This window comes from Pseudorca crassidens, chromosome 17 (assembly GCF_039906515.1).
Source record: "Pseudorca crassidens isolate mPseCra1 chromosome 17, mPseCra1.hap1, whole genome shotgun sequence".
NCBI lineage: Eukaryota > Metazoa > Chordata > Mammalia > Artiodactyla > Delphinidae > Pseudorca > Pseudorca crassidens.
The window spans coordinates 8,632,460-8,774,722 of NC_090312.1; the positions used below are offsets into that span (position 1 = coordinate 8,632,460).

Below are 142,263 nucleotides of genomic sequence, written 5' to 3' on the forward strand. Positions count from 1 at the left end.
GGCCCCCGGGCCACCTCTCTGGACCACAGTTTCTTCCCTTGCCGGTTGGGAGGCTGGATTTCCCGGGTGCTTTCAGGAAAAGAGCCTTGTTCTGGGAACAGGAGCTTGGGGTTTTCTGCTCAGTTTATGGCAGGTCACTTGCCCTCACTTTCCACCTTCCAGGTGAGGTTTTCTGACGATGTTCCTAGGAAGTCCTGAAGCACCTTGGAGGCTATCCTAAGGCTCAAGGTAGTTGAGGGTGGTGGGGTCCTGGCCAAGAGGTGAGGTCCTGACGCCACTTTGATGGTTTACAGTTGGTGATTACACGTAAGAGCTCTTATGAAGAAAGATCCACGGCTACATATGAATGAGCGTAGAAGTGAGTAAAGGAATTAATACACACAAAGCCCGACGATTACAAAGTCTCTGTGGCCCCACATCTCTCTCAAGTTCAACAGCGGGTGTTTTATTGACCAGTGGCAAGCTCTACACATGACTGTGGTGTCAGGAGTGGTAATGTCTCCACCCAAAGCCAACACCTCCCACGGACCTGTAGAGCCCAAATGTACCAACATGCAAATTACTATTACTCTGCTTAGTCATCTCATGGGTCACCCACAGGGTGCTTTCCAGTCTGTAAGGCACACTCATCCGCATGGTCGTATTGTGATGTGTTGTCAGTTTTACCAAGACTGTGGTTTCAGGGTTTGGGAAGCTCCATTTTACTGGGCCCACCTTCTCACTGACACCCTCACACCAGCCCCTCTGGAAACTTCCATTTGCCCTTAAAGGCCAGCTGGAGTGCCACCATCTCTGGGAAGCCTCACCCCGTCCCTTTGCTGTTTGGCCCTTCTTCCTCTGGGGCCCGTCTGACTCTGGCCCTGGTGAAGCCCATGTTCCAAGTTGTGTTGCTATCTAGCTGTTACTCATCTCCCCTCCGATCACAAAAGCAAATGGTTCAGTTAACACCTAAAAGGATAAAGAATGAAGGATGCATGAATGCATGAACGAATGATTGGACCAATGACTAAATTCATGAGAACCCGGTTTCTTATATTAGTCAACTTCCTCTACCTCCCTGATTCCCTAAGTAAAGTCAGTCCCACCCTCATGCTCACCATACAGCAGGTTTATGAGGGCCTGCTATGTGCCTGGGACCACACCAGGTACAAGGGACACAGCGGTGAACAGCAAAGTCAAGGGTCTCTGCCCTCATGGAGTTTCTACTTTTCAGGTACACAGTCAGAGCACTTCTCAGAGGGAATGGTCTGCCCCGTATTGATGTGTGTCTCTCCAAATCTCCGTGGAGATCAGGACTATGTCTTGTTAACCTTCATACCCCCGGCACCCAGCTCAACACCTAGTGAAGGTTAGGTGCTCAGTAAATGTTTGATGGATGAATGTTGAGACCCATCACAAGCCAGGTTCTCTGCTCGATCCTATTTCTGGGTCATATCCAGGACCTAGGACTAAACTGTAAACACATTTCCTAACATTCCAGGAATCTCAAGCAGCACCTGAGCAATGAATATTTTCATTTTTCAATACTTACACTGTTTACCCTCAAGACAGGGGCATTAATAAATCCCATTCAGTGTGCCTGCACGAGTGTCTGTGTGTGTGTGAAGCTATAGTTTCTGTCACCTGGGACCGTCGTGAAGCCCTTGTGTCATGACATGTGTGATGTGTCTGGTGTGTGGCAGGGGCTCAGAAAACGCCAGCATCCTCCCCTTGGCCATTCTCAGTTATAATAGCAGCAAAGAGCAACCCCTCAGTATCAGCCTCCTGGCTTAGGGCTTAGGGAGTAAGAGGTGATTTGGAGAAACTTAAAGCCAAGCTGGAACAACCTTATGGATTAAAATCGCCACCCATGTGCTGGAACTGATATTGCTTCTACAAGGCAGAGCAGAAGATGAGAAAAAAAAAAAAAAAAACACGAAAGAAGATAGTCAAGAATATTAGAACCTCAATGTTCACAGCAGCACTATTGACAATAGCCAAGACAGGGAAGCAACCTAAGTGTCCGCTGACAGAGGAATGGATAAAGAAGATGTGGTACGTGTATACAGTGGAATATTACTCAGCCATGAAAAACAATGAAATAACATGACTTACAGCAACACGGATGGGACTAGAGATTATCGTCATGCTAAGTGAAGTAAGTCAGACAGAGAAAGACAAATATCATGTGATATCACTTATATGTGTAATCCAAAAGAAAATGTTACAAGTGAACTTATTTACAAAACAGAAAGAGACTCACAGACACAGAAAACAAATTTAAGGTTATCAAAGGGGAAAGTGGGGGAGGGATAAATTAGGAGTTGATTAACAGATACACGCTACTATATATGAAATAGATAACCAACAAGGTCCTACTGTACAGCACAGGGAACTCTATTCAATATCTTATAATAGCCTACAATGGAAAAGATTCTGGAAAAGAATTTATATATATATATAAAATTCACATTTTATATATATTATATAATTATATAATTTATATTTATATATATAATATATATATATATCTGAGTCACTTTGCTGTACACCTGAAACTAACACATTATAAATCAACTATACTTCAATAAACTATAGTTTTTGTTTTCTTCTTGCTTTGGCAGGATCGAGTCTGAAACTCCAGCCGTTGCATAACCAACTCCACTTCTTCAGTTGAAAGTGCTGATCTGATTCTGGAAAAGAGTCTCTGCCATTCATCCTTTCATCCCTATTCCTTTATTTAAGTGAGTGTTGGTTAAACATTTACTATGTACTTGGGTAGGGTTGGCAAACTATTTCCACCAAGGGCCGGACAGTAAATATTTTAGGTTTTGCGGTTTACAGGGTCACTGTCACAATTACTCAACTCTGCCACTGCAGCAGGGAAGGAGCTACACAACCTGTAAGTGAGGCCGCTGTGTGCAATGAAACTTTACATATAAAAACAGGTGGAGGGCCAGATTTGGCCCACGGGTCACCCCTGCACTGGGACCACTAGGTACTGGGGAAGCAGAGGTGATCAGTTCCCCTGGAGAAGTTCACAGAGAATGAAATAGGCAAATGCAGTGCCCTGTGCTCAGGCTTCTAACACAGAAGGTCCTTTGAATAAGATAAAGGAAGCGAGGTAGGCACAGAAGCAGAGAAGGATTGACAGAGGAGAGGACTTTGACTGGGTCTTGAGAGGTAAGTAGGAGCTCACCAGGCAAAGGGCAAAGAATATTACAGGTGGAAGGAACAGCATATGCAGAAGCGTGGCGTCTGGAGAGAGTGCTGCGAACTTGGCTCGAGGCCACCATCTCAGCATCCTGTTCCTGCCCTGCCTGCCTTCTGCTGTATTCTCTGTACTTTTGGTGTATTCGCTGATCATTTTATTTACCTCACTTGCTTATGGGTGGCCCTACCTCTGGAGTGTGAGTTCTACGAGGGCAGGAATGACCTGCACCATGAGGTGAAGTGTCACCTTTATGTTTTCCCAGTGCCCATGGCTGCTCCCACCACGGCAGTCATCATGTTGGGGACAGTCGTCTGTTCATGGGTCTGCCTCTTCCCTTGCCGTGAGTCACTCAGGGCAAGACCCAGATCTTCTTAATCCATGTGTGTCTCCCCTGCACCTCGGTCCATGGCTGGGGCTCAGCACATACATGCTGTGGGGAGAATCAATGCAAGTGACTCAGCGTGGTGAAAATGAGGGAGGAGAGGACGCTGGAGGGGGTCAGGACTCAGGTCATGGTGGCCGTGTGTGTCACAGGCAGGGGCTGGGATGTTGACCCGGATGTGCCGAGACACAGGTTACTCCCTTTGCAGAAGGAGTACACGCTCAGGGGACAGTGCCATAAACTGACAGTGTTAATGCAGGTGGCGGAGGCGAGGGCAGGAGGAGCACCAAGGGCAGGGCTACACCACCAAGGAGGAAGCTGGGCTGTTTGGGAGCAGTGGGGCGGGGCAGGTAGCCAGAGCGTTGCTGCAACGCCTGAGGGCCTGGAAGAAACTCGTTACTGAAGAATGAGGCTTTAGGAAAACACAAAAGGGACACTTCGTCCCATGTTGTGGGTCATTCTTGTCCCCAGAGAACTCACCTCCGTGTCCCCCTAAACTATGGAGGCAGGCCTGCCCCTTGGGGACCGAGGACTTACAAGCTGTGACGTGCAGCAAGTCACACCACTACTTAGCCCCTGTTTCTCATCTGAAAAACAGAAATACCCATAACACCCCTGTCCTGACTTGGGCTCCCTGCGAAGCAAACTCTGAGGAAGAGATTTAGGCGCCAGCGGGGCGTTAGGGAGTGGCCCCATCCGTCCCGCGGGGAGGAAGAAAGTGGGAGGGGCCGCCAGAGGAGCCGGACTGTGATGCGGTCACAGTGAAGGCTTCCAGGCTCAGGGCTGCATGGTCCTGAGGGGATGAGGACCTCATGGGAGTGGGGCCATTTCTCAGATAGTGAAATGACTCTCTCTGGCTCCACCTTGGGAAAAAAAAAATTAAGATCTCCAAGAAAAACCAGGGAAGCTTGAAGATCTCAGTCTTCAATAACGAGTCTGTCACAGGTACTCGTAGCATTACAGCAACCGGAGGACCAATCCAGCCCTCCCATTGAACGGATGGGAAAACTGAGGCCCAGGGAGAAAAATGGCAGAGCTGGGTCAAGGGTACAAGTCTCTCGACTGTCAAATGGGTGTCTTTTCGTGTCAGCCTGCCATGTCAACATGCCTTCTTTTTCTGCCAAGTTTCACTCAAAGGTGGAAACAAGTCAGACTCAATCCAGCAAGGCATCTAAAAGTCCTCAGGATGTGGTCTAGGGACTGAGCTCTCTGGTGTGAATTGGAATAAATCTGCACACAGATTCCAGCTCTATCACTCACGTTGTGTGATCTTGGAGAAGCCACTCACCTTCTGCACCTGTCCTTTCATCTGTAAAATGGGCATGGTGATATCAACCTACCTCAGAGAATTGTTGCAAGAATTTAATAAATACTGTGCGGATGAAGTGCTTGGCCTAGAACCCCGCTCACTGGAAGCACCCCAAAATAACAGCTGCTACCATTATTATATGTTTTTGGTGCTGGCCCGGCACTGAGAAGCTTGGGGCAGGTGAATGATCTCTCCCTTCGTGGGACTTATGATAAAGAGCTAAGATTTAGAGTTGGGGATGAATAGTTAAAGGCAAAGGTCAGGGAGGGTGTAATTAAGTGACTTTGTATGAGGCAGTGAGTAACACAGAGCTTATAAGAGAAGAGGAAATGCATAGGGTTGACTTCAGACTGACATGAAATGTACACTTGACATCATTTTATTTCTTATTAGAAATATCTCTTGTAATCATTTGATATTAGATGCATTTTCATCAAAATGTCAAAGCAGTTCAGCAAAGGCAGGCAATCATTCCCCTTTTACAGAATAGAGGACATGGGCCCGGAGAAACCAAGCGACTTGCCCAAAGTCACGCAGTTAGACATACTCAGGACTGTTTTTAATGAAAAAAGAACGTTTATTGGTATTCTTTAGTTCTTCTGATACTTTTTTTCCATTGAGGTGAAATTAACCATTTTATTTAAAGTGTACAGTTCCGTGGCATTTGCTACATTCACTGTGTTGTACAAATTCCATGTCTAGGTAGTTCCAAAGCATCTTCATCACCTCAAAATAAAACCTCTTACCTATGAAGCATTTATTCCCTATTTCTTCCTCACCTAGTCCCTGGCAACCACCATTCTGTGTTCTATTGGTCTGATTTACCAATTCCAGATATCTTATATAAATGTAATCATACAATATTTGTCCTTCTGTGACTGGCTCGTTTCAGTTCACTAATGTTGCCCAGTTTCATCCAACTTGTAGCAGGTATCAGAACTTCATTCCTCCTTATGACTGAATAATAGATCTCATTGCATGTATAGACCACAATTTGTTGATCTATTCATCCACTGATGGACATTTGGGTTGTTTTCACCTTTTGACTATTGTGAATAATACTGCTACAAACATTTGTGTGCAAGAATTTGTTCAATTCTTTGGGGTATGTATCTAGGAGTAGAATTTCTGGGTGACATGCTAATTCCATGTTTAACTTTTTGAGGAACCCCCAAACTGTTTTCCACAGTGGCAGAACCACTTTACATTCTCATCAGCATATATATCAGCAGGTTCCAATTTTTCCACATTCACGACGACTCTTGCTATTTTCCTTTTTACAATTTTTGCGTTCATCCTGGCAGGTGTAAAGTGGTAGCTCGTTGTGGGTTTGATCTGCATTTCCCTAATGCCTAACGACGTGGAGCATCTTCTCCTGTGCTTGCTGGCCATGTGTCTACCTTCTTTGGAGAAATATCTATTCCAATCCCTTGCCTGTTTTCTAATTGAGTTGTTTGTCTTTGTGTGTGTGTCTTTGTGTGTGTGTGTGTGTGTGTGTGTGTGTGTTACATCATAAAAGTCCTTTCTATATTTTGGATACTAGACCCTTATCAGATATATGCTTTGCAAATATTTCCCCCCATTCTGGAGGTTGTACTTTCTCTTGATAATGTCCTTCGATGCACAAAAGTTTTTCATTGTGATGAAGTCCAAGTCTCTGTTTTCTTCCGTTGCTCATGCTTGTGGTGTCATCAGGGCTGATATTTAAACCTGGGTCCTCTCGCAGAAAATTGAGGTCCCTTCTGTACACCACAGCAGTCTTTGGAGGGGTGGTGAGAGGAACTTACATTGGACGTGAAATGAGCCTGGTCCTGAGGGAGTAGGGGGCTGCCAGTGGGAAAAGCTGTATGAACAGAAAGACTGAGGGGAGGGGAGGGCTCCCTGAGCAGCTTCTGCCCTCTCTGTTGGGCTGAGGCGGGGGTGGGGGGGTCCCAGTTCCAGATGCTGGAGGGAGCTGTGCAGCAGGAGGGCCTTGGAAGGGCCCTGCCCAGACAGGAGGGCAAATCTCTAAACAGAACCTTGGGGGCAGGGAACTAGGGGCAGCCATGAGACCACGCGGGGAGGCGGAGACAGCAGAGGAGAGGGGAGAAAGGACAGGAGAGAGGGAGAAGAAGGGGAACATCTGGGCTGGGCAAGGGACAAGAACAAGTGTGGGAAAAGAAAGTGCTTTGCCAAACTCTCAAGCACCAGGTCCGCATTCCACCTGGGAAAATTAGCGAAACAGGGGGACCCCGGGCTCCAGCCTGTGGCCGCCAGGGGTGCCCCGAGGGGGCTTGGAGTGAGGGCTTGCCTTTGAGAATAATTTCAGACCCAGATACATGTACAAACGTGTCGTGTCTTTACACACGTTAGCTCATTGAATCTTCCCGCTAGCTCTATGGAGTAAGTATTTATTTTCTCTACTTTACAAGTAAGGAAACGAAGATGCCGAGAGCCAAAATAACTTGCCAAACGTCACATTACCGACAAGGGGCAGACCGAGATTTGGACTCTGATATCCTGATCCCTAGCCTCGGGCTGTTTCCGCTATAACCCAGCTACAGTCAAATCCACAGTGATGCTAAGTAAATCCTAGAGGCCATTCGGATGCAGAGTGCTGTACACACAGGTGTGGGGTGGAGATGCTCGCTACTCAAAGTGTGGTCCGCGGACCACCAGCGTCTGTATCCCCTGAGAGCTGGTTAGAAATGCAGAACCTCAGAACTGCTGAATCCGAATCTGCATTTTTTTAACGAGAGCCCTGAGGGGTTTGTATAACAGTTTGGGAAACGTTTGGCAATGCCATATCATTTCAGATTTTCAAGAAGAATTTTTACCATTTAGAAATAAAGATAATAATAAAAGTAATCACCATACTTAAGCTTAGCCTCCTGAGTCAACCGCTGACCTCCCAAACTTGGAAATATCATTTAACCGGAGAAGATTACAATCTGGTTTGCTTATCAGCCAACAGCTGACCTCAAAGCCTTTGGCAAGACAAGATGTTCTGCTCTCCCAATGAGATCAATAGTACGCTTCTGGTGGTGTATTTATCTGGCTAGCATTTCTGACATATGTTATGTAAAACTGCCCCTCTTCTTTCAGCTGTCTCTGCTTTATCTGAATTTCTGACTTAGCTTGACCCTAGACTAGAGCACACTGACGCTTACGCAACAGCACAGTGTTTCTCTTTGGAAGTCCCCTGTGTTCCCACAGTGGCCTTGCCTCCTGCCCTTGCCCTGCAGATAAGACAGCTGTGTCCCACCTGCAATTCTCTGGGCGAATTGGGATCCAACATTGGCTGAGTCCTGACTGCCTTCAATTCTTTGAGAATTTTCTGGACTTGACTGAGGTCCTTTTCAGACCTTCTTTGCCAGCTTTGCTGGGACTAGAGACTGCTAGGTGAGTAGCCGCACCTGTCTCAGCGTAAGCGTAGGTCATGCCAAGCAGACTTTTCCTCCGCTCTCCAGGATGGCAGGGGAGAAGTGTAGCTGGTGGGTTAGGACCCAGGATGGGACCCCAGGGGTCAGCTAGGGAAAGCAGAGGTCAGGAGAGAACAGCTTGAAAACCTAGCGCTCTAAGGTCGGACTGAACTGAGACTGCATCCGGTTGTGCTTCTTATTTGCTGGGTGACGCTGGGTAAATGACTTATCCAGGCTGAGCCTCCCAGCTCTTATCTATAAAATGGGATTATGATGTCCACCTTTGGGGGTTAGACTAGATAATATAAATGAAGTACTGGACACCAGGCCTGTCACATACACTCAATAAGAGGGAGTCTGTAATTTGATTATAGAGTAGGTCATTGAGGGACAGAGCTCACCAATGTCACGCATCTTCCAATGCTTAAAACACACACACATAGAGAGACATGTTTTCCTGTGCAAAATTCAATGAAGAATAACTGAAAAAATTAAAAGTGATATGACTTCTTCAGATATTTAATACAATAGTGGCCCACAGGCCAAATCCACCCATGGCATATATTTTTTGTGGTCCACAAACAAAAATAAATTTTATATTTTTAAAGAAAATTTGGCTGGTCCTTGATTAGAGAATAGTCCTAAGAACAGCCTCCTGTGTCGAGTGCACACCACGTGCACAGTTACCTTCACGGATAGCCTTGGTCAGTCTTCCCAAGAAACCAGCAAGACACCCATCGTTGTCTCATTTTGCCGATGAGAAAACCAAGGCTGAGAAAGCATAAATAATTTGACCAGAGCCACAAAGCTAATGAGTGGCCAAGCCTGGATGGAGTGTCACTGCTCTAAACAAACTACTTTATCGTGGACCTTCTGAATTGATTTGATGAAGCATCTAAACCAAGAAAGGGAAATCCACGAATGCCCAGAGTCCACTCATCAGCCTGAAGGCGAGGACATGGCTCGTGGGGAGACTCACATCCAAGGCCCCATCCGGGAGTCTACGTCAGCTGAGTCAGGAGTGAGAAAGGTCTGGGTCCTCACAGGAGCAAAGAGCAGGAGAGACCTGGTAGGCTGTCTCACACCTGGGCTGGGCAGGGGGAGTTGGGATGTTAGGAGAAGACAGTGGGGCATGTGGAGGGGGCTTTGGGGAGAATTTCCTCAACTTGATGAGGAATTATCAGCACCCCACCCAGGTGCTAGGCACATGCCAGGTGCCTGGAGAATGCAAACGTGAGGAAGGCCTGCTTCCTGCCTTGAAGTCACACTAGTGGGTAGAGGAGAACAGACTGCAGACATGAGGTCTGTGTCAACGAGCTGCAGTTCAGGTGCGATGGAGGAAGCGTAGGTGGAGCCCTACTGGGCGAATCAGGAGGAGAGGGACCCACGGACCTGCTCATTGGCATCTGCTTCCCTTCTCTTCCCTTCCTTCCTCCCTCACTAATATTTTCTGAGCCCAGTGCAGTGATGGATGCCGAGGAAAACACAAAGAAGCAGCAGATCCATTCTCTGCCCTCACAAGCTCCTGAAATCCTGAGGGGAGAACATGGAGCAGGACTCCAGAGCAGCGTGGCGGAGGTGTGTGCAGGCGCCGGGCAAGTGGGAGGAGCCTCCGGGTGGAGTGGTTTCTAAAAGCGTGTCAGGCACCGTTGAAAAGACTTTACTAACAAGATTCCATTTAATCTGCATCTCCAAGTAACACAGTCAGAGCAAGGACTCCAAAAAACGCAAATGCACTGAGGCAACAGCAGACTCTGCAGGGCCGCCGCGTACAGTTCCGCAGATCGTGCACTGCGTGAAGGGGATGAGTGAGAGCTGAAATCCAGCCCTCCTTCTTCTGGCCAATTTGTGTGCTCTGGTGCAAGCCTACCCCTGCCCAAAGCAACTGGGGCTTTTCTTCTCACGAAGGGGCCACCCACCCCCCACGCTGTGGGGCTGCACCCACCTACCAGGGGCCTCTTTTTCAAATCCCGTCGAGACTCCGTATAAGTTAGCAATGTCCCAACTCTGAGGATTTAGAAGGAGCCAGGCCTGGGTGGGCTTGGAGACGGAGACATTTTCACCTTTAAAGCACAGAGAAAGACAAGACAAGTATCGATGCTGAGGTTTTATAGATGGCGTGTCCCAGGCCCCAGGAGGAAGCCCGACTTGCCCAGGGGCCACACGATTTGTCAGCCGCACAGTTCAGAGTAAAACTGACCCCTGTGTTTGGCAGGCTTCCCTCTACGTCCCGCAGTCTCTGAGACTGTCTCTCAAAATGCGGGAAAGAGGACAAGGAAAGCAGGGGGTCGGGGGCCTTTCCCAGCTTCACCAACCATGACTGGGCTGCAGGACGGCGCCATGGCTTTATGACCTTCTTGGAAAAACTCAAAGTCCCTGTAGTCAGGAGTCGCTCAAAGTCTTCATAAATGGCATCATCTCATTGATAACTATATTGAGTACATGCCCAGTGATAATAATGATAGCAGCAAGAGCAGCAGTAAATTGGGGTAGTTTTCTAGTCAACTTCTATTTTTCGAATATAGTGCTGCATTTCAAAGGTCTTTTGTGCAGAAGCCAGGGGTAACGCACATTGGGTGAAGAGGCATCAGAAGAGAGGTATTTCCATCCAGGATCCCTAGAATGGAGCACGCTGGGATGCTGGGAATGTCACATAGTCTGATGGAGGTGGCGTTTCTGTACACAGGTGCATACATATGTAAAATGCATTGAGCTTTACACTGGAGAGTCACACGCTCTATATAAAGTGTATTTCCACCATAGGCAGTTGACATGTCCTGTCTGATTTCATCCTGCACAGGCACAGCTGCGTAGAATTGTCGACGGATTTACAGGGGAGGAAGCTCAACTCTGCCACTCACCAATGCAAGCTCAGACAGTCTCTCGGAAATGCTGCTTCTTTACCTGAAAGTGGTTCCTGCTAAATTAGATTATATGGGGTTGTCTGTAAACCCTTGGTCACCACTCCAGCCCTGCTTTGTCTGCACATCACCCTAATCGAGGTGGATGCCACTGTGCGCTGATGCACTGAACCACAGTAGGCTGTTGGGACATTAGGGTGGATCCCATCTGGACAGCACTCGTGTCCTGCAGTTGGCAAGTCAAAGCTCGTACTGCTTGCCCCACAACAGGCCAGTTAGTCAAGAGACCAGGCATTAGGGCGAGGAATAGCGACTTTATTCGGAAGGCCAGCAGACAGAGAAGATGGTGTCCCAAAGAACCATCTTACCCGAGCTAGAATGCAGGCTTCTTTCATACTGAAAGAGGAGGGGTTGTGGTTGGTTGTTGCAAACTTCTTGGGGCCGGATCCTTTGTTCTTGGGGCTGTCCACCTAGGTCGGGTCACAATGTTCCTATAAACCTCCAACAGGACCAATGTTATTCTCTGTTCTGCAACTTTTTATCTCTATAGGAATGGAAAAGTGGTATCCCTTTAAAGGTCAGAGCCTTGAGAATGGGTGATCCTGTATATTTCAGGCTGTAGGCAACATTCTTAACTTGTAGCCAAGGCAAGAGAATACAAAGGTTAAAGGAAAAGAAACAGATCCCATATGGAGTCGGATTTGTTCTTCTCTATTACACTGTCTCCTCCCTGTGCAGCTGCCTTTTCTTGAAAGCAACTTGAGCACTTAGAAGGGTGCGCAGGGCATGTCCCTCCTGATTGTGTGAAGTGTTCCGTGGCAAACCTCGATTAAGCAGTCATAAAACTATTTAAAAACCCCAGCTGGAAGGATAGGGCAGACCCACTATTTCCATGCTACTTGAAATGAGATTGCTTCCTCTTAATCCTGGAAAATATAGCGTGTATGGAAGTGAGTGTGTGTGAGGGAGAGAGGACAAGAACATGGTAGGCAAGCACCCCAAATTCCCTTTTATCTTGGAGCCTGTGCGCTTCCTTTTTCTGCTGAGCTGTTAGTCTGGGCAAAGGACATGGACAAACGTGTACTCATTAAAAATGCTTCTCACGTGGCTAATCTGTGCGGGGGTTTGGAAGAGCTGGCATGATGAGCCCAGAAATTAGGACAAGGCTGTGCGTTCTCCACGAGCATCAGGCTCTGCCTCTTCCCACTTCAGGCTCTCGGTGGATGTAAATGAAACGTTCGTTGAATTGAATTGAGCAGAGAGAAGCTGATAAATAATCCCTCTCGACTGTGTTCCCCTGGAGATCCATCCAGGCACGCACAGGTACAACCAAGTCAAATCTCAAGTCACCGAGTCATTATTACTCTCCTATGATGAACCGGAAGCGGCTGTATTCAGTTATTCATTTGTTTATTCAACAGACATTTATCTGTTGAGCTCCTGCATTTGTCAGAAACTGTGCTGGGCGCTGGGGTAGTTACAAAGAGGTAAACCCTTCACCCTCAAATAACTCAGGAAGAGGACACGTTCCCTGATAAATGTAACACAGTGGGCTCACTCCCAAGGCTCCTGAAACCTGCAGGAGGCGCATTTTAGCTGGGGGCACGTGGAAGGCATGCAGATAAGTTGCAAACTAATCTCTGTTTAAGTTCAGAAGAGCAAAGGGAAGAAAATGGGCATTGGTTAAACTCCATCGTGTTCCTGGCTTTGACCTAGGGGTTTTTACGTAGCTTGTCTGGTTGCACTTCATAAGACTCTTGCAAAGAAAGGGTTTTCCCCTCATTTTGCAGCTACGGACACAGAGTTTTAGAGAGGTGAAGATGACGTGTTCAAGGTCAGAGAACTAGAATGTAGCCGATCAGTGTCTGAAGGGTAATTTTCCTGGCACCACTGAGGGGCATAGAATGGAAGGGGTTGGTGGGTTGGGAGGCTGGCTGGGTAGCCCATCCCGCAAAGAGTTTGCACTTTATCCTACAGACAGCTTTGCTGCTTGGCGGCTCAGGGGCCAGATCTGGGTTGTGGTAAGTGTCGAAAAGCAGCGAGTGGAAGTGTAGAGCATGAAGTCTAGAGCTAGATGTCTGGCGGGTAATGTCAATTCCACCTCACACCAGCTGTGCCATGTGGGGCAGGTGACTCAGCTACTCTGAGCCTCATTTTCCTCATCTGCAAAATAGAGATGGTCACACCACTTCCTCTTTCCCAGGGCTGCTGAGAGGAGTGAATGAGTGGCACATTATCCTGTGAGAAGCAGTGCCCAGAGCAGAGAAGTGCATAATGTGTGTTAACAATTCTGATGAATATACAGCACCTAGCACAGTCTCTGGTACCTAAGTGGTATTTAATAGATGATCATTTTTCTTATCTTGTGTTTTACCAAAATTATCAACTATCTACAATGCTTAATTGATCTGTAGCACAATAAAGAAGGAAGTATTGGTCAGCTACTGATGCCATCTGGAGACAGGGGCACCGTTTATTCATTGAGAATAAACCTTTTCGGACAACTCAGAAGTTAGGGACCTAGGAGAATGCACTTTCTTGACTCGAGATGAGTTTCTGTGTCCCGCTGTGTGGCCGTGATGTGAGGGGCTGCACAGCCATTCACAGATCGCTCATGTATGTAACGGGGGGTCTTTTCCGCGGCTGGCTGGCTTGGAGCTGGTTAAAAGTTTCTTTTTCTAGAGTGCTGCTTGAGAAGTACCCCAATTTTACTGCAAAATCTAGATACTTTTCCTTTGGCTCTACCACCAACCCCTTGTGTCATCCTGGAGGTGTCCCTTTCCTGTTCATTTGCTTATTTGATCTTCATAATATCTCATTTAGCAAATGGGAAAGTGAGAGGAATGAAGAGACCTGCTTCAAATTACAGAGACAATTAGACTAAGGATGAAATAGGAACGAGAACCAGAAACTGGGCACTCCTGGCTAGATTTGGATGTCGGGAGAATGCAACAGCTCCTCGAGGCAGGGGTATCAGACGCCTTCCACCCCCAGGACGCAGACCAGCTCCCCATAGACCCCTCTGTGCACCCTGGGCCAATTTCCCACCCCAACTCTGCAGGGCTGCAGCCCCTCCCCTCATGACAACCTTCTCCAGGGGTCTCTGCTGCTGCAGAGGTGAGAGATACCTGGAGCCTGGCCAAGACCGCAGCAGTAGCCCAGGAATGTAGGACAGTGAATGCCCCAGGGAGCAAACCTTTAACCTATGTAAAGTGGGAGCCAATGGACGCGTTCTTCCCCCTACCCCCTCCCCTCCCCAACTGTCTGTTTCCTGGTACTTCACAGGCCTCTTAAGAGACAGTCCCTCATGAATAAACAATACCAAATGGAGACCAGCTCAGTCATGCAACTTGGGATGCATCCCCCTCCTTCCCTGCCCCCCACCTCCCCCTTTCTCTCTCCAGCTTCTTTGGAATTATCTATAGCAAGGAGTAACACATAGGCTTTTGCTCAGCCTCCGCTCAGTGGGATTCTCAGAGAAAGTAATTTCACTCTCTTTATTATTAATTAGGATAGATAAAAGGCTGGAGGGAAGGAGGGGGAGAGAGGAGGGGGGAGAGATGGAGAGAAGAGGTGGCATTGACTGTAGATGAATATTGAAGAAGCATGATGAGTATTACAGGAGCTGAGACCAGTACAGTGGTTCAGGTTCAGTGCACAGACTCTACAGCCAGCTGCCTGGATTACATCCTTCTTTCGTTAATTACAAGCCTGTAATTGGGCGAGTTACTGACCCTTCCATTTCCTCATTTGTAAAGTGTAGATGATAATAATTTCTGCCTCATAGGGTTTCTGTAAATATTAAATGTTCTGATAGTTGTAAAACACCTAGAATAGTGTCCGATACAGTATAAGCATTATGTGTTCATTAAACACGCAAATCAACAAATGCCTCTCCCTTGAACTGGTATGCAGGACTCTAAGGAAGTTAGTGAGTTTCTCTGGGCCACAGTTTCTTTAGCAATAAAATAAAAGGCTTGAGTTACAGTCAAGTATCTGACCAGTTCTGATCCCGGATATTTTAAGGAGAGCCCAGGTACTAATGCAAATCCAGCAGGGACGGTCTTCATGATCTTGTATAAATGGTCTTAAGTTTTATGTAAATTTTGCCATAATTCATCCTCACAAGAGGTCTATGAGGTTGCAGTGAGTTCTCTGCATTTTACAGATGAGCAAGAGAAGGCTCAGAGAGGTTAAGTAACTTGTGTGTGGTTACACAGTGAACTGTGGGGGGAGAATGCACGCTTGGATCTGGTTGACCCAGAAGCCCTACCAAGTGATAATCCTGTTCGAGGGCTGACCAACTATGACCGTAGAGATCTAAGTTCTGGGGTTAAAGATGTGAAGAGTGGGCTGGTGGCATCCTGGCAATTTGTAGATTACTGACTGGGTGTCCTTCTGCATACTTGATGGCTTATGAGAAAAAGGGGGACAATTGCCCAAAGGTCTGGGGTTGGAGTGTGAGACGAGATGGATTGATCTGTGGGCTGGAGTATAAGGGTCCAGATAAGGAAGGAAGCACACATTTTGAAGGGAAAATACCATTTGGGTGAGAATTCACTTATTTCTCTGTCTGCCAGACACCATGTTGAATCTGGCCCATGGTGGATGCCCAGCACAGGTTTCTGTGGGACTACTTCAAGCTTTCCCAACAAATTTGGTTAGATGAATGCTTGGTTTGGGTTTCTTAAAGTTTTTTTGTTTTTTTGTTTTGGCAAGATGTCTCTATGTTACTATGAAACACTTCATATTTTATTAAAGGAACGATTGCATAAAGTAAATAAGACGTGGTTTCTTTTGTCACATTCTTAGAAGAATGGCAGTGGCAGAAATTCAGAGCCCCAGACTTTCTCTGTAGATTTGAAGGGGGACGAGGCTGAGGGGTCATTGGAGGATGGAGGGGTCGGGGGAGTGAGGAAGAGAGACGTGCACCAGTAATAGCATCTCCCTGCTTTGGGTCTCATTTTTGCAGAAGCCCAAACACTTCCCTTCAGTCCAAGCTCATGGCATTTGCTGTGAGTTTATTTTGATATTGTCACAACTGTCCCCAGAGAGTGACATTGACAGGCTTCCTTTTCTTTTTGCCTTGGTAGCACAGCACCAGATTCATTGCTCACGGGTATCAGAATCATTTCATCTTGACACCAAACCCTGGCATCTACAGATTCCAAGAAACATGCCTCTGCTTCTCGAGGAAGCTCAGACAGGTCCTTGCGTTGGGGCAACCAGGACATGACAGACCATCTGTCTGGCAGAGATTACTTTATTTAAGTGCAGGGTGGGCTTGGACTCAGATATGCAGAATGAGCAGTGGATGGATTTATTATTCTATCTAATGCATGATTATTTGAGTACCTTTTTAAGCACTGGAGACCCAGCAGGGAAAAAGGTTGATAGTCTCTATTTTCAGAGAGCCTCGTTTAAAAGGAGATTCAGAAACTGAACCGACTGCTTCCCCCAACAACCGATTTCCAGCAGGGGTGATGCCCTAGCAGCCAAGCGCAAGGAAGGGAAGCGTATCAGAGAAGGACAGTGTGGTCTGGGGAAGACCCTGTTCAGTAAATATTCAGGACCACCAGCTCTGGGTCAGGGACTAGGCTGCAGTGGGTACAACATGATGGAGAGACACACACACCCTGCCACAAGGAGGTCACATCTGATGAGTGCAAAATGGGGTTACATGTAAGGTGCATAGAGCAGTAGGGACAGAGATTCAGCGGCATGCCTGGGGAAGTCAGGGGCTGTTTCAGGGAAGACAGAGTGTGATCTGAGGCTTGAAGATGAGTGGTCTGTGCCAGCTGGACAAGACAGCAAGGAAGGAAGGAAATACACACGGATGTGGAGGCACGAGAGAGCGGGGAGTAAATAAGATGTAGCGGGAGTCTGGTACTTATGAAACACAAAAGATGACTGGAAGAGAAGAGAAGAAGCAGAACTGGGAGTGGACAGGTAGCCAAAGGCCGCCCTGGGCCGTCTGCACGCCATGCTGCGGAGCTGTCACCTTTATCCCGTAGAGGAGGGGGGCTCGGGGGGGCTCACAGAAGAACACACCGAATGGTTCGGTGGAGCATCCAAGTAGTCCTGAGACAGCGGTGGTGGTTTTCTGCTTCCCCTTCTCCATCTCATTCTTATTTTCCTCCTCCTCTCCTTCTAAAGTTGACCCTTGTTGAATATATTGTACAATTACGAGTTTATTCCTCTGTCTTAACCAGACTCTTGTCATCATAGACCCTCCTTGGATATTCGTCCAGAAGTTGAGGTCACTATTCAGTACACGATCCTTATGGCCAGGGTGACAGGTGGGACTGGCGAAGGGAATCAGAGCACACAAACCAAGGAGGAGCCCTTAACACGACTGGGTCCAGTCGGTTTCAGGCAATGTCGCACGGACAGGGCCCCTGTACCTGCAACTATAGCAGGTACAGGGGCCCAACGGGTCATCCAGGATATCTATTTTGACACTGGGCTTTTTCCAGCCAGAAAATATTTGCTTACAAGGAACATACATAGTCCATAGTTAAAAAGTAAGGAGGACAAAAGGAATCCAATGGAAAACTGTGGGTTCATTCATATAATTGAAAGGAAAGCTCAGCACCTAGGGAATAATAATAATAAACACACATTGAACACCTACTATATGTCAGCTGCCATTCAAGAGCTGCACATGTATTAATTCACTTAATCTTTACAACAATACTAAATACTAAAGAGGACATTAGTATGGTGCTAATTTTATACATTAGGAGACTGAGACTCGGAGAGGTTAAGTAATGAACCCAAAGTCACACAGTGAGGCAGCATCAGAGCCATGATTTGAACACACAAAATCTGGTTTCTGAATCAGGGCTTTTCACGCCTGTGCTAAAAAAACAGGAAGTAGGAAGGTAAAATTGAGTGTTCTAGGTAAAAGGAAATAAAGAATGATTGATGTCTTCGGAGAAGTGTCACATGTGACGGGCCTAGCTTGGGATGCCTGCCATCTTGTAACTGAGGAAGGAGAGGGTCCCTTATCCGAAAGGCTCCTCAGACTACTTGGAATAAGGGAGAGTCATTTCTCAAAACAAGCCCAACTCTGGATTCCACATAAGATTTAATTTGAAGCAACAAACAAAGAAACAAACACAAAAGAACTCCACTACTAAAAGAAAAAAGAAATTATCACCGGAGACCTCTTATTTGTATGTGAATAAATAAAAAGTTTTAAAAGTTGAAGCTGTCAGTGTTTATTATTATTATAATTATTATTATCATTATTAGGCAGCTTTTGCATATAGAAAAATATTTAAGGTTGATTTTTTAAATGTATTAATATGAAAAAAATTTAGAAATCCATTTTTTGCCTTAGGACTTTGAATTCAACTTACAATTCTCTTTTAACATAGACTATATTTTAACAGTTACTATCAGGGAGTTGCTTATTCAATGTTTAAAGAAACCTAGATAACTTTAAACAATGGACCCAGATAAAACAACTCAATTCATTAAATCTCCTCCAATACTTATACCGATATGATAAGCAAAAGCCTTCCTTAAGTATTTAGGGACCTCCCTGGTGGCACAGTGGTTAAGAATCCACCTGCCAATGCAGGGGACACGGGTTCGAGCCCTGGTCCGGGAAGATCCCACATGTTGCAGAGCAACTAAGCCCGCGCACCACAACTACTGAGCCTGCGCTCTAGAGCCTGCGAACCACTACTACTGAGCCCATGTGCCACAACTACTGAAGCCCGCGTGCCTAGAGCCCGTGCTCCACAACAAGGGAAGCCACCGCAATGGGAAGCCCGCGCACCACAACGAAGAGTAGCCCTTGCTCGCCGCATCTAAAGAAAGCCCACGCACAGCAACGAAGACCCAACACAGCCAAAAATAAATAAATAAATAAATAAATAAATAAATAAATAAATAATTTACAAAAAGCCTTCCTTAAGTATTCAAAACATCTTAGTGAAGCAATAAACTTAAAACCAAGTTTAAAGACTCTTAGATTCTTCTAAACAATCAAACATGGCAAATTTTCTTTCTTTAAATTTTCCAATAAAAATTGACAAGTCTAAATTAAACTGCTGCTTGGTTACATTTTAAAGTAGCGTCATCAATCTAATCTGTCTCTAATATGTCAAAAATATTTTTTATTACACCACATACTTCAAATACCAAACATGTGCTGATTTTCCCACAAGTATTATTTCTGTGATTTACTTTCCCATCACTCGGTGTATTTCTATGCTTTCCCAGGGTGAAAGCACCAGGAGAATAAACAAGTTGCACCAGGAGAATAAACAAGTTAGCACCAGGAGAATAAACAAGTTGTTTTAACAACATAAGTAAGTACCATCTTAAACTTAGGAGCTTATCAGCCAGAATTTTCGGGCCAGAACCCAGGATCTGAGACGCAAGGACAATTTTTTTCTTCATAACAACTGGCATGTTCAGTCTTTTCTGGTTACTATGGCAACAAGCGACTCCAAGTCCATGCTTTGCACATGGGATTAGGTTCTGCACTCGGGCCCTGGTCAAAATTAAGTGATCTAACCCCTTTTAACCCTGCAGCACAGACTGCTAATTGTCCCCACATAGCCACGTCTTTCAGCATACATTCCCAGGATAAAGACTACATTACCAGCATTCCTTGTAGCTAGGCAGCAGGGAGTGGCCTGGGGGATGAGATGCAAGCAGATATTGGTGTGGGCAATCTGTTGGAGATGGCCTGAAAGGTAAAGGACATGCTCTTATCTCTTTCTAAATGCCTGGAATAAAGATTTGATGGCTGGAGCTGCAGCAGCCAATTTGAAGTAGGAAGTAAGCTTATGGACGGATGGTAGGTGCTCTTGAGGAACAAGATAGATGAAGCCTGCGTCCCTGAAACAATAGAATGCCATATCAGCCTTCCTATCAGGACTTGTAAAAGAGAATTAACTTCTATCTGATTCAGCTACTGTTATTTCAGGTTTTCTGCAGCCCACTCTCATCCTAACTGCTACAGATACTATCATCTGATTTGCATAGATGAGATTCTGAATCTTTCCTCCATCAACAAGATTTTTCACCAGTCAGCTATTTTACCGCCTGATGGAATTCCACCCTCTCCCATGACTGGCTATGGACCACAGTCCTAAGGCACCCTAATGACTTAAATAATTTTACCAAATGGGCAGCCCAAATTAGTAGCAGATGTCATGTCTCTTAAAACTGATGCCACAGCTCCCAACACAATCTTAAGGTAGATATAGCTGCCTCCAGAATCATTAAATGCAGATTATTAAGTGCAAGAAGCTAATATTAATTTATATTTTATGAGTTTGCAGTTCAAAATATATGTCAACATCAAAATACTTAGTACATTGATACACATCAAAATAGCAATAGCTAAACTTACTATACACTTTCTCTGTGCATGGTGTATTTAATAATTATCTTCTTTAACCTTCCCAACAATCCCAGAGGGTTGATCCTATCGTTATCCTTATTTTAGACACAAGCAAGGTGAAGCTAAATGTTTCGCCCAAGTTCACACATGCAGCTCCACCCCATAAACCACTGAGTGATAGAGGTACTCCAGCCCTTGTGCATTCTCTGATTTGTTTTAATTACCAAAAGGGGGAGGGGAAAAAAAGATGTTTGCAGATTTAGTCTCAAGGAAAGTTAACCTATTAAACTATCAAAAATACAGAGAAATAATTTCAGGGCCTCTTTTTTTATTTCTCAATAACATATATTGATGCCATCTTCATTCTTTGAAAACATGGAACACTTATATCCCAGATTTGAATATTTAGGCTTGGTTTCAACTGGGAAAAATAACTCACTCTCCTTTGGGGGAAAAAATAGGCAAACTCCAATTCTGAAGGCCACCACCGTGGGCATGTATTTTAAAAAAGGAAGAAGTACAAGGCTTTCTTCCCTCAGAGAGATGCTGCTGGCTTGGCAGAGTCCGGACCCTGGGCAGCTCTTAAACTGTGTGACTTTCTATTCTCATTTATAAAACATCTGCAGGAACATTGGCAAGTGTCGTATGCATTAGAAACATACTTAAATTAAGGATGGTCATCATTTATTGAATACTTAGTAAGTATCTGGCAGTGAAACAGTAAATTTTTATATATAATATTTCTCCTTAAAAGGTCTCTGAGAGGCAAGTACACATGCCCATTCTGCAGATGGAAACTAGAAGACTCAGAAAGTGTGAATCATCTGACAAGCGGCTTCAGCACACATCTCAGAGTCCAGAGCCCCACCCTGCACCTCTGTGCTCGGCTGCTTCCTTTAGCAAGCAGGGCTACATTTCACCCTTCTCGGTCTGTTCTTTCACTCAATTTCCCAGGGTAAGGCGCTGGTTTTTAAATGTCATAAAACCATGGTATAGAACATTTTTGATCCCTAAAGAGCCCCACAATTTCTTTTCAAGAATGACGTGTTAACCTTGGGGTCTTGGACAGCCTTCAAATCCAGGAATTGCCTTCTACCTGTTTTGATTTTACTCCAAAGTAAAATCATTGAAAAGTATCATAGAACAAAGGTTTATGGTTGCATGGACTCTTAGAGATCGCCTAAGCCAGTGGTTTCAATCCTGGGAAGGGTTTGCCCAAACGGCAACCCAATGGGAAGCACATGTACGACAGTTTAAACCACCTTTGTCGACTCCCTCTCTTACCCCTTCTTGGGTTTCTCTTTCGAAGTACCTTTCATAATGGTAATCAGTCACCGATTGGGTCATATCCCTAATATCCAGCCCAGGGCCCAGCCTACAGCAAACATTCGCGAAACGGATCAATGCAGATGGAAAGCCAACGTGGAACCCCTTAGGTCCCCTACAGCACAGTTTGAGAACATTGCTTTAAATCAGCCTCCTAATTGTACACATGAGAAAACTGATATCAGAAGAAGGAAACTGATGGATCTAGAGACTGTAATACAAAGTGAAGTAAGTCAGAAAGAGAAAAACAAGTATCGTATATTAACGCATATACGTGGAACCTAGAAAAATGGTACAGATGAACCGGTTTGCAGGGCAGAAATAGAGACACAGATGTAGAGAACAAACGTATGGACACCAAGGGGAGAAAGCGGCGGGGGGTGGTGGTGTGATGAACTGGGAGATTGGGATTGACGTGTATACACTGATATGTATAAAATAGATAACTAATAAGAACCTGCTGCATAAAAAAATAAAGGGCTTCCCTGGTGGCGCAGTGGTTGAGAGTCCGCCTGCCGATGCACGGGACACGGGTTCGCGCCCCGGTCCGGGAAGATTCCACATGCCGCGGAGCGGCTGGGCCCGTGGGCCATGGCCGCTGAGCCTGCGCGTCCGGAGCCTGTGCTCCGCAGCGGGAGGGGCCGCAGCGGTGAGAGGCCCGCGTACCGCAAAATAAATAAATAAAATAAATTCCCACTGATGCTAGCATGTATGGTATCTACAACCAGCTCGGGTTCCTAAAGCAGCCAACCTCCCCCTCCGCAAGGCCAGGTGGACACATTCTGTTTTCCACTCGTGCAATCAGTTGGCCTGGCCGCCATCTTTGTTCCCTCCACAGGTCTGGAAAACATTATCACACATAGGAAACCTCTTACTAAATTCACCCAAAAGCCGTAAGTTATAGCCAACAAAGCCTACCCTTACCAAACATTAAAATCTCTCTGATAAAAAAAGCAGTCCTCCCAAATAAAATGGCCTTAAACATTATTATTGCCTCACAAAGAGACACCTAGGCCATTATCCAAACCAAATAACATATGTTCATACCTGATAAGTCTACGAATATATCATCTTTATTAAATCACAGAGAAACACAAATAAACGCCCTCAATGATCCTATCCCCAGCCTAAAACAAATGGTTCGGATCATGGGGCACTTCATTAAAAATAAAAACAAAACTGTTACTTATTTTAAAAATCATTATCTTAACTGTGCTTTTCTTTACATGTACCTTTATTACTGCTGTAGTATCTGCTTCCAGTATAGCCAGGCAGCCACCACACAGTCCAGTTTCATGCCAGCAAAACTCATTGCTGACCGCTCAGGGCATATTACAAAAAAAAAAAAAAAAAAGAAAGGAAACGTAAAATTGTAAAATCCGGTCACAGAAAAGAAAATGTTGGAGGAGGTCAGCAAGAGGACATGACCTCGGGTTGACCCCTGAGCTGGACCCAGGCAATTGGAGGCTCCTCCCCTTCCCCTGTCCTTGGGATGAACTCTGCCTGTCATGCCCACAGTGGGAGCTGTTTTCAAGGACGCAGTCTTGAGAGAGCATGTGTGGTTGAGACCCTTTGGATGGTGTATGTCACTGAGCCCCTTTAAGGCCTCTCTGTAAACTCAAGATTCTGACCGGCAAGTGCAGAAATCTACTGGTTTTGTTGCCCAAAACAAACTTCGTAAGTTTCCATACTTATTAAACCTGCCACCTACCAATCTGGTGTGTCTGCCTCTCTCTTGGGTCTCTTCTTGCCTCCACCTATGGGGCTGGTTTCATATTTCACCCCAAAAGCTCCTGAGGTTGCAAACCAACAACCTGTTTGTGATCTCCCTATACCCACTTGTTAGCTTATCACGGTGCTACCCAAACGTGGTGAAATAACCAGCCACCATCAGTCTCCTGCAAACTGGGGGCTCCTTGGGGGCTGGAACGATGTCGTGTCCACCTCCTTGTCCCCAGCACTTGGCACAGTATCTGACACTTAGTAGGTGCTCAATAAATTTGTGTTGGATGAATGAAGGATTGCACCTTTTCTCCAGGACTTTTCCATCTTATTGGAAATGTAGCTTAATACGCAAATAAACTACCAAGCTACAAGGAATAAAAGATTCTAAGAAAGACACAGGATTTCATAAAGGGAAGAGACAAAAGCTACACACGGGATGACAGTAACGGTTTCATGTGGGGACAGTGAGACAGCAGGGGTCAGGCTAATGGAGAACCTTCGAGGGCACTGACTGTCCATTTGCAGAGCCTGGTGGTGGGTTTTCTAGGACTGGTGATGTGTGAGACCACAGGTATGACAGGCACGGCAGGACACTCTATTTACCTATTAGTGGGTTTTGTCCCCTTTGTGTTCCTGTTTTCCCCATTTCAAACCAGGCCTTGGATGTTTCTTTGCCTCAAAGACTTTTGCCAAAGGGAAAATTAGAAGTAGGAATTCTTTGAAATCCTGTTTCAATCCATGTACAAAGGAAAAGTGGAGAGGAGCATACTTCTGAGAACACCAGGAGGGAAAGTGACAAAAAGGATCTCTGAGGCTGGAGGTCAGCTGGAGGTCTGCAGAGGGGAGCCACCACTCAAGGGCAACACCCTAAAGAGGGGTGAGCAGGAAGGTCAAGTGTCCCTGGAATTGTGGGTTGAATAGTGTCCTCTAAAATTCACGTTCCCCTGGGAACCTCAGAATGTGATCTTATTTGGAAATAGGGTCTTTGCCCATGTAATTAATTAAATAAATTAAGATGTGGTTATACTGGATTAGGGTGGGCCCCCTAAATCCTGGTGTCCCTACAAGAGGAGAAGATACATACAGACACACAGACAGACACACACAGACTCATACAGACACACAGACACACACACATAGCCATATGAAGATAGACGCAAAGATCAAAGTGACGCTTCCGCAAGCCAAGGAAGGCCAAGGACCGCCAGAAGCCACCAGAAGCTGAGAGACAGGGGACAGATTCTCTCAGAGCTTCCAAAAGGAACCAAGCCTGCTGACACCCTGGTTTCAAAGTTCTGGCCTCCTGAACTGTGAGAAAATAAAGTTCTGCTGCTTTGGGCCACCCGGTTTGTTGCAGTGTGTACTGGCAGCCCTAGGAAACGAACACATCCAGGAAGCCTGGACCGCATGACAGGCGTGTTCAGGAGCCATGGTCCTTTATGGGTTGGGCAGGAGGCTGTGCTGATACAGTGAATGCTGCTAAGAAGCAGAGTTCCCTCGTACCAGGCCCTGTGTTAGAACTCTGGACCTTTGCATACCTCAGGGGTTGAAGAGTCCTGTGATGGATATTAGGGAAATCTTTTCCAGCCCAGCAACAGGGAGATCTATGTTGATTTCAAGGACACAGAAACGTGTTCATTTAACCAGAGCTTCTGGGCTGAGTCATGTTTGCTATATAGGGTTCACAAAGAGGAAGAGCGGAAGGAAACAAGTGAGAAACATACATTGGGACCATATCAAGGAAGACCGTAATTGTTAGGCTCAGAAGTTTGGATTTACTTCCCAAGGCAATGGGAGCCATTGAAGTTTTAAGGGTTGAAAGCTTGGAAGTGACTTGGGGGAATGACTTTCTTGAAGGGGGACTTCAGGAAAATCACTCTGGCTGTAGTGTTATATAGGTTATCAAGTGTCTGGCTACAAGTAACAGAACCATGACCTAAAGTGGCTTAAACAAAATAACTGTATTGACTCATACAAAAGAAAGACTAGAATGTAGGCTTCAGGTACAGTGTGATCTGGGCTCTGGATATACTTAGCTTCAATTTGGCTTCCGGCAGAGGCATAAGATATCTTCCAGAGAAACTGAAATAAGAATACTTCCTTGTTCATATCCAGCTGGAAATAAAGAGTAGCTTCCCAAGGCATACTTTTAAGAACTTCTTTCCTAGAAGACCCAAGTATATTTCTATCTTGTTGATCCAAACAGGGATTAAATCTACTTATTCCTGAGCCAATTTCCGGCAAAGAGATTAGGGGAGTCATGATTGGACAAGAGCAATGAGCTGCCTTAGCTGTTGGAGCTAATATATGTGAGCAGTGTAGTGTATGGCTCTGTTTACTACTGCTGCTCAAATGCCTAGAGATTTTCAAGGTTGGAAGGGGACTGAAGAATCATGGGTCCTACGTTCCCTGTAATGAAAAATCTCCTGTAAAGGTCTCCATCCACGTATTTATTATTGACGTGGGTACATGCTGCCTGAGCAGCCTGTTCACAGTTGGATTGTTGACCTATAACGGAATGAGATCTGTCAGTCAGATTCCTCTCCTGGAAAAACTAGAACTTGGAGCGGATGAACAGTTGCCACGATGTAGAGGGGCTGGGGCTACAAGCATACAGGAAACTTTTAGGGCGACCCCAGGACTTAACAGGGAATGCCTATAGGCGAGGAGAGAGCAGAGAGACAAGGAAGGGAGAGAAAGAGAAAGACAGAGAGGGCCACAGAGACAGGCTGTCATTCTCCTTCTGGGTCCCCACTTTTAGTCAGTCTGTATATCCCTACATCACTTTTTTTTTAATCTTTTTTTTAAGGAAAGTTGGGCCAGGTCCTCACAGCCTCAAGAACCCAAAGTAAAACACTGCCCCAAACCAAACACCAAGTACCCAGCAGCTCTGAACTCATCTTTGACAAGCAAGGCAGCTCTTTCCTTTTCTGCACCATCACCCAGATGGCATCAGAACCCATTAGGATTGTTCCACTCTGATGAACCAAGAAAGGGGATGGGGAAAGGATGAAATCAATTTCTTTAACCATCATTACTAAGAGCTTTGCTGTTGCTCTGAAGACATTGTGGGGCTGGGTGGGGTGACGGTGAGCATTAAATCAACGTCAGGGCTCCCAGGGAACTCACTGTGCAGACACTCCAGTCATGACTGTTACTGGCTGGCCATGTTGGGAGACACAGTGCGGGTGAGAAGCAGGAATGTTCACAGACACACAATCCTGACACATAGCCCCAGATCCGGGCTCCTGGAAACTGGCGAGGGTATCAGAAGTGCTTTCATAACATGTCATAACTCTAGGAAAGAGGCCTTCTGTGCTACCTGGTAAGAAGTACATTGTAAAAATAAAGGAAGTGGGGCTAGAAAAAGCCTCCCAGGTTAACCCACCAGAGACTGGGAAAAGATGTGTCTGATGTACATCTTTTTAGATGGATAAGCTGATGATTTATGCATGTTTCACCAGAGTTGCTTAATAAGAAATTTCCATCTCACTGTACAGTCATCTAGGGGAACTGCCAAGAACGCAGGGGGGAAACCCAGAGCCGACTCTGATTCTGGGCTGCAAAGCAGAAGAGCTGGATGGTCTGGGGCCGCTCACTTGCCCCATCTGACCTCCCTCCTGCTAGGATATAATAGGATAGTCTTAACGACGGAAGCATTTTCTATTTTGCAAAGCGCTTTTCTGTACATTATCCTATTTGATCCTTGCCATAAACAACATTTCTTTACTAATTCATCCAGGAAGTCTTTATTGAGCATCTAGCATGTAACTGGTATGAGATGGGCACTGCAGTCAGCCGGGAGCAAAACCCGACGCACTCCCTCCCCACAGCAAGCTGAATCAGATCAGATCAGAAGGCAAACGCCGCCGATTACACAATCAGGAGAATCCACAGGGCGCCGGAGGCAGCTGTCCCCGCGAAGACAGCAAGAGGACCACGCTTACATTGGGCTACTTGGACCTGGCTGGCGTTCCGAGCCAGGCCCCCGGGTGCTGAGTCTGAGAGGCCCGTGTCCGAAGGTTCCCACGGCTGGAAGACGCTGCCGCTGCAGAGAACAGAAGTTGATGTTCCTGGGAACCCTCTCTGCTCCCCTCGTCCCAAACACTAAAGCATTTTGGGGAATGCCAAGGGCGGTGGACGCCCCGACTCACATCTCAGAAAGAGCAAAGCCCACACGATGCTTCCAGGCAGGCCAGAAGGTTCACCTCCACCCCCCTCTAGAACTGAAACAAAAACCAATACGTTCAGCAAGAGGTCTCGGGTCACGAAATACCCAAAACTTTTCTCGCAGACTCCCGGAGGGCAGGAAGCTTAGACAGGCAGCAGGGCCCGGGTGCAGCTTGGCAGGGTTCCTGCTCCTTGAAGAACTCTTGCAGATCCGCATGCTTTTTGTTTCGGCTTCCCCCCCACCCCACCCCACCTTGCCCTATTCTCTTTGTTCCTCTTTTCCTTCCCCTTCTAGTAGGGAATTTTCTCACTCTCTCCTCTGCCCCTTTTAATCGTTATCTCTTCTGCTCTGAATATCTCTTTTTTTCCTTCAACTCCCAGAAGTCTTCTGCATACCACCACCCCATTCTCTAGGGCAGGCCTCCCCCAGCTGTGGGCAGGGAACCTGGTGCCGGAGAAATCCACCATTCACACAACACACTTTTATTGAGCATTTACTATATGCTAAGTAGAGGTTTTAATGTTGGACATACATGAATTCACTTAATCATCACAGCAACCTTGTGAGATGGACAGTATTAAGCCCATTTACACAAATGAAGAAACTGAGGCACAGAGTTAGTAGGCTTAGGGATTCTGAAACTAGCCTAATTTTGTTGCAGGAAGGGGGACCCCTCGCAGGGCCCGAGAGTAGGCTCTTAGTCTAACACCCGGAAATGAACTGTCCGAGGAGACACACGTGCTGACGAAGCAAGAGACTTTATTGGGAAGGGGAACCTGGGTGGAGAGCAGGAGGGTGAGGGAACCCAGGAGGACGGCTCTGCTACATGGCTCGCAGTCTCAGGTTTTATGGTGATCGGGTTAGCTTCCGGATTGCCTCTGGCCAATCATTCTGATTCAGGGTCCTTTCTGGTGGCACGGGCATAGCTCAGCCAAGATGGATTCCAGCGAGGAGGATTCTGGGAGGTTGGTAGGCCATGTGGACTGGCATCTCCTTTAGACCTTTCCCGGATTCCGGTTGTTGGTGGCTTGTTAGTTCTGTGATCCTTACCAGGACCTCCTGTGATAGAATAACTCATGCAAACTGTTACTGTCTTTGCCTGGCCAGGGCTGGTGCTTTCAGTCAGTGTTTCCCCCAACGATTTCACACATCCAGGGAGTGGCAGGTTTGAACCAAGAAGTCGGGTCCAGCTGGTCCTGGTCTGAAGCACACACTACACATTCCTCTGATGAAGAGCTAAGGAGCTCTCTGACTCCACTGCAGAAGGCTGACCTCTCCGACTGGGGCAAGGGAAGCTGAAAGAATTAACTGACCCCGAGGCCAAGCTATGCCTTTTTCCTCTTAGCATTCCTCAGGAAAACTGTGAAAGAGGACAAACCCCAATAAGGGGATAAGAACTGTAAAACCAGATTTTTTGGTAATGCCTCTTAAATCCTGTGTCCTGCACGTACGTAGCCTTAGGACTGGCATTCTGCCATTGAGCAAGACGCCTCCAGCGCGCACACTTCCCTGTAAAGAAGGAAGGGCAAAAACCGCGCAAACCTGACCCTGAAAGGGGGCCCGGTCCTCGAAGCCCCAGCCCCAGGAAACCTTTGGGGTTGGCTCCTGCCTGGGGTCCGGCTGCCCAGAGCTTGACCTGCTCTGGATCACGCTGCAGCCTCCGCATCTGGGAGGAAAAAAACAGCGGCGGTCAGGAGGGCCAGGGCGGGGGCCGGGCCTAGGTGGCGCCTCCGCGGCTCTTATCTGGGCCCCCGCCCGAGCCTCACCGGCTCCCTAGCCCCACTCCTCCCCTCCCTCTCCCTAAATCCCACCGCGAGTCCCGCGCCCTTAGAGGAAGGGGGTGGCTTTGCCCAGCCGCCAGCAGGGGGGATCGGCCCCTTCTCGCTACCATGCACCCGACTCGGGCTCTTCAGAGCCCGTCCTCTCGCAGGGCGCCGTCACCTCCTCCGCGGGGCTGATCCCCCGGCCCCCCTGGCCTCTCTTCCCCAGCCTTCCCACCCTGAAGGCGGCGGCCCCGGCGCGAAGTGTCGCCGAGAAGTCCCCGCAGAGCCCCTCTCGGGGCGGCGATCCGGTCCCCGCGCCCGAGCCGACAGCAGTCCACGTGGCTCGGAGCTCTATATTCGGCTCGCAGGCAGCCCAGAGCGTGTGGAAACCCGACCGCGTCCGGGTGGAGGGAGTGACGCGAGGAGAGCGCCGGGCGGCGAGGGGCGGGCGCTGGGCGGAGGAAGGGGAGGGCCGCGCGCAGGAGAGGCGCCCGCCCGGCTCCGGCGCGCGCCCCGGCTCCTGGCCGCGGCCGGCCCCTCCCCGGCCCGCCCGCCTCCCCCTTCCGTTACACCCGGGGGAAGGTGTTCCCGAGACCGCTCCCATCCTCACCCCGCCTCCCCGCTTCCCCGGCTCCAGCCTCCGCCGGCGGAGCTCCACTATGCCAGACAGTTTCGACACTTTGCAAAGACAAAGACCAGAGGAAGGAGAACGAAGAGGAAGAGGAGGAGAGAGAGGAGAAGGGGGCGATGTGAGCTGGGAACGGGGCGAGTGTTCGGGACACCCCCTTTTGATTCTCCTCCGAATCCCCTCATCCCCCGAAGCCCAGGAAACTTTCGCGTGTCTCCGGCCGCGGTGAGTGAGCGCGCGGAGCCGGGGGTGCGCGGGGGGCTGCATCCACCGGAGTTGGGGTCCGGCAGTTTCGCTTGTGTTCTCCGAGTGGAGGGGCGATTGTCCGCACCCGGGGACAGAAGTGGTGGGGAAGGATCCAGGAGGGTGTGACAGGAGGGTGGAAGTGGGTTGAAGACCTCAGGTGCCGGGAGGGAGGAAGGCAAATGTAGGAAGACCCCTTCCTTAGCAGCGGTGTCGCCGGGGTCTTTGGGAGAGGAAGGAGGTCGCAGAAGAGGGTCGGGCTCAGGGGTTTACAGCCGTTTCAAAAGCAGCTGTTGGGTGCTCAACGGGGAGCCTACACCGGGTCTGGGGCAGCGGTCCCCGGGGTGGCCCCAGTGACATTGCACTCGGCGCCGGGCTGGCATCTCCCCGGTGGGGGCCGCCGAAAGGCGGAGTGGCCAACGGGGTCGCCCTCCGGCGCTTTAGAGCGGAACCAGGGGTGCTGGGGCGCGCGGAGGCCGCCCAGTGATCCGGTCGGGCGGCCGAGGGATGGTATCCGGATGGTGCTTCCAAATCCGCTGCGAGCAGGCGCAGATCGAGGAGGTGGCCATCGCCCCCGGGGACACCGCAGGCCCGCATTGCTCCGGATACGGTGGAGAGGTTGGCACCCGGGACAGGACGGCTGGACGTGGCGTGGTGGACAGGGTGGGCGAAGGGGAGCGTGGCGGGGGTGGTGCCCGTGGCGACTTGAAACTCTGGGTCCGCCCCAGTCCCGGTAGGCGCCGCAGCTGCCGCGAAATAATCTGACAAAAGTTAGCAACTTGTCTGCGTCTCGGGTGTGTGACCCGCGCGGCGTAGGGGCCGCTCCTTGGGAGAGCGCAGGAGCGGTGAGCGGTGCCACCGGGGCATAGCGCCCTGATGGGGGTACAACCTGATTCGGAATCGGGACAGGGGCGCAATTTCTAGTTCCTCCTTTCACTAAGCGAGAGTGTGTTTGAACTTGACCTTGCGGGAGGAAGCGCGGCTGAACTTGACGTGGGGATTGAGGCTGCTCCCCAGCTGGGCGCCTTCGCTGTATCCCGAGGCCTGGTCTCCTGGGAAGGGTGTTGGGATTATCTGGGCTCTGCTCTTCCGCCGGAGACCTGAGTCTCTCCTCCCTCCTACGCGAGGGTCCCAAACCGCACCTTCACGCTCGGGGCTTGGTGGGGTCGCTGGGCGAGCGGACACGTGCCCGCTCAGAAGTCTGCGAGTGGTTGGGGGCTGGGCGGGTTCTGCGTGTCCCACAGAGGGAGACAGCCTTGACCCTGAGGGCAGTGACCTCCTCACTGCGTCGTCGCCGCATCAGGCATCCGCCGGGCTTTCACGTGCCCACGTCCGGGGACCTCTCGCCTCTTCCGGCTCATCCCCCTCCCAGGTCCCACGCCACGCGGATTTGTGCAGAGATGGTTCCCCAGGGAGACAGCGAGCACCCGCTCCCGCTCTGCGGCTGTGTGCCTGTGAGCGCGTGTGTGCGTGTGCGTGTGCGTGTGCGTGTGTGTGTGTGTGTTGAGGTGGCGGGGGGCGGTACTCGCCAGCGGGGAAAATGAGGTCGGCGGGGAACGAGGTTGTACAGCCGTCGCGCCTGGCACACAGTAGGTACGTATGAAGGCTGTCTGAAAAGGCCTCTTCGAGGGAAGGCGCTGGCAGAGGCCGGGACGTCCCTTCCCTCTTTCTCCCCACGTTTACTATTCATTTCGCATCTATCTACCCAGCCCAGCGCTTTTGGCTTCTAGACGTACCTTGCGCACCCACTACGTGCTGGGCTCAGAGATGCGCTCTTCTTAGACGCTGGGGCGAAGCCACCAGGTTTTCTTTCCCGGGAGCTGCGGGAGAGCGTTCCCGACGTTCGGAAAAGGCAAGGTGCACTGCCGCCTGCCGACTACTCTAGACATTGCATCTTGGTTCCGAGGCTGGAAGGGGCGCGGAGGCAGGGTGCCTTGGGTCGCGCCCTGCACCTCCGGTTCCTACCCCCAAACACCATGGCCCGGCCTTTTTCTGAAATCCTGCGGTTAGCTGAAAAGACCGACCCGAGAGTTCACCATAACATGCCCCGATCTGGGTGCGGAGTGGGGGTAAAACGGGGTCATTGCTCTTACCTTACAAATACGTTATGCAAGATAAACATTACGTGTAATTGAGTGTGTGTGTATAAGTAGATATACATACGTATGTTCACATACTACATATGTGTATGTATATATTCACATGCCTCGATTTCAAGTTTGGGGGAAAGGAATTTCATCATAAGAAAAATTTATTTTGCTGAATACGTGACCGAATAAGTAGGGGGTCCTTTCCCGACCTTTGAACTATCCCACAGGCGTGGGAATATGCTGCCCCTGTGTTGTGCTAGGCCTGCATTTGCTGTCCAGGTCTGAGCTGGGGCAAGGCCAGGGCCTGGGCCCCAGCAGAGTCTTACCTTCACTTCCCTCCGCTGACGGGGGGGTTAGCAGCCCCCTGGAGCACTGGGTTTAGAGAAAAAAAAACCAGGAAGTGTTGCCAGAAGTGATGGCGGAGGAATTTCTCTAAGGGCTGAAGATTACGCTCCTGCAAGCTCTATCAGCAGCCGGAAGCTGGCTCTTAAGCAGCCCCCTGCTGACCTTAGGACTGTTTCCACTTTGGCGGTACAGGCCGGGCACGCCCCGGCTGGGCTCACCAGCACCTGAAGTCCTGAAGTCGGGGACCTGCCTAGTACTGGTCGTCAGAGCCTTCTGGTGCCCCAGCTTTGGTGGGCTGGATCCACCGGTGGGCCGAGTGGCGAGCGTTCCTCGGAGGTCCTGGGGCCTCGCGGGTGCGTGGGACTCTGCGCCAGGTGGGTGTCCCTCTCCTCTCTCCACCACCAGCCCCGGGAACCTCACCTGGAGACAAGCTGTCTGCAGCCCCGTAGGAAGGGGCCCCTTAATCTTCTGGTCAGTTAACTCTGTCTGAATCCGTTGTTGACTCAAAGGCATTATATTTGGACAGGGCTTTTGCCTTGCAGAATCGAAACCTTAACCCTCTCCTAGGTCCCCTCCCATACCACAAAAAGCAGCCAAGAAAGCAAAAAATAAAATCAACCAGTTATCTTGTCCATACACGGCTTCCCTGTGAGTTCTCCGTATGCATCTGAACACACACACCGCGGGCCGGAGGAAGAGCTGGCCTGGTCACAAAGAATTACTCTAGAATAAGGCTTCCATACACTTTGGTCAGTTATGGAACCCTGTGGAACCTCCAGCACTGCCAACCCCCTTGCAGAGCGGAGGATCTGGGCGCTCTCTTCTGCTCAGTTTGGTCCCAGGAACCCAGCCTTGGGCCCCAGCAAGACCCTGCGTTCTAGCCCCAGGGCCAGCACTCAATTATGTGACTACTTAAAACCCAGACTGTTTCAGGCTCTGGGTCTGTGTCACGCTGGGCAATGAGCGGTGTGGAGCTCTGCTGACATTACCTCGGGGGCATTAGGGCCTTTCTTTGCGAAAACAGTGCCCCCCTCCCATGTGCTTTTGCCTCCAGCTCCATCCTCAGAATGCTCCAGGCATCCCTGGCATCACAGACAACCTAGCCCACCCCATGCCAACTGTGTACCCCCTTTCACTCCTGGAGCCTTGAGAAGCCCACCCTCACTTGGCAAAGTTATTCTCCAGCGATTCGCAGCATTGGGTATGGAGACAAGGCCCAGAAGCTTCCGGCTCTGGGGTGACATCTGTAAGGACTCTCCAATGATGCATGTTGCAAATAGGGACCACAGGGACCTCTCCAGGACCTAGGTGGTTCCCACGATAAGAGCTGAGATGTTCTTAGAAATCATTTTGTTCAACTAACTCTTTCATTTTATGCAAAAATACTGAGGCCCCGTGGAGAGGTCACGGGGACCTGCAGTGACAGAGCTGATCTAGACTGCTGGCTGGTCTCAAACTTTAAATAGATTAGCTGTCTGGGCTCCCCCTTCCCCAAGCCCACTCATTTCCATACACTTATGTCTCTTTTTCATTGTTGGAGACAAATAAATCCTTGGAGATGAAGCTAAATCCGGCCTCTGTACCCTGACACTGAATTAACTCTCGGAGACAGAGTTTTGGGTGAAGTAGAAAAGAATAGCTTTATTGCTTTGCCAGGCAAAGGGGGCCACAGCGGGCTAATGCCCTCAGAACTATGTGTCCCAACCTGGAGGGGGTAGTGAGAAGTTTTATGGTAATGGTTCAGAGAGGGCGTGATCAGCTGGTGGCCATTCTTCTGACTGGTTGGTGGGGAGGTACGTGGGAGTCGGCATCATCAACCTTCTGGTTCCACCTGGTTGGATTGTTTCGGTTGAACCAACATTTATTAGGAACTTATTGTCTCCCAGGCACCATGCAAGGTGCTAGAACTATAGAGATGGAGGGACATGTGGTCAGTCCTTGTTCCCTCCATCCCCACCCCGCCAGAGGTCACGGAGTCATGGGGAGGTGCATGGGGACGTGAAGAGTTACTCTACAGTGGGGGTTTGCACTAGGGCAGAAATACGTACTGGCCGAGGCAGGGTTTCGACAGAGAAGAAAAGGGATTCCTCTACCTGGGGGACCCATGGAAAGATTCATTGAGGAGACAACCCGCGGGTACCTTGGGGAATTCTTCCAGGCACAAGTCAGACTGCAGGAGAGCAAGAGTGTTTTCTTGAATGCATAGAACTGGTATCGAGTCAAAGTGGCATGTGCCCTGTGTGCGCAAGAAAAATAAAGTAAAATGACAATAACAAGAGGTCTTTTATGCATGGTTCAGCAGAGGGGAGGGAACTGGGGATTTTAGGGGTTCGGTGCTTTGGTCCCCGGTTCCCGTGCTGATCTCCGGTTTGCTTCTGTGGGATTCATCCTTGCTACTCAGCCAGGGTGCAGGTCCCTGGACCCTGCAGTCCTCCAAGGGCTCTGGGCTTCAGAGGGATGGTGTGTAAGAATGCCAGTGGCTGCGTTGGCTTAAAAAATACAATTCGATGCTTTCTCTCTAATGCTCGGTTGGAGGAGCTGATTTGGGAGAGTGCAGTGAAATGGCACAGCGGCAGCGTGGGGGCGGAAAGCGCCCAGGTTTTCAGGATCACGCCGCCCAGGTCGAGCTGGGTGAGCTCGGGCAAGCCCTGCACCTCCGTTGGCCAAATCTGAGTTGCAGGTGGGCGATTATCCCCCCAGGAAGTGGGCCACTATGAGGATGAAGCAAGGTCATGCGTGAGAGGATATTGCCTGTGGGGCTGGGCTCCCAGAGCCCCCCGGGACCCAGTTAATAACAGTCTGGTTCCAGAGGGTTCTAAGAGGAAGTGCTGCTGGCTGGAGATACTGCCTCGGGACAGAGCACGTGGGAATAGAAGAGGTGACTGGAGGTGGAACGTTTTGGGAAGCTCATGGAAGAACACTTGAAACCCGAGGCTGGCTTTAATGTTCAGTGGTGGGTAAAAAACCCACCCTGGAAGCAGCGAGGCAGAATAGCTGGGTTGGGGTAGTAGCATTCTTTTCTCATTCCTGCAGGTTGCCTAAGCGTTTAAAGTTTTCTTTTTCCCTTGGGCATGACCTGGAGGGTTCCCGGGAGCGGTGGCACCTGGGTTGGGGGAGAGGGATGCTCTGCGCCCGGAGCCTGTCCTGGCTCAGGTGGCCTGGCTGGTCAGCAGGCCGTGTGGCACGTGTCAAAGTTGAAGGCACCTGGAGTGGACTCTGTAGTGTCAACCCAGGGACAAGCGTTAGAGGGACGGCCCTGCTGTCAGGATATTTCCTCCCGTTAGGGGCACCGCTGGCCCAGGGTTCAGAAGCGCCCCACCCGAGTACCAACCCTATTCTACTTGCTGCCGCCCATGACCTTGGGGACATCATTTGTCGATGGAAAAAAAGACACAACCTAGAAGTCGAGGTTGATAATTATGGGTTTTTTTGGTGGACTTTCTGAGGAATTCAAGCCGGGGAGACAGCTTCTCAGATCGCTCTGAGGGACTGCCCCAAGTAGGTCAGGGAGGAACCAGGATGTAGAGGGGTTTTTGCCACAAAGACCAGGTAGTTCGAACATCAAAAGATTACCACTAATGAGAGAAAACCAGACATCTCAAGTGAATGAATTTGGCACTTTTCTGTGTATGGGAAGATGCATGTCTGGGCTCATTGAAATCATTCCTTTGATGTGCATCTCAGCTCTCTAGGGCAAGTATCCTGTCCTTTCCCCTCCTGAGTCCCCTCAGGATGTACCTTTAGGGGTGGCCGCAGGGTCTGAGGGTTTGTTGCCATCCTGAGCTCCCCCAGGGATGACTGGAGTGTCTTGACGGCTGCAGCATCCTTTATTTGCTGATACGGCAGCAGCATTTTTCATCCACACACTTAAGCTCTGAATCTCCATTTCCTCAAGTAGTAGAGGGTGATATAAATCCCCCAAGACAGGATGAGGCCGATGAACAGGCCTTCTTGATTATAAATGGAGTAACATCTACTTCTTATTAAATGTTCAGTGTGTGCCCAGCGCAGCGGCAAGTCTTCTAAACTTCAGATCGTTTTGTGTCCAGTAGAAAGGATGTGCACTCACACTGAGTGGAGAGTTCTAGTAAAGAGTGTTTCACAGAGCTGGGAGCAGTATTTAGGGAAATCAGTAAGGGGTGTAGCAGTACCTGGGCCCAGTGACCACGCGCCACCATTCCCATCCCCCCCAGAGGAGGCAGAGGGAGGGATGGGGGAGAGGAACCAGGAGAGCACGGCAGTAGGAGCTGATCGAAGCTTGTGGAAGAGCCTCCCCCTTCCCCCTGGCGGGGAGGGGACAGGAGGATGCACTCTGCCACCCGGCTCTGTCCTGCCTGCCCCCACAATCCCTGTGTCACCGAGAGACGAGCCCTCCCAGCAGCCAGAGGCCACGGGCCTCCTTGTTGGAGCTTCTCAAGGACATGACGGGATGAAGACGGGTCACCCCCGCACTCACAGCCGTTGGCATCTGACCCTGTTTGGACCTCCGTTCGTCTCTTCTGTGTGCTCCACTGGGATCAGGGCCCTCCGCATTTTGCAGACGTACCCAAGGTCACATGGTCTTGCCCACACCCGGATCTTCCGTGTGCCTGGAATTACCCTCCTGGGAAGTAGGTGACTCCTGGGGAAGGAATAAGCCCATATTTCCAGCTGCCTTGAAGCCCCATCACACACCTTCCTCCGCTCACCCTTTGGAGCTCCCACCACCCACCCTTCCCACCTTGAACTGTACAGGTGAGGAAGTTGAAGGTCAGTCAGGTGAGCAGGTCCGCATGGGCTTAAGATACGGCCTCTGGCCGTGGTGGGGCCGCCTCCCTGCATCCCGGCCCCTCGGGGCCTTGCTGTCTCTACCTCGCCCCCTTCTCCCTCCATCCACTTGGCCGAGTCTGAGAACAGGGGCAAAAAATCCCATAAACTAAGTCTCAGCATCTCCACTAGATCCTAGAGTCAACTTAGGGAACCAAAACTTTATCATCGTAACAACGCAATACAACACAGCACAACGTAACACAACACAGCAGCACATAACAACCACAGGTGCCAGTTACAGTTCATGCAAAGTAAGTGTGGATGAACCTGACCGGAAACAGACTTGGCCGAGAACTAGCTTTTAGCATTATTAGGAAGCCAGAGAGCGCCGCCCCAGGGGAGGCTTAGAGCATCAAGGTGGGGTTCTGCTGGTGAGACTCAGGTAGGCACATAACAGTGGAACCTCCAGAAGGGAGCTGTCAGCCAATAACTCAGACACTTTGCTAGATAATTTCCCTGCTATTTAATTATTTTGCCTGTCAATGATTTTCTTCCAGGGGAGGGAGTCAGCTAGTACATGGAGTTAAAAGTCATAGAACAACTGCATGAATAGAGTTTAGGAGAAAGCAAAGAGGAGAGGAGAAAACTGCAGGCAGTCTTGGAACAGGGAAGCTTGCCTGTATATTTTTGGGGGTAAAGTGATGAACTGTCAGCAGAGAGGTTACTGTGTGTGTTCTGTCCTTGAGAAGGATTTCAAAGACTACAGTTTCACTTGTTGGATTTTCTAGAAAACCCCGAGAGTTCAACCTTGGAGCCTAGCGATAGGGGGTCTCTGGGTTCCCCTGTGCTCAGGGCCTGCCACCAGCACTTCTACCTCCACTGAGCTGAGATGTACACATTCCCTCCTCAGTTAGAGCTGATATTTCTTGAATACTAGATCCCTAGTCTTTATAACAGCCCTGTAAATCACTGTTTTGTACTTTTTTCCTAACCTATTTTACTGATGTGGAAACAGGCTCACAGAAGTGAAGCCACTTGCCCAAGGTCACATAGCTAGAAAGTGGCAGAGCCAGAATTCATGATGGTTCCGTATCTGCCCGAAGCCCAAGATCTCAGGCAGCATATGCTGTGCGATTGCCAGGATCGTCCTGTGTCTCTAGATCAGGGGAACCAGGAAGGGGGGCAGCTGCCCCGGGAGGTGCAGCTATGAAACACATCATACCAGGTGTCTGTTCCCAACCGTAGCCCAAGACGTGCGCCATCCCACCCGACAGGCATGACATATGGACCCAGGTTCTGTGACATCCTTTTTGGAAGGAGGTTCTAATTTTTCTCCACGTGCTCTTTGCCGAGGCCTGGGGCTCCAGGCCTTTTCCCCGATTCACCCATTTGGGGCTGGTTGGATGGGTTTATTTAGCCCTCGATAGTCTGGCTGGATTCTCAGATCTCCACAGGATCCCTGCGTTGCTGATTGCAAGCACTCATCCTTTGACTTGTCCACATAAGTTGAATTCAGAGAGCCCCACGGTGCCTGGGGATTGAGGAAGGACTGAGCAGGAAGGCTTGGTATAAAGTTTGTCATCAGGGGGTGGAAACCTACCCAGGTCCCTAGACAGGTGTCTCTTGGCAATCTGCTTCAAGCAAAATGAACAGTAAACGTTGCTGTTGCAACACTGAAAACTTGCCTTTGAATAACATCTTCACAGTGGAGAGAAGTGTTTGTTGTTCCGGTTACTTGAAAACGCTGTTAATCCTACCACCTGGTGGAGAGTTTGATGGATAAAAACTGTTGCTTGGGAAACATGTTAGTTGCCACCAACAAGAATGTTTTAGTGGGGGGTATTCCTGGGTGTTTCTGAAGCGTATCCTTAAATTTTAAACTTCAATCTTTTGGCAAAAAGGAAATTAAAATGAAAAGGAGAGATTAGAAGGTAGCGCGGCTGTGTACCACACTTGAGGGAAATTTCAAATGAAAAACACACCTTTCAGAATGGTCTGAAGAATTGGTTCCAACATAAGAGCCGCTTCTGTTTCTCTGTCTGTAACCTATGGAAGGGAAGAGACTGAGGTAAGTGAAAATCATTTGTGAACTACAGGATTATAGAAATGAAACTGATGTCTCTACAATGCCAAACATCCAAACAAGGAGAAAAAAATGTACTGGCCCTGGGGACAGTTTGGAATATCAGAATACCCCTGCATCGTTGGGAACCTGCCCCTGGGGTGGAGTAAACGGGTTTTCTCCTTTTCTCTGAACATAAGCTGTAACCGTTATAGGAGAGGTTGGAAGGAAGTTGTGTGTGAGTCCGTTGAATGACAGCAAGTTACAAAGGTTGCACATTTAAAGAGCGGGAACTGTAAAATCCAAGCGCTTGCGAAGACCCTTAGCAGCGCCCTTGTTCAGCCTTCCTCTTCCAGACTTCAGTTATTTATCGACCGAGTCATTCACTGGTTCACTCAATAGAAGTACTGGCTCTACCACTTCCTTGCTGTGTGACCTTCAGTGTGTTTCATAACCTCTCTGTGCCTCCATTGCCTCATCTATAAAATATGGATAATAATAGTACCTACATCTTGGTGGGTACTAAATACTTGGAAAGTGTTTAGAACAGGGCCCTGCAGCGTGCCTACTTTAAAGTGCCTGCTGAGTACATGCTATGATCATCATCTTTCGAGTTAGGAAATCCCTTGCTCAGCTTCCCACTGAAGTTTCCTCACTTCAACTCCACTATGTGGTTATCCCTCCTCTGCTTGAATGCTGCCAGTGATAGCCAGATCACTGCCCCACACAGTGGCCCTCTGACCTCTGGACACCTCTGTGGATTAGAAAGCTCTTCCTCATACAGAGCTTCCAACCATGGAGGACTTCCTGGAGGAGGTGGTAGGGTGGGGGTCTCCGGAGCTGTCTAAATTTAAGGCTGGGAAAGTTGGCTGGGCTTAAGAAGCTATGGTGTGGCCCCTGGACACTAATGGTAGACGAGGTCCACCTGAGACTTTGGACATGACATTTTAGCCATTCCCTGCCTTGTATTTCACTGCTAAGACAGCTCAGACGGAGGCCTGACCCGTGTGATTCCTCAGCCCGTTAGCAGGTAGAGCCAGGGTGAGAAGCCAGCCCTTTGTTCAAGGCTGCCACGGCCGACTTTCACCGCTGGCTTTTCCGCCCGACTTGGGCAGCTCAGGGTCGTCCTAGAGCTTCTGGTGCCCATGTGCACGCCAGAGCAGGGGACACGGCAGCAGGCACGGACCCGGGTGCCGGGACTCCTAGATGACCCCACTGGGCGGGCCCCCTCCTCTAGGGACCCCTGTCGTGTCTACACCTCAGCCTCCCAGACCACCCCCTGACCCCCAGTCTCCCTGACCTCCCTCTCAGCAGGTCAGGGTTGGCTTTTGTGAATTCTGCCATCCCTCTGCCCTTGTATCCTTCCTGAGTTTCTGCCCAGGAAATGCTGGACATTCTGGACTCGTGTAACCTTCTAAACAGGGCTTTTCGGTCCTTCTTGTTAACAGTATTTCGACAGTTGAGGACACTGAGGCTCATGGAAGTGGCCCCCCGGGTGGGGACCGGCCCCCTCCAGCCACCCCCGCCCTGCCAGTGTCTGACCTCACGCCACCCACGTTCCTCCCACCCTCCCTTCGCATTGTTCTGAGAATCAGATAAGAGGCTCCTTCACTAAACCCTATTTCGGGGGCTATAAATAGGACACTTAATGGTGGCACTCGGGTCACATCCACCAGGGACAGAATCTGTGTGATGCCAGCATGTCCTCCAGCCCAGGGTTTTCACGGTCAGCACAGGATTCTTCCCTCCCTCCCTGCCTTCCTTCCTTCCCTCCCTCTCACTCTCCCTTCTTTCTTTTTCTTCCTTCCTTCTTTCCCCTCATCCACAAAATCTTGTCCCAAAGTACATAGTTAAGCCTCCTTAATTAGGCCGTGGTTGCCTAGAAGACAAACACATGCGTATTTCACGATTCTTCTCAGTTATGGCAGACACGGAACAGTGCCCATCAGGAGGCCCCGGGGGAGGCTGCCCAGCCTGTCAGCATGTCCTTCCTCTGAAGGCAAAGTCAGTGTAGCCCACAGGAAGGCCACGAGGGCACCGCTCACCCGGAGGCCAAGGGGGCAGAGGGATCAGCAAGGACCAGGGGGAGGTCAGGGCCGCTGTTTGTTAGGTCTGGGGCAAGTGCCTTCTGTGTCCAAGCCACGTCAGTTTCCCCACTAGTGCTCTGGGGACACCACCACCCATCTTTCCGGCTGAGAGCTGAGATAACTCAAGCAGGAGAGGGTTGGGGAGAAAGCCCCAGAGAACAGATGGTCTTCAAGCTGGAAGATGGGTGGGAGCTGCTGACAGTAGCAGTGAGGGTGGGAGAGCCATTGGACGGGGGACCCTGGGGAGCAACCCACAGATGGAGTCGGGGCACCTCCCCAGTTGTGTGGTTGATGGAAGGAGGAAGAGAGGAAAACAAGGTGCCCGCCTGGGGGGTCCTAACCGTCCTGCCTTCCTCCAGTCTTGAGGAGCGATCAAGGTGTCTCTTCCTGCATGCAGAAGGAGATTTCGCCAGACGAGGCACACAGTGATGCTAGAACGTTCTTGAAATTCATATCTGTCTAAGTGATGATGAAGAGTCACCCTGACCCGCTGTCAATTCCACCACCCACCACATTTATTTAACCGTGGATCGGGTCCTGTTCCAGACCCTTTCCTTGCCGTTACTGCTCACAAAATCCCACTGGCGGGCTTCCCTGGTGGCGCAGTGGTTGAGAATCTGCCTGCTAATGCAGGGGACACAGGTTCGAGCCCTGGTCTGGGAGGATCCCACATGCCGCGGAGCAGCTAGGCCCGTGAGCCACAACTACTGAGCCTGCGCGTCTGGAGCCTGTGCTCCGCAACAAGAGAGGCCGTGATAGTGAGAGGCCTGCGCACCGCGATGAAGAGTGGGCCCCACTTGCCACAACTAGAGAAAGCCCTTGCACAGAAACGAAGACCCAACACGGCAAAAATAAATAAATTAATTAAAAGCAAAAGTACCAATGCCACCGTGGATGTGAGGATTAAATTAGTCAATGCTTTAAAAAAAAAAAAAAATCCCACTGGCCCAGGTTCAGAGGAAGAAGCAAGATTCTGAAAACCTCATTAACTGGTACAGAGTGTTGCAGCTAGTGAACAGGGCAAGCTTGCAGAGAGTGCCTGTCTGCGGGGTGACATTTGATCAGATGGCCGTGGGAGACAGTCCTGTCCCAGAACAAAAAAAACAGCAAAAGGTAGGGGAGCGTTTGTCCCCACAGACCTGGACCTGGGGTCTCTGGCCCTCCAGCAGCAAGAAAGGCAAAATACGTGTGTGGACGGCTACCTCCTTCACACCCAGGGAGCTGTGCTTACGATCTGCATCACTGGTGGAATCACGTAACGTACAACAGGGTGTGCAGAGATGCGTGTGGTGGAAGTGTGCATCTGTGTGCGATGGCTGGTGTGTGTGTGTGTTTCTGTAGGGGGTGGCATGTGACCGCTGTCCAATGCTTGCAGAGACCTTGATCAGGTTGAGGGTGTGATTACGGAACTGGGGAGAGGGCATTTCCTCTCTTGCAGTGGGGTTTTCCCCGGGCGAGGGACTTACGCACAGAGGCGTTAATGTGAACATGTTTGTAGCCCCAGCACCCAGCAGAGCGTATGCAGAATGTGTGGTGGGTAAATGCTAGTGTCATTTGTGCGTCAACAAATATCTCTGAGATCTCTTATGTGCCAGGCACTGTTCTAGGCAGACAAAGACCCAGGGAGTTCACATCCTAGCAAACAGCGGGGAAGGGAAGGGATTGGCCGTGAGCAGGAAAAAATAGCAGGATGGGGGGGCCAGCAGGGGGAGATCACAGTGTAGGTGTGGTGGTCCAGGAAGCTCACTCTGAGGAGATGTTTATGGAACCACGTCCCACTGCTGATAGGAGAGAACAGACGGTGAGGGTGGGGAGGGCAGGGGCTGCCGATCACAGCACAGGCAGAGGACTCATTTACTCTCCTCCAGGGGCTGTGGCCTGCCCCCTGCAGAGCCAGGCCTGTCTTCTCCAGTGCGTCCTTTCCGGCCTGAAGAGTCACATGCGTGGGCTCTCTCCCTCAGAACTCAAGCATTTCCTCCCCCCAAATAAATGTTATCAGCTGGACCACAGACAGACCGCAGGCCAAGGCATTCTGCGTAGATAAGAGCACAGCCTGGCAGTCTTTAGATATGAAAATGGACAGCAGTGGAAAGCCTGGTGGAATTTCTGTTGCTGATAACCTTTAAGAAAAGAGCACTAGTTACAGGAGGGTTGTTTTCCTGAAAGAGAGGAGCCATCTTTGAATATCTGAGAGGCTGTCAGGTGAAAAAAGATTAACCCGTTCTGGGCGATTCTGAGGAGGGAATCCAAGTGGAATGTGTGAAATTAACAGATTTCAGTTCACGGAATCCAAGTGGAATGAGTGAAATTAACAGATTTCAGTTCACCTAGTGTTTTCCTTCTCATCCCCTCATTCATTCATTCATTCACTCAGCAAACACACCTAGGTGCCCGGCACTGTGCCGACACTGGAGGTGTGACAGAATAAGGTAAGGGCTATGTCTTCAAGATGTTAATAATTTAATGGGAGAAACAGACGGATTAACAAATCAGTGGTACGTCGAGATGCAGTTCCGAGTTCTGTGACGCCTGAAGCTAATACAATTTGGGAGTTCTCTTTAAGAAGAAGAATACAAGTTTAGGAATTTAAAATGCAAGCCCTAGATTAATGGGGAGCCACTGAGGGCCCCTGGTGCTTACCTTCCTTGGCCTGGCCCAGGCCTCCTCTGGGAGAGGTGAGAGGGCGCGAGGGTTTGCTTCCTGCGAGGCTGGATGAACGCTTGGCAGAAAGGCTGGCAGTGGGAATTCTGGAGTTCTGGTGGTAGGGCAGCCTCACCTTCTGGGTCCCCCGAACCCTTGTTCTTGGGCTAAAGACACTTTTTCTCTTAGCACTGCTGCGATTTTCAAAGGTGTTTTCCTTGAAGTTCTGCAGGCTGACCTTGTGATCCCACTTCCGGGACAGTGTTCTGTGGAATCGCCTGGCCTTCAGGAGCGTAAGTGCTGGTGGAGTGGCTGTGAGCACTTTACACAGGGCTCACCGGGGCTCATACACTCTCCTGACAGCCCCCAATATTGACACCTTTAACCCTACAGCCACTCTGCATGCCAGCTGCTGACATTCTCCCTGTTTTACTGATGATGGAACCAAGGCACAGAGTGGTCAGGTACCTCACTCACAGATGCACAGCTAATAAGTGGAGGAGCCAGGCTTTCAAGCTACCTAGCCTGCCTCCAGGGCTCCGTGCCCTTGCTGCATTGCCTCTCCAGGGTCCTCGCTGTTTAACTCTTTTCTAGCAACATTCTGGAAACATCCGGAGGGGCCAGCGTGGGAGAGTGGCTATTAGTACACCCGTAGAATGAGCTGATAAGTGTTTGATCCGTACAAAGAGTTCTTACCAGCATGCTGAAATGCTTTGATTAGGTGTGAAGGTGGGATACATAAGAAATAACACTGTCAACAGTGTTAGCAGTGCTTGAACGCCCTCTCAGCCTTTGTACCCTCGCCTGGACGGCGGTTATAATGGCTCATTTCGTTCACGCATCCATTCAATAGGTTTTAACTGAGACCCTGTCACGCGCCTGGTACTGGGAATATGGTGGTGACAAACTCAAGCATGGCTTCTGCTCTCCTGGTGATTACTTTTGGTCCAGCTTCTGATTGCACAGTCTGTCTGTGCTTTCTCCCTCTTTGTTGCCCTACGCGTACCTTCCCGAGGCCCTGACTGGCCCCCGGCCCCAGATCCAGCCCCGTCCAACACCTGTTGCCTCATTTGTAAAATGAACCAGGGACCCACAGACCTCCTGGACTTCAGAGTGGCTCTCCACAGCTGTCAGCAGGCATCCCTCACACCATTACCATCTTCTAGAAAAGGTCAGGCTCCTGACAGCTGCAGGGAGTGCCCTCCTCCCTGGACGTTCAAAGATCCAGCCCCGGTGGACAGCCGGGCTGGAAGGGAGGAAGCCAGGGCCCTGGAGTCCAAAGAAGAAGCTTCGGGACAGCTCTGCGATTGCCAGCTCTGCGTCCTTAACCTGCTGATCTTTGTTCTCTTGATAAATGGGGCCAGTCCCACCCCCCGGGGGAGATGGGCCCCACGGGGACGTGCAAGCTGTAGCAAGTTCAAGGCCCTGGAGTGGGACCCCCCGGCAGGCCCCGGCGTCTGTCCCTCTCCAGCCCTCGGGCAAGCGTTTCGCTACTCTGTGGCTCAGATTCCTGGCCTGTAAGAAAGGAGACAATCACAGTACCCCACCTGCGAGGGGCTGTGAGAATTAAATGAGACGATGATTCTGAGAGCTGGGCACGGTGCCTGGCCCATAGCCAACGCTGGATAAGTTACAGCCGTGTTATTATTATTATTACATTAGAGCTGAGCCGCACTGGTGGGACGTGGGTGAGCTGTGAGGGTAGGAGGGAAAGGTGTCCAGCTACAGCAAAGACATCTCTTCCGTGAAAGGATGGACATCCCAGGGGTAGCTGCTGCGAACAGGCCTGGAGGCCTTGACAACACTAGGGTCACAGGAAGAGGGCATCCACCCAATGCATGGAAGTTTACTGCGTCCTTTTAGGAGCCAAACCCATAGACTGAGTCATCCTCAAAAGGTTAATTTCTGTTCTAATCAGGCCCAACTGATAAGCATTTGGGCATTTACAATAGCCTTTGTTCCTGAAGGGTATTCAGTTGTGCCCTTCCAGCCTGCAGTGACCATTTCCCTTATGGCCTTGGGACCTAGTCCAAATTCCATAGCAGGACAGACAAGGCCACCACCACCGGAGACCCCGCCCACGTCCCTGGCCTTCTCACTGCTTTCTGGTTCTCGTGGTTCTTACAATTGCAAGATGTACCTCGGCAAAGACCATCAGGGAACTTCGAAAGAAACCCAAGGTTTATTGGCCCGGGCCACGCAGGGAGGTGGAGGTGTGCACAGACCTGGGCTTCTGCCTTTACTGGGGCTAAGGTCGGGGGCCTGGTGTTTTGCAGGGTCACTCTTTACTGGCAGATTTAAAACAGAAGAGCGAGAATTAAAGCGTGGGAAGGGAGAAGCAAGGCCACTCAAAAGGTCAGTTATCTAGGCTACGCAGGGCTTTCTAGAAAGAGGGTCTTCACGGGTAGGGCCACCTGGCCATTTATTTAGTTGTGTAGCTGTGGCAGTACGTTTATTCGAGATGGGTGCCTTTCGAATATTAGATCCTCGGCAACTAAAGCTTAACGTCAGGCACTTACATTACAGTCAGAAAAGCTAGCTTCCAGACATTTACACTACAGATGCATAGGTGTGGCTGCAGATACGGACTTAGATACAGACGCATCCTGTGTTCTCATCACCCGAAGTAACGTTCGCACTTAACGAAGTAACTTTCCTGTCTCCAGGACTTGGACTATGCGGTCTGCCTCTGCTCTGCTCCTCCACTAAGAACACCCTTCTTTTACTTTCCTGCTTCAATCTTCTCTCCTTCAAAACTCAGTTCCAGCATTGTCTCTTCCAGGAGTCCTTCCCCGCTCTGCCCTCTACGTGTGTGTGTGTGTGTGTGTGTGTGTGTGTGGCTAGCTTTCATCCCACTGACCCCACTGCTTGTGGTGCATGGCCTGTGTGCGTGTCTGTTTTCCCTGTTGGCCGGGGAGCTCCATGGGGAACAGGAATGTGTGATTCATCCTTCGTGGGGACTTACTGAGAAGCCACCTGGGCCGGGTGCATCTCTGCATCTTGAGGGCCAAGAATGGGCATTTGAAAGTGGGCATGGTTTGTCCACTTGTCTCAGCCACAGAGAGCCAGGCCCGGCTGTTGGTTTGGTCAACATGATGTCCAGCGAGCTGACCTCTCTGCTGAGCTGGACACAGGCCTGCGCCTCCTTGGGGATCATTTCTCTCTCCTTGGGCCCCCCTCGGGCGTCACTCAGCCTGCCACACTTCCTCTGCCTCCAGCTTTTGGAGAACTGGAGATGGGGGATCCCATGTCTGGAGGCTCATGGCTCTTTAACGTTGGGACTGGCCAGCATCTCTGTGTTGCTCACAGCTTGGCCTGCCTGCTTGCAGAACACCTGCTATTTATAGACCTGCCTGCCTCCGCCTAAGTTAAGCAAGCATGTCCTGCCAGGATAGCCCACTGCCCTTTTGGACCTGGACCAGGAGAAAGAGGAGGAAGGACATGGGAGGGACCCAAAGCCAGCCAGTCTGAAATCCATTTGGCCAGCATGTCCTGTACACTGTGCAGGGAAGAGACACGTCACCATGTGGCTCAGTGGCCTTCATGTAAACACTTTGTCACAGGCGCTAAAAATATCCTCATTGCTGGGGGATTGGCCATCAGAAAAAGAGAAGGATGGACGGGAAGGCCTTTGGGGGCAGGGGAGATGGATTTCTTCCTTCTAGTCGTTGGATGTATGGAATTGGCTCCCTGTACCAACCACAGGGAGCCACAGCATGTGGACAGTCGCTTAACTGGGATCTCCTTGAGGGCAGGGGCCATCTCCTTCCCCACTGAGTCTCCGGTACCCCAGCCCAGGAGGTGGCACTCAGCGAGTGTTTCTGGAGTTGTCCTGAACAACTGTCATACTGTGTGGCTGTGTAGTGACCCATCAAGTAGCAGTACCACATGACTTACCTGCTTCTGTGACTGCATGTTTCTGTGTGATGTGTCAGCGTAGATCATCATCATCATCATTATTGTAAACAACGCTGCACTGAACATCTTCCTGCTTTTAGCATTTTCCTTCATTTGGACTATGTCCTTGGGATGAATTCCCAGGAAAGAGGTCCTTGCCACCTATTACCTATTGTGACTTTGTCATGAAACAAAGAGGGGAAGTCAGACGGGGGACAGGAACTGGAAGAGACTTTCTGCTGGGACTGGGAGAAGAACCAGTGCAAAGGCCAGAGGCAGCAGCAGTGGGATCTTGTGAGGGCAAGCGCATGTGCTCTCAGCTGGGTCCAGTGTCCACCCACCTCCCCAATACACACACACACAGACACTCACATGCACTCACACACACAGGGAGAGGCATGTTGGCTGTCACAGCACCTGTGGAGTCTTCTGGCGTTAGGTAGATAGCAGTCAGGGATGCTATACATCTTGCAACATGGCCAGTCCTTCCCTGGGCAGGAAGAATAGTCTTCTCCAAATTGCCAAGATGCCCTCTTCAAGAACCCCAAGGGAGGACTTCCCTGGCAGTCCAGTGGTTAGGGCTCTGCGCTTCCACTGCAGGGGGCGCAGGTTCAATCCCTGATTGGGGAACTAGGATCATGCCTGTGCGGCACAGCCAAAAACAAAAAAACAAAAAAACAAACCCAAAAAACCCAAGGGAGATTTGGTATCGAGTAGCGTAGCAGCAGTTCTTAAACTTTTTTATTTTCAAGGCCTCTTTACACTCTTAAACATTACTGATGGTCCCAAATAGCTTTTGTGTCTTATATCTTTTAACGTGTATTGTGTTATTAAAATTGAGAAATTCTTTACATATTTATTACTTTAAAAATAACGATAGGGACTTCCCTGCTGGTGCGGTGGTTAATAATCTGCCTGCCAGTGCGGGGGACACGAGTTCGAGCCCTGGTCCGGGAAGATCCCACATGCCGCGGAGCAACTAAGCCCGTGCACCACAACTACTGAGCCTGCGCTCTAGAGCCCGCGAGCCACAACTACTGAGCCTGCGTGCCACAACTACTGAAGCCCGCGCGCCTAGAGCCTGTGCTCTGCAACAAGAGAGTCCACCGCAATGAGAAACCCGCGGACCGCAATGGAGAGTAGCCCCTGCTCGCCGCAACTAGAGAAAGCCTGCACACAGCAACAAAGACCCAATGCAGCCCCCCCGCAAAAAAAACACAATAGAGAGGGTCAATGAAAAAGGTTCAAATTATCCAGAAGTTGTAATAAATCTAAATACATATAAAAAAACAACAAAAAAAAGATAATAAGTCCATCACACGGTAACATAAGTGTGATGAAAACCAGCTACTTTCCCAAACAAAAAAGAAAATTAGTGAGAAAAGTAGTGTTGTCTTACAGATCTCCTCCATGTCTGTCTTAAAGGAAGTCAGTTGGGTCCTCAGTCGGCTGTTGCCTCGGCCTGCGGTGAAATCCCACGCCACTTGCCTCTGGGAAACCCCTGAGACTGAAAAAGCAAATGATGTCTTATTATCACTATGAAAATCGATTTGATATCATGGACTCCCTGGAAGGGCTTATTGACCCCCTGGGGTCCCTGGAACATAATTTACAATGCACAAGTACAAGAATATGGCTTTGCAAGCAGGCTGCTGGGGGAGGAGGGAAGGTCATGTCTCAGGCAGAACCGTATCCATATCCTAGGAATAGAGTCACGTGTATTCACCCACATGCTGCTAAATAAGCTTGGCGGTTCCCATACAATGAGTTAATGCAAAATTCCACAAACAATGTGAATATTCATTTATTGGACAGTGGTACCAACATCATTTTAAGATGTCAGTATTGTCCAGTACTGTTACCAAGGCAACAGCTCTAAGCCTTCTAATTTCTCAGTATTTTGGGGAAAAACCCACAAAAAGAAGGCAGGTAAACTCAATAATTAACTAGTTTCTAAACAAAATGTTTGCCATTCCAGTGTCAGCAATCTTGTGCTCTGTTCCAATTTAATCATTAATCTCTACCACAGTTTTTCACCCTTTTATTGGTTCGGTGCCCTTGAGCAAAAGCCCAAGAGAGTGAGACTGAAAAAGCTAATGATGTTTTATTATCACTATGAAAATGGTTTTGCTGCCATGGACTCCCTGGAAGGGCTTATTGACCCCCTGGGGTCCCTGGTACATAATTTACAAAGCACAAGTACAAGGTTAAAAGTATGGCTTTGCAAGCAGGCTGCTGTGGGGTGAGGAGAGGTCACATCTCAGGCTCATCTGCATCCAGTTGGGTGACCTTAGGCAAGATATGTAGCTTTTCTGTGCTTCACTTCCATCCCCTATAAAATGGGATAAGAGTACCTATTTCTCAGGGTTATTATGAGAATTAAATGAGCTGATAGGTATGACGCTCCTAGAGAACAGTGCCTGGTACTTATTAAATGCTATGTATCCATACATACATACGCACATGCATGCTATATGTGTACGCATATGTGTGTACATATGTTCTATACGTACGCTATATGCATGTATATGTATACACGTCATACTATATATATACACTATATATGCGCATATGTGTATGTATACATATCATACTCTATACATACACTATATATATACTGAAGCCAATAAGAAACAATTTTAAGTCACTACAGCAGAAGTTACCCATTTCACTTCATTGCTAAGAATCTGAATCTTAAACAGAGCCACATCTTTTTTTTTTTTTTTTTTGCGGTACGCGGGCCGCTCACTGTTGTGGCCTCTCCCCTTGCGGAGAACAGGCTCCGGACGTGCAGGCTCAGCGGCCACGGCTCACGGGCCCAGCCTCTCCGCGGCATGTGGGATCTTCCCGGACCAGGGCACGAACCCGCGTCCCCTGCATCGGCAGGCGGACTCTCAACCACTGCGCCACCAGGGAAGCCCGAGCCACATCTTAAGGCGGCATTTCTGTCCCCTCACGCCGGTGGGCTCACTGAGAGACAGTCACAGGGTGCCTCGTAGAGCATGACCATCACGGCGGGACCCCAACGAGAGCTCAGCTGTGGGGTGCAGGGGCTGCGTGTCTGTCCCAGCTCGTGCTCCCTGGAGCCCCGATGAAGGGCTTGGTGACAGCTCCCAACTGCCCTCCTCATTTTCCCTCCCTTTGCTGGTGAAGTGACTGTCTTCATTTAGCCCCTGATTGAGGACATCTTGCCGCTGGGGCAGGAATCAAAGCAGGAGCCCCCCGTGCCTGGCCCCAGGGATTCCCCGGAAACCCCAGGCTGCTCCTGACGGCTCACGGGATGCTCTGTCGGTGGCGTGGTGGCTCACACTGGGAGTGTTTACCTGAAATGCTTTTTGTCTGGAAGCTCTCAGTGTGAGCTTTACAGAGGCATATGCATTCCCTTAGGCTTTGAAAATACACATCGGTTCAAAAAGAAAAAAACGATAAAAGGTCGGTGTGGATTATCCAGCCGCAGCTTTTGAGCGTGTGAAGAAGGAATTGGCAGGGCGGGGGGAGGGGGGTCTCTTAATAAAGCGCTGGGTCCTTCTCTTGCGCCCGCTTTATTCATTGATTCTACTAACAAATATCGATTGGATGCCCCCTTGTTTCAGGCAGGGTGCAGAAAGCTGAGGCTGCCTCAGTCAACTGACTGAAATGTATGTCTCGGTGGGGATGACTTCTGATAAATGACCAAGTGAGCAGGGGGATCCAGGGATCTGTAGGAAGATGGGAAGTGCTGTGAGAGAGAGCGAGAAGCTAGGACAGGACTTGGGAGTGCTGCCGGTGGAGGTGATGGGCTGGCCACACTGAGAGCAGAAAGGTGAGCAGAGACCTAGAGGCAGTGAGGACCTGATCCAGGTGGGCAGCTGGGGGGACAGCCATGGCCAAGCCCTAGACTGGGAGGAGTGCGCCTGGCGAATCCGACCGGCCCTGCAGAGTGAGTGAGGTGCCGGTGGGTGGTCAGGGGGGAAAGGGGAGGGCCGATTGTAGGGGCCGCCTTGACCTTTGGGTGATACTTGTCTCCAAGGGTGACCCTGTGTGTCCTGATGGACTTCAGTGATTTCCTGTGGCTAATTCCCTATGCTCCTCCAATTATTCAGCCTTCCCCACTCCTCTGGGAAACCAGCCCCGAACCCCTGCCTGGGCCTGGAGCCCCTCCTCCGGGCTCCCGTGACAGCCCACGTTGGCCCCTAGCCTCGCGTCCTCATCCTCAGACGGAAATTAATCCGCCTGCAAGATTAAGACCCATTAGCTGGGTCTTTCAATATTCTACCTGCCAGGTGGGCTGCAGCTGGGCCTGGGTTTTATGACCTCTAACCCTTGTTCAGGAGCACCACTCCCAGCCTGTAAGAGACCCTAGGGCCTTTCTCAAATTCCATCTCTCCTGTAGGACCCTTTTCATCTTGTCCCCAAACGGACTGACCTCTGTCCTTCATCAGAACCTGCTCAAATTCTCTCGTGCCTCTCCCAGGCACTCAGCACATTCTGCGTGGCATTTGCCGGTCACATTCCCCCACTAGATGCTAAATTCCACAAGGCAAGGAATGGCATGTGTGTCATCTTTGCTGTGGCTGGAGAGAGCTGGGGATGAGTACCCACCGCTACAAGGTTTGCCCCCGAAGCCTTCAACGCCAGGCTGTGCGGTGCTTCTGCGCACCCTCACCCGCATGCGCCCATCTACTCGCTCAGTACCTGCAGTGACCATGTGTCCTTGCAAGGCTATCCCTCTGCCAGGAGTGTGCTTGCCCTATTTCTCCACCCAGCAGGTCACCTGCCGGCCATTACTACCTCAACGAAAGGGCCACCTCCTCAGGAAACTGTCCCTGTTGACCCCTCCCCTTTAGCGCCGGCCCTTCCCCATCTTGGTGGCTGTTTTCATCTCCCCACAATGGACGAAGAGGCTCTGATGTGCCAGAAGGATTCACGTGGCCCTGCCGTCGGAGCCCTTGCGGTCTAGAACGGGGTAGTGAACTCTTTCTGTAAACGGCCGGAGATAGTAAATATTTGCGTTTTTGTGGGCCAGATCGTCTGTGTTGTGTCTGCTCTGATCTCCCATGGCAGCGCAAAAGCAGCCACAGGCAATACATAAATGAACAGGCGTCGTTGTGTCCCAAGAAAACTGCATTTGCCCGAACAGGCGGCCGGCCAGATTGGGCCCACGGGTGGTCATTCGCTGAATCCTGGTCTTAGCCTTGGCTGTAGAGGAAAACAGCTTGACTAGCACATGTCTGCATTGTTTGCTAATGCCTTGCGTTCCTCTCGCTGGACAGGGGCTCTCCCTGAGCAGAGAGTGTCTGCACTCAGCACCGCACCCTCAGGGACTGGCACGTGCCTGACACAGGGCTGGCCGCTGGCACGTGGGACCAGTCAGTGAGTGACGGAATGACGTTCCTGCAGGTCCTGAGCCTAGCAATCTGGGCTGGACCCTGCCTCTTCCCTGCCAGCACCAATGCTGAGGAGGGGCTGGGCGTGGGCTCTGGGGCCTCTGGGCAGGAAAGCAAATCCCCTCCTCCAGGTGCACCGTTCCTGCACTGATTTTAATGCGGTGAGGATGGGTGCTATCTGCTCGAGGTGGCCCTGGAAGGATTCCGCTCAGCCCTCCAGACTCCCGACATCCTAGGAATGCCTCCTTCCTGGCCGTAGCCCACAGACTTCTAAGCCACCCGACCTTAACCACAGAGCTGAGAGCGGGCTGGGGGCACCTGGAACTTGCTGTCTGCTGTTAGTCCCTGAAAAGGAGGCATTGAGGTGCGAGACCCATCTGGAGGCAAGCTGTCCCCTTCCTGCACGGGGACGGTCCCGGGCTCTGCGTGGCCTTGGCTTGAGTCCCGACATGCACTTAGGCAGCGCCTTGTATGCTCCAAGTACGACTCACTCATGTTATTTAATTGTCGTAACTGCCTATGCTGGGGATGTTATGATCCTGATGTGTCACAGGGGTTACACCACATGGGGGCGAAGCTGGGATTTGAACCCAGCAATCTGCCACAGAACCTTAGCTCATAACCTCCATGCCAAGCTGACAGGCAGTAGGAAGGACAGAGAGCTTGAGGGAGCCAGAGTGGATCAGACCCACCCACCACCCCAACGCCCTTGCTCCAGCTGGGACACCGTTGCACAGAGAGCTGAAGTAGTCTGCCCCCAAGATCACACAGCATTGGTAGTGGAGGCAAGATTTGAAGCAGGGTTTCGGTTTCCAGTCCAATGTGTTTTATCCACAAGCCCAAACCCCTCCTTTGGCCTGGGACCTGCAGAAAAAACAGAGGCGAGCTCTCTCCTCCCACCCAGAGTAATCTAGCCTCTCACCTTGCCCTTTGTTAAAAAGCAGCCCCTTCTCCAGGAGGTGGCAATACAGATGCACACCTTCGTTAACATGGATGGGTTTCTGGGCCCGGAATCAGCCAGATCTGGGCTCAAGAATCAGTACTCTGATGGGCTGGGGCAAATCTCTGACCCTCTGGTTTCTCATCTGGCAACTGGGGCTACAGGCCCCACTTGGCTGAGTTGTTCTGAGAACCAAGTACACTGATGTATCTGAGTGTCCAGCCATCACAGAGCCCACAGCCTTCAGCAAGCGTGGCCTCCGGTCCCTCCTTCCTCATTCACTCCCTGCAGTTCCCCCACCCCCTCTGCACCAGGGAACTGCGGGCACCCCTCCCACTGCGCTCAGCTGCAGAACTTCGTGCCATGATTCCTCTTGGACGCTCTGACCTCATCTTGGGCAGTATTGCAAATCAGGAAACCACGCTGGGCTATTTCTACCCCAGGGGCCGGGGCAGCTCACTTTTTTATTTTTGCCCCGTAATTGCAAGGTTTTACAGTGGTTTCTGTGTTGCCCGAAAGTCCCAGTATTCGCTCTGTTTCTCTCTGACACGTAATTGTATCTCAGGAACCCACAGCAATTAGGCCCCTGGCCCCTCGGTGGATGCCTTTTTTCTGTGGAGACAGATGTCTGGATGAAAAGAAAGATATTAGCTGGTTGAAGCAAACGGTGATTAGACAACCCTTTACTGAAGCCTCTGCATGGATTTGCTGGCTCTGAATGTTTGGGGAGCCTTGAAGTCTTCATCAGCTCTTTCTAGCTTCCTTCCTCTTGATCTAGAACAATCTGTAGGAACCCAGACCCTGGATACTGGCTGGGGAATGAGTGATGGAAGAGGAAACGGCAGAAGGTGAGGGTCTCTGACGCCCAGGGCTGGGGAGTTGTCAGGTCTGCAAAGGTGGGAGAATCTTCAGCTTAGGAGCTTGTCAAAATGTAGGCTGCCTAGGGTCCAGGCCTGCCTTCCAGTGCAAGGCTACCTTTGGGAGAACTAAAGGAAGTGCCAGGGTCCACTTACCTGCGAAACGGTGATGTCAGCTGGAGGTGGCAGTGTTGCCTGGTGGTTAAAGCGCTGTCCTGGGAACATTGCCTGGGTTTGTGTCCTGGTTCTACCACTTACAGGCTGGGTGACCTTGGACAAGTTCTTAACCTCTCTGCGTTTCAGATTTTCATTTGAAAATTTAGGGTGATAATAACTTGCTCAACCTTCATTAAAAACATATATATATATATTTTACCAGTCATAAATATTACCCTGGAAGAGCACTGACCCCAGTGCAGACCTTAGGGAATTCCTGGGAATCCCATGAGAGTTGACTGTGCATTTGACACAGAGCGGGAAACATGGCTGGTCTCCGTCGATGGCATGACTCTTCTCAGTCTTTACATAAACTCCCGATCCATCCTTGCAGGGCCCCGTTGAGGTAGGTGCTAGTTTTAACATCACAGTCTCTGCTTTACAGAGAAAGGAGAAAAAGGCACAGAGAGGTTCAGAGACTTGCCCAGGGGTGCCCAGCAAAGAGTTGGCAGAGCCAGATTCAGACTCAGGCCACGTGGCCCCAGAGTCTATGTGCTTAACCACTAGGCTTTCCTGCCTCTCAGCGTGGAGGGAGCAACAGCTGCGCACAGGCGGCGTGGTTGTTGCCCTGTGACACGTGCTGTGACAGAGGCGCGCCCAGGGGCAGGGCGGGCCTGTCTGTCCTTTGGCTTATGTGGGCCTGGACCTCTCAGTCTCCGCCTCTGTGGTGTTCGGAGGACTGAGCAACACCCCCAGGAAGGGCTGTGCCCCACCCTCCTCAGGAGGCCGGGCAGCACCCCTCTGGTCTGGTCCGAAGGCGGGAGGCCCGTGGAGGAGGTGGGGAGAGACTGAGCAGGGTGAGGGCGGGGCACAGACCCATCTGTTTGGAATTAGACACGAATTGAGCACAGTTGGCCAGAAAGCAGCCACGTGAAGCCAAAAAGCAGAGTTTGGAAATGCTCCGCAAATGTCTCAGCAGAGCTGACCCTCCTCTCGTGATTCTGTCCTGGTCTCGGTCTCTTTACTCCATTGCTCGTTTGCCCAGCACGTTCTCCACGCTGGTCTGGGGATGGAGCTGGGAAGGCCCTTTCCTCGGCCTGGGAGGGTGGAAGGAGGGGGGCAGTGCGCTGGGGCACACCAGGAGGCCAGAGAGGGACCTAACTCCAGGGAGGACAAAAGTGACAAACAACAACAATAATAGTATTGATTATGTGCTTACAGGGTACCAGCGGCTTAGCATTTGACCCCTAGGGTCAGTATTAGGTTTGTTTCCCGTTCATGGATGGAACCTGGGCTCCTAGGGGTTAGCTAGCAAGACTCCCACAGAGGCTGAGCGACTCTGCTGGGATTTGAACCCAGGCTTCCAGATGCCATTGCTGGGCTCCTGGGCCAGCTGTGGTGTGGGGTAAAGTCCTCCGGGGGTCAGAGCAGAAGCCTGAGTCCCATGCCTTGCTTTGTCTCTTACCAGCTGTGTGGCCTCGGGCAAGTTGGTTGACCTCTCTGAGCCTCAGACCTTCTGCTGTGGCGTATAATACATGACCCTGTAATACATTTCCACAAGGATAGTGCAAGGAGCTTCGCCCATATTGAGCCAGGGACGGTGCTTTGAAAGGCGAGGAAGGACCTCTCTGCGCTCCAGGGTGAAAGTGAGGCAGTCCCTACAGGCTTTTAGCTGGGGTTGGAGAGGGGAATGGGGGCTGGGCGGGGCCCTAGGGAGCCTCTGAATCCAGGGACAGTGTTCCCAAGCCCTCTTTCCTGGGAGCCAGGTCCACCCTGGCTGGCTCTGCATTCTGACACACCCTTGCTGACATCCTATATTGCTTTCTATTTTTCCATCTCTTCTTTGCGTCTGAGCTTCTGGAAATGAAATCCCAAATCCTAGGAGGCTTTCTCATTAAATACAGCCTTGGGAGATTGCTAGGTAAAGGTCCTGGTGCTGCGCGTCCGGTGGCTAGAGAACGTTTTGAAGGTACCACCATTTTTTAGGGTTGGGGAGTGTTGGTAGTTTTATTTCACGATCATAAAAGTAGCCATGATCACTGAAGAAAATGCTGAAAAGAGAGAAGAGTGTGAAGATAAAAAATCCTACAGAACCACTTCTCCCAGAAAGTGCCTATCTTAGTATTTTAGAGAATTTCCTTTCACTGTATGTTTTTCGGTTCCTCTATTGTTAAAACTGTCATTCTGATTCTGATATTGTTTCCTTTGTCTTTTAACAATTTAACGGTATAGCAGATGTTTTCTCCTGTTCAAATTCTGCACGAGCATTATTAAAGATGCAGACTTTTCCATGGTGTAACAGATGCTCGCTCGTACCATGATGCACTTAGTAATCTCCTTACGGTGGAGCGTGTTGGAGCTCTGTGGCATTTTGCTATTAAAAATAACATGATGGGGCTTCCCTGGTGGTGCGGTGGTTGGGAGTCCGCCTGCCGATGCAGGGGACACGGGTTCGTGCCCCGGTCCGGGAAGATCCCACATGCCGCGGAGCGGCTAGACCTGTGAGCCATGGCCTCTGGGCCTGCGCGTCCGGAGCCTGTGCTCCGCAACGGGAGAGGCCACAACAGTGAGAGGCCTGCGTACCGCAAAAAAATAAATAAATAAAATAACATGATAAAGATAAAGAAGATGTGGTGTGTGTGTATATATATATATATATATATATATATATATATATATAAAATAACGTGATATTTTATTTATATAAGTAAATAAATAAAAATTAATAAATATATATATAAATATCTATAAATAAATAACATGATAAAGATAAAGAAGATGTGGTATATATATATATATATATATATAAATATATATACACACACAATGGGATATTACTCGGCCATAAAAAAAGAATGAAATCTTGCCATTTACAATAATACTTAGAGGGTATTATTTAAATGAAATGAGTCAGACAGAGAAAGACAAATACTGTATGGTTTCACATATATGTGGAATCTAGAAAACAAAACAAACGAACAAATATAGCAAAACAGAAACAGAGTTATAGATACAGAGAACGAACAGGTGGCTGCCACAGGAGAAGGAGGGGAAGAGAGGAAAGAAATAGGTGAGGGAGAGTAAGAGGTAGAAACTTCCAGCTGCAAAATGAATGAGTCACAGGTATGAAATATTCAGTGTGGGGAATACAGTCAGTAACGATAGAATATCTTTGCATGGTGACATATCATAACTAGACTTACTGTGGTGATCATTTGAAATATATGGAAAAAAATCACTAGGTTGTGCACCGGGAACTAACATAGTGCCGTAGGTCAATTACACTTCAAAAATAGTCAAACATACAAACAAACCCATAAAAAAGAGATGAGATTTGTGGTTACCAGAGGGGAAGGTGAGGGAGGGAGAATTGGATGTAGGTGGTCAAAAGGTACAAACTTCCGGTTATAAGATGAATAAGTACTAGGGATGGAACGTACAACACGGTTAATATAATTAACTGCTGTATGTTATATATAAAAATTGTTAAGAGACTAAATCCTGAGTTCTCATCACAAAATGTTTTCTGTTTCTTTAATTTTGTATCTGCGTGAGAGGATGGATGTTCACGAAACTTATAATCATTTCATGATGTATGCAAGTCAAACCATGATGCTGTACACCTTAAACTTATACAGTGCTCTATGTCAATTCCATCTCAATAAGACTGGAAGAAAAAAAAAATAACACGATGATAAACCTCTTTGGGCACAAAACTCTGTCCACACATTGAGCCATTTCCGGGAATAGATTCCTAGAAGGGGACTCCAGGGCGGAAGCTGAGTACTTGTTTAGGCTTTTGATGCCGAACATGAATGTCCTCTTGTTGGAGACTGTGGTGAGCAGAGCTGTCAGGGACGGTGCCTCTGCTGCAGGGGGCTCATGCTTCTGCTGAAAAAGGATCTGAAACCATGTGTTCCTGACTCAGAGGAAAGGTACCAGATGGACCAGACTCAGTGTCTCTTCTCGATGACTTCGAAGCAGCTCAAGTCCTCAGGAGCTAAATGAAGTTTCACCTGAAGCTGGTACGACTAGGAGCCCTAGGAGAGCAGACGTGGCAGGACACAGAAGCTTTGGTGCTGCTGGCGTAGGGGGCTGCCTCCAGCGAGACGGGGTTCCCTGCAGAGTACACAGAACCGTCCAGCTGCGTGTGCACACTCCCACTCTCTGCACTCTCTGCCCACGCCCCGTCCTCTATTCTCCATCACTGGTCTCTGGACATCTGACGAACGCATCTACTTCTTTGTTGATTCTCTCTTGCGCCTAAAACTTAAGCGCCCTTCATCCATTTTGTTCCCTCTTGACACATTACCTGACATTTAACAGGTGTTTAGTAAATAAATATTGAACGAATGAATGGATGAATGAATGAATGGGGGAAAATGTAAAGATCAGATCAAAGCTCCCCAGAACATGACTGTCAGAGGTAACAGGACCTGAGCACATTGATTTATTGAATTAAATATGCCTGGCATGTGATCCCGGACACTTCCCGGGTTACCCTACAAGGTGGCTCTGTTCTCAGCTCATGTATTTCCCGCCTCCTGCCTCCTTGGCCTTACAACAGAAACATTGCCCCATGTCTTTAAAAATTCTTTGTGAACCAGAATTTATCTTCCTTTAACATACATAAGAACATTCCAAAATTTGCTTGATAGCTTCCTTAACACTTCGGATAGGTGGGAGTGGAATTGCTGGGGCATAGAGGTTGCCTATGTGTAACTTGCCCCGGTACTGCCAGGTGGTGTCCTAGGACGGCTGCCGAGTCCACCTTCCTATCAGCAGGGCGTGAGTTCTCACGTCTGCAGCCACCCGCCGACAGTCGGCATCGCAGTGCCTGATGATTTTTGCCAAGCTAATAGGTGTCAAGTGATGTCTCATCCTGTTTTTATTGGCATTTCTCTGATTACTAATGAGGCCCCAGACCTCTGCACCGGCCCAGCCCTCAGCCTGGCCCTTCGTCCACCTCGGGCTTACTCTGTCTTCTGCGTGTCCTTCAGGATTCAGGACAGACTTTTGTCCCCTCAGCAGGCGCTGCTCCCCAGTCTCTCCTCTCTGCTCCCCAGGCTGCCCTTCAGAATAGCAGACTGAGGTTGTGTTTACAAACCCAGTTCTGGAGTCTCAGATCGCTGGGATCAAAGCCTGCTCCAACACCTATAGGCTGTGCAACCTTGACCAAGGGCCTTAACCTCTCTGAGCCTCAGAGTCCTCACCTGCAAACGAGAGGTTAAGGATAGCACCTCCTGAATAAGTACTTGAAATTCATCACTTTGTTATTGCTTTAGTACATATGAGTAATATCTATGCTACTGGGTTACTTAGGTCTGTTTTACCGTCTGTGTAAGCACTATATAAGGTTGTCTACTGTATATCTCTGCCCAATTCCCTGTAGCTTGAAATCGGCCGTAATGGGAATATTTTCATATGGAAACTGACAAACCTATGTGAATCATAGTTTGATTTTTGTTTTGTTGATTGTCTAGGCTTAAGAACGTGATGGAGAAAATGTCAGTGTGTGGTGCGTGTTGTAGTTATATTGTGAGTAAAACAAAAAGTTGAGGAAATAAAAAAAGAATAGCACCTCCTGGGAGAGTTTTCTTGAGAAGTAGCTGAGATTATTTATGCAGAGTGTTTGACAAATAGTATGGCCGAGTTCCCGGTAGCTGCTGGGTGTGAAAGCCCGTGCCATCCTGCGTCCTCATTGTCCGTTTGCCAGACTGGCCTCCACAGCCTGGGAGGACTCGCAGTTGAGGCTGCATTTGCTGCTTTTTTTATATTTTCAGCTCCTGACGGTGCCGGGCAAATAGTAAGACCCGGAATGAATCTTGTCAGCCTCTCTGGAGGAGATTTAAGCATCAGATGGTGGGTCTAGATGCTTTTTTAAAGTCGCTTGCAACCCTGAAATTCTGTGATCAGGAACTTATCCAGGAAACAGTTCTCCTTGTGGGGTCCTTTCTCAGGTTCCTAAATGGGGCTTTATTACACACTGCAGGTAATTATAGGAGGCTGCAGTGGCCGCAGGGAGCTCCACGTGGCCTGATTGATGGCTGGTAGGTGCGTCCCAGAGGCTATCATCTTTCCGCTGACCCGGGCGTCGGAATCCTAGCAGAGGCAGGGCCTCTCCCTTCAGCCAGGCATTGGGAGGAAGCCCTGGAGGTCTCAGCCTCCAGCTGGGCAGCCCTCCACTCCCTACCCCAGGGTATGGCAGGAGCAGGAGCAGCGGAGACCTTTAGGACCTCCAGTCCAGGAGTCACAGTCCCCTAGGTTCATAGGGACCAGGTGGGTGATATGAACAGATAAAGAGACCTAGGAAGACAATAGGGAATAGTGGGGCCTGCAACAAACTAGAAAACCGACCAGGTTCTGACCAAAGGGGATGGCTGCTGCTCCGCCGTGGGGATTGGGGAATGGGAGCCCCGGGTTCCTGGCTTTCCCCCTTCTTTAGCAAAAGAAGCTTGAGGTCCAGATTTTTATGTAAAGCTTTCTGATTTTTGACAATTATAGCTAATTCAGAGTTTTGTGAATGGCTGTATGGCACAGACAGAATCGGTTTGTAAAACAGCTGTTGCCGTATCTTCTGATTTAGTACAACGTTTGACTGATTGGGAAACTGAGGTTCAGAGTTTGGGAACTTGCCAAAGGTTCCTGGGGAGGTAGTGACCCCGAGGGACGTAAAGCGAGGTCCAACATCCCAGTGGTCTCCTAACCCCACCTTTTGCCAAGGCAGGAACCAAAGCCCAGGGAAGGAAAGGGACCAGCTCCAAGTCACACAGCTGGTAATGGCAGAGTCTGGGGTAGGGCCGGGCTTCTGGGCCCTCCTCCATGGGATTGTCCAGCGACTGTGTTGCCAAAAACAACCCTGGAATGGTTTCGGTGAAAGCCTGACCAAGAGTGTGGCACAGGGCAAATTCTGACTTGTCATTCGGCAGGAAACGGTTGGCACGCAGTGGGGCACGAATGCCAGGGCGCCCCCTGCTGGCAGGAGAGCTGTTTGTGCATTTGCTGAACTAACACTTTCAGCTGTGAGGGTGCAGAGATCAGCTCTGGCCTCTTTGTAAAGGGTCTCTTCGACTGAATGCCTGGAGTCTGACTGCCCTTGAACTGGCATCCTTAGAGTCTGCCTGTGAAGTCTCAGGTGGAGTGGGGATGTCTTCTCTCGTTTCTGGTCAGACACATGGCTTAGGGAAATGAACCCGAGCTTGGAGGTGAGAGTGAATAGCAGTCCAGTTCACGATGACCCAGCTCTGACACTGGGCTGCCTGTGTTCATCACTGTGGCCCTGCCGCTGTCACAGAGCTGTTATGAGAGTGTAATCAAGTGGATGGATCTAAATTGCCAACGAAAAGGCTAGAGAAACGTGAACTACTTTTCCCCTTCTATTCCTTCTCCCCAAAGGGTGGCATTTGAGCTGGGAAAGGAAGGAGGAGAAGGAGTCAGTACAGTCAGCAAGTGCAAAGGCCCGGAGGCAGAATGAACTTGTAGAGTTCAAGCACAGATATTGGGTTAGCAGGATGGGAACAGAGAGGGCAGGGGTGAACACGTGAGGGTGAAGCAGAGAGAGGTGGCCGAGGACTCCAGGAGTGGGTGTGGGTCTCTGGAGGGAGGGCGAGCTGCCTGCCCTTTCATGACGGGTGTTCTCCCCCAAGGTGGTGGCAAGGAGCTCACTCTCTGAGACAGGCCCTGCTAGTGAGGCCAGGACTGTGGGTGGGGGAACGAGAGGTCCAGAAAATGAAGAGGACTGTGGGGAGGAAGAGGCTGGATCACCCCGAAAAACGTTAAGGAAGGGAGGGTAGGTCATCTGGGCTGTGAGGCGTGAGTAGTGTTGGCTGCATAGTGAGAGGGAGATGGATTTTGCCAGTAGGGCTTTGGATTGGCGGAGGGGCCCGTGTGGAAATGAGCAGCGTGGCCTCCCTCTCTCTATGAAACTGTGGGCGAGCCGCAGGATTGAAGAGAAGGCCCTGAGCCCTGGACTAGAAAGGCAGGGTCTTAGCAGGCAAACCCACGTGAGGTCTGGACCCCATGTCTCCACCTAGTGCCCCAGGAATTCAGAACCTTGCCCCCGCATTCCTTCCAGCCTCGCTCACGTGCTCAGAGGTCAGGGCCCCAGGAGCGAATCTCACTGCCCGAGAATGCAGAAGCCTGAGGAGTCTCCAGGGACCCCTGTACTCATGTCGTGGTGTTGACCATCCCATGGAGGGCTCGCGGAGGAGAGGGACTCACCAGAAGGAGACTGGGCAGCAGCTGGAAGGGAGGAAAGCGACCAGGTGGCTCTTACACCTCCTGATGCTGCCCCTTCATTCCTCTCCCACAGCTCGGAGGGCGCCTCTACTCTGTGCATCGTGCTCCCAGGGTGAGGCTGAGCTAGTGCAGGCAGCGCTGGTCCACGCTGAGCGTGTGTGTGAGTCAACTGTGGGTTGCCTGGGAGTGTGCTGTGCAGGGCAGGAGGGGTCATGCAAAGAGGGAACTAGGGGTCAGGGGTCGGCATCCTTGAGATTCTGATATGTAAGAAATGGCATCTCTTTGCTGATTCAATGACTTCGGTTAGTAGTGAAGTTGAAATGTTCTTGATAGTTGATGGGTCACCTGCCTTCCTTTTGTGCTGATTTGCCTTTTATGTCCTTTCCCCTTTAAAAAAAAAAAAAAATTAGTTCAAGGCATTTGGTCCCATAGGTCAGGGACCAAAAAAAAAAAAAAAAAAAAAAAGCCATCTTTTTATATAAAGGGACAGGTAGTAAACATTTTAGGCTTTGAGAGCCATACAGTCTCTGTTACAACTACTCAACTCTCTGCCCTTGGAGCACAAAAGCAGCCATCGACGATACAGAAATGAATGTGCACAATGGTGTTCCAATAAAACTTTATTTATAAAAGCAGGTGGCCAGCCTGCAGGCTGTAGTTTACCAACCCTTGCCTTAGAGAAGTTTACATTTCTTGTGTGTTCAGCCTTTTCCTTGATGTAAATATGGAGTTTTACACTAAGCATGGACCTTCTCCATTCCAAGATAAAATGCAAAAACAAACCAAAAAAAGAAGAAAAAAGTACTCAAAAGTGGTATAAACGGGTGGTTCTAGATGAGGCATCCTGGACGTGCTGGCATCGACCTGCATCTTGGTCAGTCTTAGGTCCCCAGCAGGAGAGGTGGGCGGGGCACTGATGCAGGCAGAGGCAAAGCCAGAGCCTGGGGGCCTGGTGGGACCTCCGAGCAGGGGTGGCTGACGTGGGGACAGCGCTGTCCTCATTCTGTGCTTCTCCCTGACCTTGAAAACTGTGTTCTCAGGGGTTACTGGGCCCGTCATGTCCTGAGAGACCTGTCCAGTCCACCAGCCAGTCCTTGGCAATAGGACCCCAAGTGAGGACCCCCTACTTCCGCAGAAGCCACCAGTCCCTTCCCCACAGTCTGGACCCTTCCATGGACTGGGTTGTCAGCCTGATCTTAAAGAATCACGTGCGACTTTTATACTAAGCGAAAGGAGAGTCCTCCAGCCTTTTCTTCTGGTCCTGTTTAAGATGTCCTCATACCCAGTGCTGTGCCTAAGATACAGATTTCCTGTTAAGAATCTTAATTATTCACTTGAAAACCCAAACTGGTTTGGCAAAGGGCAAATAGGGAGATGCATTTGGTTCTCTGAATTTGAAGAGGCCAAATGGCTTTGTCTTCCTTTCCTCCCAGCTCACTTCCCACCCACCCGTGACTTGGTTAGCCTCGGGACACACTGCAGAAGTAAGGCTTGGGACCTGGACTGTCCCTGAGTTGACTCATATCTGGCCTGTGACCTGGGAAAAGCCCTTCTCCTTCTGCAACTTGATGGACTTCCCTTAAGAATGGAAATGATGATATGTCACTGTCAAGGTCTGCAGCTAAGAGGAGGGGAGACACCTTAGGACAGTTTGTCACTGTTGGCGTCAGCTCCGGAGCCCGGCAATCTGGATTCTGGTACCGACTCTACCATCTACTCGCTGTGTGACCTTTGCATGAGTGACTTCACCTCTCTGTGCTAGCCTAAACATGGGGTGACAATAAGGTACCTAATACTAGGCTGTTCGGAAGATTGAATGGCTTTATCCACATAAACTGTTTGAAACAGTGCACATCCAAGTAGTTAGTGAATGTTCTGTTGTCTGTAAAGTGCCGGGCAGATAGTAGGTGCTCATTAAAGACAGTCACGCTTCTGTGTTATTAGACGCTCCAGAACAATTCCATATGTTAATCTTGCACAGGGACTGCAGATTTCATGCGTATCTACGTCTCCATACACTCTTAACGAACGTTCTAAGCCCAGATAACCTTGCTTTTCCGTCCTTAGCAAGCTTTGGCTTGATGAGAATTTTCACAATGTGTTTGTCGATCTTTTAAAACCCCTGAGATGAGTATTTACTGCCAAAATGTACAAGTATATCAGAGGGATTTAATTCAGGCGTTGGATAATAAGGCTGGAGACTTAAAGAGGGAAATGACAAGGATTTCCTTTCTTTGCTCTCTATCTGCTGTGGCAACAAGCACTTCCGTTTATCCCTTAAAGTCTTGTTTGAAAAGGTCAGCGGTTATTTGCGTGAATCACGCGGTGTGAGGACTCAGGAAGGATGCACTGGAGACAGGCGTCCTCAGATTTCTACTCCATGCCCTGTCCTTTCCCCATGATGGACATTTCCCCGTGTCCCCATGCTGCTCCCAGCTGGGGTGGGCGCCCTGGGCAGAGGAGGACCTGAGTGCAGTCACGTGACTGTCAGTGCTGAAGACCGGTCACCTGTCCTCAGCGTGTGCCCAGCACGTGAGCCGCCTTCAGTCCACTCTGTCACGGTTCTCAGCACTCTTATTTTCCAGAGGAGGACACGGAAGCGCCGGATGCTTTCAGCACTGGCTGCAGGTTGCCCAGCAAGCGAGCAGCAGGAAGGACATGCAGCTGCCCCCACTCCAAAAGCCCATCCATGCTCTGCCCTGACTCATCTCTCCAGCAGGTCCTCCCCACGCCTTCCGCCGCCCCTTCATTTGATGTGAGAGGAAATGAAGGACGATGAAATATTTATCAGTCTCGTGTCTGCTGGGCGCCTTCACATGAAAGCCCAGAGAAACACTTTGGAAAGTGGAGGTGATGTTCCAAAGGCCGCTAATCGGCTTACTCACGAGTCTTAATCTCTGGTTTTGAAATATTCGACGTGAAAGACGGGCTCGGCCTGGGGAACCCCAGTGGGACTGGTGTGCCGCCGGTTTCCAAGGACAGAGCTCACCCAGAGGGGGTGAGTGGGAAGGGGGTCGTGAAGAGTCTCTTGCCTTTGCTAATTTGCTGGGTGACAGGCCACTGCCCTCCCGGGGCCACATGATCAGGCCCTGCTTCCCTCTCTGACCCCATCCTGTAAAATTATCCCTTAGCCAGTGTGCTTGCACCGCGCTGGCCTTTGGGCTGGGTATGCATAGCTCGTTTCTGCTGTACCACCTTGCACGGACTCTCCCCTCCGCCTGAACTCTGGTCTCCTTGCCCCTGCCTTTGCACGGCCGACTCGTTCAGGAGCTCAGCTTGGAGTTTACCCCAGTGGCACCTTCCTTGTCATCCACTGTCACGCCACCCCCTCGACTTTGCTGCTGAAGTGTTTCCCGTGACCTGCTCTGTTGGATTTGATGCCTAACCTTCCAGAGGAGAAGGCTGTTTCCTTGTTCACCGTGGTGTCACCAGCACCCAGAACAGAGCCCAGCACATTCTGGGCCCCAGTCAGTCTTTGCTAAGTGACCGATGGCTTCTGCTGCTTGGTATAAAGCCAAGAGTCTGGACCAGACGGTGGTCGGGGAGCCTCCGTACTCTGGAAAAAGCTCTCTGAACTGGAGAGCGAGTGCTTCACTTTGAGGCTTTCTCTTCCTGACGGTCACTGCTCAGACCAGCCTCATGCAGGGGGCCCAGTTCCCTCCCCGCAGAGCCCGAGGCAGGGGTTTGGTGCCTGTGGCTTCCAGAAGGTGGTGAGAGAGGCTGGACAGGGCAGGGGGAGGAGAGAGGCTGGGTAAGGAGGTATCTCAGCTGGAGTCAGCCTGACCCCACGGGACCCCGGAGCGTACAGGGCACCCACCACAGGGCTGGTTCCATGTGGAGGCAAAGGGGGTCAGCTTCGTGCAGCCCCGATTCCCTCCGTCATAGTCTGGGGGCAGCCGAGGGTGGCGGGGGCCAGAGGGGGTCACCTCTTGGGCGAGGCAGCTCCTGTCTGGCCAGGGCAGTCCTCTGGAGGAAGGGGCAGCTGCTAGCAGCCAAGAGACACAACAGCTGAGGGGTGTTAGCGGCTCAGAAAAGGCTCTCTGCACTGGGCGCCAAGAGCGGCCACTCTCCAGGGACCTGGCGGCCCCTTCCACGTAGCCTGACCCCAGCTGAGGGAATTCAAACCTGCGACCTGCCTTTCCAGGTGAGGTGTCTCTGAGGGTCACTGCGAGTAATCTGCTACCCGAGGAAAGGCCAGCAGCTCCTGGTTACCACCCCCTGCCCCTCCAGGCCACTCAGGTTTCCTGCCTGTCCTCTCGGCCAGCCCAGAGAAGAAAGCAATGGATTTTCCTTTCTTAGTGTGCCTGCTATGCGCCAGGATCTTTCTAGAAGCTTTAAGTGTATTATCTCATTTACCCCTCCCACCAACCCCACGAGGTGGGGCTTACAGTGCCAGCGTCTGCAAGGTGAAAGCCACGCCTCTTGAGATAAAATACCTGCCCAGGGCCTCCCAGCTCGAGAGGGACAGTGTCAGAATCCCAGCCATGTCTTCTAGACCAAAGCCTGTGGCCTTTCCCCTCCCACACTGCCTCCATGAGCTTGGGTGGGCAGAGACGAGGCCCCCCTCTGCCTACAATCTTCTGAGGCTCCCACTTGCCCTCAGGCTAAACCTTTGGACTTGACTTCCTAGGCCTGTCTATGTTTGTCACCTTGCTTCCTGTTCATTCGCACCACTCAGTGTTGCCTGCCACTGTAGTGCGAAGGGGAAGTGGCATTTGCTCAATATCTAAATTATTAGTTCCTGTTTAGGGACCCCCTCAGCAGGCTGGACTGCACCCTTTTTATGTGCTGTCTTGCGGAATCCTCATAAGAACCCTTAGGTCAGCCCTGTTTTTCTTGCCTTACAGACAAGGAAAGGGAACTCAGCTGAAATAACTTGCTGAAAGTCTCAGAGCCAGAAATTGCAGAAGCAAGGATTGAACCCAAGCTGGTCCGGCCCCATACCCTGTGCCCTTATGTCTTAGATCAGTGCTCTTCATAGAGCTTTCCCAGTGATGGGAATGGCCCCCATCTGTCCTGTCCGGTCCCGGCTAACCATACGAGGCTATTAAGTGCTTGAAATATGGTTGTCGCAACTGAAGAACTGTATTTTACATTTTATTTCATTTTAATTAAAAATAGCCACGTGTGGCCAGTGGCTGTGAAGAACTGAAAATCTTGAGATGTTATTCTAGTTGTAAGCTAACAAATCAGCCTGTTGGGAGATGCTGGCAGAAGACGTGCGCTTCCTGGATCAGACACGAAGGACTGTATTACTCATAGCACACACAGAAGGCAGTCTGAGCTTTAGTTTGTATCATTTACTTGCTTCCCAAGTCCCATGGCTTTGCTTTGTAGATGAGATCCATGATCTTTCATAATGGTCTGCAAGCAAACCTACCCAACTTTATTACTAATAAAAAATAGTCTTTATTATGATACTGGATGGTAAGCAGACCTGGGCTCTGCTCCAGAGGGACACACTACCTCTATCTTCCATCCCCTCTGCATCCTTGAAAAGACAGTCCAGAACAGAAGCTGTCGTTGCTTCTGCCCCAAAGACACATAGACGTGCAGAAGACCCATGAAGAATTGCCTTTCAACAGTGACTGCTGTGCTGGGCAGTGTAACTCTAGACCACTTGCAGGGCCTCCTCTGGGATGTCCCACGTGGATTTCATCCTTCTCTACCCTCCCGAAGCCTATACAGTTGGCTGCAGTTTCCCCATTTTGCAGATGGATAAACTGAGGCACGCTCCAGTGATGCTCCCTGAATGTTCAGATCATGGATTCTACCGATTACTCATTATCAGCTCTGCCCCCGGCCCTGTGAAGAAAAACAAAAACACAAAAGTGGGATGTTTGTCCTCCTTGCTCTCTTTCAAAACTTTACCCCACAAGACTCTGGAATTCTTTTTCTCCTCTACCTTGTCTTATTCTCCCCGTCTTTCTAGAACCAGTGCCAGGCTCACCTCTTCCCTGAAGCCCTCCCTGTCTAGCACAGCCTGTGCTCACCTTTCCTGTCTCTTCTCTAACGTACAGCATCCTGTCTCACGTACTCTGGACCAGCAGCTCTGAAGAGCGGATTCTGTACCTTCCCGCACCCACTCTCCCCCTACTGCCAATCGCAAGGCTTGGGGGAAAGCAGACCAACAAACAAAGACCCCAAACCAGATCCAGTGCCCACCAACTCCTCCTTTATGCCCTGCGTTGAGTTCACAGTTGACCACCCCACTTCCCATTCCAGGATCCATGGAGCATGTGAATGAGATCGACTCTCCCTGAAAGACAAGGGAGATGTTTTGAAGTGACTCAGAGAAAAGCTTGTTGAGTTATGTTGAGTTTTGGTAAATCCACCCACAGAGATAGAGAAACTTGACATTTGCCTTCCGAGCCAGCGGAAGGAATGAGCCACGTTTCCTCGTAGAAGAGCAGGAGGCGGAGGAGTGACGCTCATCTCAGGAGACCAAGGTTCTATTCCAAGTTCCGAAGCTAAGTGGCTGTGTGACCCTGGGGAAGACACTCCCCCTTCCCAGGTTCAGTTTCTCATCTGTGAAGTGGGACTGGAGGGGGGAGAAGAGGAGCCAGACCCTCAAAGTGCTTTCCCAGCCTTCCTTCCTGTCCAGGCTTTCTTGACTCTGGGCTGGGGAGAGCCCAGCTTTGCCTTTGCGAGAACCAAGTGCCTCCCGGTTCCTCGCGCAGCCTGCTTCCTGCTGCCTTCTTGAGTGGGACCGGCCCCGCCCCCTCCTGTAGAATGCAGACTTCCACCCGATCGACATGGAGGGAGGCCTTGCTGTAAGGATGTGCTGAAAAGAGGACCACTTGATTCGAATCCAGTCCCGTCCACCTTCCGACTTAATACATCACACCACCATCCCGCTTACCAACCGTACGAGCACCTACTATGTCAGACGCTGTGCTGAGAACTTTCTATCATCTCTCACTGAGTCCCTGCAACAACCCCAGGATCGGGGTCGGGGTGGGGGGGGGTGCTGTTATTATGCCCATTATGCAGATGAGAAAACAGAGGCTCGGAAAAGTGAAGTGGCTTATCCAAAGCCACAAAGCTGGTGAATGGCAGAGCCTGGGTTGGAAGTCTCCAGACCACCTACTCAGTCCTTCCGAACGGAATGTTTGTTGGAAGGAGTCTGGATAATTGCAAAAGGAACCGTGTATGGTGCTGCCTAACAAAGAGTCCCCGAATCTCAGTGCCGTACAACACATGCTTATTTCCTGTTCACATCACAGGCAGACTGTGCTCAACGGCAGGGTGACTGCGGCTCAGCCGTGTTCCTTGAGTTCTCTCGGTCAGAGGCCCGGGCTGAAGGTGGTCACCGTCTAGGACACGCTGTGCTCACGCCAGAACGGAGCGAGCCACACAATCAAATTTAAACCTTCTGCTTAGAGGTGGCACACAGAGCACGTCTGCTCACACTCTATTGGCCAAAGCAAGGGACATGGCCAAACCCAGCGTCGGTGGAGCAGGGAGTTAAAGTCCCCCACGGTGAGGGGTTGGGGGCAAAGAGAGGGGAACGATGTTTGCATAATACAATTGGCCGTCAACCATTGGGCTCTGCAGCCAGATGCGTGGGTCTGACTGTACCTCTTAGTAGTTGTGTGGCCTTCAGTGTGGTCCGTCACCTCCTTGTGCCTCAACTTCCTCATCTGCAAAATGGGGATGACAGTTATAGCCCTGGATTAGCCTCCAAGGGCCGCCGTGACAGAGTATCACAAACCGGGTGGCTTAGAGGAAAGAAATGTATTTTTTTTGCACAGTTTTGGAGGCTCAGAGTCCAAGATCAAGGTGCTGCCAGGGTTGGTTTCTGGCGAGGCCTCTCTTTCTGGCCACCTTCTCATGGTGTTCTCACACAGCCTTCCTTCTGTGTGTGCACGTCTTATAAGGACACCAGTCCTGTCAGCTTAGGGTCCCACCTTTATGACCTCACTTAACCTTAATTCCCTCTCTAAAGGCCCTGTCTCCAAATTCAGTCACATTGGAGGTTAGGGCTTTAGCATATGTGTTTGGTGGGGAGATACCACTCAGTGCCTTATTCTGTAGGGCTGTTGTGAATGTGATGGGCCAGGCACTTAGGGTGTCTGGCTTGGGAGCACTGAATAGGTGCAAGGCTGCTGGGAGTACTTGGTGGTAGTTTGTCCCACGTTTTGTGTATTCCCCGTGTAGGTATCTCTCATTCCATTTATCTTTAAATCCTTGGCCTCTGTTCCAATTCCTGGCACACACGAGGTGCTCAGAAAATATATTTTGGGGATCCTACCGTGAAGCCTGAGGCAGCTGACAGGAGCCACCCAGGGTTAGGAGGCCCTGGGCTGTGCTCCTGGCTGTACTGTGAGCCTGCTGTGTGGACAAGTGATGGTCTCAGGCCAACCAGGATCCCTCACATTAGACAGAGTGGGTTTGTCAGCAAAATCTCAGCAGATTTCTCGTGGCCTTTGTGCTTATACCAAGGTAGTTAGGCAATGTTCAGAGCCAGGGTAGACTCAGAGAGATCCTTTTCTACGACGATGTTGTTATAAACTCCAAGGTGGCCATAATTCTCTAAACTCCCTCCCACAGATACTGCCCCCACCAGCAAAGCACCATAATGTGACAGGGCTGGGCATGGGTGGGCATCAGGAGAACTTATTCTCACTGCTTTGGGTCCGGGGAAGTTTCTGACACAGAACCACGAGCTTGGAATGACCTCTTGGGGTTCCATGGCAACACTCAAAACCCCCGTGTTCATTTCTCTTCCCTCATTCATGTTACCTTGCCCACTTCTGGCCTTGCTGAGGAAGGACCGTGTCCGAGGATGTTTATTTAGCAGATGGCGCTGTTGCCTGGGGATGAAAAGGTTAAAGGACATGGGGACAGCCGGCCTTTCCAAGCCCTCTGCCTGATGTGCTCAGGCCAGCAGTGTCATGGAGAAGAGAGTACCATGTGAAAGTTCTGGGCCTCCTCCCAGCTCATTGCTAATTAATTATTGGCATGATGAATAATTCAGTGTGTGCTATCTTATCTCAGGCTCAGTTTCCTCATCTGGGAGATGGGAGCAGTGACACTTCTCATGTGATGTGCAGCATCTGGCCAAGAGCAGACGATGATGATGATGAGATGATGATGATGATGAGATGATGATGATGATGGTGATGATGATGATATGATGATGATGATGATGATGATGATGAGATGATGATGGTGATGATGATGATGATGGTGATGATGAGATGATGATAAGTGATGATGATATGTGATGATGATGATGATGGTGATGATGATGGTGATGATGATGATGATGATGATGGTGATGATGATGATGATGATGGTGATGATGATGGTGATGATGATGATGATGGTGATGGTGATGATGATGATGATGGTGATGATGATGATGATGATGGTGATGATGATGATGGTGATGATGATGATGATGATGATGGTGATGATGGTGATGATGGTGATGATGATGGTGATGTTGGTGATGGTGATGTTGATGGTGATGATGACATGATGATGATGAGATGATAAGTGATGATGATGATATGTGATGATGATGATGGTGATGATGATGGTGATGATGATGACAGTAATGATGATGATATAATTATGATGATGATATGGTGATGATGACATCATGGTGATGATGATGGTAGTTTGGTCCTTAGAGAGCACTTTCTCCTTGTCACTGTATATACATTGACCTTCTTAATCTTCTCAGCAACCCTAGGAGGTAGGCAGTCTCAATGTTCCTAGTTTACAGATGAGGAAACTGAGGGTAGGTGACTCACTGAAGGAGGCACAGCCAGCAGTGACAGGGCTGGCAGTCTGGCTTCACAGCCCATGCCCCTTGCCACTGCATGTATGGCCTTGAGGCTCACCTGACGTTAATTATGGACTGTGTCTCCCGTAGCTCCCTGCATGTGGTGGGAGAAGGGAACAAGCAATACGTGCTGCTTGTTCTGGAAAGTAATTACTTTTAATTAAACTATTTGATGATTTTTAAAAATTCCTCCTTTCTGGATGAATATCCAGAGAAAATTGTAATATTTGAAAAAATACATGCACCCCAAAGTTCATAGCAGCTCTATTGACAATACAAGACACGGAAGCAACCTAAATGTCCATCGACAGGTGAATGGATAAAGAAGATGTTATTTTTACATGTTATTTTCACACACACACACACACACACACACACACACACACACACAGTGGAGTATTACTCAGCCATGAAAAAGAATAAAATAATGCCATTTGCAGCAACATGGATGGACTTAGAGATTATCATCACACTAAGTGAAGTAAGTCAGAAAGAGACAAATACCATATGATATCACTTACATGCGGAATCTAGAAAAAAAAGATACAAATGAACTTATTTGCAAAACAGAAATAGACCCACAGACCTAGAAAGCAAATTTATGGTTACCAAAAGGGAAGGGGGGAGGGATAAATTAGGAGTTTGGGATTAACATATATGCACTAATATATATAAAATAGATATCCAACAAGGACCTAGTGTATAGCACAGGGGACTATACTCAGTATTTTGTAATAATCTATAAGGGAAAAGAAGCTGAAAAAGAATATGTATATATCACTGAATCACTGTGCTGTACACCTGAAACTAACACAACACTGTAAATCAGATATACTTCAATAAAAAACCAAAAAAAAACCCTCCTTTCCTGTTGTTTCCATGGAGAGTCAGAGGCAGGTTGGGCACATCCTGGGCAGCGGCTCCCTCCTGCTGGCCGGGGCGGGTGCTATGTGATACTGATGTCCACAGGTCATCCGTTATTGACGGGCAGAGGTCAGCCAGCTCAGGTCCACGGTCGCGGGTGTGCTCAGATGAGGGGGAGAGAAAGAGGACCCGGAGGTCTTGACCATTCGGAAAGTCGTTTTCATCGCCACCCCCAGGGGCAGGAGCATTTTGCACATCTCGCAGGGGACAAGAGCTAAGACAGCATGTGGCTGAAGCAGCTGCAAGCCCGCAGGCTTATTAATAATAATACCATAGCATGTCGTCCTTATTGTTTACGGAGGGCCCTTCCCCTACTCCACGTTTAGGGAAAAGTGCTAAAATAGCAATGACACCTCCTAATTCTCAGATTCAAGTTCTCTCTCCCTTCGCAGATGCAAAACGCACAGCTGTTGGCTACCAGTTAGAATATTTCTGAGTCAGACCCCCTCCCACCCCACATGTGATCTGGGACTTGCCACGAATTCAGTTGCAGGTGCCACCTGCTCCTGTCTGCCCTCTGTCCTCTGGGTAGAGAAGGGCTTCAACCCGACAGACAGGTTTCCAGCCCCTCTCGGACCCCACTGGGCTCCACCTGATGGGCCCCAGTTTCCTCCTCTGTCCTGTCAGAGGCTGGGAGGTTAAACCACATGTGAAGAATCTTAGCTCAGTGTGGGGCACACAGCGGTCTCAGGATCGGAATACGCCCTCCTCTGTCTTCTGTTTAGAGCAGGAAGCGGTCATGGTGATCAGGCGGCACGGAGATTTCATTTACAGTTTGGAGCAGAGAGCCTGCACATTCAGGTCCCCTGACTCCCCGCAGGGCTCTGTAGGTGACCGCTGTTCCCTCCCCACACCGCGGCATGCCTCTTCTCATCAGCAGTCGATATTTACTCTGTGTCTGAGCTGAGTAGAAGGCAGGCGCTCTCGTTAGATCTTCACTCCCTCTCCTTAAGACTGAGTATTTTCTTCTATTTTTCAGATGCAGAAACTGAGGCTCAGAGAGGTTAAGGAACTCCCCAGAGGTCACACAGCCGGTAAGTTGCAGAGCTGGGATTTGAACCCTGCTCTCTTTGACGCCAGAATCTGTACTCTTAATCGCCTTGTTTTCTGTGCCTTAAACCATGCTGAAATGACCGTCCTCCTCCACCCAAGCGTGGGAGGCCTGTGACTTGGTTATTGTCATATTTCTTCCGATGCCTTCTACAGCATCCAGAGCACAATAGGCTCTCCGTACCTACAGGGTGATTAGAAGGCAGTCCTTTCTAATCTCACGCGGTCGTGCAATGTTCAGGGATAGGGATGTGTGTCTAATCTAGAAAAGTTTTGGTTAACTAAGCGTTTCCCCTTTTTGCCACATTCAAATGCATCAGCAAGGAGCCAACACGTGCAAATAAGAAATGCGTTATAACCCCGTTATAAAGAGCAGATACTCTATGCACAGACTGTATCTATAGACTATTTTGGAGATGAATGGGTCTTTCTTTGTGATTCCAAAAGCAGGACCCTTGACTTGGTGGTGGGAAGGAAGGCAGGGCAGGCGTGGAGGTGGGTCCAGCCTGGAGGCCCCCAGCACCTCCACCCCACATGCAGATAGGCACCCACTGAGTGCTAATGCTCTCCACCAGCGTCTCTCCTGCATCCTCACTGTGGCTCCGACCATAACCACTTTCTCCTCGTCCTGCTGCTTCTCACATCCCCTTTCTTCCATCTCCTCTTTCTCATCCTTGAAACCTTCTCTCTTCCTTTTCAGAAGATTTCCTAGAACTCAGTTTTGAAAAACCTTTGAGAATGAACAAGCCCCATTTAGTAACATGACCACAAATAAACTACCTGATTTGGTCTCCAAAGTCCTCCAAGAAAACCCTGGAGTCGGGGTGGAAGTGAGTGTGTCATTCACAGGCTACTAGAGTGGATAGTGGGTGTGGTCTGTGAAGGGCTTTGGTTTTAAAACCCCCTTAGGGGTGGTGAGGCGGCCCAGCAGCTGGGCCAGGAGTCCCCACCCTTGGATCAACCGGAAAACTGAGTTTCAGTAGCTACTTGTTGCCTGGGTGAGATTCAGTTTAAAGAAGATATGAAAAACACAATCTAACGGCCATTGTCCTTGTCCAGGAGTCCGGAAAGCTGGTTCTAGGTCTGGTTCTGCCACATCACACTGTGTGGACTTTGCCAAGGCCCTCCTCTTCACGGGGCCTCAGTTTGCCCATCTGTACAGTGGGTTATGGACCAAGTGCAGCCAAGGCTGACCCTTGGCCGTGGTTTCCCAGCTGGGGCATCAGTGAGCCTTTGATGATGCTCATGCAGATTCCTTGTTGACGGGGAAGAGCCATGGGGGCAGAGGACTGAGAAGGGGGTGGCATTTGATAAAAACCACCCTATCCTCCATGCATACCCTGGTCAGGACAAACCCAGAGCCAGATGCACACGTGGGTTCAGGAATGAGCCTCCCGTGGCCGACAGAGGCCATCCTACTGTTCCAGGGAGGTCAGACGGAGGCTCCAGGATCTTGGGAACCAGACCCGTGGACCCCACAGCGGGGCCAGGCGCCTGCTCATGAGCTATGTGCTCTGCGTTCTGTTCCTGCCACAGAGGAGCCCAGCAGGCAGGACTCACACCTGCTGGCCACGGCTCTGAGCCCTGTACAGATACACAGTGTGGTTTTGTAGTATTTTTGGTTTTGCTGTTTTTGCAGAAGCCAAAGGAAATCTGTAGGCTGGGCCCTGACTTCCTCTCCCTGAGGATGGCTGATCTGCTCGGGCGGGGACAAGCAGAGCTCAGCTAGGAGAGGAAACCTCGAGACACAAGGTCCAGAGTTCAGAGGGCACCTGCTCTGAGCAGGGTACTGTGGCCGGCCGTTCATGGGCCAGGCTGGTTGAGGTTGTCATTGGAATCATCCCATTCACCATATGAGAACACTGAGGCCCGGAAATGACCAAGTTCCCTCATTTTCACTGTGCCCACACCAGAATGAACCTCTGCTCCCTGAGCTTGGAGCACTTTTCACTCTGCCGTCAGTCCACACATATTTGTTGAGATCCTAACGCTCTTCTCAGCAGGGGGGAACACAGCAGTGAGGGACACAGGTGAAGTTCCTGCCCTCCTGGTGGGGAGGAGACAGACAAAGAAGGAATTCAGTATACAATGGAGTGTCATTTTTCTGATTAAGGCTGTGAAGGAAAATGCAGCCGAGCAAAGGGATAGTGACAGCGAGACTGTCTTGGGGTGATCAGGGAAGGCCTCTCCTAGGAGGGCAGCTGGGCAGAAGAATGAATGCAGTGAAGGAGCAAGCCCTGTGGGTTCCACCTTGAGAACATGTTCTAGGTAGAGGGAGGGGCACGTGCAAAGGCCCTGGGGCAGGGCATGTGCTTATTGTACCTTTGCACCCTTGGATTCTGATTCTCTATGTGCTTGCCTCCCCACCTTCCAGCAACACAGTTCCTAATCGTCTCCATTGTTCCCTCCATCTGTCACCTCCAAGTGTCTAGGGGTGTGGCAGGGAGTAGCAGTTGTGTAGCAAGAAAAATCAAACAGAATTGAATGGGGCAGAGAGAAGGTATATCTCTAACAGGAAACCGCTTGTCTCATTTCTTCATCCTCTTTGCACAGTTCACTCCTGGGTGACATTTGAAATGGTTTCACATTCTTGCTTTGCATTTATTCTCAAAATGTGTGTTTAAACCAAGACTGTGGGTTTTCCATGCACTGTAATGTACCATTTCAGACCCATGCTTCCAAGCAGGGCAGGAATCTGTGGCAGGAATCTGTATTCCAAAATCACAGAAACAGAGCAGGAAAGTAGGTTGGAGCTGCACTGCTGACCTCAAGCTGAGCGCAGGAGAAGGGGCTCCAGCCCACAGAGCCTGGGGTGGGGACGGGGGTGTGGCCGTTAGCAGGCTGTGATCTCGGGCGGGCCCGTCCCATCTGGGGCTCCGTCTGCTCTGTATCTATGTTGGTGCTGATGTAGTCTAGCTCTTGCTGGAGAAGCTCATAGGCCAGGTGGGCCAGAAGGGACATACTTTGGGGGTGAGGGACCCCAGCTTCGAATCTTGCTGCCACCACGTTCTCATTTACAACTTTGGACAAGTCACATCCTCTCCCCCCCACCCCGGAGCCTTAGTTTCTGCACCTGGAAAAAAAAAAAAAAAAAAAGCAGAAATGTGTGATGCTTCCCGTGACCCTCTGCGATCCTGAAATGCCACGAGCCTTTGCCTCAAAGCAGGCAGTAGTCAGGCCCAGGGATGGAGAGTTTCGGCAGCTTCCCTTCGATTCTGTAGACATGGGGCTCTTGGCAGGGAGGGGCCGAATGAAGGGGGCACGGCCTTGGCCGTCCTGCCTCAGGCATTCATGTAAAGGGCTTCAAATAGTCCTCACCTCTCCCTGATCTGAGACCTGGGTCTGCAGAGCCAGAAACTCATTTCCGGTAGCAAAGGAATATGTATCTTTCCTCAGGGCCCAAAAGGACTTATTAAGTCTTCTGTGAACTTAATCTCATTCAACTGGAAAAATAATAATCAGAAAGCAGTTCTGCCTGGTTACCATGAGTTCCTTGAAAGTTTCCCATGAGAAAGGGGCAAAAAGCTCATGTACCGTGAGGCTCAACCCTCCCTGCTTCCTCCCCAAGGAGCAGGGAGCTGGTGGTCGACCAGCAAGCCCATCAGCATCATTGGGCTATCCACCTGTCCATCTGCCCATTAACAGGCCCCCCATGAGGGCCCAGGGCCAAGGGCCCAGCACCAGAGACACAGAACTAAATAAGACACAGTCTGTGCTCTCAAGGGCAGTTCAGGCTCAACCTGACCGTTTTCTACATTTGGTCAAACTCTAGAGACTCCATGACTGAGCTCGCTCTCAAGGTCACAAAAATATAAATGTTCAGAAAACTTTCACTTCTCTACGTTTTCTGTTTTCCACAACGTCTGCCCCAAATTCATTGGCGAAACACGTTCTGTGTTTACTAACTAAAGCTAATGTCTCTCTTTGCTTTAATCAAATCAAATTTTCTTCTGGTCTGTTCCATCCAATACATCCCAGTCTCATATGAATTCTGGGGAAAAGGGGAAGAGAGGGAACGAGGGAAATTCGGGGGAAGATGATGCTGGAGACATGAAATTCACCTGCTGGGAGGCGACAGGAGACAGAAAGCCACTCACTCCATCACCAAGGACGTTTGGTTGATAACAGGATACTTTAAGATATGGAAAGTAGAAAAGCATGGGTGTAAGGTCTGGGGTTTGATTTTATTCCACTAACAAGCTAATAAGCTAGCTTGTTAGTGTTTCAGGGATGCTGGCAGAAGACCGGCGAGTCCTGGGTCAGAGAAGAGAGACTGGTATGAGGTGGGAGAGACCCCACTCCTTTCATGCCTGGAGCCTGAGCTCAGGGTGAATTCTTCTAAATTTTAGGGACGATTTTAGCTCAGTCAGTGCTTTCAGAGGCTGAGCTCAGGAAACAGAAGGGAGTGAACGTTCTTGGGACAAATTGCAGGTCATGGCTTGTCAGAAGGCACTTATTCTCTAACCTGCTTATCTACCGATAAAATAGGAAGGAAATTGGCATCTGGGCATATTGTAGAGGCCTCGTGAATATAAGTTGAATCTGAAGACCATGTACTTATTATTTGCATTAATATGAGGATGCAAACTCATTCTAATAGTTCAGTCTTCTAGGTTTTAGATGATTCCTTTTTTTAACTGAGATTGAAACTATTTGACGTGCAGCTCTAGTTCACAGCACACACGCAGACACCCATGTAGAATTCACCTGCCAGTATCTTCCTTGATAAAGATGTTGGTCATTCACTGGGAGAGGGAAGGATGTGAAGGTGAAAAGGGTCAGGTTCCCAGAGGGCAAAAGAATAGAGCCAGAGAAAAGAGCTGGGGCAGCCCCTCTTCAGATCATGTTCTTATGGATGAAAAAAACGAATCAATAGTCCATCTAAGAAAGAAATGGAAAATCTTATTCGAGCTAACCTGACGATTATAACTCAGGAGACAGTCTTTTAGAAAGCTCTGAGGACTGTTCCTCCCGTTAAAGATCAGAGCACAGGTATACAAGTTTTTGAGACAAAGGGTTGGACATCAAATGACGTATTATGGGCAGTTTACACAATCCAGGTCTACACGTCCAGAGCAAGTAACGGGTCATGGGTCATCGTGACCCCTTACCAGATTAAGAGGAAAGGTTATCTCCTAAGGAATTGTGGCCCTTTATGAGATTAAGGAGGAATGTTATCTTCCAAGGAGGTCTGGATGCACATGCACAGCACACACTAAAGGGAAGGAGGAGGTCCAAATGGGCAAAGAGAACTTTTGTGTTTAAATTTTTCTTGAGTTGCCATAAAATATGAATTTGATTTCATCGTCCCTCACTCCCACCCCGTGCTGTACATCTGGAGAGAGCTGTAGTTACCCCCATGTCCCTCCCTCAAACTCCAGCGGTCCCTGTGTCAACCCGGGATGCCGCCCCGTGGCTGGGCGAGGTCACCTAGCTGGCAAGATAGAAGCTCTGGGACTCTCAGGTGGAGACCCTGACTGGTGTCAGGTGCTCCGCCAGACCCTGAGACATGCCTGGACTTGCCACCCTGGCCAGCCTCTGAGACCCCAGGAGAGCAGCCAGCCTCTTCAAAGCCCGCCTCTCACCACAGGCATTTTAGGAGAAGATGAAAGGACGCCTGTGTGTTTTAAAGCAAATTAGGCAGAACGAGAGATTTTGAAAGTGCTGTGTTCCCCAAGTTGGAGGCCCTTTGATGGGCAGCAGGGGACAAACACTGAAGTCTCCTGCCCGCAGCCCTCGGGAGCTGGGGCAGAACAGCTCCGTCCCTGGGGCACACCTGACCACAAGGGGGGCATTCGCCATCTGGGGGTCAGCGTAGCTCGCTCTTTCCCTCTCTCCTGCTTGACTTGCCTCTTCCATTGCATAGAGGATAAGTAGTGGCTGTGAGTACTTTGCGGGGAGAGGCGGGGGTGGGAATAGTCCTGAGTGGGGTCTAGCTGGCAGGGATGCGCCCGCAGGGGAGATGATGGGCTCCAGCCAGGACTCCAGCTGTGGAAGCAGGTCAGGCTGCAGGGCACTTTGGTGCAGAGCTCAGGCACTTGGGTCCAGATGGCTTGGCTCACCTTTTAGTGTCATTCTACAAAATGTACAGCCCTGGGCCAAATGGCTTAACCTCCCTGAGCCTCCATTTTTTCCTCTGTAAAATAGGTGTATTAATAGATTCAACAAGTTCGCAGGAATAAAGCTCTTAGACCAGCTCTAAGAGCTGCACTCAGCCCAAAGTCAGGGCACAGGATACGTCTGCTCTTAATCGGATTAATACAGAGGACGGATCAGATAGGCTACTGGCCTGTATGGAGGCCAAAGCTTGTCCTTGTCTCATTCCTTTCCTTCAGGACTCCTAAGGCATGGTCTTTACTGTTTCAGTTTTGCACACAAGGGCTGGGTACGGCTCAGTGTGGTCAGGTGGCTCGTGCAAGGTCACACAGCTAATCAGGCTTTGGAACTGCAGCCCCCGTCCTCTTTCCACTTCCCCCACAGGAAACGGATGCTGTCCTGAGTTGTGTCTCCATCCACTGCTTGCCCCGATGGGTGACCGTGAGCAGGTCCTTTAACCTGCCTGAGCCCCTTTGGTCAAATAAATGCTTAAATGATGAGCACTTATGAGCACTTACTAGATAATATTCGTTAGTTACAGATGTGAGAAGGGAGACCGAGGGGCCGGAGCTCCAGCAGCGGGAGAGGGTCATCTGAGTATTGCCCAGAGTCCCTAACATCTCCCAACTGGGAATAAGATACACATACCTGCAGGTCAGGGCCTCCCAGTAGGCACAGTGGCTGCAGTGCAGCTTTGACTCTGGGTTGAGTCTCACGCCCATCCCTGGCCATGTGCCCTTGCACAGGTGCCCTCAGCGTTGGCCGTGACAGAGGCAGCATCGCCCCCTTGTGCCCTGGGAGAAGCGCCCAGCTCTGTGCCCGGCGCACAGTTGTCGATGTTAGGGATAGGTCCCCGACACACAGCAGCACAGATCTCTTCAAGACTCTCCAGCTGTGGGTGCAAACGGAGAGATAGCAACCCGGGCATCTCCCTTTCTTCTGTGGCTCCGAGACCTCCTGCCCCCTTAGCTACGCTGGGCTCTGGGGACATCTGCCACATCCTCCCACCGTGTGCCAGGTCATCCCTGGCCTCTGCTCTTACCCTGCTCGCTGGGATCCTGCTGCCCCAGCCTGGCCCGTGTTCTCTCAAACTTCCTGCCCTAGGCTTTCCCGGGCTTCCTGGTCTCAGCTGCCCTGGAAACTCCCTGGCCCCCATGACACCATCCTCGCGCACCTGCTCCAGGCACCTTTATTCTCGGTCCTCCCACTGGACTGCCGCATCATCCCTTGTCAAGGGGGCAAGGTCTCCCTCCTCTGGTCTCCCTCCTTGCCCAAGTTCCGGGCTCGGGAGGGAGCCCCATGCAGGTGGCTTGGGCCCCGAGTGCTGTGGTGTTGAATGGGCTGAGCTGCCCTTCCTTTCCTCCCGAGTGGGGCTTGGCTGGGGGATGGGGAGGGAAGCTGGGCCCGGGCAGTTTTTGGGTTTTTTTAAGTTTTTTTTTTTTTGATGTGGACCATTTTTAAAGTCTTTATTGAATTTGTTACAATATTGTTTCTGTTTTATGTGGTTTTTGCCCACGGGGCATGTGGGATCTTAGCTCCCCGACCAGGGATCGAACCCGCACCCCCTGCATTGGAGGCAAAGTCGTAACCACCGGACCGCCAGGGGTGTCCCCTGGGCTAGGGTAGTTTTATCCCAGCGGCCCCACTGGACACTATGATACCCCTCTCACCCTTGTTTTCCGGGGATGGTTTGTGCCAGACACGTGCTTGTCTGGGGTCCCCGCCCATCCCAGAACACGGGGGGCGGAAGGTGCCGGGCTCCTCGCCACTTTGGCTGCTGGGTTTATCAGGCACTCCAAATCCCCGTTCTGGGCATCACCAGAGATCGACCCCCAACCCCTTCAGGAGCCTTCTGGAAGCCCCTTGTTAATCATTAGAGTGCAAATCTCCCCATGAAGTTAGGGGGCCTGGGAGGAAGTTATCTCTTTAAGACCAGTCAGGACTCCAGCCATTCACTTCTGCAAAGCTCTTTGGAGTCAGGGGCCAACCCCGGAGGCGGGGCCTGGGGTGGGGATTCAGAGTTCCCAATTGGCTTTCCTTTGTCATGACTTTTGTGCCACCCAAATCAGGGAAACCCCTCTTTCTTCTGGGGACCAATGTCCTCCCGATGTGCTGCCTATACAGGGCAACTCCTTAAATTCCTGACCACGTTACACGCTTTGGATGTTGTGCGGATGTCTTTGGACTCCGAATTGAGCACCCTTCAGTCTACACACATAAGAAGATTTGTGGATTTAAATTCCTTTTGTGCAGCTCACAATAGGAAAATTTATCCAGCTCCTTCTCATATGACCCTAATCCTGGTTAATCATGTTTCTCGGGAGCGCTTCTCCAAAGCACCTGCTCTGAAGCACTGCTTGTGCTTCCGGGAACCTCTGCTTTTTCCTCCAGCGCTCCTCAGCAAAGCAGCAGGCAAGAGGTACTAGGGTGAGGGGAGGAGGATTTGCAAGCCCTGGGGAGGGTTCTCCCAGCCTGCCGCACTTCTTGGGTGTGGGGGAAATGGGCAAATGGTCAAGTTAGTGCAGGAGTGGGGAGACAGCCCTCCCAAACAGGCTTCCCAAGGCGCCGAGACGGAGGCAGGGCTGCTCTCCAGACTCTAGGGGGCGCTGTGTGCACCCTCTCCAGTCCAGACTCCATATGCTAATTGTGTCACTACTGTCTGCTGCTCACAAAGCATCATTGGCTCCCCATTTCCTTCATCTCAAAGTCCATATTTCTTAAGACTTCCATGACCAGGCCCCTGCCCACCAAAGTCACCCCTAAGAGCACCCTGTTTTCCATAACTGTGCCAATTGCCCCCATCACCGCTGCCTCCACCGTGCACTTTTTGGGAGCTGCCTGGTTTACCCCACCCTCTCCGTTCTCCTCCATCAGTGCTAGAGGCCCCCTGTGTTCAAATCTGGGCTCCATGGCCACCTCCTCCACAGAGGTTGTCTCCCTTCTCCCTTCGGTTATCACCAACACGCCACTCCCGCATCCCTGGGGCCCTTGGCGTTCCCTCCTTGGAAACGCTGGTCCCTCACGAGCAGAAAGTTATATGTACGAGCTGCCGTGCACATGATCCTGGAGCGGCCCAGGCTGGCTTTACCATCTAGCGGTGAGGAGAGGCGTGGCCGGTGTGCTCAGTGAGGTGTTACGGGGTCCTCGCGTGCCCAGGTGAGAAGCCAGGCAGGCTGGCACTGAAGAGCAGGCCTGGGAATCCACCCCAGCCCTCGGTAGTTGTGTGACCCCAGCTCCCTCTCTGTAAGATAACAGTACCTTCCCCACACGACCTGCAACTGTCTCGTTCCCATCCTGGCTGGTCCCTAGGAAGCTACATAGCCTTGAAGGGTACCTTCCCTGGAGATCCTCTGGGTGCCTTGCCAGATGTCCGGCACATAAAGAGTCAGATGCTGACACTGCCAGATGGGCGGATTGCATGGATAAATGGGGAGACGGTGGCAGCTGCCTCATCAATCCAGAGACAGGATGAAGGAGACACTACCAGTGGCCACCAGACCTGGTTAGAGATGTTCTAGGGGCCTTAGTCTGCAGGAAAAACAATGAGGATTCTCTCTGATATCTGGATATTTAACTCCAGCAGAAGTCAGAGAGTTGACAAGTGGGAGAGAGCAGGTGAAACGGTCACAGAGCGGGGCTCAGGAGTGGGTGGGGTTCAAGCTCCAGTCACTGCCCAGAGCGGCCAAGGGCTAAAGGGGCCTTGCCCTGTGATTCCCCTGCGATCCAGTGGGAGGCAGTGTTGGGAGGTGGCTGGTGGGTGTCCCCAGGGAGCCTGGAGGCGGGGCTTGTTAGCACGCCCCCTAGTGGGAACTGGAATGTGGTGAGCCTGGAACTTGAGCGGTGCCCACAGGGAGCCTCCCTGCCCCCAGTTCTCTCCCTGCCCCAGACTCCATGGCATGAGGAGGACAAGCAGGCCTCCCGATGGGTGAGTCCCAGGCAGTGTTGGGAGCAGCATGGTTGGGAGGATTCCAGAAAGTGCAGGAGGAGGGAGGGGAGCCGGGGCACAGGGGGATCCAGCTGGCCTGCGCCAGCTCTTCCTGCACATCCTCTGAGCTGCCAGGGCTGTTCTCAGAGCAGCTTGTTTCTCTGGGGAGAGGAGTGGTGGGGAGGCAGTGCTCCCTGTGGGCCAAACCTCCAGGTGGTACTGCTTGCAGGATGCAGATGGGGAACTCAGAGTGGGCCACCGAGGGCAGATTAATGCCAGGGTGATTCTCAAGGGCGTGGTCTGGGATAGGGAAACACCAGGACAGTGTGGTCCCTGGGAGTGAAAACATTGGGGTGTTTCTAACCTTGGGGCTGAAGAGGCAAGAGGACAAGGACAGAGACCCCCAAACAGAGCCATTGCGTGGAGAGGGCCGCTTGACAGGAGCCAGCGGCCACCAGGTCCTGGCTGCCCCCCAGGGAGGGGGCCAGGGCCCTAAGCACCTGCCCTCAGCCCCCTTTCTCCCTCCAGTCTCCTTTCTGCGTCCCCATGGCCCAAAGCCCCCAGGGAGCCCGCCAGCGTGGGAACCCGTGCGTGCAGCCCTTGGGCACAGAGCAGGGTGCGAGAGGCGGAGAGACCATCTGGAAGAGAAGTCAGGGTGCCCGGCTCACCTCCCAAGACCCCGGAAGGCCTGGCTGCACACATTCGGCCCTCCCTGGCAGGCAGGGCAGGGACAAGGGGTGGCACTGCAGGAGGTGCTGTGCTGTCACTCCTGGTTTTCCTCCAACTGGTGTGACTTAGGCAAGTCTCGACCTCCCTGAGCCTGATCAGGAGACCCCACGGCTTCAAACCCTGCAGGGGCTTCCCATGGTGCCTGGGATGTGGCTGCAGCCCTTAGGGGGCCGCCAGACCTCGCCTGCCCGCCCCCAGCCCCATCCTGCATCCTCCTCTCTGGGTTTCCGCTTGACTTGACCTCTCTTTCAGTTCCTTCGGCCTCACCTGCTCTCCTGACAGGCCTTTGCACCTGCAGGTTCCTTTGCCTGGGGACCCTTGCTCTCTGCCTAGTTACCGGCCCATCCTGCAGTCCTCCGGCCACTACCGCTTTCTCGGGATGCCCGCCGGCTCATCCCACGCTCTATCCCCCATCGCCCTGAAGGAGGCCGTGTCATTTGGTTCTCCATGGGAACATGTAGGACAATAGCTGTATGTGTATACGCAGAGATGAATTTTTAGGAATCGGCTCACGCTTTGCTGGTGGGGCTCGCAAAGTCAAGATCTGGATGGCAGACCTGCAGGCCGGAGCCTAGGCAAGAGCTGATGTCTTGGCCTTAAGTGTGTGAGATCTGTAGGGCAAGCCGGGGGGCTGGAAAGTGGGGCGGGATTTCTGTGTTACTTTGTGTCACGGCCCGTTTGCCTCTGCCTGGCTGGGGCCATCTCTCAGGCCTCACCACACCAGGCCGGGCTTCTGTTGGATGACGTTTTCTGGAGGGACCTGGGTCTGACTGCAGCCAAGGCTGGTCCTTCCTGAGCGGGGCCAGGAGACGGCACAGGAGCTGGCCCAGGACGGGCCGGGGGTGGGGGGGGGGCCTGGCTGCCAATTTCGTGTGTGACTCAGAGGGTGGGGATGGGCTGGAGGAGCTGACCAGGGAGAAAACAAAACCGGGAAGGGAGGGTTCACATCCGCTGCCTGCCAGGCCCTGAACTGGCCGCACGCAAACCCTGTTCAGTGCTCGGGCTGCCACCATGGAGTGCAGATGGTCACTGGCCCTCTCTCTCAGCTCAGATGTCGCAGGGCTCAGGGCTGGGCCACCACCCGCTGGGCTTTCCCTTGCCCAGAATCCCGGCTCCTTGGGCAAGTCGACTGACAGCTGTGGGCCTCTGTTCCCACCTCTGAAAGAATGGAGCTGGTACCAGTGCCGTGTGACTGTCCAGTACCGTGGTTAAAACAGGGTCTGCAAGGAGAGACCCTCCATGAATGGAAGGTGGCCCCTGATAATAGATTAATTCGTGCCCCGTGCGGCCCCCTCAGAGGCAGGGATGGTTCTTAACCCCATTTTCTACATTAGGCACTCGAAGCTCAGGCAGCGCCTGTAATGCCCCTGGGTTACACCGCAAAGGGCTCGGTGCTTTTAGGATTTCCCGGCAGCGTCCCACCCCTGGCTGCAGCAGCTAGACTAACTCCTGACCTCTGACCTCTCCACCTCAACCCCTGATGGCTCCATCTGGGCCCATGACGCCCTCTGAGCTCCTGCCCTGGGAGGTGTAGAAACAGCCACGCTAGGGCAGCTGCGTGAATACAGCCGGTTCCTTATAAGGGGCCACGCCCGTCTTGGAGTTGGGAGCCTGGTTCCCCTCTGAGCTCTGGAATTTGCTGTGTGTCATTGGATGAGTCACTTGCCCTTTCTGAGCTGAGCCTCCACAGCTGTTAAATGAAGTGGGGCAGAAGTGAGAGGGGGCAGGTGGGAGTGTCAGCTGGCGTTCCCCGCAGGAAACCGCAGGAGGAACGCCAGTAATCAAACCTAACGTTCTGGGAGCAGTCGCTGTGTGCCATGCACAGACCTATGAGCTTTCCCTGCACTGACTCGAGTCTTTCTTGGCCCCACCCTGTGAGCTGGACACTACCTTATCCCCATGTGATGGATGACGCTTCACTGAGGCAGAGGCTTCATGCAAAAGGATTTGGTTCAGGGGATCTGGTGCTTATAAAGTTGTGGGAAAGGTGATGGGGGGCATATTGGTCCTGATGCTGCAGGCTGGGGCCCAGAGGCCAGGAAGCCAGCACAGAATCGGAGGCTGCCCTGCAGACTCGGGGGTAGAGGGAGGCAGAGGGCCTGGGTCCAACGCTCAGGCCACACAGCAGCCTCCGCCCCTGCGGGAGGGAGGACAACCTGCAGTGTTTATCCTTCTCTTATTGGCCGATTCTCAACTGCATCCAGAGCCCTCTGGTCACGGAAGCTGGGAAATAGAGTTTTTAGACATCCAGCCCCTGCGGCACAGGGCCGAGAGCACAGAGGGAGGAAAGAATCCCCAGTCCCATAGACACTAACCAGCAGGGGGACCCTGCAAACAGAAGGAATCAGGATGCCCCAAAAGCCCTCACAGGCACACGGGTTGATGCGCTGAGAATTAACCCTCTGAAGAGAGAATCTGGGCCATGTGAATTACAGATACCCCTTATGCCTCTAGCCCATTGACTGCTTTGGGACCCCCTTCACTGCAGGTTCTCAGAGGTAGAGCAGAGAGCAATGAAGTACTGGTTGTCCCGTCCCTTGAGGAATGGAAGCAACTAATGAAGCGAGTCGGAATCATAATTTTCGTAATTCCCCCGGTTGGTTCTTTCATGCCTGATTTTGTTTGGTCTTTTATGTAACCCTGTCAGTAGGGCAAGCCAGGGACTCTGTTGGACTTTTTACAAATGAGGAGCCTGAAACTTAGGGAGGGAAGAGAACTGACATTTATAATGTATCCTCTCTGTGTCCCGAAACAAGGCTGGTCACTTTTGTGCAAATAATTTTTATCCTACAGCAACCCTCCATTTGGGCATTATTCGTCCCACCTTGTGGATTCAGAAACCGAGTATTAGAGAGAGGCAGTGCTTTGCCCATGAGAACAAAACTGGGAATGGGAAGAGTTGGGATTCGAACCCAGGTATGTCTGGGCCATCTTTTATTCCAACAACCATTGGCCATGACCCACTGGCACAGAACCAGAACAGATGGATTCCTAGTGTCCAGTGACCAGGGGCTGCAGAACAGTGCAGGAAAGATTGTTCTTCTTTTTTTAGTTTATGTTTTATTGGTCATTTGGAGCTCTTTGGAGGTTTTTTCTTCCAGTTTTATTGAGATATAATTGACATACAGCACTGTTTAAGGTGTACAGCATAATGATTAGACTTAACATACATCATGAAATGATGAGCACAGTAGGTTTAGTGAACATCCAACATCTCGTATAGGTACAAAATAAAAGAATTAGGAAAAAATGTTTCTTGTGGTGAAAACGCTTAGGGTTTGCTCTCTTCACAACTTTCCTATGTAACACACAACAGTGTTCATTGTCTTTACTGTGTAGTACATCACATCCCTAGCACGTCTTTATCTTATAACCGGAAGTTTGTACCTTTTGACCTCCTACATCCTGTTCGCGCTCCTCCGACCAGAGAGGGTGGGAGGAGTGGGAACTGGTAACCACAACTCTGATCTCTTTTTTTTTTTTTGCGGTACGCGGGCCTCTCACCGTTGTGGCCTCTCCCGTTGTGGAGCACAGGCTCCGGACGCGCAGGCTCAGCGGCCATGGCTCACGGGCCCAGCCGCTCCGCGGCATGTGGGATCTACCCGGACCGGGGCACGAACCCGTGTCCCCTGCATCGGCAGGCGGACTCTCGACCACTGCGCCACCAGGGAAGCCCACAAATCTGATCTCTTTTTCTGTGAGTTTGTTCGTTTTGAACTATAATTGACCTACAGCACTATGTTAGTTCTGTTACACAACATAGTGATTCCATATTTCTATACATTTCAAAGGGATCAGCATAATAATTCTAGTTGTGATATGTCACCGTACAAAGATATTACAAAGTTATTGACTGTATTCCCCACACTGTATATTCCCCACACTGTATGTTTTCTCTCCCCTGACTCATTTATTTTGCAACTGGAAGTTTATACCTCTTAATCTGCTTTCCGTATTTCTTCTTTCTTTTCTTCCCTCACTCCCCTACCCTCTGGCAACCACCTGTTTGCTCTCTGTGTCTGTGACTATTTCTGTTTTATGTTTGTTCATTTGTTGTTTTTTAGATTCCACATGGAATCGATACCATACAGTGTTTGTCTTTCTCTTTCTAACTTCACGAAGCATGATACCCTCCATGTCCATCCATGCTATTGCAAATCTGCTTTATGGCAGAGTTATTTATGCACATCCTCCTTATCCACTCGTCTGTTGATGGGCACTCAGATTGCTTCTGTATCTTGGCTGTTGTAAATTATGCTGCAGTGAACATAGGGCTGCGTATATATTTTGTAATTAATTTTTTGTTTTCTTTGGATAAATACCCAGAAGTGGAATTGCTGGATCGTACAGTAGTTCTATTTTAAATTTTTTTAGGAATCTCCATATTATTTTCGATCGTGACTGCACCAATTTACATTCTCACTGGCAGTGCACAGTGGTTCCCTTTTCTCCACATCCTCACCCACACTTGTTATTTGTGATACTTTTTTTAAAAATGTATTTACTTTAGTTATTTATTTTTGGCTGCGTTGGGTCTTCGTTCCTGCGTGGGCTTTCTCTAGTTGCGGTGAGCGGGGGCTACTCATTTGTTGCGGTGCGTGGGCTTCTTACTGCAGTGGCTTTTCTTGTTGCGGAGCACGGGCTCTAGGTGCACAGGCTTCAGTAGTTGTGGCGTGTGGGCTCAGTAGTTGTGGTGCACGGGCTCTAGAGCGCAGGCTCATTAGTTGTGGCGCATGGGCTTGGTTGCTCCGCGGCATGTGGGGTCCTCCCGGACCAGGGCTCGAACCCGTGTCCCCTGCATTGGCAACTGGATTCCCAACCACTGTGCCCCCAAGGAAGCCCTGTGGTACTTTTTTGATAATAGCTTTTCTGACAAGCATGAGGTGATATCATTGTGGTTTTGATTTGCATTTGCCTGGTGACTAGTGATGTTAAGCATCTTTTCATGTGCCTGTCAGCCATCTGTATGTCGTTGTTGGAAGAACATATATTCAGGTCTTCTGCCCATTTTTTAATTGGGTTATATGTTTTTGATGTTGAGTTGTATGAGTTCTTTGTATGTTTTGGATATTAATCCCTTATCAGCTATATCATTTGTAAATATCTTCTCTCATTCAGTAGGCAGCCTTTTTGTTTCATTGATAATTTCAATTATAGGTCTTTTACCTCCTTAGTTAGATTTATACGTAGGTATTTTATTCTTTTTGAAGTAATTGTAAGTGAGATTGTTTTCTTAATTTCTATTTCTGATAGTTTGCTGTTAGTGTATGGATATGAAACAGATTTCTGTATATTAATTTTGTATCCTGCAACTTTACTGAGTTCATTATGAATTGATTTAGGTTTCTGGAGGTGTCTTTAGAATTTTCTATGTATAGTATCATGTCCTCTGCAAACAGTGAGTTTTACTTCTTCCTTCCTAATAAAGGAATTTTTATTCCTTTTATTATTTTTTTTTCTTTTTCTTGTCTGAGTGCTGTGGCTAAGACCTCCAGCACTATGTTGAATAAAGCTGGTGAGAGTGGGCATCCTTGTATTTTTCCTGATCTTAGAGGAAATGCTTTTATCTTTTCACCATTGAGTATGGCGTTAGCTGTGGGTTTGTCATATATGGTGTTTATTATGTTGAGATATGTTCTCTCTGTACCCACGTTGTGGAGAGTTTTTGTCATAAATGGATGTTGAATTTTGTCAAAAGCTTTTTCTGCATCTATTGAGACGATCATGTGATTTGTACTCTTCAGTTTGCTATTGATTGATTTGTGGATATTGAACTATCCTTCCATTTTTGGGAGAAATCCCGCTTGATCATGGTATATGTTCTTTTAATGTATTGTTGAATTGTTTACTAATATTTTGTTGAGGATTTTAAAATTAATTTGTTTATTTATTCTCGGCTTTGTTGGGTCTTTGTTGCTGTGTGCGGGCTTTCTCTAGTTGCAGTGAACGGGGGCTCCTCTTCGTTGCGGAGTGCAGGCTCCTCATTGCAGTGGCTTCTCTTGTTGCAGAGCTTGGGCTCTAGGTGCGTGGGCTTCAGTAGTTGTGGCGCGTGGGCTTCGTAGTTGTGGCGCGTGGGCTTCAGTAGTTGTGGCGCGTGGGCTTCGTAGTTGTGGCGCATGGGCTTCAGTAGTTGTGGCGCGTGGGCTTCAGTAGTTGTGGCACGTGGGCTTCAGTAGTTGTGGCTCATGGGCTCTAGAGCGCAGGCTCGGTAGTCGTGGCACACGGGCTTAGTTGCTTCGCAGCATGTGGGATCTTCCCAGACCAAGGCTTGAACCCGTGTCCCCTGCATTGGCAGGCGGATTCTTAACCACTGGGCCACCAGGGAAGTCCCGAGGATTTTTACATCTATGTTCATCAGTGATATTTGGCCTGTAATATTTTTGTGTGTGATATCTTTGTCTGATTTTGGTATCATGCTGGCCTCATGGAATGGGCTCAGAAGTGTTCCTTCCTCTGCAATATTTTGGTATAGTTTGAGAAGGAAGGGTGTTAACTCTTTTCAGAATGTTTGGTAGAGTTTATCTGTGAAGCAATCTGATCCTAGACTTTTGATTGTTGGGAGGTTTTTGTTTGTTTGTTTTCTTACTGATTCAATTTCATTACTGGTCATTGTTCTTTTCATATTTTATATTTATTCCTGATTTAGTCTTGGGAGATGGAACATTTCTAAGAATTTATCCATTTCTTCTAGGTTGTCTATTTTATTGGTGTATAATTATTCATAGTAATCTCTTACGATCCTTTGTATTTTTGTTGTGTTGGTTGTAACTTCTCCTTTTTCATTTCTGATTTTATTGATTAGATTTCTATTACTATTACAATTTCTTCCTTTACTTTTGTTAAGATTTGTTTTGTGTATTTAGGTGTGCCTATGTGGGTGCATATATATTTACAATTGATATATTTTCTTCTTGGATTGAGTCATTGATCATTATGTAATGTCCTTCTTTGTCTCTTGTTACATTCTTTATTTTAAAGATTAGTTTGTCTGATATAAGTATTGCAAACCTGGCTTTCTTTTCATTTCCACTTGCATGGAGTACCTTCTTTCATCCCCTCACTTTCAGTGTGTGTGCCTTTAGATCTGAAGTGAGTCTCTTGTAGGCAGCATATATATTTGTTATTATTCCTGTTCAGCTTCAGTGATTTCCACAACTCCGTCTTCCAGCGCGCTGATCCTTTCCTCTGTATAATCTAATCTGCAGTTGATTCCTTCTAGTGTTTTTTTTTTTTTAATCACTTATTGTATCTTCATCTCTGTTTGGTTCTTCTTTATATTTTCTATCTCTTTGTTAAAAAACTTCTAAAGGCTCACTTTGTACATCCAATCTTCTCTCAAGTTCTTTGACCATCTTTATGATCATTACCCAGAACTTTTTATCAGGTAGATTGTTTATCTCTGCTTCACTTAGTTCTTCTTCTGGGGTTTTGTCTTGTTCCTTTGTTTGGAATATATTCCTCTGCTGCCTCATTTTGCCTAATGTGCTCATTTTATGTCTATCTATTTGGTAGGTTGGTTGTTCTTCCTGACCTTGGAAAAGGGGCCATATGTAGGAGACATCCGATGGGTCCTAGCAGCACACTCCCCTCTCATCACCAGAGCTGTATGTTCTAGGAGTGCCCCCTATGTGGGCTGTGTGGGACTCTCTGTTGTGGCAGGCTGACTACTGTGGGTGGCCTGGTAGGTGTGGCTGGCCCCCAGTGTGGGGGATTGCCAGGCCCTGCACTGTATGGAGTGTGCCAGCCACTGGTGGGAGTGGTTGGGTAATGAGGCCCCTAGCCATGGGTCCCTAGGGGACCCCAGGGCTAGTGCTGGCCCACTGGTAGATGGAGCTGGGTTCCAGGGTGAGTGGTTGCAGGTCCGAGGTTCCTGGATCTAGTGTTATCCTGCTGTGGCCAGGGTCAGATCCTGACATGGCTAGCTGCAGGGTCCAGGGTGTCCCAAAGCTGGTGTCAGCCAGCTGGTAAGTGGGGCTGGATCCCAGGGCAGCTAGCTGAGGTGTCTAACGTGTCTTGGAGCTGGTGTTGGCCTGCCTACTGGTGAGTAGGGCTGGGGCTCGGTAGTGGGTGGGAGGAAGGTTCCTGGGTCTGGTGTTGGCCTGCTGGTGGGCTGGGCTGGGGCCCAAGGCCCCCTGGGGCTAGTGTCAGTCTGCTGATGTGCAGAGCTGAGTTCCAGGGTCTCTGGCTGCAGGGCCCTGGGGGTCTCAGAGTTAGTGTGTTGGCCTGCTGGTGGGTGGGGCTGTGACCTTGCCCCGTTAGTTGTTTGGCCGGAGGCATCCCAGTGCTGGTGCCCAAAGACTGTTGAGCAGGGCTGGGTCCTGGTGCTAATAAGCTATAGAGAGGATTCCAAAATGGTGCTGCCAGCACCAGCATCCTCGTGGTAGGACGAGCTTCCCAAAAAGGCTGTCTCTAGTGTCTGTGCCCCCAGGGTGAGCTCCAGTTGCCTCCTGCCTCTCTGGGAGCCTCTCCGAGATCAGCATTAGGGTCTGACCCAGGCTCCTTTCAAGTCACTGCTTCCGCCCTGGGTCCCGGAGGGTATGAGGTTTTGTATGTGCCCTTCGAGAGCGGAGGCTCTATTTTCTACAGTCCTCTGACTCTCCCCAAAGCAAGCCCTGCTGGCCTTCGAAGCCAGACGTTTTGAGGGCTCGTCTTCCTGTTTCAGGACCCCCAGGCTGGGGAGGCCAGTGTGGTCTCAGACCTCTCACTCCTTGGGGAGGATCTCTGCAGCTGTAATAACCCTCCTGTTTGTGGGTTGCCTACCTGAGGTCCTGAATATAACGTAAGTCTGCCCCACCTATCCATCTCATTGTGGTTCCTTCTTTATGTCTTTAGTTGTAGAAGATCTTTTCTGCTAGATTCTGGTCTTTCTCCTCAATAGTTATTCTGTTGTAATTTTATTCGGCCCATGGGAGGAGGTGGACTTAAGGGCTTCCTACTCCACCATCTTGGCCACTCCCCCAGAGCTGTTCTTCTCTGATGGAAGGTTTGGGGGCCCTTCACCAGTCAGTTCTGATTTCATGCCACCCTGTGCCTTCACGTAAAGCCAGCCAGGACCCCAAAGGCTGGGACGTGGTGGGATCCAGTTTTCCGTGATCAGCAGGTTCACAGATGCTAATTCCCCACCACTGCTCCTCACGTTCTCAGGATGGTTGAGCCAGCCAGTCACCTCGCTGTGTGTCCCAAAGCTGCTGTGTGAGGAAGCAGAGTGAAAGCAGATGGGGCTGGGCCTCTTCCAGGACAGGGAAGTGGTGGCAGATGAGAGGCTGCAGCTGCAGCCCTCTGCTTGTTGGTTTGTTTCCTTCCCTCCCACGGTCCGCTCACTCAGCTGGTGCAAGGAGCTTTGCCCTGGCACCTCTGGGGACTCTCTGCCCCTCCCCCTTCTCCGGTTCACCGAGCCCTCATCATGTGCAGGGCGCCACGCCAGGCACACAGAGTGGCAGAGAAAAGATTCCATGCCTTCCACGTCTGGCTGTGGCTGAAGCTTGTGTCAGACCACTTATCCCACCAAGGACTGTAAGAGCTGGGTAAGATAGAAATTCAGCTCTTCGAAGGTTTTAGAGAACAACCAGGCAGCCAGGACTTGAGGGACGAAGACCCCTGGAAGGAGAGAAAGGGGCGGGGGTGAGCCTGATGCTTCCTGCCGCCTGCCTGCCCAAGGGATGCACTGGCTCGTGGGAGGCTCCAGAGGACAGACGGAGAGAAGCAGCTCAGTGTCGAGCAGTCCCACGAGGCTGGACATAAAAAATAACAGTAAAGAAATGAAATAAAAGTGTAGTGCGGGACTACCAAGTCAGCTAAAATTAAGGGGCCAAGAACCTAGGGCAACAGAAACCACAGGCAGAGAGTCATTATTCCTCACCTCTTTTTCCTTTCGAGGCATTTGCCGGAATTTCAGTGACGTGGGACCAGAGCCTAAGGAAACAGGCTGGAAGCTGAGAGGTTGAGAAGCTAGACTGAGCCTTTGACAATCTCACAGTGTAGGGGAGGCAGGAATTGGGAGTGAGAATGTGCAAGGAAGAGGTCTCTTGGTAGACCTCCTAGCTTTCCTTTAAGAAGGGCTATGCCCTGTAAGTAAGGGCAAGCCAGAAATAACTAGTCATCAGGAAGACAAAGTGCGGCCCCAATCATCCTGGTCACCAATTGGAACAAGGTAATGTGCCCGTGCTCTACCTAGCTCCAGGAGCAAACAAATTCCTCCCTGAATAAGGACAGCCTTATCCTCAACTGCTACACTTCCAGCACATGCGGTATCCACCGTCGCCAGGCATGCCAGGAGACAGCCAAATGACCAAAGAGAGATAAGGAGAGAAAATCGACAGCAGAAATAGACCCACATCTCCTCCAAACGTCATGAGGGTGAGACGGTCTTTAAATAACTGAATAACTCTGATGGATCATTGGAGGAAGATAGATGACAAGGTGCAGATTTTCACCTGAAAACTAGAACTTATTTTTAAAAATTACTCAGATGGAAATTCTAGAACTGAAAAATACAACTGAAATGAATATAGTATATAATTTAAACAGATTAGACACAGCAGAAGAGAGGATGGACAAGGTAGTATCCATCTCAGGAAGCTGAAAAGATGACAGGTTACAAACCCAAAGAAATGACAAGAAAGGAAATGAAAATGAGAGCAAGTCCTGATGAAGTAGAACAATTAGCTGTGTCTACAGAGGACAGCCCAGGAGGAGGCAGGAGCCTGGAGCAAAGTGCTGGCTTTGCCACCATCTCGCTGTGTGACCTTGGACAAGTCTCTTGCCTTCTCTGAACCTCAGTTTCTCCTCTCAGGGAAATAAGCATGATGGCTCACTTCACCCAGATGACGTGAGGACCCCGTGGAGGACGATCATGGCAGCTCTATATTAGAAGTGCTGATATTACCGTTCACTCGGTCATTTCACCAACAGTCATAGGGCAGGAGGCTAGGCAGAGAGCTAGGAGGGCATCCCAGCCTTGTTAGAACTACTGTGCAGTTCAGCAGCCATTAAATAAACATTCACAAACCCATACTGTCCGTTCATTTGGTTTTCCAAGTATTGGAAGCAACTCTTCTCTCAGTGGCTGGTAATTGCTGCTCTCTCCTTGTTGATGGGGTGGGGGGGGTATATCTTCATTAGGGACCCTCCTTCGGGGAATCCTTACTTTCTGAGTTCTTAAAAGGGCACCAACTTGCGTCAGCTTTTTGCAGTGACCCCATTAGCCCGTCACATCCATGTCCGCTGTGCCTCTCCCAGAACTCCCGTGTGTGGCCGTGAGACGACTGTCTCTCTGCAGACAGGACAGGGAGCTGTGTCCTCCTCCCCCTCCCTCTCCTCGTCCTCTTTGTTTTGGGAGGCTTGGCCAGCCTCCGTCCCTGGCCGCACTCTTGGCATGCGGAGATCTGTGGCCCATGGTGTATTGGCCTCAGTTCCACCTCCGGGTGCCAGGGCTGGCGCTCCCCGTGTGTAGCAGGCTGCCTCACATCACACAGTGCAGAAAGTCACGCATTCCTCCTTTCTTCCCTGGGGCTGGGGGGAAGGGGAAGGTGGAGGGCTGTTCTTGCTTTTCCACTGCAGTTTTCCAGGGCTTTCAAAAGTGCTAATTGATACCAGCCTGGAAGTGTCTGCTGGTAGGTGGGTTCAGAACAAGCACCCTGGCCTCAGAGATGCAGCTACCAAGACGTCCCAGCTGGGTGGGAGGAGGATATCACAATCTGTACCTCGGCAGCTCGGCCTTGCCCTCTGTCCCAACTCTCACCACACCTTCCCCTGGCCTCCGCCAGCGCTAGTGTAGAACATTAATATCTCTCGTGGAGCTGGGACGTTGTAGGGAACCTAACCTCTCATTCAGAATTTTATTCGATCAACATGGTTCAGTAATCATCTATTTCAGTGAACTTGTCTCTGCCCTTGGCATCAGGATACAGAGTCAATAAGAGCATCATGGGCCCTGCTCATGACAAAGACAGATGTAATGAGACCATGTGAGTCCTCTGCTTAGACCCTCCAGTGGGTCTCCATGTCCCTCAGAGATATCATGGCTTCTGAGTCCCGCACACCCTCGAACCCACCCACATACATGCCACATACATGCTCCTCTCTGATCCAAGGACACCAGCCTCCTTTCTCCCAAAGGCACTGGAGCCTTGCAGATGCCTGGGAAGCTCCCACCTTAGAATCTTTCATGATGGGTCCCCCACCACCCAGCCCAGAGCCTGGCACAGCTCAGGGCCCCAGCAGATATGCAGCGAGTGAATCACGTGAATGGATAGATCTTGCTTGGTTAATAGCCTCGAGAAGCGGGCAGAATCTGTGTTGTCAGCCCCATGTTCCTGTTGAAGGGATGGTTCAGAGAGGTTAGGTAACTTGTTCACAGTCACACAGCAAATGGGTCGTGCAACCTGATGAGAATCAGAATCTTCCGACTCTTAGTCTGTGCTTTCTTGCTCAGGTCTCCACTCTGAGTTGGTGGCTGTTTCCCTTCATTCACCTCTGCATTCCTTCATGCCATGTGTGTTCCCGGTTTCCGGGCCACAACAGTGAGTGGGACTGAGTTTCTATCCTCCTGGAGCTCCCAGCTCAGGGAGGAGACAGATTAAGTACACAGCACAGGCAGAGTGGAGCCAGGATGCTGTGGAGGCCAGGAGAGGCCCCTATTCAGGCCGGCAGTGGGCAGGCCTCCCTCCAGGATCAGTGCCAGCTGAGCCCTGAAGAATGAATCAGAGCCAGGTGGGGTGGGGTGGATTTTCCGGACGGCGGGGACGGTCTGGGTAGGTGCCCAGAGGCAGGAGCAACTGTGACCTGTGGGTCAGTCATGTTGCTTCAAGTTAGGGGATTTATTCTCTCAGGCCCCTGAAAAGTCAAGGCATAGGGTGGGCTGCAGGGCTGGATCGACGGGATTCAACACTGTTCGCCTCTTCCAGTGAACTAGCAAAATGTCCAGTACGACCCTGACCTCGCATCCAAACAGCAGACTGGCCAGAGCAAAAGAATGTTTCTTTGCCCCCCACTGCAAAGAGTCAGGAGTTTCACTCCAGATGAATTAGGCTACACGTCCATCCCTGGAGCAAAGACTGCGGAAAGAGGGGTGGGAACCCTCTGCCTGCCAAGTTAGATCAGAGCCCGCCCTTGAGGACAAGCAGGTTAATCTAACTCAGATGACAGAGCTGGTGCTTGATGGAGAAGCAGGGGACAGCTGGAAGGGACAGCTCTGGACACCATTAGGTTCTACATACAAGTCCCATGGTCACGACAAGTAGAAAGTGGAGCAGTAGGCAAATGGAGAGACGTTGCCACCCGGGCTGAGGTGTTGAGGAAGCAGTGGAGGCAACACATCTTGAGCCCTGGCTGCCTCCAGGAAGGCACTGTGGATTTAATCTGATTTTTGAGCTGCCCCTCTTTCTACCAAAAAGGTAAATCAGTCTCCCTTCCACTGTTGCTTTCCTGGAAAAAATATATCCTGCTTGTTGATAGTCTATACCTTGAGGATGGGGAAGGAATTGATCAGACAGATAGAGATAGGGGCACGTTCCAGGCAAGTACCAAAGGGAATCATGTTCAAGTGCAGAGGTGTGACCACAGCTGCACTCTGCAGAAGCCCGGAAAGTCAGTGACGTGTGGGAACTTGTGTTACAAGCGTTTGAGGAGTCCTGGTTTGCTTTCTTTGATTAAATAACTCCCAGCTTTCTCTGTATCCCTCCAACTATGGTCATCTGGAGCCCAGTTAACAGACAGGGTGTCCCGTCCAGGGCAGAACTCCTGCTCGTGTTTCTGGTACCCTGGCCCCTCCAGGTGCATGGAGTCAGAGGGGTGTGGGTCTGGATTCAGATCCTGCTTCTTACTTTCCCCATGACCTTGGGAAAGTCATTTAATCTCTTTGAATCTCCGTTTCTTCTTAGGACAACCTGGGAAACCCCTATCTAGCTGATGGTATACTTTGTCAATCATCTGAGGAAATAGATATGTGTGACTGTACCATCCTGTTTGGCTGTTAGTGGCTCATCCAAGAACACTCATTCGTACATTGAAAACGGAAAATGAAAGTTTAGCAGTTACTTAATGAACACCAGAAACTCAGCATTTTTTAAAATTAATTAATTTATTTATTGTTGGCCGCATTGGGTCTTCGTTGCTGCACGCGGGCTTTCTCTAGTTGCGGCTAGTGGGGGCTACTCTTCGTTGTGGTGCACGTGCTTCTCATTGCGGTGGCTTCTCTTGCTGTGGAGCACGGGCTCTAGGCGTGTGAGCTTCAGTAGTTGTAGCACGTGGGCTCAGTAGTTGTGGCACGTGGGCTCTAGAGCACAGGCTCAGTAGTTGTGGCACACAGGCTTAGTTGCTCCGCGGCACGTGGGATCTTCCTGGACCAGGGCTTGAACCTGTGTCCCCTGCATTGGCAGGCAGATTCTCATCCGCTGCGCTGCCAGGGAAGTCCCAGCGTATAGCATTTTGTCTTATCTTCATAACCATTCTATAAGTGGAGCTATTACTATCCCATTTTACAGAAGGGAAAATTGAGGGTCAGGAAGGCTGAATAACTTTCCCAAAGCCATACAACTGGTAAACCAGTACTTGAACCTGGGCCAGGTGGAAGCCTGGGCCACCCCCTAAGCATACCATTTTGATTGTGGTTGAACTTTAGAATCTGAGAGACAGAGAGTGAAGGAGAGAGAAAGTAGCATGTCCTTGGCAGTCTCTGGGTACCTGGCACTGTACGTGCATTATTAACTCATTTCACAAACTTAGGTCTGATTCTTAAAGGTACTAGGTTCTGGTTGCAGGAAAGATGGGTGGGCCACCTTCCATGTCTCTTAGCAACCCTGAAGGATAGGCGTTAACATCCCACTGTACACATGCACACACTGAGGCTCAAAAGGGTAAAATATCGTCTGTAGCCACTTGCCACATGGGCTTGACAACAGAACGGAAGACGATGGGAGGAAGTGGAGAGAGAGAAATGGTTTTTATAAAAAAGTAATAGAAGTTCATCCTGTTTTCTTCCTCCTTTTCTGTGCAGATGACAGACAACCCCCAGTGCCTTTGTCAAGTCGGCTGCTTCACCGCCACGTCTCTGGTGACAGCATGGGCAAGACCAAGTTCTAATTAAGGATTGCCACACACCGTCTTCTCTGGAGGGCGGTAACAAAGACAGCTTGACCCTGTCCTGTACCGCGACCCTTCCTTCGAGGCCCTCACCTCCGAGGGACCCTGGCCTGTCACAAGGATTAATTACCCCACAACCCCCTTGGATGGGAAAGGAAATCACTGTTGTCAAGTTTCGATTAAAGCTTCATCAGGAGACATTATCGGCTGTTTAAGGATTGCTGAGGAAGCAGGCCGCTTTATTTCCTGAAAAGACAAATTATACGCCAGCAGAGGCACCCCGCTACAAGTGGTCCGCTTAGCCTTTGAGTGTCGCGGGTGATGTCGGGCACAGCCGGGTGGCCGTTGCCCAGCAGCAGTGGCCATAGGAGGCTTTGAGGCTCCCTGGGGCTCCCCGCCTTGCCTTGCAGTCGATCCTCTGTCTCTGGGATCTTTCGTGGAAGTTCCTCCTCAATTAGGCGCGATTTCCTGCAGCCCATCCCTGGGAGGCCCCGCGTCAGGAGAGCAGAAATGGCGACCGCGAGGAAAAGAATTCTCAAAGTGCTCACTTTCCTCACCCTCTTCATCTTCCTCACCTCCTTCTTCCTGAACTACTCCCACACCATGGTGGCCACCGCGTGGTTCCCCAGGCAGATGGTCCTCGAGCTCTCGGACAACTTCAGGAGGCTCGTGAATTACCCCCACAGGCCCTGCACCTGCGCCCGCTGCATCGGAGAGCGCAAGGTGTCCTCCTGGTTCGACGAGAGATTCAACCGGTCCCTGCAGCCGCTGCTGACGGCCAAGAATGCGCTCCTGGAGGAAGACACCTACAGCTGGTGGCTGGTGAGAGCCGGGGCTGAGTGTGGGTCTGGGGGTGAGATGTGGGCGGCCCCTGCCTGCCAGACGCTCACACCCAAGTGTGCACCAGGGGCCCTGCCAGGCGCTTGGCGGGATTCAGAATGCTGGTCATCCGTACGTTCGTTGGTTCATGCATTCAGCCTCTGTTATTGAGGCTCTCCTGTATATATTATAAATCAGAGCAGAGGGCTCTGTAGCAGTTCCCTGTGTCTGCCGTAACAGGTGACCGCACGCTTGTGGCTTACGGCAACAGAAACGCATTCTCTTGCGATTCCGGAGGCAGAAGCCTGAGCTCAAGGTGCAGGTTCCAGGGGTTAGGACTTGGGCATATCTGTTTAGAGGCCACTACTTAACCCACTCTGGGTATGGAGAAGCCAAAAAAAAGAACCAGATCGTTATTCTCATGGAATTATATTCCGGCAGAGAGAGACAGATAAGAAACAAATAAACAAGATAGACTCAGATAGAAGTGCTTGGAGGAGGATAAAAGGGGTTTGGGAGAAACTTGGGGCAGGGGCCTCTGTAAATGGTCTCGTCAGGAAGGTCTCTGAGCAGCCGGGAATTGAGCTGAGACCCAAAGGCGGAGAGGGCGCCGGCTGCGGGAGGATCTGGGGAAAGTGCCGCTGGTCACAGGGACAGCGAGTGCGAGAGCACTGGGGCAGCATCCGCTTGGTGTGTTGGAGGAGCTGGAGCTGTGTGTGGCCGTGAGCGCGGGCGTCTGGGAGTGGTCAGGACCCACAGCCAGGAGCCTGGGGTTTGTTCTAAGTGCAACAGGAAACCACTGTAGAATTTTAACTAGGGGAGGTCCATGATCTGATCTAGTTGTTGAGCGCAAAGTGGATTGAAGGGGAGTGAGAAATATCCATTCATTGAAGACTTATTGAGCATCTATTAGATGCCAAGATACTGAGATGGAAAGAAACAGCCTTGCCTTTTTAGCTTGCAGGGATGGTTGGAGGAGAAGGGAAAGCAGACCAGCACAAGGCAGGGTGATAGGTGATAGGCACCCAGGGTCCCTGGGTTTTGCTCCTGACTTTCTATATTTTATCAAGGGTGATGCTGAGGAAGCTCTTCATCTCAGATTCTCAGACTGAGGTAGTAATAGTCGCCTCACCAGGTTTCTCTATAGCACCGCAAACATTAGGTTTTAACATTTTTATTTATTTTTGCTGTTTTAACGGGCAAAGGAAAATGAATTTGCATTCTTTCAGCACCTAGGAAGGCTGAATGTTTTCCCATGTGGCTCTTACCGTTTCATCAAATTGTCCTCCCATGTCCCCACCCCAGCCCTTATGTGCAGTCCTTCTTTGCTGGAGTTTAGCCTCTTGGAAGGGATTTTGCAGGGTAGGAAGGAAGGGGAGAAGGTTCCTCGTGAATAGAAATCAACAGAAAGGAGCAGGGCTTTAGAGCTTCTGGGTTCCTTGACAGCACACAGACCACATGTTTTGAGTAAAGAATCAGGACACCACATCTGACAAGCGCTCCTGTCCCTCCAGACGGAGACTCAGAATATTGAAATAAAAACCACCCTGGGGGCTTCCCTGGTGTCGCAGTGGTTGGGGGTCCGCCTGCCGATGCAGGGGATGCGGGTTCGTGCCCCGGTCCGGGAAGATCCCACATGCCGCGGAGCGCCTGGGCCCGTGAGCCGTGGCCGCTGGGCCTGTGCGTCCAGAGCCTGTGCTCCGCAACGGGAGAGGCCGCAACAGTGAGAGGCCCGCATACCGCAAAAAAAACAAAAACAAACAAACAAAACACCCTGGGAGTTCCAGCAGGCACCGTAGCTCTGCATAAAGGCCCCCAGACAGCCAGGACAATGTCTGACAGATCCAGATTTAGGACCCCAAACACAGAGCCCTGCTTCTAAAGTATGACGTGCCTGGTGGGAAACGCCCTGAAGGATGCTTGGCTGGCCGGGAGCCCGCAGAAGGTGATCGATGCCCGGTGTCAGAGGGGCTGGCCCTAGACATGCTGTTCCCCAGACCTATTCGGGGCCCTGGTTTGGAGCAGACCCCTCGTGTCTGCTCCCTCTTCTACTTTGTCTCCGGGATGAGGGGAAGGACTTGACTGAGGTCACTCAGCCATCCATAGAGAGCCAGGCCTGGTACCCGGCCGCCCGCCCCAAGGCACCCTTGCTTTCCCGTCCTCTTGCCCACCGCTGCTTCTCCAGACCCACATGGGAGGGAGGGCAGGCGTGGGGGAATCAGGAAGAAGCCTTCAGGAGCTGGGGGCTGACAGCTCAGGTGCCTTGGGTATCACGAAGTCCCCCATGTCCTGCGGCAGTGGGGTGATGCTGGCTGTCTCAGCCTCTGCCTCCAGGCTCTGCCTTAAGACTTGGTGCTTCCTCGGGGAGCCTCTGACAACAGCAGCAGCCACTGCCTGAGCGCTGATTGTAGACCGAGAAATACACTGCTTGGAAACTAGGCAGGAAGAGTGAGAGGGGAGAAGGGCGTCTTGGAACTTCTGCCCTTTCTCTCCTGCGTGCATGTCAGCAGCCCTCTGGGACTTCCGTTGTCATTTACAAAAGGCAGAGAAGTCAGAGAGTTCCTTCCCAAGGAAGACGGGGACATAGCGGTACTGACCTGCCTCATCTACCCCAGCTGGTGAGTGGATGCTTTAGGGCTCTAATCCCCAGAAACACAGCTCGATTCCAGCCCGCTGTCCCCGAGTTCTACTCAGCTCTGTACTCACCCCGTGGCCTAGATCTTTCCCTCTCTGGGCCTCAATCTCCATTCCTGCCAATGAGTGTCTGAAACAGAGCCAGGGTTCCTGAAGTGTGAGCCGGTGGGGCAGCGTGATTCCTGGTGATACAGGGGCAGGGCCTTTAAGAGCATCGCATCACGCTCAGGGCGAGGATGTCATTCGGCTTTAATTCTCTTTCCATCTTTGAAGTTGCGAGGATTAAATGTCGCTCCTTGTTTCATGATGTGCCTCTAACACCTGCCCATCTTGGTTCTAGCAAAGGAGGGCGGCTTGCCTGGGCAAGCAACGGGATGGAGCTGGAATCAAATAAAGTGGTTTTGTTTTCATCGTACTGGACACTTTCCTTTTTTTTTTGGACAGATTTTTTTACTTCTGCCAAGTAATTCTTGCTTTCCGCTTGTGGCAGAGATATGAGATTTCCTTTAAAAATAAACTTACTTTTTAAAGTGAATCGTTAAAGAGGGGTAAGTCAGTAGTAGGTGGACGGGACAACGTGATGCTGCACTCCCAGCATGGGTACCCTGCCGGCTGTGAGCCTTCAAACCCCGGGGCCCCCGAGGCAAAGCAGGCACATGTGTCACGTAGTAGGTGCTCAGTAAATATTGCTGAGCGCTGGATTAAAGAACGCCGTGTTGCTCCCTTAACCCAGCATACAGTGTCATGCTCCCCGAGGCGATGACATGCATGGAGGACACTCTCTGGTTCTGAGCGCATCTTCACATTGTCAGGGCTCTTCCTGGGTGGGGGCCCTCGTGGAGGTCCCTGCCGGGCAGCTTGGCTGTGGTCCTCGATCCCAGGGGTTCTCAGAGTGTGGTCCCTGCACCAGTAGCAGCATCACCTGGGAGCCTGTGAGACATGGCTCTGTTGCCCAGATGTCACACATCAGCCCAGGTGATTCAGGAGCCTGGAGCTGCCCCAGGAGATCCTATCGGAGCAGGAGTTTAATCTGGATATAATTTTTGTCCTATTGTCGTAAAATATGCATAACATAATATTTATCGCTGTTTTCTAAGTGTGCAATTCCATGGCATTAAATGCATTCACGATGCTGGGTTACCATCACCACTACCCGCACCTGGCGCTTCCGTCACGTCCAACAAAAGCCCCTTGTATCCATTAATAACCACCCCCCTCGGCACCCCTCTCATCCCTCAGGCAGCCGCCATTCTACATGCTAGAATTTGGCGATTCTAGTATCTCCTGTAAGTGGAATCGTACAATATGTGTCCTTCTGTGTCCGGCAAATAAGCCGGTGAAATAACACTTAGCATAAGTGTTTTCAAGATTCATCCATTGGGAGCATATATCAGAATGCCCCTTTTTTTATAACTGAATGATATTCCAGTGTCTGCACGTTCCACATTTTGTTTATTCATTCATCCATCGATGGGACACTTGGGTTGTTTCCACCTTTTGCCTATTGTGAGTAATGCTGCAATGAACACGAGTGAACAAGTTCGTGCTCATGACCCTGGTTTCAGTTCTTTTTTTTGTTTGTTTTTGTTTTTGTTTTGGCCTCATCTTGCGGTTTGTGGGACCTTAGTTTCCCGACCAGGGATTAAACCTGGGCCCTCAGCGTGGAGTCCAAACCGCTGGACTGCCAGGGAATTCCCTGATTTCCGTTCCTTTTAACACTTAGGAATGGAATTGCCAAGAAGCCACCCAACAGTTTTCCACAGTGGCCGCGCGAGTTTACATTCCCACCAGCGAGGCACGAGTGTTCCAGTGTCCTCACCTACGCTTGCTATTTCCCCTTTTTCTTTTATTGTAACCAGTGATGTTTCTAAGTAGAAGTGTGTCTGCGGTCCTGATGTTGTTGCCTGTGGCTCCCGCAGCATGTGAGTGTCTTAGGCTGGAGGAGATGCTGGGTGGTTTTATCTATTGGACCATCCAGGCCTCCTGGTGTGCCTCTCCTTGGGGATGCTAGTTCCTCCAATGCCAGGTGGGGACCAGATGCCTGGGGATCTCCCTACGCCATCCCCCCATCACTGACCTCCTTGACAGTGGCCCAAGCAGCTGCTAGCCTCCCCTTTCTCTCCCAGCTCCTCTCCTGTCCCTGGGGCTGCGAGTAACTGGTGGGACTCACCCCACAGCCACCTACCCCTCCCCAAGCTCAGGGACTGGCCTTTCCAAAGGTCAAGGTTCCAGGGCTCTGAGGCAGGGGTGATGTTGTGGGAGAGACTTCAAGGTGGGTTTATAGAAGCCTGGCTTCAAATCCTGCTTTGGATTCGGGACACGTGCTCAACCGACCTGGGCCCCAGAGCATCCTTTCTCGTCTGCCTTTGAAGTGACACAGCCCTGCGGCTTGGTGACACAGGCAGATGCGATGCTTCTTAGGAAATCTCTCTAGGTTTCACTCTGAGGGGGGGAGTAATGTGCATCAGCGAGTGGTCACTGTGCAGCGTGGCCCTGAGGCAGTGGACGGACGTGGGTGTACAGAGAGAGGGCTCAATAGGGAGACCCACGCATCCCACTTTTAGCACTGAGAGTCCTGCTTCTAGGGAAACCCCTGGGCCAACCAGGGGGCTGGTCACCCTCAGGATAAACCCAGTGTTTGTCTCCGCCTGTGGGTCAGAGAGGTCCCAGGGCAGCTGACCTTGGGTGTGGGTGTGAAAACAATTTGTTAAGCAGACATTGGACTCCTTGATGCATCCGGCAAAGGGCTGATTCCTGAGTCTGGCTGGAGCCCGGTGGTCCTGGAGCTGCAGGAGCTGAGAGGCGGGAGGGTGAGGGGAACAGAGGGGAGGGGAGGCGAGCGTGAAGGGTCACCCGACCCTTCTCCCATGTGCTTTACTCATACCAGCCAGTCTCATTGCGTCGAGGCCAGAGCTGTACCTCGCACATAGGTGCTCAATAAACCTTTGTAGAATGAGTGAATGATCTCTTGCCTTCCCATCTCCCTGAGTGGCCCTTGGGCTCCTGGCAGGGGAGGTGGCTGTCTAAGCCGCCTGCATCTCCAGGTGCCCAGCGGAGAGAAGGGGACTCGGGAGGGGCTGGGTCACCAACCACAGGGGGCTCAGGGCCCAGCAGCGGGGGCCAGAGGTAACACATCCAGACTGACTGTGTCCTGCGTCCTCCGCCCACAGAGGCTCCAGCGGGAGAAACAGCCCAGTAACTTGAACGACACCATCAAGGAGCTGTTCCAGGTGGTGCCCGGGAACGTGGACCCCCTGCTGGAGAAGAGTTTGGTGGGCTGCCGGCGCTGTGCTGTCGTGGGCAACTCTGGCAACCTGAGAGAGTCCTGGTACGGGCCTCAGATAGACAGTCACGACTTCGTGCTCAGGTGGGTGCCAGCCCCTCGCCCCCCAGGCCACCCCGCTGCCCCCCAGGCCACCCCACTGCCCCCCAGGCCCCTGGAGCTGCAGGGGCTTCATGGCTCAGCGTCAGGAGGTCAAGACCCCAGTCCGGGTGTGCCCAGCCTTACCTGGGGACCCCGGGCCCCTCACTGCCCCCTCTGGGCCTCAGTTTCCCCATCTGCATTGCAGATGGACCAACAGGACCTCTCTGGATGGAGAGAGGAAACCATACACAGAGGTACCCAGGAGGCTGGGAGCTTGGCCTTGAGAGGCCTGGCCAGAGGGCAAGACTAACTTGAGGACTCTTGTTTAATCTTTAAAATCCATCCCTGTCTGGGAGTTCCCTGGCGGTCCAGTGGTTAGGACTCAGCACTCTCACTGCCAGGGGCCGGGATTCCATCCCTGGTCTGGGAACTAAGATCCTACAAGCTGCGCTGCCAAAAAAATAAATAAAATAAAAGCCGTCTCTGTTTTGCCATCTAGGCCATAACGTAACTATATACTTTTAATGTAAAACATGTTTCCCTGACACCAAGTAAAATGGGTGTTCCAGGAAGATGCCCCACGTCTCTCCCCCGTTTCTTGTCATCCCCACACCAGTCACCCGACCCAGGGGCACCAGTGACTCAGATGAGAAGCGCAGGCACCTTCTAGAACCATCCCCTGTTTCTGTGGTCTCTGACTTTGTCTTTAGACCACTCACCTGGCCTCAGGGAGCCTCAGTGTACCTGGTGTCCAGTGGGCACGTCCATGGTGAGGGGGAAAGAGTCAGGTTCAGGGTCAGACAGGCCCTGAGTTCAAGGCTGCCTCTGGGTTACTCTGTGTCCTGGGATAAATTCTTTGCATTCAGATTTCTTTGGCCATAAAAATAGGACCATAAAGTACGTACTGGACACTGTCATCATTAAGGGTCAGTGATGTGCGTCACTGGACCAGGACAGAGTAGGCCATCGATGGTGGCGATGGTCAGGCTCACTCGAGATCATAAATGAGAAAAAAGTAGCAAAAGCCTCTGAGCTGTGCCGCAGTTGCCCCCATTTTACAGATGCGGAAGTTGGGGCCCAGCACAGCCTCGCGGAGCTGAAGCCGACCCTCAGAATCGGTGCCCCAGTGTGATGCCGGTCCTCTCTCCCTCCCCCTCCCAGGATGAACAAGGCCCCCACGGCAGGGTTTGAGGCCGACGTGGGCAGCAAGACCACCCACCACCTCGTGTACCCCGAGAGCTTCCGGGAGCTGGCGGAGAACGTCAGCATGGTCCTGGTGCCCTTCAAGACCACCGACCTGCAGTGGGTAATCAGCGCCACCACCACAGGCACCATCTCCCAGTAAGTCCCCTCGGGGCGCCTGGAGGAGGGGCACTGCTTGTCCCGCTGCTGCTCCTTGCTGTGTGAGGGCCTCTGAGCCCCCCGCCACGCTCTTCCTCCCCCGGAACACCCCCGCCTCCCCAGGCCTCCTCCTGGAGTGCAGAGCCCCAGTCCCCCGGCCGCCTCCAGACCCTCCGGCTCTTCTTGGCACCCCTCCTCCCATCACCCCGATGCACCCGGAGCTCCGGCCTTCCTCTTCCTCGTGACTTCCCGCCCCTCCGAATAGACCTCCCAGCTTTGCTTCCCCAGACACCCTGGAAACCCCTCGGGAGAGGGAGCCCCGCTGGAAAGGACACAGCACGTGTTAGTTCTGACCCCGTGCTCGTCTCTGGGGTGCTCCCCGTTGATGACAGCCTCCGCCCGCCCCCGCTTCTCAAACCGTCAGAATGGCCCCGGCCGGGCTGGGGGGCGGGCGGGGAGACCGGGCGTGGAGCACGTCGGCTCCGGCTGCCTTGAGCACCGAGGAGCTCACGTCTTCTGATTTGTTCCGGGCACTTGGCACGGGTCTCAGTGAATTCCCACTAGTCCTTCTCATGACCTCCAGCCTCCAGGGAGACCCGGAGGCTTGGCCCCTTCGCAGAGCCAGGCTCGCACCTGCCTGAAGAGAAGTGGCTTAGTGCCCAGATGGCCAAAAGCCTCCTTGTCTGAGGCCTGGTTAGGAAGCCCGAGGGATTTGGGTGCGGGAAGCCGGGGGGCGGGGGGGGTGGGCTGTGCTTGGGGAGGAGGGCAGTGAGGGAAGGGGGCGCAGCCAGGGGAGGAGCTGGACCAGCCAGGGCTCCGCTGCCGGCCCCTCCCTCCTGGTCCCACAAGCTGGAACGTGACTTGTCCCCGAGGTAGATGCAACGTGAGGCCAGGTGGCCAGGCATGTATACCGTCATCTTGGGGGCACGGGAAATCTTGCAGATGAAAAAGGGCCATTGTGGGCCTATCAGCCAGCGTCCCAGCAGCGGGGGATGGGTGTTGTGGGCCCCTCTCCGTGCTGCTTGTGCGGTGTGCACGGCTTGGAGCAATCCCGCTTCTTAAACTTTCTGAGAGAAGGCGGCATAATGCAGCAGCAGGTCCTCGAATGGGCCACGATCGCCCTCTGGTGTCCATAATGGGCCACTGCGAGGAGGTGGGGTCCCTTGGGGAATGAGTGTGCTTTCCCGCTTGCCCCACCGGCGTCTCCAGCTGCCCCTACCAGCTGATGCCCAGGCCGCCAGCCCCCTCCCACCTTAACCACCTGCCTTGTCCTCCCGCAGCACCTACGTTCCTGTCCCCACGAAGATCAAGGTGAAAAAGAATAAGGTGAGTGAAGGCTCAGGTGCCTTGTCCTCTGAGCTCAGCCTCGCTTTCAAGGCTCTGCGTGAGGACGGAGATCACCGTCTCCCTGCTCTGCCAGCATCGGGCGGCGGAGAGCCCCTGGGCCCCCGGGCTGCTGGGGCTGGTGGCCCCCCGCTTAGAGAGTGAAGAGACGAACCCTGGAGAGGTTCCCTAAGCCTGGACCCTGGACCTGCAGCACCACCCAGGAGCTTGTCACCAATGCGGATCCTCAGGCCACCCCAGATCTGCTGAACCAGAAACGCTGGAGTTTTACAAGCCCCCCAAGGATGCTGGTGCTGTTCGAGAACCACTGCCCTACAGCATGAGCATCTCCAAAGCCAGACCTCGTCACCTGTCTCCATATCTGCATCTTCCCCAGTGGGCCCTGGAATGGGGTTGGCTAAGACGTGGGCAAAGGGCAGAGGGATGAAGGAAATGAAGTGTCCGCCACACCAGACGTTTGCTTACACTGTCATGTGTAGATGGAGAGATCAGGTTCAGAGAGGTCAGGTAACTTGCCCAGAGACACACAGCTAGTCACTGTATGGCTGGAGCTGATGTCTTCCCGATGGTGGCTGCATGACATTGAGCATGTCACTTAGCCTCTCTGAGCCTTGGTTTCCTCATCTGTAACATGAGGAGAGGGAGAGCTGGCATGCGGGGTCATTTTAGGGACTGGAGATCATTCAGGCCCACGTGAGGCAGAACGGGTGGCTCGGTGCCTTCCTGCAGTGTGACAGGAGTGTCCCTGCCCCCAGCTCATGCTCTTCCCTGGAACCTTCTCCTGCAGCCTCATGTCCCACTCCTTGGCCGCATTTGATTGTAATTCAGATGTCACCTTGTCTGCAAGCCTTCCCACCCCAGTGCCTTATCTCCTTTCCCTGCTTTGTCTCTGTAGTCTCATCATTCTTTTCTAGCATCCTCTGTGTCTCAGTGATTTAGGTCACGATCCATCTTCTCCACTAGAACGTTAACCCCCCCCCCACCCCGAGTGCAGGGTTATGAGTTCCAGTCCCAACAGGGTCCCCCGAGGTTACAGCAGTGTGTGGCACCTAACACAGGCTTGGTATCCTTCTCCAGACCCCTCACCGTGTCCTCCCTCCCGCAGATCCTGATTTACCACCCAGCCTTCATCAAGTACGTCTTCGACAGCTGGCTGCAGGGCCACGGGCGGTACCCATCCACCGGCATCCTCTCGGTCATCTTCTCACTGCACATCTGTGATGAGGTAGGACCCCCTCCCCCATGCCTGCCTGCCCCCCCCCCAGGGGGTCAGGGACCGAGGGCTCCTCATTCTGTGTTCTCAAGAGGGGCGGCGAGAGCGCCTGCAGTCAGGCAGACCTCCATCCCCCTCCCGGCCCCGGCATAGCCTGTCTCTTCTAGAAGCTCTGATCCTGTCTCTACAGTGAGGCTTGCACTGTCTCCCGCACGGGAAGTTTAGGTCCCAAGGCAGAGCCTGGCCCAGCAGGTGGAAGCTCAGATCTGATCTGGGGGCAATATAAGCATATCTCGCCCCCAGGAGTATATTATAATCGGGGGAGCTGTCTGGGGTTGTGGTTTCTATCTCAGTTGCTCATCAGAAGCATCTGTGGAGCTAAATTCCGGCCCCCAGGCCACAGCCCAGCCCACTTCCACCAGAATTCCTGAGGTTGGAAACCCGGCCGCCAGGGGTTCCACTGTTCACGGAGGTTGAGAATCAGTGATTTTGCCAACCGTGTGTTTCCGATCATGGATTCGCCTCGCCGTACGCCAGCCTGGGCCTGGGTTTCCATCAGTGATCTGGGGTGCTGGCTGCCCGTGGACAGTGAAGCAGGATGGGGACCACAGTGCCCCCTGCTTCTTCCCTGGCCTTGGGTTCAGGCAGGGCACTCCGCTGTCCCTTCTTGTCACGTACAGCCCATCCCCGCCCTCGCCCCATCAGGCTCATCAGTGGACATCGCAGGGAGAAGGGGTCGAGGGGGTAGCAAGGCCCGCCCACCGTCTCTGCCTCAGTTGTTCTGCCACCATCTTTGCCTGCCCTTCACCCCAGAAACCATACCTGCCTCTCATCTCCCCACCAAGCCCCTACCTCCAGCTGGCTGGTCAAAGAGCCCGTGGGCTTCTGCCTCAGAAATGCCCCTCCCGTCCCTTAGCGCGTGCTCTGGGGCGGGCCCATGTCCCTGCTGGCATTTTCAGAAAAGGCTGCACTTGCCACAGAGCTGTCTCCTGCCCCTGGTGGGTCCCCACCCCTGAAAGCTGTCTGCCATGCTGCGGCCCACATAGCTTTCTCTCTCCCCGGAAGCCCCTCCTCCCGTCCCTTCCTGGTCACCTTCTGCTCATTTTCCAAGACCCAGTTCAAGTGTCACTTGCTCGAAAGAGCTCTCTCTGCTCTCGTCGGCCTCCTGCCCCTCCGTCCTTGGTGCTGAGGGAGCCCCGGCGTTAGCCCCTGCCCCCCACGGGGGCCCGGTTGGTGTTTGTTATAATTTAGGAGCGCCAGGGGCCGAGACCTGACTCCTGCATCCCTGATCACGCCAGCATCCGCCTGAACTCTGACGGATTTAATGCAGCACCTGGTACAAAATAAGTGCTCAGTAAAAGTTTGTCATGCATGAGAAGCACGCCCCCTGCCCCGCCCACCAGACAGTGAGGACCCCCGGACCAGATGGGTATTCGCCCAAGGGAAGGCAGGGATCAGAGCTGCCGCCCACCTCACTGTGGTCATCGCTCTTGGCCCCATTTTCCATATGAGGAAAGTGAGGCTCAGAGAAGTGATTTGGGACTTGCAGGATGTATCAGCAAGAGGTAGAGCTGGGATTTGAGGCAGGCTGCTGGGCCTCGAAGCCCTGCTCCTCAAGCCTTGGAGAAGAGGTTGTGCCTCCCCAGAGGTGGACCCAGCACCTGCAGGGCCACCCACAAGCAGTAGCCTCCCACTGTGCGCTCTGGCATTGGACTTGACTTTTTACTCAACTTGCCTTTGCTTCCCCAAGCCTCTGGGAGTTCCAGGCTCCTGGAGAGGGGTTTCTGTGAATCCTTGGAAGTGGTGTTTACAGATGCTGGGGGTGCCTGCAGGCTCTCTTTGTCAGAGGGTCCGCCTGCAGCCCTGCTGTCCGGCTCTCACCTGTGCTTTGCCCCGGCAGGTGGACTTGTACGGCTTCGGGGCGGACAGCAAAGGGAACTGGCACCACTATTGGGAGAACAACCCGTCGGCGGGGGCTTTTCGAAAGACTGGGGTGCACGATGGGGACTTTGAGTCCAATGTGACGGCCACCTTGGCATCCATCAACAAAATCCGGATCTTCAAGGGAAGATGACGCTGTGAAGGGCTAAGGACAGATGCACCAGAGCGCACCTCTCCACATCCAGCCCCAGCTTCTCGCCGGAGCCACTGCGCTCTGGGAACTTGGAGGGCCGGCCTCAGGGGTGCACCCAGGTGCCCCTCGCAGCCTCTTGCACCCCAACATTTGGTAGCATCTACTCAGCAAGGTTGCCGAGCCCTGCCAGGGCTGCAGGGCAAGTCTCAGAACCATTCTGGGGTGGGGAGACCCCTCTCGCTGCTGTTCCGGGCTGGGGAAGGTGGGGAGACTGTGGGGGAGGTCCAATCCAAAGATTTCCACATTCTAAAGAAGAAGATGGTCTCCTGGGGAGGATGCACAGAGACTCTGCTCTGCTGAGGGGTCCGGGGCCAGTGCTCTGATTCTCGCTGTGAAGTTCCTGGGTGAGGATGACCCCCAGGACAGCCATGTGGGGCCTCCCTCACATGGTAGGACCACCACGCCTCCCCTTTCTGCCCAAAGCTCATTTATGGTGGCCAGGAGGGCTCCTCACCCACAGATCTTCAGAGACTCTAAGTATCCAGATGTCTCCTTCCCCAGCTGCCGTTCCCTTGAGTAATCAATCTTTGTGTTTATCATGATGGCTGAGAGCAGATCTGACGCCTTCTGTGTGCCTTTGTATTGGGGAGAGAGATGCATGCATTTGGCTGAAATGAGGCAAGAGCCCCGACTTGGGAAAGGGGACCGCAGCAGTGCACTCCCCTTACTCTGTAGCCGGGGACAGTTTTCTAGTTCCCTGAGCCAGCGTCTGAGTTGGAACAAAGCTCGGATGATACGCGGCTCCATCCAGAGGCCCGTCAGCCATGGGGACTTATTTTCACAGACTACTGGATTTGGTGCCCGTAACCTTCCAGAGCTGTGCAGGAGGCCGCCACCAGCCAGCAGTTTCCCCCAGGGGTCTACGCTCTGGGCCAGATCCCTCCTGGTCACCTGTGTGGTGTCCTGGAGGTTGCAGGGTCATCCTAGGAACGTGACCATCAGAGGGGAGAAGTCATACCTCATCCTTCACGTCCCAGCTGCTCGCTCTTCCTTGTCAGCCTTCCTGATTATTTATTGTTTTGTTTTTAAAATTCAGCTGACATCATCTGCACTTTGTGACTCAATTGCTCTCGTTTCAGCTGGTAGCTGGGGTGTGGACGCTCAAAGCCAGTTTTGTAGGAATCCTGAGACTTGGGGTACCGTGGTGTCTAGGGTTGAGGGCTTGCTGGTGGGCAGATCGTGGGGTGTCAGGTCGGTAGGTTTGGGGGATGCTCTGTACCTCCTTCTCTCCCAGTCCTACCTTTCTTCTTTCTCATTACCGGCTTTAGACTGAGTCTCAGGCTAGGAATCGCCAAACCCAGCGGCACTGTCTTGGGGCCGGGTGGGGAGTAGAGTCGCAGGCGTGAAAGGACAGTGATTTTTGGCTCCAGTTGCTGACATTTAATCAAAACAAAACAAACAAACAAAAAAAACAGCCCATTTTTTTCTGTCAAGAGCATTTCCTAAAAGGCCACTGATACTTTGAGGAATTGTGACCGTGTCCTGGTCTGCGAAGCCAGGAGGCCGCCTCCGCTGCTCCCTGCAGCCCTCTGGGTAAGCCCTGCCCTCCCCAGCCTCACTTTCTCCCTCTGCAAATGGGGAGAGAGGAATTACAAAGATCACGGACCACAGATGGCAACGGGCATTCACAAGCATCCCTAGAAGTCACACACCGCGTTTGTTTTTCCCCCGAGTCCCTGTATATGAGTATTTTCCTGGGGAGAGGTTCCAGTTTTTATTCGATTCTCAAAGATTCAGGATCCAGAAAGTGGCTTTTAAAAGCTAACAAACAAAAACCTGTTCCAGCTTTAAAATTCTGCAAAATTGAAGACCCTCTTGACTGATAAAAGGCTTGTAAATTGCTGTGAGGTCATTATTCCGAGCATAAATCCTCAGAGGCTAGAGCTCATGGGAGTCCTTGACGTGAAGAATTCAGCAAACGTGCTGGTCGGCTGATTAATCCCAGGGACAAACCTTGCAGAAATGGACACTGGCGCAGGGAGCGGTGTGGGCTGACCCCTGAGCTCGCTCTCCCCTTCTCCTGAAAGCCAAGTCTGTTCAGGATGATGGGGTCAGAGAGAGCACTCGGCTTTCCTGGATGTGCTGAGTCAGGTCCCCAGAGCAGACAGGTGTCCACGGCTGAGCTGCGCGCCACCTGGGTCGGCCGCCTGGTCCCCACTCCACCTCTCCTTCCCACCAGGCTGTTCACTGTGAGATGCCTTTCAGCCCTTGGATCCCATTTTGCAGATGAGAAAAGCAACGCCAGAGAAGGCAAGTGTTTGCAAAAGTGAACCAGTTGTGAAACAGATTTTGAGCCAAATAGGGTGTTCTTGGCTCCAGAGGTGGGCTTTCCCAGCCAGGCTCACCCAGCCCCTCAAAGAACTGTAGTCGGTGTAGGTTTCGGACTACAAGCCTCTCACCGCCGGGCTTCGTTCTCAGGCTGCCCACGGTGGCCCGAGGCAAGCTATAACCTCGGCCTTCTCACACCGTCCTTCCAGTGGAGGAGGCAGCATCATGCTTTCCCAGAGCTGGGGCAGACATCATCTGTGGCTTAACAACGGCCGCCTACCCGAATCCAGCCAGCCGCTGTGGCCGGGATTAACGCACCATTGCCTTAAACCAGCGGGGCCCATACCGGGGTAAAGGTGGCTGAGAACTGGACAAGAGTGTTTCCCACGGGGATTTGGCTGGAGGACGAGAAGCACCCACACGAGGAAGTTCTTGCATGAACAGTATACGCAGTTGGGCTCCCCGGGGCTCCGGGATCCCAGCCCAGGGCTCTGTCCACTCCGCGGGCAGAGAGCTCCTTGGAGACCAGCCCCGGGCACGAAGCCTGCAGTAACCAGTGCTGAGCCTGAAGCCGAAAGGCGGAACTGATGAGGGAGAAAGATGTTACCAACATCCCAGACATCTGACTCCCCCAGGGAGTGAAGAGGCTGCTTTCTCAGCTGGAGCAAAGCAATGTCTGCAGCCACACGACCCCTGGAGCCCCTGCTCTCACCCACCTGTAGGGGAAGAAAGGAGGGTCGGTTTGTAGTGATCTGGGGAAGAGAAGCAAGTTCTTGAATTGATGCCTTTTGAAACCCTGGCTTCATCAGGCATCGTCCAGCAAACCACGAGGGCTGGGCTTAGTGGGAGAAGGCAGACCCAAGGAAATAGGACCTAAAAGAGAGAAGCCAGGTTAGAATGGGGGCAGGCGATTTTTGTCGCGGGGATTGGGGGTGGGTTTGGGGACTTGATGGCATCCCAGGCTCTGCCGTGGCCAGAAGGGCCAGCGAGAGGCCAGTCCTACCTCGACGCAGTCTGGGCCTCTGGATCAAAGGTGGGATAGAATCACAGAGAATATTGAGAACTGTGATGTTTGCTTTAACTGTTCTCTTCAAGGCAGCTTGAACCCAAAGGAAAAATGGAAAACTGAAAAGAGCTCACTCTCCCTCTCATGGTTGTGGTCGGAAATGCTTTCTCCAGGGAAGCCAAAGATGGCTGGACTCCAGCCACGTGCCATCAGGGACTGGCAACTGTCCTCGCTCCCCCAGAGTTCGGGGATGTCACTGTGTCCATCGTGGACATCTGGTTTGCAGCAGACATGGCCTCAGGCCACTGGCTGGTCATCCTCTCCTGGGGTCTGGGCTAACAAGTTTTGAGCCCTCCTGGGGGGCAGTCCACGACACCTCTGCAAAAAAAAGAAGAGGGTGTAGGAGGAACAGCAGGCCAGGCAAAGCAGCATCACATAGTCTGTCCTTACCCAAAGCACTGCATTTCCTACAAGCAGCCAGCCTCTGGCCTCCTGTCTCCCTCTCAGACCATCAGAGGTCCGTACTCGTGTTGAACTTGACCCCGTTGCTCAGCTTCTGAACTGCCATTGTCGCCCTCCTGCCCAACGTCCTGGTCCAGACATCAGCTTTAACCTGGGAGCCCTCACTGGGCCCCGGTAGGATGGACATGGGTGCACCGTCACGTTAGCACTTAACTGAATTCATGTCAAAGCCAAAGTTTCCTGAGCACTTTTTCCTCTTTGCAATCTTGTTGGGTTGGTTGGTGGTGTTTTAAAATCTGCGTTCTTTGCCCCCGCCCCTTGCTTCACTCCCAGGTTTTGCAGCTAAGTGTTTGTTCATCTGAATGAACTTGGCAAGAGTCTGCCTTCCTCAGCCTCTGCTCTGTTTTTTATTTTTAATTTATTGTTGAACATTTCCAATGATCCGAATCAAAGTGAATAAAAAAAGAGCTATTTTATTGTTTGGGTGTGTCTGTCGTTTTTCTGTGAGGGCTGTACCTTGGTGCTATCTCTTGAGGTTTCCGCTCAGGAGATGTTTTCAGTCCTAAAAAGATGCCTCCTGTGTTAGTGTCTGCCCTGAACCAAGTGCCCAGATGTTCAGGACATGGAGAGAGAGCCTCTCCTCAGATGCAACCGTGCCTTCTCCCTGCTGTGTGACTGTGGTAAAGTCGCCCAACCTCTCTGAACCTCAGCTGCCTCATCTGTCCAACGGGGACCACTCTGCGGGCCAGCAGAGGGAGTGTGAAATCAAGAATAGATGCATCGTAGGAGGCTGGTGGAGACACAAGCCCGCCGCTCCAAGCGTTTGCTGAATGAAATAGGCCAATGTGGGCAGATTAGTGTCCATCCTTCCCAAAGAAGACTCGTCCATGAATGGATGCAAGTCTGATCCAGAGCTGGCCCAAACTGCCCAATTTTTAAAATAGATCCGACAGTCCACTACCAGGACTCTGTAAAGCTGGTGTAAATAATACTACTTCCTGATTTGCGTGGCACTTTACAGTTTGCACAACGCCTCCCTGGGCACGATCTTGAACTCTCTCAGGAGCCCTGCAGAGCTGGTGAATGGGGGCAGGCAGTTGAGGGCAGAGGTGAGGTTCAAGCCAAGCCTTCCCTCTCCAGATCTGGGGCTCCCTGTTCTCTGTGGTGACACCTCCCGAGTCACTTGAGAAGTTTGTCTGTGGTGACTTTCTGAAGGCAGCCCCCCCGGAGATAGGACGGTGCAGAGATTAACACAGGTGCCCAGGAGTCAGGCTGCCTGGGCTCCTACTTACCAGCTGTGTGAGTGTGAGCGAGTTATTTAACCTCTCTGTGCATATTTCCTTATGGATAAAGTTGGGGTGGTGAAGTACCTCCCATATAAGCAGGCGTTGAGGGTTAAATGAGTTATACCATACCTGGGACCTTCTCTCATCAATGGTTAACAGGCTTCCTGACCCTCCACTCCATCAGAGACCCATCTTACCCCAGATTTATTTCTAGTTGGTATCACATTAGAGCTGCAACGTGGACAAGTGGCCACGAGGTGCCGACACATGGACCCCAGCCCCACTGGATGAGCTAGGCCAGGCGGGAACTCTTCACTCCACGGAGACCCCAGCAGGGAAAGGAATCAGCCAGGGCCCTCCACAGGGAGCCCCGAGCATCTAAAGGCATTTCTTTGCGACCCTTCAGGCACCCGCCAGAGACAAGCCAAAGCCAGCCTGCTCTGCACCACCCGACCCTTCCCACAAATGCAGGTCCCCCAGGATTTGGTTTTGGGAACCCTGGGGAAATCCACCCAGCAACACTCCTCAGGCTGCTCCAAACACGCACTTGATTGTTCAACAAAGAGCTAATGGGATAAAAAAAAAAAAAAGAACGAAATGTTGTCATTTACTAGAACATGGATGGATTTGGAGGGCCTGAGTCTAAGTGAAGTAAGTCAGACAGAAAAACAAATACTGCATGATATCACTTATATGTGGAATCTAAAATATACAAAAACTAGTAATAACAAAAAAGAAACAGACTCACAGATATAGAGAACAAACCAGTGGTTACGGGCTGGGATGGGGGGCAGCATGGTGGAGGGCATGGGGTGGGAGGAAGGAGGTACAAACTACTGGGTATAAGATAGACTCAAGGGTGTATTTTATCACACGGGGAATATAGACAATATTTTGTAATAACTGTAAGTGGAAAGTAACCTTTAAAACTTGTATAAAAATTGTTTTAAAATTTAAAAAATAATAAGTTAGTTAAATTTTTAAAAATAGATAAAAAACCAACCAAAAAATATTTCTAATTTCTTTTTACTTTCTACCGTAAGGATCTTTACACATACACAAAGATTGAAAGGAGAGAGTATATGATCCCAGGTGTTAGATTCAACGATCCTCAGTGTTTTCCACATACGCCCCCTCATTTTTTCTTCTCCTTTCTTTTTCATCATCATTTTTCATGTTCAGCTGGGTTTAGGGATCTGCCTCAGATGTCACTTGGCTCCTGTGCGTGAGTGAGTAGGTCTCTCAGAGCGTGCCTGTCCCATCTGCCTGAGTGTCACCCACCAAGTGGAGGTGTCCCCAGGCCCTCTGGCGCCCCGTCCTCCAAATGCCTTTGGAAGGTGGTTTAGTTACACCAGGATTCACAAAAGTCATGTCACCAAAGGTCTGTCCCTTCCTAAGCAAGGAGGTCATGTGAGGTCCAGGATGCTGTGCTTCTAAGGGTCTGAGAAGAAACACCGCCGCTGATCCGTGGGTCCCTCTGTACCCACTGGGGAAGGGCCAGCTTCTCCTTCGCTTCTGCTTCGTTCACTGAGTCAGCGCCCACCAAACACCTCTGGGGCTCAGGTACTAACCAGCCCTACTTCATCAATATCCATCTGTGGGACGATGATGATGCATTTCTCCCCTCTCCCCCCCACCCTGCACCCAAAGCCCACCACTGGGTCTGTCCAAACTCTGGAGCCCTGAAGAGCAAGACGATGCCCCTTCCACATGTCAGAGTCACAGCTCTTTGGTCATCTTCAGCTGAAGCATCAGATCTTCATGGAATCAGCAAATTCCAGGTAACCTGCTTCTCAGAGATGCTAGGCACCTCGCCACACCTTTTATCTGTGGTCATGTGGGAGGATTCAGAGACTGGTTGCGCTCAACTCCAGTCCCACTGCTACAGACTGAATTGTGTCCCCAAAATCCATATGTTGAAGCCTTCACCCCCAGTGTGATGGTATTTAGAAATGAGGCCTTTGGGAGATGATCAGGTTTAGATGAGGCCCCATAATGGGATTAGTGCCCTTATAAGAAGATACATAGTGAAAAAAAAAGAAGATACATAGTGAGAAGGCAGCTCAGCAAAACCAGATCCCAGCTGGGCTCTGGGAAGCACGTCCCTCCCCCAATCTCTCCCCCATCTCCGGATCTCCACGTGGCTCTCTGCTCAGGCTGTCCTGGCTGCTGCAATCAGCGATAGAAAAGTCCGTTCAATTGGATGAGATAAGCAAAAGGGAATTGAATATTTTGCTCCAGTTCTAATTCAATTCAAAATTAAATTAGCATTTAATTTTGACTGGTTCCTGAAGCAATCTCGCCATGACCCCAGAGCTCAGGACAGTAAGGTGGGCTTGAGGCCCTAAGGCCCCAGCCATTTGGGATCAGAGACCTGGGCCTTGTCAGGCTATGGACCTTGGAGGCCGTGGATCTGGCTGGAAGCCTGCAGGCCAAGGGCACAAGCTGGTAGAAACTCACAGCCCCAATTTGCAGTCTGCCGCGAATGAGGGAAAGCAGGGAGCAAGACGGTGGGTGCCCCTGATAGGGAAAGGCGAGTGTTGCACCCAGATGGTACACGCTGCAAAGGAAGGTTTGGGGAGTGGGTGTGTGTGATGTCCAGAAACGTCAGTGTGGCCAAGGGAGACACGGTCCTCACCTGGACACTGCTGCTGAGAGCTGGACGTGAGTGGCCAGGAGCTGGGGTGGCAGTCGTGTCCGCAGGACCCTCCAGGCACGTCTCACAAGACAGGGCAATGAGCTACCACCCTCTTTTCGGGGCCAGGGATCCCCTGGGTGCCACCTGCCCAGCACACTTCCTGGCTTGTGGAAGGCCTCAGCAAAGGGTCCTGAGTGCTATCAATTCAGAACATCCTTTCTCCAGCCCTGGGGAAGGGGTGCTTACCTATAACCTGTTACTGTGGTAAGTTGCGTGCCCTGAGGGCACCTTCAGATCCACGTATGTCCAAGCTCAGCTTCCTATGGGGACCGACCAGTTCTGAGAACTCCTTCCCATCCATATTTTAAAACATTTGGACTGGCTTTCCTGAAACTTTATCCAAAACAGGGAGCTAGAGGTGGTGTAGATTTGTGGATCGCTGGAAGATTCCTTTCCTTTGTAAGTCCCCCGAGAAGGAGGCTTGGCTGGATCACAGGCACACACAGGTCCGGGGAGTCAAAGACCTGGATTCAGACATGGGCCTTTTCTGTAAGGTAGGAACGATGATTCCTGATCTGCCTGTCTCATGCGAGTGTATGAGAAACTAACGTACGCTATGTACACATACACTTCATTTGCTAAATATGTACCGAGAGCCACTAGGGGCTGGGAAAGACAGGCTCTGCCATCAGAAGGTCACAGCCTTATGGGGGGACAACCGTCACGCCAGGAAACGTGGGAGATTATTAATGATGATGATAGTTCCCTTTCACACGCTGAGTACTTTGCCTACGTTAATCTCATTTAATCCTGCAGCAATCCTGCCGAGCGGCACTGTTCCTTCTAGAGGAGAATTGAACAAGGAAACTGAGATTCCAGGAGACGAAGTAACTTGCCAGGGTGGGAGGGGTAGAGCCAGGGCTTCCACCGCAAGATGCTGCGTTCCCCACAAGAGTGTGAGGACAGGGGACTGTCTGCTTTGCTCCAAACTGAAGCACTTGGGAGATGAGCCCTCACAGAGTGGTTGCCCTGCCCTGGGAGCTGCCAAACCTTCACTGTGATCTCGGCCAAGAGCCTGACCGGAACACCTACAGACAGCGGCCACCAGAGGGTGCAATGGAATCGCCTTCAGCCGGAGTTTCAACACAGAAAGGGTATGAAAACACACACACACCCAGGTCAGAACTTAAAAAGCCTTGGCTATTATCGAGTCCACCGCTTCCAGATGAGGAGATTGAGATCTCTGTCTCTCAGCCAAGAGAACTGTGTCAAGAGGCAAAGTCTGGACGCAGCTGGAAAAGGTCAAAACCGCAAGCAAACGAGGACTGGCTAAAAAGCGTTACGTGGTGTCGCGTTGTCACACAGCGTAGCGGAGCCCAGGCCCCTGCTGTACCTCCAGACCTCAGAATTTTACTAGCTTCAAACCCCACCCTTTCTCTATGACTCATTAGCTTTCTAATCTATGGGGTAAACCTGATTTCTGGGACTTGGTTTCTTAATCTGTAGAATGAGTAGTAAATGAAAAAGTATATGGAAAGCAAAGATGGCAGCATCACATTTTCTGAGTTCTTTCTCTGTACCAGGCACTCATCATGCATTTTCTCATTCAGTTCTCACAAGAGCCCCTTGGATGCGATAGTGCTACCACCTTCACGGAAGATCTGAGGCTCAGAGACTGTTAGCTACTTGCCTGTGGCCACACACTCCATGAGGGATCAGAGGATTCAAGATCAGACCTGCCTCCATCAGTCAGGATACAGCAGCCTAGCGCCGCAGCAACAAATAAGCCCGAGAATCCCAGTGACTTCGAACAGACGACAGACGTGTATTTCCTGCTGTGTCAGAGTCTGATGGGTTTGGCAATTTCCCTACATGGGCCGTCCAGGTGGTGACTTGCGCTCCCCTGTTATTTTCATCTTGTGACAGTACCAGGTTCAACTTCAATTGGCCTTCAAGGCCAATGGCAAGGGGACAAGGGGATGGAAATGACTCACTAAATCTTAACTTGGAGTCCGCACCCACCACTTCCACGCAAGGTCTAGTGGCCAGAACTACTACCCACGTGGTCCAAACAAAGCTGCAAGGGAGGCTGGGAATGCGGGGGAGTGTCTGGGATAGTAGAGGAGCAGTATCTCCGCCCATGTCTTTCCTTGACGTCACAGACATCAGAGAGCTGCTGGTGAGAAGCCCCCTGGCTCTGCCCTGTGAGTCCTGAGTGTACCTGGGCAGAGCACTCCATTCTGCAGGCTCAGCAAAATGCAGACAGGCCAGCCCACACCCTAGGGAAGGACCCCAGAGACAGGGGTAGTGGAATCAAGGCTGTTCAGCCTCATCTTCGTCAATGCCTTCTATTACCCGAAGGGCTGTTGTTTAGATGAGAAGCTTGGTGTGTCCAGGCGGCTGTTAGCGTTACCTTTGTCCGCTTCTTCTGCGCAAGATGGTTCTTCCCAATGTAGACCCCCCAGCGATGGCATGAACTGCTGTCTCAGGAAGGAAGTGAGCTCTCTTTGGGTAGCTGTCTGAGCCAAGGCCAGAGAACAACTTTTGGTAGTTGCTAAGAGCAATTTGGACGTCAGGAAAGATACACTGGGAAGAGAGGGTGGAGTTTGCCAATGACTCAAAGCCATTCCCATTCTTGCAGACAGCATGGCAGCTGGACCACACACTGGCTCTGGGGTCTCCATTTCCAGATCTGTACGTCGGAGGATCTGGACAAAATCTATGTGTTTCAAGCCTTTATACCGAAGGACATCTAATCTCCTACTTGCCCAAAGTCACAAATAGAAGTTCCCTGAGGCCAGGAACAGTGTCAGTTTCTTCCCTTCTGAATTCCCTGCTCCTAGCACAGTAGAAGACATGTAGTAGGCACTCGAAAATTGTGTTGCTTGACTAAGCGAGCCTTTGGGAATTTATTCAATTTAAATTGAATGCTAACATTTATTAAATATCTCCCATGTTCCAGTCTGTTTGTAGTGTTTGCAGGATGTAACTTACCTGCTGCACAATTCCAGGGGCAAGTATTCTTCCTGGCTGCACATTTTACAGATAAAAAAGAAAGGGCAACACAAACACAGCACTGAAGATGGTCATCAAACCACAAGAGAGGAAGGGAAGAAAAAAGACCTGCAAAAACAAACCCCAAACAGCCTCTGTGGAGAACAGTATGGAGGTTCCTTAAAAAACTAAAAATAAAGCTACCATATGATCCTGCAATCCTACTCCTGGGCATATATCCAGAGAAAAACATGGTCCGAAAGGACACATGCACCCCAGTGTTCATTGCAGCGCTATTTACAATAGCCAAGACATGGAAGCAACCTAAATGTCCATTGACAGAGGAATGGATAAAGAAGATGTGGCACATGTATACCGTGGAATATTACTCAGCCATTAAAAAGAATGAAATAATGCCATTTGCAGCAACATACATGGACCTAGAGATTGTCATACTGAGTGAAGTAAGTCAGACAAAGAAAGACAAATATCACATGATTTACCTTATATGCAGAATCTTAAAAAAATGATACAGATGAACTTATTTACAAGACAGAAACACTCTCAGAGAACTTGTTGCCGGGGGAAAGGGTGGGGGGGAGGGATAGTTAGAGAGTTTGGGATTGACATGTGCACACTGCTATATTTAAAGTGAATAAGTAAGAAGGACCTACTGTATAGCACAGGGAACTCTGCTCAATATTATGTAACAACCTAAATGGGAAAAGAATTTGAAAAAGAGTAGATACGTGTGTATGTATAACTGAATCACTTTGCTGTACACCTGAAACTAACACAACATTGTTATTCAACTATACTCTGATATAAAATAAAAAGTTAAAAAAACTCGCCAAAACTCTGAGAGGTAGACCACCTTGCCCAGTGGCACACAGCCCATCAGCAGTGGACCCTGAATGTAAACCAGGCGGTCAGGCTCTGAGCCTGCACTCGGAACCCCTAAGCCCCTTGCAGTGTCTCCCAAAACAGCTGGCAGACACATTTGAGGCACCCAAGGCCATGGGACAGATAGAGGACAAGCTCCTGGAGATGAATGATGCTAGGAATGAAATGAGTCATGACTAGGGATTATGTGAGCTCCATCTGCCACCAAGGCCATGGGGACAGGGAACTCAGCTTTGCTCTAAACCGAGGCACTTTGGAGGTGAGCCCCGTGGGCTGATTCATCACAGAAGAGCCAGCCCAGTCTGGGGAATGCCCAGGGATGCCAGAAGGTTAATTTTCACCTTGGCCAAGAGTGTTGACCAGACTGGAGTGGAGGGTGCAGCCGTACTGGTGCAGCTCCAAAAAAGAGAAGATGGTCACACTCAGCTGGGTGCTGAGGGTAAAGTAGGAGTTCACCAAAAAGGGAAAATCAGGGAAAGGGCCTCCCCAGCTGAAGGGCCAGCTTCTGTGGCACGTCTCCTTCCTGTTTGATTCCTTCTTGGCCCTTTGCACGTTCCCCATCTCCCACTTCATCTTCATATATCTGGGCTTCCTAAGACGCCATCTTTGGTCCTCTTCTTACAAACTACAGTCACACTGCCCCTCACTGCTGGTGCCATGACTCTCTATTTTTTCCCTTTCTCCTCCCTTAGACCCACATATCCATGTGTCTTCTGCATATCCTCCTTTCTATGTCCCAAAGCCCTGCACCTTCCACAAATCCAAACCAAATCCATCATCTTCCTCCCTTGCTCTTGCTCCTGGCATCTCCACTGGCCTCCCTGGTCTGCAAAACAGGTGTGCAAGGTAGCATCCCTGGGGCTCCCTCTCTCTCACCCACCACAGCTATCCCACCCCCAAGCCCTGTCCATTCTGCTTCTATAACATGTATTGCTCACATCTAATCTTCTCCCCAGCTCCATTCCAACCCCCATTAAGCCTTCCTTATTACCTTGCAATTAGATAATATCAAGGACCTACTAACTCTAAAGTCCTCTCTCTGCTACTCTTCTTGTCACTCTCCAATTCATTATCCACATGCATGTAATCTACTAAAACCCAAACTCGATTGTATCAGTCAGCTATTGTCATACTAATGTTTGTAGCAGTGCTATTCAAATAGCCCAAAGGTAGAAACAACCCAAGTGTCTATCAACAGAAGAGTGGGTAGATTGTGATGTACACACACAATGGAATATTATTCAGCCATAAAAAGGAATGAAGTACTGACACATGCTGCAATGTGGATAAACCCCGAAAATATTATGCTAAGCAAATAAAACCAGACACAAAAGGTCACATAGGATATGATTCCATTCTTGTGAGCTATCCATACTTCATCAATCCAGAGACAGGAAGGGCTGGAGGTGGGGTCACGGGGAGGGCTGGGAGTAACTGCTCAGCGGGTACAGAGGTATGTTCTGGGTTGATGCAAATGTCATGGAACTAGATAGAAGCAGTAATTGCACACCACTGTGAAAGTACCACATGCCACCAGATAGTATACTTTAAAATGCTTACTTATATATTATCTAGATTTCGCATAAGTTAAAAGATTAAAATAGTAATCAGTAATTGTTTTCCTATATTCTCTCATTTGATGAGCCCTGTGAGGGGGGCAGAATGTGGATTAATAATCCCTTTTTATGGACGTGGAAACCAGGGCCCAGCGTGTTAAAGTCTTGCTCAGAGTCTAACAGGGTCTTAGCAGCAGGAGAAAGATTGGACCAGATTCCCTGACTGTCCAGCTTTGGGGAAGAATCTAGGGGCCGGTGTTTGCATCACTGGGCCCATGGCCAGAGGTTAGGGAGACAGGAGCCCCCTCTGGGCAGAGTCTCTGGGCAGCTGTCCAGCCTTGTGTCCAATAGGTAGGGGATTCTTTTCGAAGCCCCGAAGGAAGGTGTCCAGGTTACACATTCCCCACAGCCGGGTCTCTGCGAAGGGAGAGGAGGGACGGGGAGAAGGCAGGGAGGGCGAGTCAGGACCAGAGACAACGAGAGAGAAAAGCTGGCCTTGCAGGATTTCATTTAAGTTTTCTAAAGGAATTGGAGCCCGAGAATTGTTCCAGAAATAGAGCTGTGACTGCAGGCACGTCCTGGAAATCCGACTTCCTGTTACAAACACGTGGCTTCCCTTTACCAGCTGAACTTTCCAAATCAAGGTAGAAAATGAACTGCTCAGCCTCTCCAGGTCATAGCTGCATAAACAGTGCGAGTTTCTCTGTCCTGACGCACGTAGGCACGGCTGAGAGTGGAAGGTTAGAAAGAGCAGAGCTGATCAGGTGATGCCTCCGGTCAGATTCTTCCCCAGGGGCTCTGAATCCCTGGGAAACCAGGTCCCAGCCCAGGTGACCAAAGGCTTGTCCAAGCCCCGTCCCCGACCTCCAGCTCTGCCAGCCATCTCCTTGCTGGCCTGCCGTGGACCACCTCCCTTCCTGCTTCGGTGCTAACTGGCCGGATGGGGACAGGAGCAGCCTCCTGGGCCATGGGAAAGTCATTCACTGGCCTCTCAGCTTTGTCTGGAGGATGGATCACCCCTTCCCTCCTGGCACCTACACCTCACGTCTCATCATGCCTCCAGAGCTCCCAGGACAGCCGTCCATCCTCAGAAGAACGTGCTTATTCCGCACCAAAATTGTTTCTTTGCGGACTTCCCTGGTGGTCCAGGGGTTAAGACTCCACGCTTCCACTGCAGGGGACACGGATTCCATCCCTGGTCAGGAAGGTCCCACATACCAAAAAATAAAAATAAAAAATAAATAAAATGGTTAATTTTTTTAAAAGAAACTTAGCAGCTCTTAGTCAGGGTTGGGGGAGTCCTCCTTGTGTTCTCACAGTGGCTGGCAGCTGGCAGGTGCTCAGGTAGTGCTGGCTGAATGGGAAAAGGCATCACTTGAAAAATGCTGGCTGGATAGGTGGACAGGTAAATGGAAGAGATGAAGCTGACGTGAAGGATGCGGGCCGAGAAGTGTGAAGATCGGAGAGTCCTCCCTGAGTCATTCCAGACCCCCTGGAAAGCCATAGGATTGCCCTGTGCCTTCTCTGACCCTGGTTCTCTTGGCCATAACGTAAGGGCGTTGGGCGACCCGATCCCAGAAGGCCTCTCCTAATCTGATCCTCTATGAGGCTCGGAGCCTGGGGCCTTAGGTGGCATGGAGGGACTTTTCCCAAGGCCGAAGTCTCAGGTCAGCAGTTTTGGACCAAGATACATCACCTGGAAGGATCTACCTGGGGTGGGGACGGGGGGTGGACAGGTCGGGGGGTACTTTGTGCTAGGAGTCAGGGGTCCCCGGGAATATCACGCAGTATTCCAAATTCTGACTTTCCCCTTATACGTTCGTGTCCACAGCCATATTCGCTGCTTGCACCCGTGCACACAGCCGGGAGCAGAGGCCACCAGCTCCACGTTTAGGGAGGAGCGGTGGCTTATCCAAGACCTCACAACACATAGCACTGCTGCCATCCTTCATCAGGCTTTGAAGGTCTCTGCAAAACTGACCCAAGAGAAAACGCTCAATAAGTCCGGATGCCCGGGACCCTTTGTGTAAATTACTTGGCAGGCCAGCCTCAGTGCAACAAAGTGATGGCCGATTGGTGCTGGCGGGGCGAGGAAAACAGTGACAGGCTTGACACCAAGCATGCTCCTTCCTGCCCTCCTGTTGAGATGTTTCAACTTCTCAACTTGTAAAGCTTCCCTGTCACTGCAGACAGCCAGTTCCTCGTGAGGGCCCTGCCTCTTGCCCACCTCTCCAACCTTCTGCATCTGACACGCCCCTCCTCCCCTCCTTCCCTCGGACACCTGCCCATCACGCCCCACCTCCGTGCCTACACCCTGTCTACTCCCGCCTCTGATGCCCTTTTCTATAAGACCAACTCCTTCCCGGTCCTGCTGTTTATTTCCAGCCAGAACTGGTCCCTTCTTTCCTCTGTCCCCCTGGGCTAACGACAGTGCCCGAATTAGCACGCAGTACAACTTGCTAAAACGGTGTGGTTCCCCGCCCCCCTCTCCCCTCCCCCATCACACGGTTCACGGGGGCTTTTAGCTTTGTACTCTCAGTGCTTCCCATATTGCCCCGCACTTAGTCAATTCTTTAGTATATATATAATAACAGCCGACATTTATCGGGTGCAGGTTATGGACAAGGCGCTGTACTGGTTCCCCCCATAGATGAATCCATTGAAGGTGCACAGCTATGGGCAGGGTTGCTCCTGGCCCGTTGCTTGTAGACGCAGCCTTGAGCAGCAACCCATTTGCAGCCTGCAGCAGTGACTGTGCATGGTGACCCTGCCTGTAATGTAGACACCATCATTATCATTGTCACCATCGTCATCGTCATCATCTGCCCCATTTCATAAATTAAGAGTGAGAGGCACAGAGAGCTTCAGGAATTTGCCCAAAGTCACAGAGCTAGTGAATGACAGAGCCAGGATTTGAATCAGCCCTTTGACTCCATAGTTCAAGCTCTTACCTATTATACGCTGCTGTTTCCTACCACACCGGGCCGCCAACAGGTGAGTCTGGGGTGTTGGAATGGAAGAACTAATGGATTGAATGCCTTTAGGAAGACCAAGAATTAGAAGGCATTTCAGGGACTTTGTTAGCCAAAGCCTATGGACACAGATCAAGATGGTGTCCCTTCCAGACCCAACAGTCTATGATGAATTGATGTTGCTGTGGTTCTCTGACTCCCATCCTTTCCCCAACCTGCCCACAGGGCTGAAGTACCTCCTGCTGGCATAGCAAAGACCTGACCCTGCCACGTACTTTACGTGGGATTTGGGGCAAATTTCTTAATCTCACTGAGCCTCAATGTTTTCCTCTGTAAAATGTGCCAAAGAATTGTGTCTTCCTTTGTAGTTTGGTTAAGGATTGAAGGACGTGATGCTTATGAATTGCTTAATATGATGCCACAAACATTGTGAGGGCTCAAGAAATGGTTAAAGAAGTCATATATATATATACTTTTTTTTCTTTTTCAGGCAAGGTTTTATTGGGCCCCTGCTGTAGCAGCAGGGAGTGAGAACAAACAACAGGTTCCCTTGCTTGCTGGCTCCTGGGTTGGGGGGTGAGATTGTTCCTTATGTGAGGTGAGGGTAGGGGTGTGTCCAGGGGTCGGGCTGGAGGGGTGGCTTAGGTGTCTTGCCCACCACTTAGGTGGTGTCGAGTGCAGGGGGCATGCTCGGTACCCTGCTTTTGCTCCCAACGCCCTGTTTTTGCTCCCAGCTCTTCAGAAGTGGCAGGGTTTTTTTTGTCTTTTGTACCTTTTGTCCAGAATTTGCCCCAACTGCGCATGCACGCAGTTATTTTTAGTCCCTTATAGTTTCATTGTATTTTGTTGCTGGAGGAGAGGTTTGTCCAGGTGTGAGCACTGCAGCACTGCGGCAAAGGGTCCCAGGTCCCAGCCGGTCTCATCTGCCCCTGAGAGACTCTACACTGTTATTCTAAGGGGTAAGGGGCCAGAGGTCTCTTCTTCTGAAAATTCTTCCTCCTGGACAGGGGCTGCAGACCCTAGCCTCCCCTAGAGGTGTAGAAGTCCCTTGCTGACTGTTCCAAGGACCTGTAGGGACCTGGGCCACCCTCCGCTGGAATGGGTTGAATTCTTGAGTCATCATGAAACTTACTTCAAACTGTTGGAGCCTAGAAGACACAAACTCAATCAAAAGGTTAAATAAACAAGGGCCAAAAAGGAGAAGAACAACAGTAGCCGTTAAAGGGCCTGGAAAGGGAAGGAACCAGCTTAACTTTGGGAGGGCTTCCTTAACCGTTGACCAGACAGGGGAGGTGATGTCACCCCTGCCAAGAAGCCATTCTGCTTGGGTATATATTTTTGTTAATCTCAGGGTTAAAGTTTAATGTGTTTCTCTATTTTTAGAATGGAAGGTCTGGACCCGTTGGTCCCAGGTCTCCTTCTTGGACAGAAAAGTCTTAGTCACAGGTTTACAACAGTAGGGAAGACAACGGAGTACTAGATGAAACAGCACAAGTCAGTATGACTGAAAAGAAAAGGTTATAAGAAAATAAAAGCCTCCTGCCAGAAAGTTTATTTTTTTAATTTATTTTAATTTTATTTTTGGCTGCATTGGGTCTTTGTTGCTGCGCACGGGCTTTATCTAGTTGCGGTGAGCGGGGGCCACTCTTCGTTGCGGTGCGCGGGCTTCTCATTGCCGTGGCTTCTCTTGTTGTGGAGCATGGGCTCTAGGCACGCGGGCTTCAGTAGTTGTGGCTCATGGGCTCTAGAGCGCAGGTTTAGTGGTCGTGACACAGGCCTTAGTTGCTCCACGGCATGAGGGATCTTCCCGGACCAGGGCTCGAACTCGTTTTCCCTGCATTGGCAGGCGGATTCTTAACCATTGCGCCACCAGGGAAGTCTCCAGAAAGTTTTTTATACCTCGTGGGATCCAAGAGAACAAACTAGAGAAGCAGTTTTCAATTTCCTCACGATATCAAATAGCAAGGATTGGTGGGTAATTGTCTGCCGAAGCCAAGTGGCTTGTCAAATTTTCTCAGTGTTGGTTTCTATCTGGTGTGGCCATCAGGGCTGCTTTCTTTGCTTCCCGATCTGCCCCGTTGTTCCCTTGGGTAACTTGAGAGTTTCCTTTTGGTACCCGCGGCAGTGAACGGCTGCTAGTAGTTTGGTTTTTGAGCAGCTTCTATAAGATATAAACTCTCAGGCCCGTCATTTACAGGGGAATTTTTTGCATTTAAAAGTCCCCTTTCCTTCCAGATAGCTGCATGGGCATATAACACAAGGAAGGCATATCTTGAGTCTGTATTTATTTATTTATTTATTTATTGTGGTACGCGGGCCTCTCACTGTTGTGGCCTCTCCCGTTGCGGAGCACAGGCTCCAGACGCACAGGCTCAGTGGCCATGGCTCACGGGCCCAGCCGCTCCGCGGCATGTGGGATCTTCCCGGACCGGGGCACGAACCCGCGTCCCCTACATCGGCAGGCGGACTCTCAACCACTGCACCACCAGGGAAGCCCTGGATATATATTTATAATTTACTTCCCCTAAGGTTAAGGCTCCAGTTAGGGCTATTAGCTCAGCCCTCTGGGCTGAAGTGTTAGGTGGCAAAGGTTTTGCTTCTATACAACACTGTAAGCGCTCACAGTAGCGCACCCTGCCGTCCTGACTCCATCTTTAACGAAACTACTGCCATCAGTAAACCATTCTTCCTCAAGGTTTTCTATGGCCTGATCTGTTAGATCAGGTCTACAGGTATAAACCTGGTCAAGGGTCTCAGGGCAGGAATGTGTTAGTTCTGGGCCTCAGCAGGCATTAGTGTAGCCGGGTTGAGGGTGCGTCAAGTTTTAAGGGTTAGTTCTGGGGAGTCAAGGAGTAAAGCCTGGTACTTAGTAAGGCAGCCTCCAGTTAGGCAATGGTGGCCTTTAATTTCCAGAATCCCTTGTACTTGATGAGGGGTCTGGACTTCCAGCGGCTGTCTGAAGGTAAGCTTGTTAGCTTCTTCCACTAATAAAGCCGTGGCAGCTACTGCCCAGAAGCAGCCAGGCCAACCTCGGGCCACAGAATCTAGTTGTTCGGGAAGATAGCCTAGAGGCTGAGGAACTTCTCCCAGCTTTGGGCCCCAGCCCCAGCGAGGCATTCCCTGTCACGGTACCAGCTCCAAGGAGCAGCCTCAGCCCCTGGACCCCGGTAATAGCCCCTCATTTTTTGTTCCCCAGCCCCAGGAAGAGATGTTTCCTGCTATTGCTAAACTCTAGGCTGCCTCAGCATTTCCCATGAGTAGAGTTTACCAGAATTAAGAAATAAAAATACAGGAAGCCCAGTTAAATTTGCATTTCAGATAAACAGCACATCGTTTTTTAGTATAAGTAAGTATTCCCAAATATTACATGGGACCTACTTACGTGAAAAACAAAATTCTTGCTTACCTGAAATGCAAATTTAACCGGGCTTCCTGTATTTTATCTGGCGACCCTACACGTAAGGCCTCTCAATTCTTCCTACACCACTGTGCCTAACCTTCTGTATTAAATGTTCTCTATTAAACTTCCTGGTAAAGGCTCTTTCGTTGCTGGATCCTGCTTGATATAAATGCCGAGTCCAGCAGGATCCGGTGGCTTATTTCTGGAATTCTAAAGTTGCTCCCTTACCCCAGCCTTCTATTCATCTTCCAGCTCCCCAGGAGTTCAAAGAAGAAGACGGAATTCAAAACTAACATTAATTCAGCATCTCTAGATGCCAAGCACTCAAAAAACTGGCAGAAATAAAACACTTTGCTATCTTAATTGCTGGCATCAGGACATCCCAGAGAGAAGTTTTGTTTAGGAAAATACCTTAATAAGCTACTTGGGATGGAATCTGAGACCCTGAGGGCAGAGACTGGGACAACAAAAGAAGTGGCTAATGGGATGCTTAAGAAAATGAGGAAAATCTTTTTTTTGCCTCTGGGAGAGCTGGGAAGAGATGTTGCAATTGCTCTATTACTGGAGAGCAAAGCACCCCCAAACCTGCTGTTGGAAGACCACAATGTTATTACGCTCATGAATTCTGTGGGTTGGAAATTGGGGTGGAGCGCAGACAGGTGGCTCGGCTGGGAAGACTCAGCCGGATGGGGCGACTCAACAGCAGGGAGCATCAAAAGTCTGGTGGCGGGTGCAGCCTCAGCTGGGGCTGGTGACCACAGCCAGCATCACGGCGTCTCCATGTGGTCTGGGCTTCTTTACACTAGGGTGGCCTCAGGGGAGCTGGACCTCTTACATGTCAGCCAAGGTTACCGAAAGCAAGCGTCCCAGTGGACGAGGCAGAAGCCGCATTGCCTGTCATGACCTGGGCTCAGAAATCACGTGATGTGACCTCCCCCTCGTTGTATCGGGGTGAAGCAGTCACAGACTCCACCTCTTGACGGGAGGGTGGAGAGGTCCCATAGCTGAAGAGCGTGCAAGATGGGAGAAGGTGTTACAATCTTGGCACGATCTGCCATGAGGAGAGAGAGGAGAGAAGGAGGAAAAAGAGAACCAGAAAAGGGCCAAGCGGTGAGAACAGCATGGAGAGGGAAATGGCTGGGCAGAGTGCCTGGGCGGAGCAGTGGGTGGCCCCAGAAAGTAAAAATGAGTTGTTGACTTCATTTGAACGTTGCGTGCAATGTCACCCTCTTCCCTCCACTAACTTTAGTCCACCTTGGGCTGCTGTGTGCGTGTGCACGGTTCTGTGTGAGCGTGCGCACACAGAAAGAGATGGGTTTCCACGCTCGACTTATCAAGCTGTGAATACGATGAAATGAAGACGCTTAGACTTAAATAATCCAGCGGAAAGGGGAGCAAAACGCCAGAACTCTGAACCCTTGAGCCCAAGTCCATGGGAATTTGCAAAAACGTGGGGTGGGCTTCGGATTTCTATAGAACATAGAAAGGGGAGTCAGGCCAACTTTATTTATTCACTCATGTATTTATTAATTCAAAAAGCTTAGGTTGTGCACCTACCTTGTGTCAGAGACACTGTGCTCGGAGCTGAGACAACAACAGGGACCAAGACATCCAGTGCCCCTGCACTCCTGGAGTTGGCATTTTAGTGAGATAGACAATAAACAAGGAAGCAGATACAAACAAAAATGTCAGGGTTAGCCAACAACCCCAAAATGTCAGCCGCTTAAAACAATAAAACTTTATTTCTTAGGGAGAAATCCAATATAGGTGTTTATCAGGTCTTCTCGGATTTACTCGAATGTGACCCCCTCCCCATCTGCTAATCCTCAAGTACAGACCCTCTGTACTTGGCCTTGCAGATGGGAGCAGAGAGAGCAGGGAGGACTATGCAGGGAGGTCTGTATAACAGATTGATGTAACAGTGGGCACCCCTCCTGCCCACGTGCCACTGGCGGCGAGGGCACAGTAACGTGACCACATCTCACTGCAAGGAAGGCGGGAGGTATGGTCCAGCTGGATGTCCAGGAGGAGGAGGAAAGTGACACGTGTGATGAAGGAGAGAGACACGGTGTGCAGATGGGGAGTAAGTGGAGGAACCAACTCAGACTGAATGCTCCTAAGAGACGGGATTTGAGCTAAGAGCCGAAGGGCGAGGGAGAGACTGGTTCACACAGCTGGGCGAGAGTGTTCTGGACAGAAAGGGAAGGACAAATCCCAGAAGTGGGTTTGATGTATTTAAGGAGAGGAAGTGGGCCAGTGGGGATGATTTGGGGTGAGAGGAGAGAGGTGGGCAGGGGCCTGGCTCTGCTGTTCCAGGGAAGCCTCGGGAGGGAGCCTGATGTTAACCCAAGCGCTACCGGAAGCCGCTGAAGCATCCCAGGCGGGGAGTGCAAGAATCCGAGCTGTGTTTTTCAGAGATCTTGTCCTTTTTGCAAAGGGCAAAGGGACCTTTATGGGTGTCTGAGTTATCTGAATTACAGTTTGCCATTTCCAGTCCTCACAATAGCTTTGGGGGGGAGATGGCATTGGCGCTTTTGTGTGCTTGAGGAAATGGAGGGTCAGAGGCGGGAGTAATCTGTACAATGTTACTCATGACCTTGACATGGCCAAGTCTGGTTCTGAAGCCAAGGCTGAGAGAGGAGCCCTGGTGGAGAACAGAAGCTAGAGCTCCATCAGGATCCAAGGGTGAGGATGTGCCCAGAGGGGCTGATTCCTGGCAGCATGAGTGCCACCCCCGCCGAGCACAGCTGCACCTTGTCAGCCTCAGGGAAGGCTCCTCCCGGCCCTGGGGAGCAGGCCATCAGGAAGGAAATTTGGGGATGCCTGTGTCTAGGGGTCAGTGGGAAGCCTGGTGACCTTAGGACAACAGGGCTGTCAGTGCTTACTGCAGAGAGAGCGCAAACCCACTGTGCCCCCCTGAATAATGGCTCCTCCCCAGAGATGTCCACATCCTGACCCCAGAACCTGGGAACGTGTTACCTTACACGGTAGCAAGAGGGATTTTGCAGATGTGATTAAGTTAAGGGTCTTGAGGTGGAAAGATCGTCCTGCGTCACCTGGCTGGGCTTCATGTAGTCACGAGGGTCCTTATAAGGAGGAGGCGGGAGAGGCAGAGTCCCAGAGGGAGATGTGACGGCAGAATGATGCAGGGCCCTGAGCCGAGGAGCGGTGGGCAGCCTCTGGAAGCCGGAAAGACCAAGCAAATGATTCTCCCGTCAAGCCTCCAGAAGGAACACAGTCTCATTTTGGACTCCTGACGCCCAGCACTATAAGATAACCAGTAAGATAACCAATTCCTTTGGCTTTAAGCCCCCAAGCTGGTTGCAATTTGTTACAGCAACCATAGGAAGCTCACACCCCCATCAGCTAAGACAGCGCCGTGGGGACTTTGAAAGATCCCAGCACTTCTTTGAGGTTGTTGTTTGCTTCTCTCGGTGGTCATTTTTCTTCCCCTTTTTCTGTCCCTCTACAAATATTTTTCATGAAACTCTGAAGCCAACAACAACTGTGGGCTCATGTTGGGAGTGCCAGAGAATGCTTGCCAGGGTCCCCAACCTGGAGCCAGCGTGAGAGCCAGGACAGAGGTGGCAGCTGAGGCCCCGGGTCCAGTGGGAAGGGGGACCGCCGAGTCCCCAAGCTGCCTGGGGCCAGGGTGGGGGACAGCCAGCTTCCCTCCAGTGGGCCTCGTGGCGTCAGAGGAGGCAGGACTCAAGGAGCACCTCCCCTGAAAAATACCCCCCCGCAACAGGGCTTTCGGGAAACTCCAGGGGCCCTTTCCACTCCTGGTTTTCAAGGTTCCTGAAAGTGGCCCCCAGACAAGCCCAGCCTTTGATCCTTGGCTACCTTGGCGGAGATGGCGGCGTTGGCCTCCCCAGGGCTGCAGAGCAGCTGGCAGGCCTGGAAAGCAGAGCTTGGTTAATCAGTAAGGCTCTTGTTTGTCTGGCTTGGCCTTTTGATGACTTAGCACCCCTTGGCCTATTTATGAGGGTTGGCGATATCAGCATTTAATAAAATGTAATGAGTAACCTGCATCCAGAAGCTTCCATACCTGCCTTTTATAAACATCGTTCACTGGGCCCAGTCTCCCTGGGGACTTTGGGCTGGGGACAAATCCGACATAGTTGAGAACATGCAGCTTCCTGTGGGGATGGGGGCCTGAGCCCTGAGCCAGCTGGTCTTGGGTTCTGGACCCAGCTCTCCTTACCTGCTGTGGGTCACCCCACCTCTCAAGGCCCCCGTGTCTGCCTCTGCAAGGGACACGCCTTTGTCCTTTTGACAAATGCTTATTAACCATGAACTCTACCGCCTGTGCTCAGGAGTATGTGATAGGATGGAAGGAAAGTAGATGAAGGAATTTGGGCTGCCTAATAAGTACCCAATACGTGAAGATCCCCTTCCCCTCAGTCCCCGGATATCACCCAAGTTGGTGTGAGTTTGCCCTCAGGGGGGTCCCAGTGACCCAGGGTTTCTAAGAGAGGCATGTCCGGCTGGTGAAGGGCATCATTCAGGTGGACACGGGACAGGGGTGGCCATCCCAGTGGTGTCAGGCTCAGGCTCTGTGCACCAGGCAGCATGCGGCATGAGGCAAAGAGCCAGGTTCAGGCATCCCGGCTGTGTGTCCTCAAGAGAGTGTCTCAGAGCCTCAGGTCTGAAATGAGAGTGAGTCGTGCGTCCCCAGATTAGAAGGACTCAGTAAGGTGACTGACAGAACGCTGTGCCCTGCGTGGCTGGTGCAGTAGAGGTGGGCTCCTTTCTCTCCTATCAGCTCCACAGCCCTCAAACCCACCCTTGGAGACCCCCAACAATGGAAGACCTCATTCCGTACGGTAGGGAGCTCCCCACGGCTGGAAGCTTTTGAGGAGAGATTGGACTTCCACACGTGGGGTATTAAGAAAAGTTTGAGGGAATTCCCTGGCAGTCCAATGGTTAGGACCCTGCGCTTTCACTGCTATGGCCTGGGTTTAACCCCTGCTCGGAGAACTAAGATCCCACAAGGCACTCAGCATAGCGCAAAAAATAAAAATAAATTTTAAAATAAATTTAAAAATTAAAATGTATTAAAAAAGAAAAGATTGACGTATGTGGGCCTCCTCAGTGGCCTAAGATTCTGTGGAGTCACGTGTTGCTGGCAGGGGACTCCAGAGATGCTGACCACCGGGGAGATGCGAAGAAATTCTGGGGGAGAACAGCAGAGGTGATGGCGTCAAGAGGACACCTGCATTCGTCAGACCTGCCTTCTACCAGGACCCGGGGGCCAGGCTGCGTGTGCCTGCCAGAGGCTATTTGATGGCCGTGTTTAAGGCACAGCTTGTTCTTTTGGCCATGCCGCACACGGCATGCGGGAGCTCAGTTCCCCGGCCAGGGATTGAACCCGTGCCCCCTGCAGTGGAAGCACGGACCCCCTAACCACCGGACCTCCAGGGAATTCCCCGGCACAGCTTGTTCTTGAGGCCCAGAGAGTTTGAAGGACATTTCAGAGAGTGTCAACTGATACGAACGTTAACACGTTAGAACTTGAAGGAGGCGCAGACACGGTTGGGTCCAAACCCTCATTCTATAGATTAGGAAGCTGAAACGCCAAAGCATGGGGATTTGCCCAAGGTGACAGTCAGGTAACTGGCTAGGTCTTCCTAACCAGGGCTATGCCCTGGGTAGACCTGTGACCTTACACAGGCCAATTCTACCCTTGCACTCTTCCTCCCAGCAGCCTCAGGCTCCCAGGCCATCCCTGTTGGAGAGAAGACCCAACGCTCTCGGCTGGGCAGTAAGAGCCAGAACATTCCAGAGCGTGGGTATGAGAATGCACAGATGCCTCTGTTCAGCCACAAGAACCATGGGCGATAGAAGATGCTGACCCCTCCAGGAAGCTAAGGCAGGGCCACCATGGGGGTCTCCACAGAGGGTCATGGTAGCGGGAGGAAAGTCAGAGGAAACTGTGACAGGAAGTGACGTACCATTTGGCCTCAAAGAACAAAGAAAGGGAACATTAGATATCATATATTGAGTTATTGAATAGTTTCTATATAATGGACAACTGTGCTACATCCTTTAAAAATATTGTTTTGTTTAATTCTTCAATATATTTTCCTCCGAGAGGCTACCTACTGAAAAGACTTTCTCCTTCTTACTCTGTATCTCAGCATTTAACTCAGCGTTCGGTCATTTTGGTTTTTTATTGAAGACATTTATGCATTCGTTCAACATGTTATTAGGTGTTATTAGGCACCTTCCTATCTGCCAGGACTAAAAACACAGCAAGGGACTTCCCTGGCAGTGCAGCGGTTAAGACTCTGTGCTTTCACTGCAGGGGGTGCAGGTTCGATCCCTGGTCGGGGAGCTAAGGTCCGTGCCGTGGGGCACCCCCCTCCCCCCAAAAAATAAAGATAACATGACAAGAAAAAGTTTTTTAAAAATAAAAATAGTCTTTGCCGTCACAGAGCCTAGAGGTGGGACAGATCTATATTAAATTACCATACAGAGAGTTCTTGATTTTCTCCCATGAAACCGCGAGCCCATGGAGATCAGGATTAAGTGTGTCCTCGTGGGACAGGCTGAGTGCAGAAGCTCATGAGATCCTGGTTGTTAAAGATGCAGGAACCTTGCCAACCAGTTAAACTGTTGGTAGCTTGAAATGGATGATAGTGGGTGTGTTTACACCACAGCATCTGGCGAAGGCCACACACCAGGGCTTTTTTCTTCTTTTGCAGAGTGTGGTTTACCAGCACGGCCTCTTGCCCTCCGTACCAGGGGGCCCACACACAGTGAGAACTTAGTAATTGATGAACACTCACATATCCATTTCTTTGAAAGAGGAAGTATTTTTCAGATGAGGAAACTGAGCTTGAAGAGGTTTAGTAATTTGCTCAAGGTTATGCAGCTTGTAAGTGGCGAAGCTGGACTTCAGACTCAGGCCTCTGGCTCCCTCTCTGCTCTCAGCTTCCCGTCTGCACGGCCAGGTCTTCTGGGGAAAGAGCACCGTCTACACAGCAGGAAGGAGCCTGGACACCCGGGGCTGCCCGATGAGGGGAAGAAGGAGTCTGAGACACCACCTTGTGAGATCAGAGCTGGGTTTCTGAAAGTGGAGGCAAAGAATGCTTTTGCCTGTTGTTGATCAGTTTTGTTTCCAAAAATATAAATGTCCACCTGAGGGGCCTGGAATCCTTCCCAGAAAGGCACATGTGAAGCCAGGGTGAGGTCAGCTGATGCACCCCGGGGCCGATTGTTTCAATGTGCAGCTGACGGTGGAGCTCACAGACAGACCTGCCTCTTTTTTTATAAGAAGAGGTAGCTCAGGAGGGTTCGGTGTCCCTGGGCTGGCCGCAGATCTTGCTGCCTCCGTGAACTTGAGGGCTCCTTGCAGGCTTGCCTGCCGTGGCCTGAGCATCTCAGTAACGCCTGGGTTTATTAGTACTGACAGCAGCGTCAGCACTTGGTAAACATGATGCGTGAAGGAGACAGAGTATCTCTGATGTGGGTTAAACAAATAACACCTATGTTTATTCTGACTTAAAAGTAACCAAGGTACTTCCCTCGTGGTGCAGTGGATAAGACTCCGCGCTCCCCACGCAGGGGGTTTGATCCCTGATCAGGGAACTACATCCCATGTGCATGCCGCAACTAAGAGTTCTCATGCCGCAACTAAGGAGCTGGCGAGCCGCGACTAAGGAGCCCACCTGCAGCAACCAAAAAAAAAAAAAAGTAACCAAAACTTAATATAATGTCATTTGGGATAACACAAAGAATTATAAGAAAGAAAATAAAAGCTATACCTAGTAGTCACCGAGATAACCACGCTTAGCATTCTGGTGTATTCTTTTAAAAATGTGTGTGTGTGTGTGTGTGTGTGTGTGTGTGTGTCCGCATCCTTATTGAATCACACAGTATGTATAGGTTTGTATTTTCTCATTTTCACATAATCCTTTAACAGAAAAAGTTTCTCATGCTATTGAAGTCCTATAAAATATTCATTTTATAGTCTATGTAGCCTACCATCATACAGAATTACCCCTAATTTGACTTTTGTATTGTTCCTTTTTTTATTCTTATACCTAACATGGCATTGATGATGTTTCTACATAAGTCATTGCTCAGATGTCTGCTTTGTCTTCTTTCCCTTTTGAATATGAGTCCTGAGGAGTGGAATTAGTGGGTCAGAGAGTATGAAGTTTTCCAAATAATACATAAGCCTAAATTGATTTCTAGCACATTTATTTCAAGACCTTTGAGAGCGTGAGTATTAGTATTTTTAACTTCACGAATGTGACAGGTAACTGGTGTACGTTTCTTTGATTGCTGGCAAGGGGACCTGTGTCTTCCTCCTATTCGCCGTCCACATTTCCTCTTGCTCTTCTCTGTGCTCACAGGAGCCGTGGGTTTAGACCTCTAGCAGAGCTCTGGATTTTTTTTTTCCTGCGGTACACGGGCCTCTCACTGTTGTGACCTCTCCCGTTGCGGAGCACAGGCTCCGGACGCGCAGGCTCAGCGGTCATGGCTCACGGGCCCAGCCGCTCCGCGGCATGTGGGATCTTCCCG

At 50.9% G+C, this 142,263-nt stretch overlaps 1 protein-coding gene and 2 long non-coding RNA genes across 4 annotated transcripts; 2 read left to right on the forward strand and 1 right to left on the reverse strand.

The window, feature by feature from the left end:
- The first annotated feature begins 8,096 nt into the window (after positions 1-8,096).
- On the forward strand, positions 8,097-12,214 carry LOC137210499 (uncharacterized). The gene is made up of 3 exons (XR_010936584.1): positions 8,097-8,265; positions 9,746-9,863; positions 11,086-12,214. It is a non-coding gene; the product is annotated as an uncharacterized lncRNA (long non-coding RNA).
- Positions 12,215-28,477: 16,263 nt separating this feature from the next.
- On the reverse strand, positions 28,478-29,960 carry LOC137209816 (uncharacterized). The gene is made up of 2 exons (XR_010936116.1): positions 29,734-29,960; positions 28,478-29,095 (listed from the first exon to the last, which is right to left on the reverse strand). It is a non-coding gene; the product is annotated as an uncharacterized lncRNA (long non-coding RNA).
- A 129-nt stretch (positions 29,961-30,089) lies between these two features.
- On the forward strand, positions 30,090-118,463 carry ST3GAL1 (ST3 beta-galactoside alpha-2,3-sialyltransferase 1). 2 transcript variants are annotated; one of them, XM_067711195.1, is made up of 8 exons: positions 30,090-30,351; positions 75,496-75,550; positions 101,312-102,219; positions 108,021-108,217; positions 109,376-109,555; positions 110,836-110,881; positions 112,005-112,124; positions 114,013-118,463. In XM_067711195.1, exons 3-8 carry the CDS (start codon positions 101,908-101,910, stop codon positions 114,184-114,186), a joined length of 1,029 nt encoding a protein of 342 aa, XP_067567296.1. In that variant the 5' UTR covers positions 30,090-30,351; positions 75,496-75,550; positions 101,312-101,907; the 3' UTR covers positions 114,187-118,463. The 2 variants fall into 2 exon arrangements, with proteins under 2 accessions (XP_067567296.1, XP_067567297.1); XM_067711196.1 differs by lacking the exon at positions 30,090-30,351 and adding an exon at positions 30,898-30,987.
- Positions 118,464-142,263: the final 23,800 nt, after the last annotated feature.

Bases quoted from the DNA above. Each gene is read 5' to 3' on its own strand.
- ST3GAL1 (XM_067711195.1), top strand. From the start codon at position 101,908: ATGGCGACCGCGAGGAAAAGAATTCTCAAAGTGCTCACTTTCCTCACC. The intron at 102,220-108,020 runs GTGAGAGCCGGG...CTCCGCCCACAG, and splicing joins ACACCTACAGCTGGTGGCTG to AGGCTCCAGCGGGAGAAACA. The intron at 110,882-112,004 runs GTGAGTGAAGGC...TCCCTCCCGCAG, and splicing joins TCAAGGTGAAAAAGAATAAG to ATCCTGATTTACCACCCAGC.